Source organism: Borostomias antarcticus (genome assembly GCF_949987555.1).
Source record: "Borostomias antarcticus genome assembly, chromosome: 9".
NCBI classification, from domain to species: domain Eukaryota; kingdom Metazoa; phylum Chordata; class Actinopteri; order Stomiiformes; family Stomiidae; genus Borostomias; species Borostomias antarcticus.
In genome coordinates this window covers 11,426,110-11,570,288 of record NC_140242.1, presented here as the reverse complement: position 1 = coordinate 11,570,288, position 144,179 = coordinate 11,426,110, and the positions used below count along the sequence as shown (strand labels likewise).

Here is a 144,179-nt window from a genome sequence, read left to right as displayed (position 1 = left end):
ATGTAGCCTAAATATGGAGGTGCCATGTTAAAATAATAAATTATGGACAGTGGACACTTGATTACATTTGTTTGGTGTCATGATTTTGACATTTCAATCACAAAACATGACAAATATGGACAATTCCTGTGATGTGTGTGCTGAGGAGGCTGGGGAACCAGTGTGAGTACAAATTATTGTAGGCGCTATAGTGAAGTTTATTAAAACCGTTATAATTATTGTGATTCCTGTAGTGGGTGGAAATATACAGTTTGTAAAAAAAAAAAAATATATTTAGGCCACTATAGCTTGTAGGTACGACTTGTGCTTTGGGAACGTGTGTTTTGCTTCTTCACATGCACGCATGCAGAAAAAAACAACTGAATTGCCACTCTGGCATATCTCTGTGCCCCCCCCCCAGTCAAAAAGGTCTAGAATCGCCACTGTCTGATGGTATTGGGGTGTACTCCAAGCAAGGCACTCAGCTATTCCAAAGGCGGAATAGCCGCAATTGACAAACCACTCCAACGTTTCCTGAGAAATGTTTAAACGTGGTCTCCCTACTAAACCACGTCTGTCTGCATGTACGTCAATGGGAAAAACTGGCTTCAGTTAGCTGTAACGTTAGAAGTTCGCTTGTAGCATTAGCTACTAGCTCGACCAACCTTGGATTTATTTGAACTCCGCTAGCCTGTGCATTAACAAGAAAACATTTTAGCCATTCCAAGTTGAAAAGGAGGACGTCGTCGCTTGGGCCGCTGATAGCAAGATTTCGACAGACTCGAAGTTTATTTACAATAAAACCCTGCACATCAGAGGCTGCCTGCGTCATTTTTGAAAACTGCGGTCATGCGCATGATATTTTTCATAAAAAGACATGTCCAATCGACAAGGATAGCCTGGATGTACGCCTGTGGGTGTGGTCAGCTGATTGACACATACAACACACCAGTCTAATGATAAAGGCTTTATCGTTAGAGTGGTGTGTGTTGGGAAAGGGCAAAAGCGCAGTCTAATGATAAAAGTGAAAGCACACTTATGATAAACGCACAATCTAATGATAAAAGCACACGCTAATGATAAAAGTGCAGTTTACTGATAAAAGCACACTAATGATGAAAGCACACTTTTAATGATAAAAGCGTACTCAAATGATAAAAGTGCAGTTTAACGATTAATTTAATGAATAATTGAATGATTAATTTAATGAATAATTGAATGATTAATTTAATGAATAATTGAATTTGATTGCATTTTAATCATTCACACATTTAATTCAATTGCATTTTAATCGACAACATATTTATTTATTATTTTTTGTTACTTCCACCCCTCATAATTGAAAACCTTTTGGTATGGCATTGAAAACCTTTTGAAAGAAGTCTGGGTTGTCCGAATAAGGGCTGTATGGATTTACTAGGGTAATTTTGTTGTTGTTGTTGTTTTGGTGTTTTTAGGGTTCCTCGAGTGCATTCTTAACTTGGTAGAGCTGCTTTTTTTCCATGATGCTCCTTATACATGGAATACTTTACAACAGACTCTAAAGCTTGAGGTACTTTCTTCAATCGCAGAGTTTACATGGCTCTTGACATTTGTACTTCAACCTGTAACTGTTTTTATTATTATTATTATTATCGTGTATTGTATTTGTTCTGTTGTTATTTATGTATTTGTGTGAACTCATCAACACTGTAAACTGAGTTTGCGGACAAATTGTGGACAAATGAATGAAGGGGATATTTTTCCTAAACAACATTGCCACTCCCCTTGCCTTCGTACTGAAGTTGGCCTGATATATCTGGTCTACCCAGCTGACCTTTAATCTATCGTTAAGTTAATGTTTCACGTGTTTCTTGTAGGAAGGGTATGTCAGCGGACAATGGACCTCATTCCTGAACATTTTCTTAAGTGTCTTCTTAAATGTCTTCTTACGAACTTCGTAAGACCAACCCTAAGAAAGATCCCTGCCGGATTCATGAACGTGTGGAAATGTGTTCTTAAATCGCCAAAATGTTCTCAGCTGTGCTCCCCTTCTTAAGTTGAATGCGCGTTCAGGTACTCCTAAATTTGCATAGATAAACGCCCCGCCAGCTCTTTACTACAGGGTCGTGTGCACACAGAATCCCCAGACAGCGTGGAAAAAGTTGATTGATGTTCAAGTTCACGTGCAAATTCAACGTTTTATTCATCGCGCAAAATGAGCAGTGAGATGTTTCTCCGCTGGCTCTTATAATGGTGGATGGAGTGATTCTCACTGGCCAGCCTCAAGATGAGATCCTGTGATTGTGGGTAGTGTAGTGGCAATTAATGGCGTTGATGGGGCACCTTCCCTGGGCTTGGGTGCGAGGGATCGATGGGCACGATCAACTTTGAAATCCGCTCCACAGTGTTCTTTTTCCAGACGGTATCAGCTCTGTGATGAATTCAGTGGGTCGACCCCCCTCGGGACCTTCGAGGATCCCCACAATCCTGATGTGTTGACGCGGGGATCTAGATTCTAGGTCATCTGGCTTTGATTTCAGGTATTTGTTGTCTGATTATGGGATGGTCAGGGTTAGGGTTCTGGTTATCTGCAGAGCATCTCCAGCTCATCAATCCTCCTGTCAGTAGAGATGCCCGATCCACTTTTTTCAATTCCGATGCCTGAATTTGGATATCTTCCGATTCCGATACCAGTGGTCTTTTTTCTTTAATAATTATTTATCATTAATTTAATTATCATTAGCATACACTTTATACACTTTGCACACACCGTATACACTTTGCATACACCATTTTCTTACTGTATTGCTACTGTACTGCATTGAACTGCTTTTATCATTAGGATATCTTGTGTCTTGTTGTTGAGGAGCCAAAACATAATAATTTTACTCATCAATTTGCCCAAAATATGGCTACTTGTATATTGGCTACTTGTAGGCCTAACAACGAAAGAATCCTTGAATCCTGGATCAATTTTCATGTATTAGCACCCACTTTCATCAAACAAAATGACTAATTTGTAAAATATCGGCTTGGGATGAGACCTCTTGTCTGCTCTGCTCTCCTGTCACTCACTCCGCACGTGCTACAGAGTGGCTCTCAGCCTCAGTAGAGAGCAACGGTGTCATATTTCACTAGTTTACAGACTGCCTCATTAAATGTTATCAGGTTCCCTATTAGCATTGAGTTTAAATCTGAAATATTGCCAAACAGGCACATTTGCTTTTGGAAATCCTCCGCCACCGTCTCATGTAACCAACTCAAGCAGCGCATGCAACTCGAGACTTTCACTTTTACTCGCGAATGTTCTTTGTAAACTATTTAAAACTTTTTTCAGCATAAGTTTGTTTCCACACCAAACGCTTGCAAATATAAGCACACGGTCTGAAAAGGTAGGCTAGTTTGGTGAACTAGACGCTGGACTGAGGAAAACGTGAATTGTAGCCTATGATTGAATGAATGAATACCGGAGCCCTTTCACTTCATCTGGATTGGTACGTGGATCGGCAACGTCAGGCCGATACCCGATCCGTGAACCACGTCTGGATTGGAGCCAGATCCCGATACCTGGTCGGATCGGTCCCATCTCTAGCTGTCATGGCTATTGATACCCATTTCCAGTGACTGGAGAAGTTCTCTGGTCTCTGTGACATCCGACTGAAGTTTTTGTATTTGGGTCAGTAGACTGACGGATTTGTCATCTAAATTCTTATTACGGGCTGGGCAGCCTCAGTTGCCGGTCCCTCTTGTATTTCCCAATATTCTGAATCTGAATCTTCTTCCTAGGAAGTCTGACTTCCCATGCATGAAAAATCACCAAACTTTGCACATAAGTTCAGTCCTATACCAGAAGTCCCCAACTGGCATTGTAGGCCAATAGTCCAGATGGTGGCGCTACAGCAAGTCTTAAGTTTAAAACTTTAGAAAATAATAACAAATCAGTCATACATGCTATCATTTTGCAACCACCACCAAAATGTAGTCCCAAGTGAGCAGAAACTTCCATATGCTTTGAGCTGGCAGGAATTAAGTCCATCACTGTTTTTCTCAAAAACTGTAAAACCTATCAAACCCTACTCCTCCCACATCGTTTGGTCAATTGACACCAATTGGACCATTGTCCTCCACAAACGCTCTAAACAGATTTTTTTTAAATATAAAAGATTGAGCCCAGAGCGCATCAAAACATTTTACTGTAAACAATACTGTATGCAGCTACTGCAAATACTCGCTCAATAAAAGGCGCGCAGATTGGCTGGGGCAAGGGGGGGCACTGCCCCCCCTGGTGGCCAGAGGCGCAAACTATCGGCAACTCATCCAAAACATTTCTAGAGACTGGGTCGCAAGTCAATAAATCTCCAATGTTCATGGAAAACCAGGCCAGGCCAAGCCTGGCTTATGTGCGTGGCTGGCTTGTTTCTGTTCAGGACTGGTAGGACGGAAGCTAGTCATGCCACTGAAATAGCTAACTCGGCTCACAAGAGCCGTTGCAAATGGGGACTGTGATTACCTTTAGAAAAACCTCTTTCAGTCAAAATGTTCTATCTTATAAGGGGTCCGCAATCTGGAACAGCCTCCCCTTAATTATAAGGGATTGCCCCACTCTTGCCACCTTTAAGGGGCATCTAAATGTGTGGCTTAGAGCCAACCAAAAGTGTGAACACTTCTAACTGCATGCCATTTTTCTATGTTTTATATATTGTACTGTCTGTGTTTTATATATGCCTAACTGCCTTTGTACCTCTTGTAACTTGTTTTGTAACATCAACCTGCCTAATGGACTCCAGATGGAAACTAGCCTCTGGGCTACAATCTGGCATATTTACATGTATTGTACATGTTCATCAATATGCACTGTCCTGATTTAAATAAACAATTAAAATAAAAAAATAAAAAGCTGTGAATTGAAATGACATGAAATAATGTCTGATAAATTAAGATAGGTCTTGTCGCCTGGTCACATCAGTTCCAATGCTTCCAATGCTAATCCAGCACAATAAGAGCGGGATAGCCAGTTAGCTCATGAGCTCACAACAACTAGCAGCAGCTTCCATAACATTAATGGTAGCGGTCAGTGGCTAAAGCAGTTACACTGATAATTCCTGTAACGTTAGCTATTTTGCTGCAATTGGTTCAACTTCTGTTTCTGGACAAAGGTAAGGGATAAACCCAGATAACACAATGCTATCAGACCTACAGCAAGTCCTCGATGGACAAGTTGGTGGACCTCTGGCGGAATATAACACAGGCTAGCGGACCTACAGTGGGTCCCCGATGGACAAGCTGGCGGACCTCTGGCCGAATCCGCTGGCGGACCTCCGGCCAAATCGGCACAGGTCCATGTCTTTAAACAATTCCATAGTTTTGATTTTTCTATGATCAAAGGGAATTAAAAACCAGACAATGGGAGACACTCATAAGACAGGACAGAACACAACAATAACATGTACCATGCCCTTCCAGTCTAAGAGTGAACTATTACCAACACCCGAGAGGCTATGTGGATTCTGTCCCTACCGTTCCACTGAGTTTACAGAAAAGGCACAATCTGAGACGGTTTAGGTTTCAGACAGCGGGGGCAGGGTCATGCACACAGGTCCCTGGACTGGAGGTGGTTCGTCTGCCCAGGGGTAGAGTCTGGAAGAGCTGGTGGTGGGACTTACACCAACGGTACATTCTAAATGGGGGGGGGGGTGATGGTTTTTGTGCCATAATAGCTGTTCTAGGGTCCTAAGATCTATCAAAAAGTTGAAAAGGCACTAAGAAAACCAATGGTCAGGGGAAAAGAAAAGAAAGGAAAGAATTAGGAGTTTTCCCTAGTCCAGGCTAGAACCGAGAATGCCATTGTTCTCAACATCCCCAACCGGGAATCAAACCCTGGCCTCCAGTGTGGGAGTCCAGTGCTTAGCCCATTATACCACAGAGGGGTCGGAGAGTTTGGGAAGGCCTTCCGTCCGTCTGAAAAAATGGTTGCCATGGGCAACACTGAAAATTCATAATGCCTCAATATCTAAATCTTTTTGTAAAGCCTTTGGCTATCTGTGTACCAAATTTGATGCTTTTATCACAAAAAGCACAATCTTTATGTTGTGGTGACCACCGGCGGCCATGAAAAAAACTAAACATTTACCTGGTAAATACATGCAAAGTATAGCCTAATATATAATGGGTATTTACTGAGACACCTATACTGTAGGTATAATTTAAAAACGGAGTATTTCAAATGTTAAATTACTGCATATAAATTCAATAACTGACATAGCACCACCAGGTAACCACATTTTTACATAGCTTCTATAACATCCAGTGACAAAATATCGTCCACACCGTGGCTTGAACCCGCGACCTTCGGCATGGGAGGCAGACGCCCTATCCACTACACCACCGAGGATCTGGAAAATGCCACTGCCTCTTGTGGTGGCAACATAGAACTGCAGGTCAACAACACGATGGAGGAGGTACCGTTGGATTGCTTGGCTCAAGCCAAATTTGATGCACCCTATGACATCATTTTCCACCGTATTGGATTTTCCGCCATTTTGAATTTTGTGAAAAACACTTAAAGTGTATCTCCTTCTAGGAATTATCACCAATCTGCACAAAACTCGGTACGCACCATCTCTAGACCGATGGCTATTAAATTCTTATAGGGATTTTGAATTTTCAAAAGCGTTACAAAAGCGCCCGTTACAGCTAATTGAATTTGGTGTTGAAGCCGCCAAACAGGAAGTGATGTCGTATCTCAGCAACGTTTTGAGGTATTGAAACCTCATTTGTCAGATTCATTGAGGACATGGCCCTGTCCCGTCAGCAAGTGTCATCTCGACACCTCAAACGCTCTACCGTCACCAATGTGTCAGAGCTGGAGGTGCGTTCATGCTGAACAGTATGCCCGATTTTCAAAATTCAAGTGCCATTGGATTCATTGGATCAAGCAGAGTTTGAGATGACCTATGAGCTAATGTCCGCCATATTGGATTTCCCGACATGTTGGATTTTGTGAAAAACACTTTAAATGTACCTCATGACTTTTCACCAATCTACACAAAACTCGATAGGCACAATCTATCGACCAATGTCTTAGGGCCATTGGATGACCGGCCCAGTGTGCGAGCGGCCCAGTGTGCGAGCTGCCCAGTGTGCGAGTGGCCCAGTGTGCAAGTGGCCCAGTGCACGACCGGCCCAGTGGATGACCGGCCCAGTTTGCGACCGGCCAAGTGGATGACCGGCCAAGTGGATGACCGGCCCAGTATGCGACCGGCCTAGTGTTCGACCAGCCCAGTGCATTACCGGCCCAGTGTATGACCGGCCCAGTATATGACCGGCCCAGTGGTTGACCGGCCCAGTGGATGACCGGCCCAGTACATGACCAGCCCAGTACACGACCGGCCCAGTAGATGACCGGCCCAGTTTTCGACCAGCCCAGTACGTGACCGTCCCAGTGGGTGACCGGCCCAGTTTGCAACCAGCCCAGTTTGCGACTAGCCCAGTGTTTGACCGGCCCAGTGCATGACCGGCCCAGTATATGACCGGCCCAGTGTATGACCGGCCCAGTGGATTTCCGGCCCAGTGTGCGACCGGCCCAGTGTATAAGTGCAGTTATTGCAGAAATAGACTTAATCACAACACTTAAACAAGAACAAGAGTATGCACTAGCTCTTTCTCGATGGAAAATAAGTTTTTGCCATTCTTCCGACTGGATTTGGCAAAAGTTTGCTGAACGCTGATTGGCTGAAGGTGTTTGTCTGTCAAGGCAAGTACCCCTGCCCACGAAATCGCTCTCTATGGGGCGAAGGCCAGACCCATATTGCGGAGCGAAGCAGTGAGCTCGCAAGATCGGGATGGTCATACCAGGCTATAATAGGACACCTTTAAGAAATGCTTAGTACAGCTTCAAGCTAGATCAAACCACCCTGTTCCTAATTTGTAGCAGGTACTGTTACTGTTCATTTTGTTTGCATCTCTTCATCTGACCACTCTTGTCTGCTCATCAGTCCCACTTGTGTTCATTCCAATCAATTCAGTCAATCAGTGAATCTATGCTCAGTCCAGAGTCCCACAACTCATTCCCGTCACAGTATGTAGGCCAACTAAAATGTTTATCCAGGAAGCCATGCTCTCCTCATATTCACTGCAAAATCTCCAATGTTCATGAAATGACATTTCACTGACATGGTACTGTAGATGTAACATGACATCCCCATCCAAACCCCACCTAGGACTACATCCGGCCAAATTGATTGGTGGCCAGTCTCAGTTACTCTGCAATTAGGAAGACGAGCCAAAAAACTTTTCAAACCCCAGCCAGTTTGTCACGCATGAAGATGATACATACATACATACATACGCACGCACGCACACACACAAAGTATACATACATACATACTAGGGATGCATCGGCATCGGCCGATGTTGGCCTTGTTGACTGCCATCGGCCCATCTGCAAATAAAATGACATTCACCGATGGTAGTGGCCGATGTTATGTCGCAACAATTACGGCTTTTTTTTTGCAAAACGTAGCCTACCCAGCTGCAGATTTGGAGAAGATCTGTGACGTAACACTGCAAACGCACGTGTAGTTTGCTTTCAAATTAAAGTGAAATGAAAATCGGCTTTTTGGAAACACACTTAATTTCTTTGTTTCCCTGGCACAAAAGGGGGAATACACATTTAATAAATTATACATCAGCCACCAGCATCGGCCATCGGCCGGATTGTTATTTTAAACATCGGCATCGGCCCAGAATTTTGCGATCGGTGCATCCCTAATACATACATACATACATGAAGGCTGCCACATGCCTCATGTGATTTAAGTTTAAGAACGTTCTTTTGTAGAACTTAAGATCAAGCGAAGGCCAAACTGCTAGCTTATCACTTAACTCAACAAGAACATGACCTTCCCTTGGTGTCTATGATGAGTTCAAGCCCTGGGTGATGCAGAATAAACACGCTAATGCCTGCTCAGGCATTGGACTGTTTGGATTTCAGACACATGATTTTAAAGATAATTTTAAATAATTGGGGTCCGGGCAGAGACCCTCATGTATTTGTCATTTGTCTCTTTCTTACCCCTGAAAATGCCCGGCCTGATCCAGTGCTGCGCAACAGCTGTAGGCTAATTAGGGCCCGAGCACTGGCGGTGCGAGGCCCTATTGAAACTCAAAGGATTATTAGGGCCCGAGCACTGGCGGTGCGAGGCCCTATTGAAATTCGAAGGATTATTAGGGCCCGAGCACTGGCGGTGCGAGGCCCTATTGAAACTCGAAGGATTATTATTATTCTCCTTCTCCTTCTCCTTCTACCTTCTTCTTCCAAAACAAATGCCTTTTTGGCGGCCTAAACATCGATGAAAACGGATGAAACTTTGCAGATACATCAGTCCCGGTGAAAATCGGATATTTCATTGGTGACGGAAATGGGCGTGGCAAAACGGCTCAAGAGCGCCCCCTGGAAAGTTTAAAATGGCGAGCCCCACCTTTCAGTTTGATGTAGGCGAACGCAATTCGGTGGGCATATGTATTTCATCGAGCCACACTTAAATGTCTCTTGGAGCTATACCCAACATGCAACAGGAAGTCCGCCATTTTGCTCTTAATGTGCCATTTTGTCCTTGTTTTGACCATTTCCATGCCTCGTACTTCGACGAACTCCTCCTACAGATTTCATCCGATCAACTTCATATCGGGTCAGCTTCATCTTAAAGGGCAATGCTCGTTTTTGACAACCTGGACCTTATTTACGACATATTATAAGAAGTTTGACTCACCGAGATCACTTTTGTGTAGTTCGGAGGCCTGTAGAAGAAATTTAAAATCCAGCGCGAGCCAGTATATCCATGTAATGACGGTGATCGGGGCACCGAGAATGCAGTTTCTCAAAATCCATTTTCGGCCGCTAAACGGTTGTTTTCATCAATCAGATTGAATGAATCGACAGTTGAGATTCCTCAACGCGAGCCATTGTTGTGGTTTTCAAATACGGGGTCTTTAGCCTCTGTAATATGATCTTTACACGCCTTTCCCCACTTGCTCCAGCACGCATGCGCACAGGCCAGCGCGCAGACTGGCTATTCTCCGGCTCACATTCTCTGCGCTACGATCGGATTGTTGCTGACGAATGACGACGACAATATTCTCGGCACCAACAACGATCGTAGCGCAGAGAATGTGAGCCGGAGAATAGCCAGTCTGCGCGCTGGCCTGTGTGCATGCGTGCTGGAGCAAGTGGGGAAAGGCGTGTAAAGATCATATTACAGAGGCTAAAGACCCCGTATTTGAAAACCACAACAATGGCTCGCGTTGAGAAATCTCAACTGTCGATTTATTCAATCTGATTGATGAAAACAACCGTTTAGCGGCCGAAAATAGATTTTGAGAAACTGCATTCTCGGTGCCCCGATCACCGTCATTACATGGATATACTGGCTCGCGCTGGATTTTAAATTTCTTCTACCGGCCTCCGAACTACACCAAAGTGATCTCGGTGAGTCAAACGTCTTATAATATGTCGTAAATAAGGTCCAGGTTGTCAAAAACGAGCATTGCCCTTTAAGACCTTTGTGATTATAAGTTATCAAAAAAATTGAGTTGTTTTCACCAAACACCCTTGCCGTGGCGCCCCGCCAAAGTTTGACATTTCGCCATAAAACACTAAGTCCTCATAACTCCTCCATACATTATCCAATTTGTCCGATATATCTCACGCTTCATGACGGTTCTGTCCTGAACACATCTTTGTGTCAGTATTGCGTCATACTTATTGCGCCACCTATTGGTGAAACAGGAAGTCCTCATAACTCCTCCATACATTATCCAATTTGTCCGATATATCTCACGCTTCATGACGGTTCTGTCCTGAACACATCTATGTGTCAGTATTGCATCATACTTATAGCGCCACCTATTGGTGAAACAGGAAGTCCTCATAACTCCTCCATACATTTTCCAATTCGTCCGATATATCTCACGCTTCATGAAGGTTCTGTCCTGAACACATCTATGTGTCAGTATTGCGTCATACTTATAGCGCCACCTATTGGTAAAACAGGAAGTCCTCATAACTCCTACATACATTATCCAATTTGTCCGATATATCTCACACTTCATGACGGTTCTGTCCTGAACACATCTATGTGTCAGTATTGCATCATACTTATAGCGCCACCTATTGGTGAAACAGGAAGTCCCCATAACTCCTCCATACATTATCGGATTTGTCCGATATATCTCACGCTTCATGACGGTTCTGTCCTGAACACATCTTTGTGTCAGTATTGCATCATACTTATTGCGCCACCTATTGGTGAAACAGGAAGTCCTCATAACTCCTACATACATTATCCAATTTGTCCGATATATCTCACGCTTCATGACGGTTCTGTCCTGAACACATCTATGTGTCAGTATTGCATCATACTTATAGCGCCACCTATTGGTGAAACAGGAAGTCCTCATAACTCCTCCATACATTATCCAATTCGTCCGATATATCTCACGCTTCATGAAGGTTCTGTCCTGAACACATCTATGTGTCCGTATTGCGTCATACTTATAGCGCCACCTATTGGTGAAACAGGAAGTCCTCATAACTCCTGCATACATCATCCGATTTGTACCAAATTGCTGACGCTTCATAAAGGTCGTATTTTGAACACATCTATGCGTCGGTATTGAGTCACCCTTACAGCGCCACCTACTGGTGAAACAGGAAGTACTCATAACTCCTACATATGTTATCCGATTTACTCCAAATTGCTCATGCTTGATGAAGGTCGCATCTTGAACACTTCTGTAAGTCAGTATTGCGTCATACCTACAGCGCCACCTACTGGTGAAACAGGAAGTCCTCATAACTCCTACATACGTAATCCGATTTACTCAACATTTCTCACGCTTCATCAAGGTACCGTCCTGAACACATCTATGCTTCGGTATTGAGTCACACTTAGAGCGCCACCTACTGGTGACAGGAAGTTTCTCTCAGTACTGCACACCGAAATAGCACACCCTTTAACGGCGCCAGACCCCGACACGCATGGGGTGCGAGGGCCCGCTCACTGCTGCTCGCAGCCCTAGTTCAGATTTATGATTGCATAGAGAAAACTGATTGCGAGGGTTCTTTCGGCATGACTGGTGATTCAACTGCTAGGTTAGCCTTGTGCATTTTAGCTTATTTTAGTTCGCCGGGCAGTTCTTCACTCAGACAAACTTCTGAAGTTAGAATCTTTTAGTTAGAACAGTTTTCTCAGTGCTCTTGGGTAAAGATTTATGCAGCATTGTGCAAAGAGCTTTGGTCGGAAAGTGAATTAGAATTTGTTTAAGATTCTAGACACAACATTCTAGATGAGATTCAACATTGCACCATAGCGTAGGCTACTAGTACTGGGACAACAAAATGTAGTAGTAAGCTAACCCGAAATGCAGTGGACATCATTCGTGAATAGTGATTTTCCTGAAATGCATGTCATAACGATCCAATGACATGCTCCTTTGCATATGGTTGGACCTCTCCCACTAAACTCTATTCTGCTTCAGCTGTTAGTAGCAATACACTGTGGGCATGTGTATGTGTGTCTAATGCTGTGTTCACACCGGGCGCAAATCTTTCCATAGAAAATCAATACAATTCGCGCAAACTGGGCGGCGGGCGGCACGGCCGGCGCGAATCGCCGAACTCGGCGGCGCTGCGGCCAGGATTCGCATTTTTTTTACTTTCGCGGCGAGATTGGGCGAACTGGGCGGCGTGGATTTTCCCACCGCGCCCGGTGTGAACACAGCATGAGGTTGGATTTCTCCTACTGCACTCATTGCTCCTTCAGCTGTTAGTAGCAATACCCTGTGTGTGTGTGTGTGTGTGTGTGTGTGTGTGTGTGTGTGTGTGTGTGTGTGTGTGTGTGTGTGTGTGTGTATAAAGCCCACACCCACAAAGTCAATCAAGCACTCCCCTTCAGTGTGTTTGCTGAAGAGAAGTATGAGCATTCCAGATCAATAGCAAAGTGAGTCTACAACATTACAGCCTCATGGACTATACATGAATATTGTACAAGTGACTGCATGACATACTGGACGAACAGGTTTGCATTAATACACGCTTTCGCAAATCAAGCACCAGCCACTACAAGCTATTTAACTTTGACATTGCAGATGTCTTTCCTCACCGGTGTCCCTCTGTCTGTCCGTTTCCACTTCCCCCACACCAACTCTCTGCTGTCAGATCATGATCTCAGAACTTCTGCTTTGGCTTACTGAGCAACAGTGGATTCTTGTATCAGGCCTAGGCCATTCATAGGCGGTGGCTGTTTTCCCAGAGAGGGAGATGTCAGGCAGGGAAGTGGAGTGTGGTGGATGTGGTATTGTGACCTGAGACTGGGGGTTACAGTAATCGTATTGTGTTGAGTTGAAGGAATTGGCCTCAAATTATAGTGGGGGAAAATGCCGCTTTCTAGTCCCACTTGAGTTACAAACTGAGTTTGTGCAATTTCCCCTCTGGAATAAAGTAGCCTGCCTGCCTACCTACCTACCTCAACCGCCCATAATGAGTCAGTAAACATTGAATGTAGGCTATGCTCATCCCTTCTCATTCCTCCAGGGCAAGGACTTCATGTTAAGTTATGTGCTAACTAATCGTTTTTTTCCAACACACACACACAGGTTTGAAAATATCAACTGTCTCACACCTAACGAGAGAGCAACATACTGTGTCCTACCACTCAACAGCCCGTACGGATGCGTTGGCGGCACAGTCATTTCATTTACTGCAGTGGCGGACCACAGCTGCAATAGAGGCCACCGATGGTGCACTGGGTGGGAGCACACAGCTAGCTCAGAGCGCTGTCGCGTTCTGACATCAACCAAAAAAGGCAGACCACAAAAGATGAATGACGCGACCGACGCAAAACTGTCTTGACACTTTCACAAGCATCAAACACATATCTCAAAATGCAGCATTACACTAAATCAGGATACGATTCGGAACAGAAGTAGTGGGTGAAATGTACCTTTTTAAGTAGAATCAGTCAGATGACAGGAGCCTCGTGTTTACCGGCGTCACGTCTGTGCTCGCGGAACGAGTGAGCGTCACTATTCTGAATGTATCCGAGACGCTCGACCAACCCCGGACAACGCAAGCAGCTTCCTCTCTCTAACCACGCCCCGACACACACGCACGCGCGCGCGTAGGCTACACTTAAACATCCATCCACACACACACGCGCGCGCGCTCGCACACAAACACACTACTGATCACCGTAATCAAGACATCCCACATGGCGTACTTAACCTGTCATGTGCTAGAGGTTTATTTCCAGAGAGAGAGAGAGAGAGAGAGAGAGGGTGGGAGAGAGAGAGATGGGGGGGCTATTCAGCCGTCCAGAACTACCCCTCTTCGTCTTCTCCATGTGGTGAGATCTAGAGATATATACTCATTAGTCGGTTCCCTCTCTCTCTCTGTTATCAAACAGGGAGGGGAGACCAGATTGGTTGTTTAAAAAAAAAAAAAGTATATCTCTTCACTGCAGCTCAGGCCCAAGGCAGAGTAAAGCTGCACTTGAACAACAACCATTCAGCAGGGAGGTTACACCCACACACACACACACACACAAACACACAAACACACACACACACACACACACACAACCTACATGGAACACACACAAACACACCTGCAGGGATTCCAGAAAAGCCTTACATTCCTGCACATCAAGAGGGGATAGAGAGAGGGGGGTATAGAGAAATATGATGAGCTATGAGATAGAGAAAGATATTTTTTGCCTTTCTGAATCAACTAAATTTCTGATTCCACAGTTTCATGTTGCTGCAGTTTCCATGCTGATACCCCTAGCATATAAGAAGTGACGCTCCTATGGCGTGGACAGCCAGTGCAGCCCTACAACACAGTCACCCACAGCCTAATGTGCTTCCTTGCTGTGCCATAAGAGCCAGCAGAGGGTTTGGAATTTTAATCCTGGTCTATGGCTCGACTCCATTTAGATACTTAAAACATGACTGCCAAAACACACACACACACACACACACAAAACAAACTTGGCAACAGACACTAGGAATATTGATTGAGTGCTAGGCTGAAGCAGAATTGATTTCAGAGGCCACTGAGCTTCTACAGACAGAGTTGATTTGCGAGGCTTTTGTGAGGTAAGCCTGCTCCCTTACATTCATAGCACAGAGAGACACTGGAACATAACCTGTCTGGTGAATAGCCCAACAATCCCCGAGGTGTGAAGAAGGTGGAGCCTCTACTCCCCTGTCTATATCCTGAGGTCTTCTAGAGAGAGTGTGTGTGTGGTTGAGAGACTGGTTGTTGAATTATTTAGCTTTAGTTGCAGCCATGTTTTTGGTGTTGCCCAAAACTAATTAGGCTACTAACTGCAACAAAACCACAGGTGTCTGGCTAGTCTCGAAATGTGTGCCCTGGATATAGCTTGATGGCTGTGAAAAACAAGTGATTTACCCAAATATATTTTACCCAAAGAGGTTATAAGAAGGTTTGACCCCTTTAAATAAACAGCCAAAGTGTCTCAGGGCCACACATACAGTGGTGATACAGCCGTATGCAGCTCAGCAGGCATAACAAGCACAGTGCTGACCAAACACCAAACTTGTACAAGTAACCCGTTAATTACATTATGAGCGTCACTCCGTCAGATCAATTTGCCTATACTCCGCCAGATCAATTTGCCTATACTCCGCCAGATCAACTTACCATAACACACTTCACCTTTTCGAATAGTAAATATGACTAAATATGACTATCCCACATGGTTATCATTGTGGTCTGTCCTGCACTCACTCACCTGCAGCCAAACATTAGCTGCCCTGTCCAAGCCTAGGCTACCAGCACTGCCCTCTGTGTCCATCTCATGATGATGAATGGAGAAAGGAAAAAAGAAACAACAGATTACTCTTGATGCTCTCGGACAGTACAAACGTTCAGCAAACTAGCTGAACTAGATTTTCTGCTGCCTGTCCGACTGGCCTTACCACATTCCCACATTGCTCTCAGCTCACTAGATCAGTAGGGAGCCACATTACTGGTCATTTCATTTTGGGGGGAATTTAAGGGCATGGTGGATAGTGAAAGGAGCCAGTTGAGGTGGTTCGGGCATCTAGTGAGGATGCCTCCTGGGCGCCTCCCTAGGGAGGTGTTCCAGGCGTGTCCGGCTGGGAGGAGGCCGCGGGGTAGACCCAGGACTAGGTGGCGGGACTACATCTCCGCACTGGCCTGTGAGCGGCTAAAGATTCCCCAGGCAGAGCTGGTTGATGCTGCTAGGGAAAGGGATGTCTGGGGCCCCCTGCTGGAGCTGCTGCCTCCGCGACCCGACCCTGGATAAGCGGATGAAGATGATGATGATGGTGGATAGTGAGTGATAAGCCTGGCTCTAATAACTTATAGTGGCTAGGTGTGCATTGTCCGCCGGTGAGCTGTCCATGATCTAAAAGCCAGGAACAGGGCCTCTGAATCTCATCTAAAACCCCACCCCCAAAGTAGGCCTTTTCCCTGTTAGGTCACCAAAATCAAATCACCAAAAGCAAGATGCATTGATGTCACCAATGTGAAACAGATTAGATGGGAATGCACAAATATGCAGTATTTACAGTGGCATGGCCACAGCTGTGTTCGGTAGCCTGCCTGGGATGTGTGTGAGTGTTCCCTGCTCCTAGCTCAGCTTTGCACCATACACTTCATGTTAGAACCGAAGCTCCTCCATCAGTTTCTTATTGGCCACCTCGAGCACGGGTGAGGCAGACGAACTCCCTCTCCCACCACCGACACTCTTTGGCAGCCCACCCTGAAAAAGAGCACATGCAAAAGGGGCACCCCATAATACTCACCAACTCCAGAGCTGACCACAAGGTCTAGGGTTGCAAATCATGGTCAGACACGATGGACACACAGTAGCAACAAAATCATTATCTCAACACATGGAAAAGAACAGACAGCGTTTATGGCTTGGTGTGTGTGTGTGTGTCTGTGTCGATGTTGGACATCAAGGGGATCACAATCACGTTTGTACATGATTTTAATATTAGCTAGCAGCTGGCATTGACTAACTCCCTTTTCTTTGTTAGCAAGGACATAGGCCTAATGTCATGAAAGCAGAGAAGCCTCGTCCTGTCAAGATCACTGTGTGGCTGTCATGAACACAGAGACGTCTCCTCTCATCCACCCCAGTTTTAACTCCAGTCCTTTACAACAGTGTTTCTCAACCAGGAGTCAATGTACCCCCTGTGGTCCCTGGCATAATAACAGGGGGTCCTTGGGAAAGTGTCTAAAATATTTTATTTTAAATGGTATTTTTGTTAAATGTATCAAAATATGTTTAAATATGTATAAGCCCATCATATTTAACAAAAATTATGAACTAGTAGGCTAGGCTTATTCACACACATTCACAACTCTCACGTTAGCAGAGCTAACTCATTCATTCTTGAAACATAATGATTAGCAAATGATTCATACAGAGAGCAAATTAAGTGTCATAGAAGCCATAAAATGTGTACAACTTTTACTTTTTGTGGTGCAAACAAACTGTGGGGAAAAATTGTTTGAAACTGGCCTATGTTAAGATCATTAATATGAAATATGAATACAATAGAAATGACTTTTGGCTACTTATATAGGCCTACTAAACAGGGCTGAGTTTCCCAGAGGCATCGTAGCGCTACGTTCATCATAGCGCTACGATGAATGTAGCGCTACGATGCCTCTGGGAAACTCAGCCCTGACCCGTTGCTAGGGCTCAGTCTTAAAGGGCAATGCTCGTTTTTGACAACCTGGACCTTATTTACGACATATTATAAGAAGTTTGACTCACCGAGATCACTTTGGTGTAGTTCGGAGGCCTGTAGAAGAAATTTAAAATCCAGCGCGAGCCAGTATATCCATGTAATGACGGTGATCGGGGCACCGAGAATGCAGTTTCTCAAAATCTATTTTCGGCCGCTAAACGGTTGTTTTCATCAATCAGATTGGATGAATCGACAGTTGAGATTCCTCAACGCGAGGCATTGTTTCGGTTTTCAAATACGGGGTCTTTAGCCTCTGTAATATGATCTTTACACGCCTTTCCCCACTTGCTCCAGCACGCATGCACACAGGCCAGCGCGCAGACTGGCTATTCTCCGGCTCACATTCTCTGTGCTATGATCGTTGTTGGTGCCGAGAATATTGTCGTCGTCATTCGTCAGCAACAATCCGATCGTAGAGCAGAGAATGTGAGCCTGGCGCTGGCCTGTGCGCATGCGTGCTGGAGCAAAAGACCCCGTATTTGAAAACCGAAACAATGCCTCGCGTTGAGGAATCTCAACTGTCGATTCATCCAATCTGATTGATGAAAACAACCGTTTAGCGGCCGAAAATAGATTTTGAGAAACTGCATTCTCGGTGCCACGATCACCGTCATTACATGGATATACTGGCTCGCGCTGGATTTTAAATTTCTTCTACAGGCCTCCGAACTACACAAAAGTGATCTCGGTGAGTCAAACTTCTTATAATATGTCGTAAATAAGGTCCAGGTTGTCAAAAACGAGCATTGCCCTTTAAGGGGGGCATATGAACTGCATGAGGGGGCACAATTATTATTAATTATTGTTAATCATATGATATGCTGTTGTATTTGGGCAGCACTGACACAAACTGTTCTCCCTCTGACTGATAGTTTGTTGAACTTGTGTTTGTGCAACATATTATGTTGAGAAAACGTTTCTAAGTGTTGAAAAGGAGTTTTCACACGTTGCGGTAGATGTCCTCAAAGTTAGGACAAGGGTAGACCTAAGCTGTGATGACAGTCAGCATGAGCTGGAGTGCACAGCTCAGCTCGACTCCCAACTGAAATCATAATTGCAATAACCGCTACACAGGCATGACTTCCTTATTCAGTATGGCGGCTGTCAAACTAGGAAGATTAGATTCATTTATAAGGAATCTATCCATCCATCTTCATCCGCTTATCCGGGGTCGGGTCGCGGAGGCAGCAGCTCCAGCAGGGGGCCCCAGACATACCTTTCCCTAGCAGCATCAACCAGCTCTGCCTGGGGAATCTTTAGCCGCTCACAGGCCAGTGCGGAGATGTAGTCCCGCCACCTAGTCCTGGGTCTGCCCCGCTTTCTCCTCCCAGCCGGACACGCCTGGAACACCTCCCTAGGGAGGCGCCCAGGAGGGATACTCACTAGATGCCCGAACCACCTCAACTGGCTCCTTTCGACGCAAGGGGAGCAGCGGCTCTACTCCGAGTCTCTCCCGGATGACTGAACTTCTCACCCGATCTCTCTGGGAGACCCCAGCCACCCTCCGGAGAAAACTCATTTCGGCCGCTTGTATCCGTGATCTCGTTCTTTCGGTCATGACCCATCCTTCATGACCATAGGTGAGGGTGGGGACGAAGATAGACCGGTAGATCGAGAGCTTTGCCTTTTGGCTCAGCTCTCTTTTCGTCACAACAGTGCGGTAAAGCGACTGCAGAACCGCACCAGCTGCTTCGATTCTCCGGCCAAACTCCCTCTCCATGGTTCCCTCACTTGTGAACAAGACCCCCAGATACTTGAACTCCTTCACTTGGGGTAAGGACTCATTTCCTACTCGGAGCGGACAGGCCACCGGTTTTCCTGGATGGAAATTCCTATAAGGAATCTAAAGTTGGTATTTTTTATTTAACAGAAAAATACTATGATTTTTTTTTTTTTTTTAAACAATGAATGATATTAATTAATTAAACCATGGGCACCAGTGGAAGGACACTAGCACTTTTGGGGTGGGCCAGGCCCCCTAAGGCCCGCCCATAGCGATGGCCATGCTAATAAATAATATATATTGTTGTGAGGATGGTGGTGTGGGGTAGCCTGATATCAGTCAGAATGTCAGCTCGAGCCACTGCTTTACAATATACCCTGCTGTGCTCTCTTGGAAAATGCAAAGCACACTAATCTTTATATACACAAACTGAGTTATAGTTTGATGCCAGTTTCCATGACGCGATGGATTAAAAACATGAAATTACTGAAAAAGTAAGTCTGAAGTCTTGGGCCTGTAGGCCTACTGTATGGTTTAATATGTGTCTTTGTGCATGTAAGAGTTTAGACCACAGAGGAGATGTAGTGAGAGGGGATGGGAGGTGGTTATCATGTGGTGACTCAGTGGAGCCAGCTGAAGAGGAAGGCTCTCTAGGACAGAACGCTTCCTCTGGCAGAACAGACCCAATGCACGGGGAACCCTTTGTGAAACGGGCTTCCTACCCCGAGTCAAAACACACTGGGACTGCACTCTGTCCGTTGGAGACAAAGGACTGAGGGATGAAAAAGAAGAATTATAACCAGGCCAGGTCCAGCCTGGCTTATGTGCGTGGCTGGCTTGTTTCTTTTCAGGACTGGTAGTGAAGAATCTAGGGAGAAATGTCTCTAACATCTACAGAGTATTACTGCTATGTATTTGATTTAATGTGTTTGTTTGTTTTCACGTGGACACTGTAGTCGATAGAGTGAGGGAGACAGCTGATGCTGCTGTGGCCGTTCGGGGTAGTGGGTGTCAAGAGGTCACACTTAGGCCACAGGGGGGGGGCTCTCCTCTGGGGTATTAATGACACATCTCTATGGGACACTATAAACAGACACAACCTAGACTGACAACCAATGGTGATTAAGATATCATGTTAGGGTGACAGGCGACACATCTGTATGGTCACTCCTCCACCAATCTAGCTTCACTAGGCCCTAAACAGGCAGGCTTAGGCGTGGGGGGTGGGCCGAGAGAGCACTATTTAACGTCTCAACCAAACCTTGAGACTTCGATTTGGAAACGGTAGGCAACTCGGACGGACCGATTCGCTGCTCCCAGCAGGCAGGCCCGCCGATAACACCATGCGGGGAGGAAAGTCTAAGGCCTTGAGTTCGCGCCACAGCCGCAGCCAGCAGAGAAGCAGGGAGAGAGAGAGACTAGGGAAACATCCCAGTGTTCCATGTGATTGTATCTTTGTACAATAAATCTATCATCTGTCGCCGCTTCCAATCCCGTGTTGGGTGATTTCATCAATGACTATCACAACAAGAAAGGCAATTACCATCGTGGTTCATAATTAGACGGTGCTGCAACTCTTATCAAGGCTTACAAAGAAAATACACAACGCAGAGCAACAGAAGAAGAATGCCAAAAGCCAACAGTAGGACGGAAGCTAGTCATGCCACTGAAATAGCTGTGAATTGAAATGACATGAAATAATGTCCGATAAATTAAGGGCTTGTCGCCTGGACACATCACTTCCAATGCTAATCCAGCACAATAAGAGCGGGATAGCCAGTTAGATCATGAGCTCATAGCAACTAGCAGCAGCTTCCATAACATTAATGTTAGCGGTCAGTGGCTCAAGCAGTTACACTGATGATTCCTGTAATGTTAGCTATTTTGCTGCAATTGGTTCAACTTCTGTTTCTGGACAAAAGTCATTACCTGCTGTATGTATGTGGTGAAGTAAGTAGACGGTAATCTCTGAGAATGTCCCTCGTGGGACAAAAAAAGTTTGGAGTGAAAGGATGAACGTGTGGAGGTTTGGGGTATAGTCCCATGATGTCATCCCAACCAAGTCTTAAACCCAAATCTCCCGGGTGGGAGTCCAATGCTCTGACCACTACTCTACATGTGCAGTGAAGATCAGCAGGTCAATTTTGGTGTCTTTTTTTATTTTGGTGTGCTGGGACTACTGGCTCTTGTGGTTAATTACATATAGTAGCATTTCGCTTCACATTATACATGATTCCGTGTATATTTTTGTATTTTGCTATTCTATATATATTTAGACACTATTATTCAAATCAAATCAAACTTTATTTATATAGCGCATTTCATACACAGAGGCAACACAATGCGCTTTACAGAGAGCAATGGGAGGGTGGGCATAGGTTCCACTACATCAATCAATCTCCAGGGCCTGCTACAGGGTGGCCTGCAGGAGACAGGGGGAGTCCACCGGACCTGTATAGAGTATAAGAGGGAAAGACACTCGGGAGGAGGACAGGGTTAGTGGCTGTACTGGACATCCACAGCAGACACGGGTGTATCTATCGGACTCAGGGTGGTCTGCGGGTGACAGTGGGGCATCCACTGGACCTGGTTAGAAGATAGGAGGGAGAGAGAGAGGCACTAGGGAGAGGGGAGGCAGAAATGGTTAGTAGCATGCAGAGCCATAAAAGCAACACAGGCAAAGCAGTGGGCCGCCACACTGTCCTCTCCTCTGATGAGCAATCGGAGAGTGACCTTGCCAGTCACCTCCACACTGTCCTCTCCTCTGATGAGCAATCGGAGAGTGACCTTGCCAGTCACCTCCACACTGTCCTCTCCTCTGATGCGCAATCGGAGAGTGACCTTGCCGGTCACCTCCTTCTCGTGGTCGTTGTTATGACAACGTGAACAAGCTCAACAGCAATGACTGCACCACATAAACACGCACACACTGGAACCTACATTGGACATTCAGAGACGCAAACATGGAAGCTGCGATCCAGAAGAGGAAATTACATTCGATTGTTCACACCAGGAGTGAATGAACTTTGAAATTATCTTGAAGAAACATCATATTTGTTTAGAAGAGTTACAATGGTAACAATAAACCAGACTTAACCTGTTTGAGCGAATCTTGGTAAATCCTTTTTGACTAGATCAGTTAAAATCCATTACACCCCCCTGGGAGAAATTTTTCAACATTGTTAATTTAAATGCATCAATTTGGCGCACTTTGAGAGCAAAACCAAGAAGCCATAGCAATTTAATAATCGGACCACATTTGGTTATGAAAGGGGATGGCAAAGAAGTAGTCATACACAAATCTAGCCCTTTTCAGTCCTGTAGTCGCATGCTCGCTTATGCCAGACTACAGTCCTTTCACCCTCCATTCACTTCGCCGTCAAAATAAATCGGTTTCATGTTTATCTGACACTTGTAAATATGAGCGCCTCTCCTAAATAGGCCGACACCGATTTATTTTGACGGCGAAGTGAATGGAGGGTGAAAGGACTGTAGTCTGGCATGAGCGAGCATGCAACTACAGGACTGAAAAGGGCTAACACAAATCATGGTAAATGAGACAGGACTTTAATAAGTAAAAATCAATATTAAATAGCATCCAGTGTCGTGCCCAGTCTTTTTTAATGAAAATACAGGTAACACCCTGACAAAAACAACTCAATCTGACAAACACCACATATCCATCTACTGTACAAAAGACTATTTAATGCAATATACTGCAGGACATGAGCCCTTACAAAATGTCAGTTCTGAAAAAGAAAAATATGGGGGGAAAATGTGCCAGTGGAAGCTGAAATGACTGCAGTTGCTAAAAACAGCCAGCTGACCATCATCAATAGAGATCCTTCAGAGATGGCAATCATGCAGTCTGAACGAGGCTTCCCTTCTGACACCAACAGCTGCCACACACCAGGGCAGAGGGCCTGGACATCTCACTGGTCTAATATATCTCCTACCCTCTGAGCACAGTGTAAAACACAACGGCGTTCAAGTTTTATTTTGAATGAGAAGTCAAAACATTTGATAACCAGTGGCATCTGGTGGGTCTTAGAACCGGGTAAGCCAGGACCATGGCCAGGACCAATGAAACACGCGCGCAGCACGCACAATTTTTTGGGGGGTTCGCTTTCAAAGCATGCCCTGATGGGAGGTTACTGATAGCCTAGGCTACTGATGTTTTTTAACACGTCAACAAAAGTCCAACAATTTGACACCGAGCGAATAAGTGGGCAATATTTGGGCCGAAACAACCAAGCTTTTAGGTAGCCTACACAGTAAATAAACTACAGGAAGTAAGAAATTATATACTTTGATATAAGATTACAACAAAAGTAGAATTTTGTAAATATTTTGGCATACATCGTTGAATAGGTGAGCACTATGACCAATTATGTGAACCAAAATGGGCCAGAATGTTTTTTTCATTTCAGTGCGACTTTAAATCTAGGCAAAGCAAAATGCACAGCCATAAATAATCACAAAAGACCTACCTTTTATCATAACCAAAACTCATTTAATCCACTTCATTTTGGAATCAACTTTCAACAAATACTCAAGATCTCTGTTTTCCATGTTCATTGATGCTAGTAGCTAGATAGCTAGTGGGTAACATGTGATTGACAGGTGATGTGAATGACGGGACAGTCATGACAAGTTTTGATTGGATAAACCGTCCCAATGTTAAAATGTCAATGGGGATTCCAATGTAAGCACTTCGAGAACTGGCTTACTCTACATCCACTTTTAAGTATTTTGACAAATTACAGATTTGACTGATGACATTTTTTGCATTTTGTATGTGTGGGATAATTTGATTGGTTGATTTTTCATTTGGTCTTGATTTCCGTAAACCAGAATCCTTTTACCTGGCCTACAATGTTAAGTGAATGACGAGCTAGTAAGACAGCTGTCAACGGACCGTAACGTGGACTGTATTTTCATGAGGACTGTAGGGGGCGACGTAGACCTGGTCCAGGGCGATATCCTACGGATAATGCCCTGTTACTGTCAATGCAATTTACCTAGGAAGAGCATTCCAGGGGCGACAGAGCACTACCAAAACGCTAAACACGGATGAGAATGAAGCGATATGGCAGAATACAAGACGCATTTAAGTCAAGTCCGTGGCTTCTTTCATGAAAGAAAGCGCAAAAATCAAGTGTTATTTGGATTTGTATGGGTAAGCCAGGCTTACCCTGGCTTATAGGAGCAATCGCCACTGTTGATAACCTAAATTTTGCAGCTATGGTGGGTCAAATGCATCCATGGCGGGCTGCCATGGATTTATTAACATATGGGAAACACTGGATGTCGTGAGATTATTGGCCTAAAATTTAAAGTACCTGTTGTCGTCATTGCACGTGACCTACCGTTTTCCAGGAAGTAAAAATGATAAAGGCTACTTTGATATAAGATTACAACAAAAGTCGAATTTTGTAACAAAAAATTGGCATACATCGTTGAATAGGTGAACACTATGACCAATTATGTTAACCAAAATGGGACAGAATGCTTTTTTCATTTCTGTGCAACTCTAAAAATTTTCAGTCCAATTTGACTCGAGTTGAAAATGCTCCCAATTTGTGAAGTTTTTCCAATTGTTGACGTCACCCTAAAGTTTGAAAAACCCACCTCCACTCCCCTACACCCGCCCCCAACAGAAATCTGTCTGTCTGGCTCACGCACCTGCTGTCTTTGCGCCGTTTCACCATCTATCCAACACGGTAAGGCAGCTCTGAACCTTTTCTCCTCATCTTGAGAATAATTGAATAGTTGCAGTCTCAATGATGCCCACCTCTCATTTTAATATAATTTGTACATATGTTTTATAACTATTTGTGGTCGTCATACAAATTGGGTTTGTTAGCTAGCCTAATGTTTGGTACGTTAGCTAGCTGTGTTAGTTATCCTAGCATGCTAAAATACATTTTTGTTCTTCTGACTGGATTTGGCAAAAGTTTGCTGAACGCTGATTGGCTGAAGGTGTTTGTCTGTTAAGGCAAGCACCCCCGCCCACATAATCGCTCTCTATGGGGCGAAGGCCAGACCGATATTGTGGAGCGAAGCAGTGAGTTCGCTCTGGCTCCTGTGTGGTATTTATTCAGTGTGGGTAATATCACGTCCTCTAGTGACCTCAGTAGTTCAGTTTCAATTAAAGGACATGGCCAACATTTGGGGAAATACGCTTGTTTTCCATCTTCCCTGGGCTTAGACAAGCAGTATGAAGCATTTTCAATTCTGTGCGTGCAATATGGAGTGGCGAGACCTGGACCGATTAGCCTAGCTTAGTGGCATTCACTGGTACCAGGTTAGGCCTACTTTCCAAATGTCACGAAATAACCCTCCAATACAACTCCATAATTATTCTGTTTAGAGTTTTTAATGTGTGTATTTACCATGTTGAGTGATCACAATTTTTAATTAAACATTTTCGTTTTCTAAGCAGAAATACTCTGAACTATTGTTTTTTAGAACCAGGCGTAGGGATTACACGCATCACTCCAAACACGTAGCATTGTGACTAGCTAGGTATCGAGGTAAACAAACATGCGTTCCAACAAGAAAAGTGGATATCACAGGGCCCCAGGATTCGAACTCTAAAGTGAAGCCATATTGAACCGCGCCATCTTTGAAAAAAATGCGTCACTGATACCTTTGACATGCGCTGTCAAAGGTATCAATGATGCATTATTTTAGTCCACGAACAGATTGCATTCATGTGAAATGCAAACGTGCGTTCATGGCTCTCCCCGCTCTGAATTACCAATGAAAAGCGGCTTGCTTATTAATCTACTTTCGTCAAATATATCCGTTGGAAAACATATTTTTTATCCAGGTATCTTAGTTTTAACAGTATAATTGTGACTGAACATGTTTTGTTTGCTAATAGGTGGTATTCATTCTGTTTCGAGCTCGGCGGGTTAGCCGCAAACTTCATGCCGCAACAAGAGATCCCTTCTCTGGGTGGACAGCTGTTCAACTCGCCTGGGACCAGAACAGGTCCCCTGGAGCTATTTCGCCTGGCTTCCCATCGCGTTGTTGTGAACAGAATGAATACCATCTACTAGGAAACAAAACATGTTCAGTCACAATTATACAGTAGGACCCCACTCATCCGAACTTCAGAGATCCGAACCTCCCGGTCTACCGGACAGGCTTAAAAAACTTTTTTTTAAATTTTTTTTAGCCTGCTATCTGGTTACTGGTGGGATTTTCATTACAGTACTGTATCCAACTGTGAATAAAAACAGAACTGTATGTTGCCTGTAGGCTGTAGCCTACTGTCACGTTTCATTTCTTTGTTACTTTAATGTCGAGCATAAAACGCAAACGAGTCTGCTGCGAGAGCTGCATTCCTTGGTAGCCAGAAAGCGCGTCAGCAACTTGAAGCAGAGCAGCAACGAGTCATTTTTCGTTCCCAGTTAATGGACTTCAGGAACACAGACGTGTTGTGAGCATGTGGATTAGCCTACTAGACCTACTGTACAGTATTTGTTAAATAATAGCCTACAGCCTAGGCCACGTTAGCCTACATCGGTTGTTTTAGAGACTTTCTTTTAGGCTACAATAGCCTAAGACACGACAACTTGTCTGTCATTTCATTTATTTATTTATTGATTATCATTTGCTCTAATTAGGGCCCGAGCACTGGCGGTGCGAGGCCCTATTGAAATTCGAAGGATTATTATTATTCTCCTACCTTCTCCTTCTTCTTCTTCTTCTCCCCAAACAAATGCCTTTTTGGCGGCCTAAACATCGATGAAAATGGATGAAACTTTGCAGATACGTCAGTCCCGGTGAAAAATTAGATAATTCATGGGTGACGGAAATGGGCGTGGCAAAACGGCTCAAGAGCGCACCCTGGAAAATTTAAAATGGCGAACCCCACCTTTCAGTTTGATGTAGGCGAACGAAATTCCGAGGGCACATGTATTTCATCAAGACACACTAAAATGTCTCTTGGAGCCATACCCAACATGCAACAGGAAGTCCGCCATTTTGCTCTTAATGTGCCATTTTCCCCTTGTTTTTACCATTTCCATGCCTCGTACTTTGACGAACTCCTCCTAGAGATTTCATCCGATCAACTTCATATTCGGTCAGCTTCATCTTAAGACCTTTGTGATCAAAAGTTATCAAAAAAAATGAGTTTTCACCAAACACCCTTGCCGTGGCGCCCGCCAAATTTTTACATTTCGCCATAAAACACAAAGTCCTCATAACTCCTCCATACATTATCAGATTTGTCCGATATATCTCACGCTTCATGACGGTTCTGTCCTGAACACATCTATGTGTCAGTATTGCGTCATACTTATAGCGCCACCTATTGGTGAAACAGGAAGTCCTCATAACTCCTGCATACATCATCCGATTTGCACCAAATTGCTGACGCTTCATGAAAGTGACATTCTGCACACATCTATGCGTCTGTATTGAGTCACAATTACAGCGCCACCTACTGGTGAAACAGGAAGTACTCATAACTTCTACATATGTTATCCGATTTACTCCAAATTGCTCATGCTTGATGAAGGTCGCATCTTGAACACTTCTGTAAGTCAGTATCGCGTCATACATACAGCGCCACCTACTGGTGAAACAGGAAGTCCTCATAACTCCTACATACGTTATCCCATTTACTCCAAATTGCTCAGGGTTGATGAAGGTCGCATCCTGAACACATCTGTGTGTGAGCATTGGGTCATACTAATAGCGCCACCTACTGCTTACAGGAAGTCATCATAACTCCTACATACATTGTCTGATTTACACATTTCTCACACTTCACCAAGGTACTGTCCTGAACACATCTATGTGTTGGTATTGAGTCACGCTTAGAGCGCCACCTACAGGTGACAGGAAGTTTCTCTCAGTACTGGACACCGAAATAGCACACCCTTTAACGGCGCCACACCCCGACCCGCATGGGGTGCGAGGGCCTGCTCAATGCTGCTCGCAGCCCTAGTTGTTCTAATGTTGGGTTGTTTTTAGGCTATACCATTTTGTTCTGCGAATACAGTAGCCTATCGATGCAGCGTAGCCTACGCCTCATTTGAGAATAAAGTACTGAATGTGATCAAAGCACACACTCAAGTGGACATTCGTTTATTTGTATTATAGGCTACTGTAGGTCTATTATAGGCTAGGATATATGAGTTTAGTTGGCTATTTGATTGCAATTTTGATGCATTTTCACAAGTAATTAAGGGTATTTATTGGTCTATTATGAGTCTATATGAAACAAGTATACCACTTATTGAATTTGGTGCATTTTAACATAAGTTTCAGTCATCCGGACATTTCAGAGATACGAACTACCTTCGGTCCCGTTGGGTTCGGATAAGTGGGGTCCTACATACTGTTAATTTTAAGATGCTTGGATAAAAAAAAGTTTTCCAATGGATATGTTTGACGAAAGTAGATTAATAAGCAAGCCGCTTTTCATCGCTAACTCAGGGAGAGTTATGAACGCAATCTGTTCGTGGACTACAACATGGAGGTATAGGACTACAAGAACGCCTCATTGATACCTTTGACTGCGCATGTTAAAGGTATCAGTGACGCGTTTTTTTCAAAGATGGCGCGGTTCAATAGGGCTTCACTTTTTCGAGCAGTCAGTGAATGGAGTGAACGAAGCTATGGCTAAATAAATATTATTCATAACACCTGGATGAAGGCTCTATATTTGGAATACAATTTATTACAGATGGAGAATCATCTGAAGTCACAACGGGGCTAGATGAAACCATAACAGAACACTTACCGCAGCCGTTTCACTTCTCTGTGCGATGCCGATGGATTACATGGCTGTATCCGTTAGAAACACTGATGGTTCGGTTTCTATCCATTTTTTGGTATTGGTCATCTTGTGCAAAATGATCTATGCAAATACGCTGCTTGTTGATTATCTCCCTCGGTGTGTTGGGATCCATGTTCAAAACAAGTAGCCATAGCTTCGCCCGCTCTGGATCCTTTGGAAACATATGGAACGACCCGTGATACCCTGGCCTAACCTGGTACCAGTGAATACCGCTAAGCTAGGCTAATCGGTCCGGGTCTCGCCACTCCATAATGCAAGCACAGAATTGAAAATGATTCATACTGCTTGTCTAACCCCAGGGAAGATGGAAAACAAGCATATTTCCCCAAATGTTGGCCATGTCCTTTAATGGTTAGCATATCTTAACATTGGCCTCAGAACCAAATAAGGGATTAAAAATTCATAAAACCCTATTATGTATTTAAACTTTTATTACATAACGTAGGCCTACTCTCGTCTCGGCGTTTTTCGCGAATCCCATTCATTTTCCCTATAGAGATTTAGAACTGTTGGCGGCGATAACTTTTCACCCTACAAAATGAGATCAGACCAATACATCCATGGATCAGACCCATGGATGTATTATATAAACTGGATACAGCCACTCCATTCACTGGCCGCTATCAACAATGAAGCCCTATTGAACCGCGCCATCTTGGCAAAATTTGTAGTCATTTGACTATTTCCGGTTACTTTTGACTTGCGCAGTTGTGCTTTTCTGGCCTTCCGGTTACTTTTGACTTGCGCAGTTGAGCTTCTCTGGCCGACGCGCGTCCACGAAAAAGTTCACATTTCTCTGAAATGTAGACGCGCGTTCCCGGCTCTCCCCGCTTTGATTTAGCAATGAAAACCGGCTTGCATATTAACCTGTTTTTGTCAAATATATCAATTGGAGAAATTATTTTTTGATCCTGGCATCTTAGTTTTAACAGGTTAAATATAATTTAACATGTTTTGTTTGCTAGTAGATGGTATTCATTCCGTTCGCGATAACGTTATTGCAGCCAGGCTAAATTCCTCCAGGGAGTCAGTGACCGGCGAGTTGAAGAGCTTCACTCCCCGCCAGCAGGAGCTCTGGCCGCGGCTACCGCATCTCGGAAAACCCGCTGAGTTCGTGGCTGCTATTTCACACTCGCCCTTGATCAATCCCAATACCGATCCATGGTAATAATGAATCAATCGTTCAGATCAGATCGGCAGGGCTGCATGCATGTTACAACATCATTGTTAGCTTTATTAACATAACCATAGCCTACATTTATCTCTCTAACGTTAGGCTATCCATCACACCAGTCGGCCATTCGATAGCTGGAAGCGGTGAACGCCAACGTTGACTGAAAACACCCAAACTCAGTGTATCGTTTCATCTTCATGCTACACATCAACTCCTTTACATTGTATGTGAATAAATTCCTGTTATTCTAAAAATATCCCATTTCTGTCCATTCTTGGAAAAGGCTAATAATTGCTGTCAAAAGATCACTCCAGTTTATCACCGTATCCCACTACCATTTCAACTATGCACAGGAGGTTGTCTTGTGGTCATTTTCATTAAAAAATGATTAGCCTGATCAGTTTGTTGTATGTATTAAGCCCTTTTTGAGCGTTTTGTGTGTGTGCATTGTTAAGTGTAAGCTTATGCAGCCTACTCCAAACTTTAATGGTTACAGCAGTCTGAAACTGTGAAAGTCTTCATGTAGGCCTAGTTGTTATTTCCAAGTCTCCAATAGTTTAAGAAAATTTGGTCTTATATTTAGATGTTGTGTATATTCCTCGATTATACATGCTGTGTTGTCCCGTCTGAGTTTGTCCTGTTCGTGATTGGTCTCGTGTTCCCACTCGATAGGCTTGCACCTTGACGTTGGTGAGTGGGCTTTAAACCAAGACGGGCCTTTGTATGTGTATGTGTGTATGTATGTGGTTTGTGTTTTGTGTGTCATATTCTATTATTGAAATGTAATAACAGAAACAGTGTGCCTCCTCTTATCCTCACAGCTCAAGCCATTTTTAGGAGACCAGTTCACACCTCAACCAGACCTGCTGCTGTTTAGGACCTGCTTTAAGCCCTTTTTTGTGGTGTCCGTTTTCTGTGTTCTGTGTCAAGTAAGCCAACCCACCTTCAATGCAGTGTAGCCTCCACATTTGAATGGTTACAGCAGTCTTGTCGTCTACAAGCAACAGTCTCTGGCTTTGCATGGCAATTTATGTAGTATCATCCGAGTTCTACAAATGCTGTACTTTTTTGTACTGTAAGTAACCCCTCAATTATTCAATTTTACTGGGGAGCAGTGACCATAGCCTACTTGCCAACCCTCCTGACTTCCGCGGGAGATTCATAAATTTGAACTAGGTTGTGTAGTAGATAGGCTACAATAAATTAGGACAGATGCACATTTACTGAACAGCACAGACAAAAGTCGGACATTAAAAACAATTGCTCCATACACACATATATATATATATATAATGTTTCACATTTCGTTTTAATGCTTTTAATGTCTAATTTGTAATGCTTTTAATGCCCCCCCCCCCCCCCCCCCCCCCCCCCCCCGCAATTTGGTTTGGAAATGCTCCCTATTTCTGAGGTCCCAAGGTTGGTGAGTATGGCAAGCTATAAGCTATTAATACAAGCATACCGCTCAAAAAGGGCTTAATACATACAACAAACTGATCAGGCTAATCATTTTTTAATGAAAATGACCACAAGACAACCTCCTGTGCATAGTTGAAATGGTAGTGGGATACGGTGATAAACTGGAGTGATCATTTGACAGCAATTATTAGCCTTTTCCAGGAATGGACAGAAATGGGATATTTTTAGAATAACAGGAATTTATTCACATACAATGTAAAGGAGTTGATGTGTAGCATGAAGATGAAACGATACACTGAGTTTGGGTGTTTTCAGTCAACGTTGGCGTTGACCGCTTCCAGCTATCGAATGGCCGACTGGTGTGATGGATAGCCTAACGTTAGAGAGATAAATGTAGGCTATGGTTATGTTAATAAAGCTAACAATGATGTTGTAACATGCATGCAGCACTGCCGATCTGATCTGAACGATTGATTCATTATTACCATGGATCGGTATTGGGATTGATCAAGGGCGAGTGTGAAATAGCAGCCACGAACTCAGCGGGTTTTCCGAGATGCGGTAGCCGCGGCCAGAGCTCCTGCTGGCGGGGAGTGAAGCTCTTCAACTCGCCTGTCACTGGCTCCCTGGAGGAATTTAGCCTGGCTGCAATAACGTTATCGCGAACGGAATGAATACCATCTACTAGCAAACAAAACATGTTCAATTATATTTAACTTGTTAAAACTAAGATGCCAGGATCAAAAAATAATTTCTCCAATTGATATATTTGACAAAAACAGGTTAATATGCAAGCCGGTTTTCATTGCTAAATCAAAGCGGGGAGAGCCGGGAACGTGCGTGGACGCGCGTCGGCCAGAGAAGCTCAACTGCGCAAGTCAAAAGTAACCGGAAATAGCCAAGTGACTACAAATCTAGCCAAGATGGCGCGGTTCAATAGGCCTTCACTTTAGATTTCGATTCCTGGGGGCTTGATCAGACCTCACCACTGGTCAGAATCACGTGACTGCAAACCCCGAGTAGAGCCTGGTGACGCGACATTAGGGGCCTTCCGTTCGGTACACTCGGTCGTAGAACTGGAGTTTACGGCAGGGTGTCCGAATTTCAAACCCTAAAAATGTCCAAACTACAGCTGTTCGCAGATTTTGTTAACGAGCGATTAGCAGCGGCAGCTGTGGAGATATTTGGGCAGTATGAAAAAACGCTTGCAGAGTGCCAAGAAGAAATCTGTCGATCCAAGGAGAAAAGCGCCCAACTGCAAAGAATGGTGGACATTCTTCAATCCGAGATCAAGCTACATCGAACAGGTTCTATATTTATACCCTCCTCTGCTGTGGTTAGAGTCACTGTTTCATGTTCTGAATTTAATTCACCCACCATTCTCTACAGCATTTAGCTTGTAGCTAGCATTCATGTTGTTGTACTTGTACTGTATCTCATGCTAGCTGAACTGCTCATTGGAATGAATGGGTAGCCATCTTTGAATGTCCTGCACAGTCTCAAGCTAACGCTAATTTTATGCTTTATTATGCAGCACATCGATGTTAACAACGTTCCATGTTTACAATGTGTTTAGCTAGCTTAGAAGCTAACGCCGTCGTAGTAACGTATTTGGGTCACATTCCTAAGTCGTTAGACCAAATTCGCTAGCTAGCCGGCTGCAATGATTGCTAGCTAGATAACGTAAGGTGAAACGATAGCTGGTTAAAGCTCATTTAACTAGCCTATTTAGGCTTATCAGTTATAGGGAGGTAAAGTGACGAAGCGCCCTCTAGTACTAGTAGTATGGTTCGCACCGTTGTATTAAAATGCGTTGTAAAAAAAAAAAAAAAAAAGAAGAAAAAAAAAAAGTATATTTTTGGCTGCACTGCATTGTTATTCACGTCGTTTCTAAGGCATCAATGACAATTGAGTCATTGTTTATCGATTTTGATTGTCTGTGCAGTTAAAGACAATAGAATGGATTAAGAGTGGATACATTTTTAATCGGTGGACGCTACAGCCACTCCGTGTGTGTGTCTCGGCAGTGCCGCCTACACGTGTGCGTACTGGGTGGGCCATTGCCTCGGGCCCCCAACTTATAAAGAGCCCCATAAACACCTCATAAACGTATAGTTAAGAATTCTTTTTATTAACTTTTTGCTAATAATTAAAGGAGTAGTAAAAGGAAAATGCATGTTTAGGCCTGTCTTAAGGTTACTTATGATCATATACAATGTTTCAGATCAAAACGTTGACAAAACTAGCACTTTTGAGAAAGTCTGATAATTGCTCTACCACCGTTTTGGTCATACAATGGATGTGGGTGGGCATCTTGAAAAATCTTTAAAAAACATGTTAAACTCTCGATTTCAAAGACAAGAAGCTCACCGAGGGGGTAACTGGTGTCCGTTGGTGTTCTGAAATTAAATTCGCCGTAAAGTGTGAATCCTGTAGGGTTTTATTGATCATTTTATGAAATCCATTGACTTGTATTGACGCGACCGTTGTAGATGTGTAGATCAATCCGCAGAGGGGATTCAGGAAGCGGAACTACTTCCGGTAGCTATTGTTATTGTTTATGTTGCTAGGCTACCTAGTTTGCGGAAGTTTACACACGTATGTACTGCGACTAAATAGTTCTATGCTAAATATTTAAAAAAGCCTTTCCAGATGAACTAGAATCTTACTTTATGGCGAATTATATGTCAGAACGCCAACTAACTAGGGATGCAATCAATTAATCGAAAATCGATTAATTGATCGTTAAGGATTTACTCGATAATGGGATTTTACTCGATATAGGATTGTGTACCGTAAATCCTCTAATAGTGGCCGGGCCTTTATTTACTGAGCTGCATAGAGCCCCAGGCCTTTATTGGAGGTAGGCCTATATTAGAGGCAGGCCTTTATTTCTTAAAATTAAACTCTCATGGACATAATCCCTTAATTTCAGAACTTTTATTGCAAAAACATTGCACAAATCAAAAAATATGCCCTGTGTCATCCAACAAAACAAATCAAAGTGGCCTACCGGTATGTACAGTCATTAAAAGACCAATTTTCGCCATGTTTTAGGGATAAACTGTTAGATAAATCAGGCTATGAATGAAATTTTAAAAATCCCCCTTGGACAAACTCTCAGAATATGGATTGGAACAAAACTGGAAAGTTAGGTGTATGTAGGTGCTACTCAAGTGGTGGTTTTGATGTCCCTAAGATGAGAAATAACTCATTTTGAGAAAACGGGCTTTGAAAATTTGTATTGTAAAAAACATAATATTTACAAACACAATATCCAATCACATCATTAGTAACAACATTACACAACATCTGAAAACACATAGAAACTGAAAACTGAATAACACAGCATGTTGTGGATTCAGAATAGTCCAGGAGTAGACATTTTGTATAGAGAAGTAAGACCTGTTTAGTTGGAAGCCCACTCACCACGTCAAGGTACAGCCCACGAGTGGGATGTTAGTAAGACGAGACTAGAGACGAGACAATGTTAGTAGGGAAGAGAACATTCCCTTTTAGAAAGCTTGTATTATTTTGTTAAACAGATCATGGACAAAGATAGACACATTTGACGAGGACATGCATGAGAAAACAGATTATCTAGCTTTTTGTGTTTTTTTAAGCGTTTTACATGGAGAAAACATGAATGAATGAATGAACTAATGAACATGAAGAGTAAGCTGATTCATAAATACACAGGACAAGATGTGGTAAACAATGCAGGGTAAACACCAATAGAAGCTAAATATAGATTGCCAAACAAACAAGTGATATAACCATCGTCAAAAGCAACACCATAGGAGACATCAGGCTACGCCGTCATAGGTCTACAGAGTCACTCCTCAGATGGCACCACACTAGCTATCTACAAAACTCTTCTAGGCAGCTGGTTTGTAGATCCCACTCAGCTGCAGTCTACAAAACTATTCTAAGCAGCTGGTTTGTAGATCCCACTCAGCTGCAGTCCATAAAACTGTCCTAAAACCACAATATGTTCCTGGTGCGCATGGGGTTGTCATCAGTGAAGCGGACTACCCCATATTGCCGCCTTCATGTTGTCCACTGAACGCTGGTTATTGAGAATTATTGTAATAATTCTCAATAACTGTAATAATTTTGTAACATTTTGCATTTATTGGCAGTCAGCTTACCTACCTCTGGGTCCACATCTGCCTGCCTAATCTGCTCTCTGCTTCTGTGCAAGGACTCCAGACCTCTCTCTATTTCAGAGAGAGGAGCGCAGGAGAGAGGAGGAGGCAGGAGGAGAGAGAAGGGGAGAGGGGAGGAGACGAGGGAGAGGGGGAGAGAGGAGCGTGGGAGAGAGAGGAGTGTGGGAGAGAGGTGCGCGGGGGAGGGGGAGAGAGGAGTGAGGGGGAGGGGGAGAGAGGAGCGCAGGAGAGAGTAGAGGAGGCAGGAGGAGAGAGAGAAGGGGAGGGGGGGAGAGAGGAGGGGGGGAGAGAGAGGAGCGTGGGAGAGGGAGAGCAGAGAGAGGGGGAGAATGTTGTTACTGAGATCGTTATTGTTACTGAGAGGTATAGTTACGGTATTCCGGTTAGAATTGCACTCGAATTGCACTAATTAGAGGATTTTATGTTGGTATTTATTTTGGTATTCCTCCTGAAAATGACTTGAACTTGCCTACTGCATTACTTGCACTTTTCCTTTTATTTGAAGTTAACTTTTATATTTTATAATATTATATTTTATGTTGGACTGCAAGACAGAGAGGATTTTTTTTGTTGTGGAATATTGCCCTGCAGTGCAGAAGCATAATTTATATATTTGTACAAGAATAATTGAATAAAATACTGAAATGTTAATAAGAGAAGTTTTTGACATTTATTTGGGGAAAATTAAGTGATATATTAATCGAACAGTAAAAAAATAATCGTTAGAATAATCGTTAAATTAGTCGTTAGATTAATCGACTAATCGAAAAAATAATCGCTAGATTAATCGTTAGAAAAATAGTCGTTAGGGACAGCCCTACTGGACATGCAAGCACCGGCTATGTCAACTTGCGCGAATAGGCACTTTATATCTCATAAATGTAAACCTTTCCATTTAGTTTCTCTTGTTTTCTGTTCAACCTTGCGGGCAAACACTGTTGTCGTTGTTGCTTATTAAGTTTAGAACGCTTTACAGACGGCATTGTTTGGATTAGATATCAGGAAATGGAAACATGTCACATGACGCGCTGAACCAATCACGTTCTCAGAAATCAACAACAGCCAATGAGATTTCACGTTTAGCATCAAACCCGCCTTTGTATTTCCACGATTGGTTGCTGATACAAATGAAACTATCAGGTTTGGTTGCGATAACATCAGGCTTGAGAGAGAGATCTTTCTATCGATATATCACATGAGCGGATCCAAAAGACGGCCGCGCTCTGGTTCGTTGCGAAAAAATGCTAACTTTTGGTGATGTTAGGAAGAATCTACAGACGCAAACAGATTAAATGAAGTAAAATATTTTTGATGTTTTATTTCCACTAGTATGAAAGAAGACATGTTATGGAAGCAAACTAGCACAAAATCTCAAATTTGACCAGGGCGTTGAAAAACGATGTTTTCACCTACCGTGTCTCCCCTTAATCGATTAACTGATCGTTAACATTACCAATCGATCAAGAAAAATTCCTAAAATTGACATCCCTACGTCTAACACCTCGGTGAGTTTCTTGTCTTTGAAATCGAGAGTTTAACATGTTTTTGAAATATTTTTCAAGATGCCCACCCACATCCATTGTATGACCAAAACGGTGGTAGAGCAATTATCAGACTTTCTCAAAAGTGCTAGTTTTGTCAACGTTTTGATCTGAAACATTGTATATGATCATAAGTAACCTTAAGACAGGGCTAAACATGCATTTTCCCTTTACTACTCCTTTAAACAAAAGTTTTCCTAAACAGCCATATATTGACTTAGGAAGGTTGCAGAAACAGTGTAGGCTAATATAGTTAGGCAGACAAGCTAATCCAGCACACCTTAGTGCATAGAAAATTCACCAGAATGCAGGAAATTAAGCTTTTGATGCCCACAATGTCCTGGGGGAAGGCCCACAGATCTCCCTGCTTAAGGCACCACCTCAGCCTCATTTTGAGCCAAGCCAAACCCCTGGAATTTAATAGAAAATTGGCGAACTGATGCAATGTCCATACTATGTTTGTGGTATGTACTATATAGTATGCCAGATGTAGTATACTACATCAAAATTGTCCGTACTATATAGCAACCTTATAAACAACCTTTACTATCAGAAGAGCCATTTTTGGCCAAAAAATTAATACAAAATCTGACTAGAGTCGCAAAGTCGCAAAACACATTTAATCTTAAAATGAAGGTCATGCTTCCCCTTAGATTTATTTTCAGGCGTGGTGGTATATGCACCCAGGGGGGACACACAAAGGGGGGCGCGAGTGTCTGGGGGTCCAAGGGGGACATTTTGAGCACCAAACACTACATTTCCGGCATTCTGGTGAATTTCTATGCAGTTTGCTGCTATCTAACCTGACTCATCTGGGAAATCTCCTTTCGGTATTGCCTGTATCCAAACAACGTCTCTTTCTACTACTTTAGATAGGCCTAGATTATTTAGATAGGCATTTTCAATGGTGTTGCCCTAACAACCGTTAGCATTGCGGATAACCGCTCTCTTGATGTGAAATGATGTCTGAGATCTGGCTGTCTCAAGTCCACACAAGTCTGCTTCGATGCATCCTCGATAAAATGGGCTGAGCAAGAACACATCCTGGCATTTGATGCTGACTTGGGACTTGCGTACTTTTGAATTCGAACAGTACTTGGGCTCCGACTGATGACGTTTCACAAGGACACAAGTACTGACAAGTATGCATATTAGTGTTGTCACAATACCAAAATTATGACTTCGATACGATACCGGCCCAAAATATCTCGATACCGATACTGAAACGATACCACGGCAAAAATCTAAAACATAAGGAAAAGTAATGGAATAATAGATGACAGAACATGGAACTTTAAATTGTTGGCTTTTTTTAGTTTTCTTTTGGCATCTTTTGAGTCTTTATTATATTCCCTGTAGCTTTCAAACACAGATGGAAGGGAAGGCTGCCTCGACTGGGTGGTTTGGAATTGTGCTGGCATCTGTTTGTCTGTGTGGGGAGAAATCAATAAATTATGCCTATGTTGTTGCAAACTGTGAGATAATCAGAAGAACTTGAAAAGCTTATTATTATTATTATTATTAATTAACCCAGGCCTATTGAAGCATTTTTTCTATTCCAAATTATCAGAAGAGATAATTGTCTCACGGTTAACTGTTCTTTTGCTCTAGAAGGTCGGAGCAGGGATTTTTTTTGTCACGTGCGCTAGGCAGAGAGCTAGGCTTGCAGCCAGGCTGCAGCTATGCTAGCTAAAAGTCTCATGCTACGGATGAAGCTTCTCTAGCTATCATCTGGTGCAATAAATTTATTGTGCATTCATACATTCAAACATAAGGTAGGCTTAATATCCTTTGGTTGTATTCAGTACTGGTGTTGCTGTTGTGTGCATCTTATCTTCTATCACATTCGCTAACCTGTCGCTCTTTGAATTCTTTGTGTACTGTAAAAAGTCAGCATGTTTGTCTGCAAGATGCTTTGCCAGGTTGGTCGTATTGGCTCCCTTGGTTTGTATAGATTTGTAGCATTGTTTACAGATGGGCTTTGTAATGTCCGTGGGCTTGCTCCCACTGTTGGCTCTGTAAGCAAAATAATGCCAGATTTCGCTACGCACATCAGCTTTATCGACAAGCTGTGGACGGTCGACATTTGTACTTGTAGCCATCTCAGGTTAGACTAGTTAAACTGTTGCGCAGCTCGCTGCAGAGTGACAGAGCGAGGAGAGAGAGAGGGAGAGAGCGCGCGGGTGCACACACACTGCCCCGCGACTCGGGGATCTTGGGAGAGAGAAGCAGAGCGCTAACCTACAAACAAACACGGCTTCACTGTCGCATGAACGCAACTCAATATATACAGCTCTTATTAAAACACTGTCTTTAAATATTATATAATATAATTAAATTTATATTTTATTATTATATAATATAATATTTAAGTATCGATACTTTAAATTTGGGTATTGTACCATTTTTGACGACAGAGTATCGCGGTACTTTTCTAGTATTGATACACCTTGCAACACTAATGCATATTGGAAAAGGGCCCAGAAGTCCTTATGACCCACAATCCTCAAGCGGTGTTGTTACCATGGAAATGTGTACACTGTCGACAGTTGGGCGCAGGCTACTGAGTGACTGATGTTTTTCATTCATTCTTGATCTAAGAACGTTAACCAGGGTTATAGCTAATGTTAGCTGCTTATCCTATGCAGCTCTGGCAACTCACGTAATAGCTTAACATAATGTATGTGAATGTACTTGCATCACAAATTCATATTATTAAAATGAGTAATGCCTTATCAATGTGATCCACCGCTTCCTTGCTGACGCCTTCTCGGGGAATGGGTAGATTCCCATCTACACAGCTACTGTGGCAAGCCTAATAGACAGACCGACAGACAGACGGGTAGATAGATGATATGAACAAACTTTAAAGGAGTATTTTGCCACTGGGAATATACAGGTCAATTGAAATTGAGTCACCTATGTAGTAGAAATATGCAGTTGTCTGTGCAATTTGTGCCTTATGGCCAGGAAAAGACACAATTTTTTTTTGCTCAAATGGAAGAAACCTGCAACTAGGCTACCACAATGTAGAGAAATAATTGGGTCTAATACAGTAGGGCAGCAATCCCCGATCCCCCATTTCACCCCACCCCACAAACGCTCACTTGCTTAGCTGTGGGGCATAAGGTCCTTACACACCTGGCGCCATTTATTCACATGATTAATTAGCAAATAATAGAATTAACTCCCATGAATGAAGATTTACACAATCAAATGCGAAGTTGTGCGGGGCGGTTTCGATTTTTGTGTTTATTCGCTATAAAATCAGTTTGACCATTGATATTGCTCATTATACACAACGTCTTATTGAGACAACAGTGGTGGCAGTCGTGACAAAAGAAAGTATATAATATTTATAATTATGAAAATTATGAATCTCGGATATTGGTCCTACATGTGAGGGACTGTATCACAAACAATGCCTCAAACTCCATGATGGAGCCATGATGTCATTTTGTTTTTGTTATTTAGGATAATCCATCTAAAGCACTATATAGGCTACATGAGTCAAAGATGAATAAGGATTTAAAAATTCAAAAAAAATGAAAATGGCTAAAAATGCCAATTTAATCACTTCCTATCTTTATTTAAGTGTTCTGTACACAACTCAACAACAGGGATTAATTTTAACAATTCAACTATACATTTGTGATGAATCGTATGATTTCTTCCATGAAAAATTCTGGGTAACGGGAATGGGTTTTAAAATTATTAAAATGTCTACCATTGTTGGCATATAAAAGTTTATAGATATTCATAGCTAGAGCTAAACTAACAATTACTGCTCAGAAAACTATATTTTCTTCACAATGAATGTAGTATATTTTGTTATTTATGCTGAAAAGGGCTCATAAGTTATTGTTGATCACACAATAATCAATGCCAAAAAGAGAAAAGAACTGGAAAATGTATTAAAATGCTTTACAGTAAAGGTAAAATGGTTGCTTATTGTATCCTTAACCCAAGAAAACATAATTGTGTAATATAACATAAAAATCTGGGTTAAATTACTTGACCGTGTCATTGTTACCCCGAATGACATGCTGTTAGCCAGGAATGACATATGGCAAGATGTCAAAGTATTTCATTAAAGGCTGTCTCAGGAACATATTTTTTTCAACAATCATACTTAGTAGAAAGCAAGAGACACTTGATCTGACACGCCAGATGGTTTGCTTCACATAACCATCTGGGAACTCTCCATTGTAAACTGTTTGGAAAAAGGCAGGCACTTTCAAATATACTTGGCAGGTGATTGGATGAACCATCTGTCTATCACCGTTTATCACGCGCTAACTTCAACCGCTCCTCGTCATGAACCCACCCAGCATAGCTGTTTGTATTCCAAATTCCTCAGAACCAACACTGATTGGATCGTTTTCTGATCTGGCACAAACTCATCTCTATAGAGAGTATCCAGACTGATTTGCGAGAGAATGTGAACTTGTGAAATCAAGAAGGCTAAGAAACACTGAAGAAGACACAAATTTTTCATATTTGAAAAATGTTTTTTATTTATTTTATTTTTGATTTCATTATTTTTGATTCCTCTTGTTATTCTTTCACTGTTCCCTTTTCTTCCTTGTGGCAGAAGGAGTCATCAGCCAATTTGATTTGGACTTGTATTTGTGGTAGCTAGACACAAACATAGTGGCCCTCATTTATCAAATTGGCGCACATTCTATCGCACATTCCATCGCAGAAATGATGGTAGGACTGCGTCCATGTGTGATCTATCAAACAATCGTATGCCATTGTACGAATGATCGCGCGTTGATAAATGTGGCGGCTGGAATCTATCGTAATTAGAATATTAGGGATGGGACGGTTTGAAATTTTTATATCACGGTTATAGTGACCAAAATTATCATGGTTCACGGTTTTATCACGGTTAGGGATGGGTCTCGTTAATTTTTATCGATACTGATACCATTATTGAGACTGCTTAACAATTCGAGTCATTATCGATCCCACTATCGATAACCTACTTTTTTTACTATTTGATGGAAAGACAAGACTATAAATTCTTAAAAGAACTGAATTGCTATTGTTAAATTGTGGCACTACTGATGCACAGGGCATAACGTGAAAAGACAAAAAATAAATTATACTGCAAAAAATTTAATAAAGTAGCCTATAGGCTAAACTTTACATAACATAACACACCATTACATAACAAATGGCTGGTCTTAACTAAACAGTATTAGAGAAAGACAATCTCCCTCCCTCTTTCCATCCCCTTCTTCCCTCTCTCCCTCCCTCTCTCTCTCTCCATCTCCCTCCCTCCCATTCTGTCCCCCTCAGTACAGTATACTTTACACAACAATAACAACATGACATGACCAGCACTGCAGCTTGCTAACATTAACCAGCTAGTGCTATAGCATTGTACATGCTTAAATCTAGATGTCTTCGTTGCAAGCTAGATTCCCTCTGTCATCCGCTTGCTAAAGGCTACAAAAACGTTGTGGTGTAACTTAGACTACAGTGGGTCATTCATTCATTCACTAGTTGTGCCCAGTAACGTCACTGCACCGAGCTAGCAAGCTAACGGTAGCTAACTTTAGGTACCGCTCGCTAGCTGCAGTACGTTACTACTAGTCTAATGGATGAACCACTGTAAGTTATAGCTTTAGCCAGCCGATGACAGAGGGAATCTAGCTAGCAAAGAAGACATCTAGCACTAGATTTAAGTGTCAATGTCAACGAACGGGATTTATTGAGGTGCGCACAGCATGCATACCTGGGGTGGTAGAAGAGGACGAGGGAGTTGGTCTGTCTCGCACTTTGAGACTATCAAATGTAGTGCAAGTCCCAATTCTAATCTGATGGGCACCATTTAAGTTCTTTAGCATAGACGTTGTATTTCCCCCCTTGCAGGAAAATATCTTGGAGCACAGGTTGCATTTCGCCTCCTCCTTTTCTTTCACTTTTGTGAAATGTAACCACACCTTAGATCGCTTTGTGCGCTCAGCCATATCCCCTGTTGATTCTCTCCGCCAAAATACATCTCACTTTCGGCCATGCCGTGTTGTGTGTGTGTGTGTAGTGTTGTTGTTTTCGCCTGAAGTCAAAACTCTGACTACGCGCTGCTACCTGTGTGGCTTTTCCTCGGAAATTGAACGGGGATGAGGGTCAGAACGCATTTAGCATGTTTTTCAAAGTCAGACAGCATTTAGTATTATTTTTCAGTGACGTAGTCATGCACGGTTATATTTTTATTTTTTTATGCACGGTTATCTTGATAAATGAAAATTTAACCGGTTGTACTGTTTTCACCGTGACACCGGTAACCGTCCCATCCCTACTTTATATTCTGGGTTCAGAGGCCTCGCCCCTAGAGTTCACAACATGGACAAGCGGAATACCACCAAAAAGAGAAACTTCTCTGAGGTTGAAATAGAGGTTTTAACCTCTCAATCAATCAATCAAAGTTTTATTTGTATAGCGCATTTCATACCCAGAGGCAACACAATGCGCTTTACAGAGAACAAGGGAGGTGGGCATACGATCCACTCTCTACATATTCAAGAGGGAAGCAAAAAAAACGCCCTGGGGGCCAGATAAGTGAGCTGTAAAAATTCTTCCCTGACCCCTGCTAAAAAAGCATCATAGGAGAGACATGGCAAATACTGGTGTGTTTGCTATGGCCCAGGCCTAAAGCCGGAAGTGGGCTGGTGTATGTCTGTGTGTACGTGTGTGTGTGTTAACTAAATGCTACGACATCCACAGCAGACACAGGGGTATCTATCGGACTCCGGGAGTTCTGCTGGTGACAGTGGGGCATCCACTGGACCTGGTTAGAAGATAGGAGGGAGAGAGAGAGGCACTAGGGAGAGGGAAGGCAGAACAGGGTTAGTAGCACACAGAGCCATAAAAACCACACAGATTTAAAACGGGCAACCTGGAGCAAGCTCCTGGAATATATTTGTCTAATGGCTAAGAACATTTATAGAGCAATAAATTACATTAAATTAAATTTTCAGAGCAAGAAAGGCTAAGAGCATCAGGTCCAGGCCTAAGCCAGATGTGGACTGATGTAGTGTTGTCACGATACTGGAATTTCTAACTTCGATACGATACCTTGAAAAGTATCGATACTCGATACCATTTTCGATACCACGGGGAGAAATTGACAACATTGAGGGCATAAAATTTTCGATTTTTTGACCTGCTGAAAGCAGACTGTCTTCCTCAGCCTCGACAGCGCTCCAGACACACGGTCTATATCCAGGCCCTTGCTAATGGCTAGGTGTAGGTTGTGCCCAAAGCAGGGGACCCATGTGAAGTCCTGCTGAAATGGTTTTTTGTTATTTGAGGCATTTTCAGTGGTGATGCCAGCCATATTTGACATGTCCAGCTCCCATGTTTCATGTACCATCTCCTCCAACGCCTCCCTCAAGCTGTCCCCTGTGTGCTCTGAGTGCAGCCCAACACAGCCCAAACACCAGCTCTGAATGTCCCAGGATTCTGTTATAAACTGCAGAGTTACTGCCATGAATGTGGATGTGGCCCTGCTGGTCCACAGGTCAGTGGTGCATGAAAAGAAGGGTTCCCCCCCCCCAAGGCTCTCCATGATTTTATATTTTGTTTCATTGTATAGGGCGGGGATTTCAGTGTACATGAAATGATTCCGTGAAGGAAGGGCATACTTGTTATTTAACTGTCCAAGAAGTTGTCTGAACCCAGGTTTCTCAACAGTATACACGGGGACCTGATCTATGTACTCTGCTACAGCCCTGTTCAGTTTCTTGGTTTCATTTGATTTTGCATCATACTTTCTTTGTTGTTCAAATACAGCTAGTAGGGTAGGCTGTGTGTGTGTCGCTTTTGTTGCAGGTCGATTCTCCTCAGCTTCTCTCTGGTACTATAAGAGAAGAGAAATATCACTTTTAAAAACCTTGGTTTCTCTTTAGATCCGACCTTTAAAAATAACTCTTATCTAATCTAATCTTAGAAATTAAGTAAAGTTAATAGTACTGTGTGTTAAGCATAACAGCATCTAAGTTGATTTACTGACCATTAACTCAAGATTCCTCAGGCTTGATAGCTGGTGTTGTCCTGTTAGCCCAACAGCCATTCTCGAAGCTAAGCTAACTAGCTCTAGTTTACATCCATGAGCTAGCTAGTAGTGAGCTAGCTAATTCCCCTCAGCTATTCAGACGCCACATTGACTGCTTTGGCCCATTGCTGGATAGCTTTGAGGGGGATTAGCTAGCTAGCTTAGCTTCACGTTAGCTATCTTATCTACCGCCCCCCCCCCCCCCCACACACACACACACACACAGTCAATGCGGCGTTTCGATAGCAAGCTCATGGATGTATTAAACTAGAGTTCATGTATTAAACTAAAGTTAATAGTTTACTGGGCCATTTTGTTTAATGTTTCAGTGATGTTGAAAGTGGAGCTGTCACCAACCTCTCTAAATTCTTTATAGAGATCCGCGTGTCGGTCCTAGAGGTGTTTTGCTAAATTTGTTGTGTTTGCACCTTTCGTTGGCACTACTCTGGAACAACGCTTGCAAATGGGCTTCGTGGCATCTTTAGCTTTTCCTTCGTCATTTGCTTCAAACCCGAAGTACTTCCAAACAGCACTTCTGCTGTTTTCTTTATCCACGAGTCGCGGAGGCTCTGCACTTGCCATCTTCGGAGCGAGTGAGAGGATTTGTTGACCAGACAGGTCTGTGAGGGGGAGGGGGCGGGGCAGGGCAATGTGTGCAGAGCAGCAGCGTGTGTGTGCCTGTGTGTCAACAACTCGCTGTAGGAGAGAAGACAGAGCGAGAAAGCCAGCTGGTATCGATAGTGTGGAAAATATCGATATTGCGGGAAATTAGTATTTAAACTGTTTTAAATATTCAGAATCGATATGAATCGAAAAATCGATATTTTTGACAACACTAGACTGATGTGTGTCTGTGTGTACGTGTGTGTGTACTAAATACTACGACATCCACAGCTGACACGGGGGTATCTATCAGATTCAGGGTGGTCTGCGGGCGACAGTGGGGCATCCACTGGACCTGGTTAGAAGGTAGGAGGGAGAGAGGCACTAGGGGAGGCAGCAAACGGTTAGTAGCACACAGCCATTGAAGCAACACGGCTGTCAGAACAGAACAAGCCTGTTTCAGGGTAACCAGCTTCTGTACACTATTTGATATACATACAGTGCATAGCAGGATAAATACCAATGTATACAGAGGATTCACAGGTAGGTTTGAGGCTGCCTTTCTGTGTCTCAAGGTCCTGGCTAGTGATTGTAGGCTAGGTCGAAAAGGTACGTCTTGAGATCTCGCTTGAAGACCTCCGTTTCGGCCCTTCTTAGGCTTAGGTAGGGTGTTCCAGAGGTTAGGGGCATAGAAACTAAAAGCTGCCTCTCTGTGTTTCTTGGTCCTGGCTTTTGGAACTGTTAAAAGTTCAGTACCTGAGGATCTGAGTGGTCTGTTGGGCATGTACATTACAAGCATGTCTGAAATATATTCTGTTGAGTGACTGTGGAGAGATTTATAGACTAGTAATAGTATTTTAAAGTCTATTCTAGAGTTGACAGGTAACCAGTGTAGTGATTTTAAGGCTGGTGTGTCTCAAGTGCAGTCTAACCAACTGGTGCTATTTGGTAGCCTCAACAGTGGCATCAAAGGAAGCAGGAAAAATGCGGTATGGAGAGAAATCACTGCTGCAGTGAACAGCGTTTCTGTGGCCAATCGAACTCCAACAGAATTGTACATTTTTAATTTATCCTACATCTTTACATGACAGTAGGCTATGGCCTATATGATATAATATCATGATTGCTCATGTCCCAATCGTTTTACATGAAGGTGAAGAAAAAATGGTCAGATTTGAAACTCGCCACCAAAAAGCGTGTTACAGCGCTCACTCGGCCATGCTTTATAATCAGAATGTGTTTATTGCTATGCAGTTTTTCAACATACTTGCCTACTAGGAATATGCACCATGCCCGAAGCAAATTCCTAGTATGTTGAAAACGACATGGCAATAAACAAATTCTTATTTTGATTATAAAGAGGCAGTAAGTGTAACGTTTATCTTATTCTTACCTTACTCTGATCATGCATTTGCAAGCAACATTGTAAAAATGTAAAACGGCGGTGGGGTCGGATAACAACGGTGAGCGGTGGTAAAGTAATGCCTCGGTGAATACACGGTGTATGCCCGAACAACGGGTAACACCGATAACACAGACAACCATAACAAGCCTACTTTCAATCATCATTGAGATTACTTAAAGGACAATGCTCGTTTTTGACAACCTGGACCTTATTTACGACATATTATTGCTACGGTATTTATTTAATGTAGCCGATGTTTTCGTTTGATAAAAATGTATTGAAACAAATAAGAGGTAGGCTACAGTACACACACTATAAAAATCTCATTTATAAAGCACAGGGGGGAAGCAAAAAAAATAGCGCAATAATACCGCATAAAAAGCCACCCTTTGAAAGCCACCCTTTTGTATCGCTGGGGAAATTTCTTCACCGCGACAGCCCTACTGACCGCTACCATTAATGTTATGGAAGCTGCTGCTAGTTGTTGCGATTTCATGAGCTAATTGGCTATCCTGCTCTTATTGTGCTGGATTAGCATTGGAAGCATTGGAACTGATGTGTCCAGGCGACAAGACCTATCTTAATTTATCAGACATTATTTCATGTCATTTCAATTCACAGCTATTTCAGTAGCGTGACTAGCTTCCGTTCCATTCGACCAGTCCTTAACAGAAACAAGCCAGCCACGCACATAAGCCAGGCTGGACCTGGCCTGGTTTTAACAATGCAATGGACCTTATAACCGTAGCCATTAATCGTAGCCTACATTTTGGTAAACGGGAGCTTCTCTAAATGCTTCATGGACATCGCGGTGGGAATTCTTAAATGTAATTTCTTCTAATAAATGCTTCATGATAGACAATGATCTCAAATTTGACATTCACTTGAAATAAATCATAACAATTTACTTAACTGATGTCGAGACTGCATGCCAGCCAGAATGTGTAATAAGCTATAACGGGACTGGCAATTTGCGATTCTAACGGGAAAGCTGCGCTCAGCAATGTTGGGGTTTGTCACATCCGTAACGCGGAAAATACACATTTAGAAAGAGATTAGAACAACTATATGTTGCATATATGACATAAGTGAAAGTTAGCTTTGCACAGAAAGTTTGGGCAATATTGCATGTAAAATGTATTTTTTATAACGACTTTTGCTGAAAAATGTTACGGACGTGAAATTGGCTGTCCTGTAAAAGCGCGTCATCTTGACATGGCTCAACCGTTAAAGGGATGAACTCAAATGACCCAATATTATACATATTGCATTACAAGCCCCTTATCTCCACATGAGAGGCTGTGGAACCCGTGTGAGTGAAAAAATAGGCCCTTATGCCCTTTTAACAACTCATACAATTAGGTTAACTGAAAATGTTATTTTTTAATTACTCTGATACCTGTTGTAATGGGTGGAAATATGCAATTTCTTAAATGATCTGATCAGATGAATTCAGTACACCAAAATATAGACCTTGATGACATATTTTAAAGTGATTTTGTTATGTATAGTATAACTTTATTTTTTCATGATGAGGTTGACATTTACATGGAATTGCCCATAAGACGTTTGACTCACCGAGATCACTTTGGTGTAGTTCGGAGGCATGTAGAAGAAATTTAAAATCCAGCGCGAGCCAGTATATCCATGTAATGGCGGTAGTCGGGGCACTTAGAATGCAGTTTCTAAAAATCTATTTTCTGCCGCGAAACGGTTGTTTTCATCAATCTGTCTTGATGAATCGCTAGTTGTGCTTACATAGAGCATAGGCCTGTTGTGGTATTTCACATGCCTCTGTAATATGATCTTTAGAGAGTCGTTAGACACGAAATAGCTTCCTCACTTGCTCCAGCACGCATGCGCACAGCGTGCTGGAACAACGATTGCGCGCTGTGCGCATTAGTGCTGGAGCAAGTGAGGAAGCTATTTCGTTTCGAAAGACGTTTCTAAAGATCATGGCATGTGAAAACCACAACCGGCATATGCTCTATGTAAGCACAACTAGCGATTCATCAAGACAGATTGATGAAAACAACCGTTTCGCGGCAGAAAATAGATTTTTAGAAACTGCATTCTAAGTGCCCCGACCACCGCCATTACATGGATATACTGGCTCGCGCTGGATTTTAAATTTCTTCTACATGCCTCCGAACTACACCAAAGTGATCTCGGTGAGTCAAACGTCTTATAATATGTCGTAAATAAGGTCCAGGGGCCTCATTTATAAACATTGCGTAGAATCCACGTAACTAAGTTAGCTTAGCTAAGTGATTACTAAAATATACGCACAAAAAATCTCCGATTTATAAAACGCTGCGTATCACAACCCATGTTCACTCAGGCACGCCTACGCCAGCTGCCCTTTATAAATCACAATCAACACTTAACTTGGCGCACGTGAACGCGCGTTCTGATCACACCCCAATTAACGCCCACAATTGCCTATAAATGGTCAGTGATACGCCTATACATATGCAACGACAAAGGAGCCGAGTGCAAAAGGCAGAAAGAGAAGAGACATTTTACCGATGCGAGGTGGAGGTATTGGTCAACGAGGTAGAGACGCCGCAAAAGGATCTTTTCGGAACGATGATTTCACATGTGCACGACTGATAAGAGAACCTGTTAGGCCTGAGTGGTCCCATTTAGATTATAATGAATTATCTATCATGCAGGCTATATTGGCATTCGTTTAGTGCGGTAGGCCTTATTAGGTGGCTGCTTATATCCAAACTGCTTATCATTATAAGCCTATAGTGTTGTTGCATGGGTAATGGGGTTTGGATCTATATTGCACGTAATCTAATGCTTCACAGGGTGGCCCATGAATAAAATGCCTAACTTATCAACGTATAAACGGGTCAATTTACAATGACATCCATAACAATGCAAACATGTAGGCCTATAGTGACTACTTAAGGCAAGTATCCCCAATTTAACTGTACGACAGATCTGAGGGTTCTTTGCAGCAGCCAATTTGTGTATTTTCCGGGATATCGTGCATTTCACATACTTTCTCAAAACATTCTGTAGGCATGTAGAAGCTGCGTGTTCTAATGGATGTTGCGGGATAGCCAAGCACATAAGAACATCTGTGCCAAGTCCCGGCATATCCAAGGCCCCGTGCGTCATGGCCTACTATAATCCAGCTATATCAGTGTCTGTATCGAGGTCTTGTAAATATATGGGGTCCATGGATGAGTTTCATGTGATTCTATAAAGCGTAATTATAGCTACACACATGACGATTCGGCAAATTAATAATCAAACTTGCTCCCTTGTGTTCTTACAACTTGGAGACGCATCACCTCCATGCGCTGTTTTGCGCACAGCTAATTCTACCAAAGCGGAATGTGAGCATTGGGATGACATGCGTTTTTAGGCCCACATTCCTCGTATGCCTGCTACATGACAATCATAAGACAATATGAGGATATATGATGATGTACAATATAGCTTATGTAGCCTACAGTTGCCTCAAGTAGGACATTTCCATTCACCGCTCAACATCATTGTAATTGCGGCTTGCCTCAGTGGTCATTCGGGTTTACATAAAAGCCTAATCAAATATAGGCTACAAATACATAAATACATTAACGTATAAATATGTGGATAATTAAACATACGAATAATTAACTAAATGAATGATTAACTGAATAAATATAGGCTACTTCAACGCCGAATGCAACATTTGTTTGGTGCGGTATAGGCCTTATAGTTGTAGGCTATCGACATACGGAATCATTATTATGATAAGCTTATAGGCTCGTGTCGTGTTGTGTTATCAACGTAATGTGGCTTTTATTCATAGGCTACTGCCCGTGATGCTTCTCGGGATAGCCTATAAATCAATAGGCCTACAACATAACATTATATTATGACACAAATGGGTCAATTCACAGACACATCCCAAGCAATGCCGACATTATTTCGTGATAGGCTACGGTGGCGATTGATTCCGTTTAAACTGTGTGACACATTGGAGGGTTTCTTGCAGCGACCGATGTATTTATTATTCAATATGTCATGTGTTTCACAGACTTTCCCGAGTTTCATCCCTCTGCCATCGGAGTCGTGTTTTCCCCTTTCTCCAGAAACGTGCTAATCGTAGTTAAAGGAGGGTCGAAGTGTGCGTAGAGTTACGCACACCTTCCGCCAACTTATCGCTCAGCTCGTTTTTTTATAAATACCGAAAGTAGCGTAGAAAGTTGCTCAGCATGGGTTACGCACGCTTTTGTACTTACGCAACGTTTATAAATGAGGCCCCAGGTTGTCAAAAACGAGCATTGTCCTTTAAAGTAAGTCTTTCTTGTTCTTTTTACACTAACATCACATTGCAGTTCTGTGGACTCAAGTTCAACAGTAACATAATCCATTTTCAACAAAAGCGTACTATTGATTTGTTATGTTATATTTATTTGTAATGCGCCCTCCATCCAATAATTACATCGGCCTGGGGCGCAGCCCGGGAGACAGATAGGTAACAGAACGAGACACGACAACACAGAGACAACAGTTAGAGAACAGCAGACATTCATGACAAAACACACAACATGCTAGCTCAGAAATCAACATTTAAAATGTGTGTTTTATGTTTGGCCCTAAAGTACTCTAGAGTGAGGGCGGTCTTGATGCTCAGAGGGCATTTAAGAGAAGGAGCTTCAATGTTGAGGGCTTGCCAGGGTGGGAATTATGTGGAGGCCATGGCCGTCGGTGCCCCTCGCTCTGGCCGTGATGCCCTGAAAATGATTGTACCCCTTGTGACCACCATGGCTTTTGTGCCCCTGCTACAGTTAAAATCTTGGTTGTTTTAAAAGCATCACGGACCCACTCCTGGACCCTCTGCAGTTCGCCTACAGAGCAAACAGGTCTGTGGACGGCACAGTAAACATGGCCCTTGACTACATTATATAGCACCTGGAACACGCAGGCGCCTACGCCAGGATCCTGTTTGTGGATTTCAACTCTGCTTTCAACTAGAGGTCGACTGATTAATTGGCTGATTGGTTGACTGATGGGACATTTTTAAAACTATTGTTATCATCTGAATTGGGCTCCGATAGTGGCCGATGGCTGCACAACCTCCACCCATAGACCATATTCAAACTATGTAGGCCTAATCCACCAAATCATACTTAAGGCTGTGTTCCTACTAGACTTATTTTTTTTTTTTTTATTTTAGAAAAAGGGCTGCCTTCTGCGCCTATTTTCAATATTTTCTAGGGGTACCCTCTTTTTTTCCAGGCCAGTTTCACTAGTTTGTTTTTTAAATGATTCTGCTTTTTGAATTGTGGTTCAACAATGTGATTTTCATTAGTTTATTTTCAGTTATTTTTCTTTATTATCACTTTTGTCAGTTTCAAGTTATTTCAATCAATCAATCAAAGCTTTATTTGTATAGCGCATTTCATACCCAGAGGCAACACAATGCGCTTTACAGAGAACAAGGGAGGTGGGCAGACATCCCACCCCTACATATTCCAGAGGGAAGCAAAAAAACAGTAATCACCCGGGGGCCAGATAAGTGAGCTGTAAAAATTCTTCCCTGACCCCTCTCAACGAGGCGATCGAGCAAGCTCCTGGAGTATGTTTGTCTACCGGCTAAGAACATTTATAAAGCAATAAATAACATTAAATTACATTTTCAGAGTAAGAGAGGCTAATAACATCATAGGAGAGACATGGCAAACACATTTCAGCGACCATTGTGGGTTTTTCTTTCTTTAACGGAAGGGTACCAACAATTTTGTCCACGTCTGTATACACATACTCACTTACACATTACACTTTGCACACTCATTGTACTGACCACACTACATTTTGTGTATTGATTTTTATCTGCTTATTTTGCACTCTTATTTTTTGCTCTTTGCACAGTCCTGTCTTTGCGCTGTCCCGTCTTGTCCCTGCACCCTGTCCAGTGTTGTCTCCATGTTATGCACCAGGTCCAAAACTAATTCCTAGTATGTTGAAAAACTGATTCTGATTCAAATCAAGTTTAAAATACTTCCACATCTCTGACTATTCAGGTATAACCAAACTTTGGGGCGTTTCATTCTCTGTGCCATTGTCACTAGTCCACTCTCCTCTGCTCTCGATTTGTGTGTCTCTGTGTGATAAGAGAGAGATCACTTCTGATAGGAACAGTGGAAATAGACGATTCTTAATCTTATTAAAAGTTAAAAATGGAAAAGAAATAGAATAGAAAGTAGAATATAAATAGAAAAACAATTGTCTTAATTTCTCAAATACCGTTAACAGAACCGGGAATGATATAATGGGTCACAAAATATACTTGGGCGGCCGCTAGTATACCAGGGCGCCCCGCCCCAGTAAAGTCTGTGTGGGAACTGTCTGAATTGGATTTCCCTGATTTTCACTGTCATACATATTGGGTTGTAGAATAATGAAGTAGGCTTTATCCTAATATTTATCCTCCTTTTCCCCACAGATGTCCAGCAGCTCTCTCTCCCAGAGCCCCCACAGATTAAAGAGGAACAGGATCTGTGGACCAGTCAGGGGAGAGAGCAGCTTCAAAGGCTGCAGTCTGATACTACAGACTCCATATTATTCATTTCTCCCAGTGGCAAAACCCACTGTGGTCCAGGGGACTGGTCTCAACTCCCACCTCTGGACCAAACTCCAACTGTGGAGAACAAAGAAAGAGACTTACCCACCAACACAACTGATGTACAAATCAAAGCAGAGTCTGATGAAGAGGACTGTGGAGCCTCAGAACCAGCCAGCAACTCTCAACCTCCAGACTGTCCTACAGCTCAGAGTTTAGAAGAGGAGGACAGAGGAGAGCTGCTGCCTGATCTGAAGCCTATCAAATCAATTAGAACACAGGTTAAGTGTTCCAGACCCATTCCCAGCCCTGACACCTGCCTCCAAACCAAGACCAGCCCCTGGGCCAGGCTTTTTCCCAGTACCCACTCTGGTACTGAGAGGGAATATGTTTCTTCTGGGGAGGCTGAGAGCAAGACAACAGAGAAACCATATCGGTGTGAAGAATGTGACAAAACCTTTAGTAACAAAGTTACTTTGGTAAAACATAAGAGAATCCACACAGGAGAGAAATCATATCAGTGTGAAGAATGTGACAGAGCTTTTAGTTCTAAAAGTCATTTAGTTGACCATAAAAGAAGCCACACGGGAGAGAAACCATATCAGTGTGAGGACTGTGACAAAGCTTTTAGTCGTAAGAGTAATTTACTTAGCCATAGAAGAAGTCACACAGGAGAAAAACCATATCAGTGTGATGAGTGTGACAAAGCTTTTAGTCATAAGACTCATTTAGTTAGCCATAGAAGAAGCCACACAGGTGAGAAACCATATCAGTGTGATGAATGTGACAAAGCTTTTAGTCATAATACCTCTTTAAGGAACCATAGAAAAAGCCACACGGGAGAGAAACCATATCAGTGCCAGGAATGTGACAAAGCTTTTAGGTGTAAGAGTCATTTAGCTGACCATAGGAGAATCCACACAGGAGAGAAACCGTATCAGTGTGAGGAATGTGACAAAGCTTTTCGTAGAAATGCTCATTTAGTTTACCATAGAACAATACACATGAGAGACACTATACCAGTGCCAGGAATGTGACAAAGCTTTTAGATATATTTTTTAATGTTGGTCATGTACATAATAGATCAAATATCTGTGAGTGTTTGAGGTGGGTTTGATAGCCTAGTGTTTGCATTGCTGGGACAGTTTCGTGGTTTCATTTTGACTTAAAGCTCAATGAGAACTTTTTATAGTTCAATATTCACCTTTACTTGCCATTAGTTTATGAATTGGCCTTAGCAAGAGCCCAAAATCATTTTCGTGACATGAGACCCTGTGAATGTATTATTTTTAGAATTTCGGTGTACTGGCTAGTACACTGGCGGGAAATCTTGTGGTGGAAACGGAAGTGACACGTTTTGCGTGTCACAATATCAGGAAGACAACACTTTGCCCCGTGAAACGAAATCTACATGCACATAAAAGACCGGTATTTACCTGCATTGAAACCATCCTTCTAGAAAGTAGCTACAATCTTCAAATCTAGTCTGCGCCACGCTCGTTTGTTATTTTCTTCCCCATCATTACAGTGAGTGAGTGGGGGATTTTGGGAAGTGTGATTCTGGAAGACAGATGTGGTGCATCTGTCTTCTTCCCTGGCGTCATTTGACTATTCCAAAATGCATTGTTCCTTACTTCTTAACTTTAGGTGATCTCTGATCTAATAGCCTGGTGAATCTGACGCATATCTCTACACAGCTGGTATCAATCTATTCATGTCAGAAATATGATTTCTTCAAGGAAATCAAACTGCATTCAAAAGGGGACCATAATTCATCTACGGCTCCTCGTCAGAGCTTTCTTCTCTTCTCCTTCCCATCTCTCAATGACCTTTTACACCTGTCTAAACTCCTTGTGTTTTTGATCAGTGTCCTGAAACGCTGAAATATTCTATAAATAAAGACCTGGTTGTGTTGTGGTCATGACATTTCTATTTTTATTTTTTTTATTTACATTCCTTACAAGCTTCATGACGATTGTATATTACCCAAATCATAGTGAAAAAATTCCCTGGATAGGCTATTCCACATGCATTGTGGGGACACACCTGGAACTATCTAAACCAACAGAAAAAACGGGAAAACAAAAGCCAGCTCTGCCCCATAGAGGCATATTTTATTTCTTTATTCAAAGTATTTCAGGAACCAATAGCCTATACAACAAAATGTGTCCATGTTGACAATGTGGTGCAGTTCAGCTCTGCACATGCTGTTCGAGACCGGCCGGGTTACTCAGCCTCAACCATCCTGATCTCTCACACTTTCTGTTGAACGAGGCTAGGTTTACTCAGCTAGCCAACTGACTGGAACGTCAAATAAATGCAACTACATTTTTTGCAAAGCTTAACTTAATATGGGCTGTTGGGTGTGTGTGTCTTTATCCATTCACAGAGAATCTCTTGAAAATGTTTGGGGAATTAACTGGCTAACTAATAATTTGACTCGAGTGGGGCCCAAATATGAGAAGGATGGGATGACATGCTCGAAGATCTTTTCATTGGACAAAAAAAAAAGTGGCATAGTCATGTCAGAGTTTGTAAGACTTAAGACTTTCAACAAGGCACTAGTGTATACAAACCCTAAATGGGGAATTCCAATAAAATAACCAGCGCTTGCTTGAGTTCAGCATGTTTATAACAATACATTTCACATTTGACCTTGTGACCCGGCTGTGCAAGGTTTTGTATTCTCTGTATCCAGGGGGTGTGATGTTTCAGGGATTGAAGATAAAGCAACTAACAGCTGTCCTGACTTAAATAGTTTTACATCCTATCCTTGAATACACAAGACAATCAGGCCACACTATGCTCATATGGAGTGTGCTCACATTCGGGTTATCATTGGGAAGAATTTCTCACCACTTTTATTAGTTCAGGGTCAGAAAGACCTGACGGAATGGTCTGAAATAAAACCCAATTTGATAAAAGTAACAAGAATGCCTGTAATTCTTAAAAACGAGGATCACTTAACACACACACAAAATTATATAAATCAATTTGAACAAGCAACGATTAAATAGATGTTATTTCATAATCTGTCAGCAGGGGGTACCACATCATTACGTTTGAGAGAAACATCAGGACACGTCTCCTACAGATGGTGCTGTGCAACTAGAGTCGAGACACAGCCTCTTCAGCGAAGTACCAAATCTCCCTTATCTTTTGAGTGGAAACACAACCCTAGCCCTAGTGGTGTGAACCACACATCTACACCGATTCCACAGTCCAGGCAAAGTCCACTAGATGAACCAGTCAGTCCACTACGTTAAAACACCCCTAAAACAAAGCCAAGCATTCTACCTTAAAATGATCCCGTCAAACCTACAGAAAAGATTCCAGATAGTAGAGCAGGGGAGGGACAGAAGAGGATGGAGAAGAGATCTATAGTTATAAAATCCTGTCATATTTTGAATTGAATCAAGAGTTCAGCAATGAAAGGTGGTAGACAAGATGGTGTCCAGCTGATCACCAGGGGGAACCTCGATGACAGATTCAGATTTTATTTGTCACGTTCTATAGTAGCCTACGGCATACAGTGAAATGTTGCTGCCAGCACCATGATGTGCTCAATTTGTATTTTATAAATTTTACAAAAATTACAAATTACATAAAACTATACAAATGAAGGCATGGATGTATTACAGCATATATTATACATAATCCCGGAGGGGGGGGGGGGTATACTGTCTATACAAATAAAAGCCAGTCCTTGTAATGTCCTTGCTCCACACATTTCTTTTGCATGCTGGTAAAAACTCTGGCTACGGTGTGAAGTGAAGGACAGGTGCTTCAGCCAGGGAACAGAGATGACACACTGAAGGTCATAACTGCAGCACTCTGTGTCCAGACCAGAATGTGGATGACAGAGAACTGTGTTGGTGGTGCAGATGATGGCACAGGGACTCCATCTCACGTGTGTGTGTTGGCCACCTTGGGTACATACTGTACACATGCTGTGTTGAGAATGAGGCTGGCTGGGCATTGCTACAGACACTGAGCTTCCGGCCAGCAGCCTGGTGTTATGGGAGCCATCTACATGGTGCGGTCGCGAGGACGTCCTACCAAAACATTCGTGGATATAATAAAGATGGATGCAGGAGTGGAGACCACCGATGAGATCGCCAGGTGTATGGAGGACCGGGATAACTGGAGACAAAGATGGGAGGCCCATCTGTGGACGACCTGATGAAGATGCTGTGTTGACCACCTTGGGTAGGCTACATACAAGCTGGACCTACTGTCCTGAAAGAGCCACCTGTTTATAAAAGCCCCAAATCCTCTCTCCTATTGAAACCAGAGCAGCAGTGCAACAAGTTCATTGATTTTTGTTGTTGTTAAAGCTCAATGAGAACTTTATGGTTCAATATTCACTTTTACTTGCCATTTATGAATTGGCCTTAGCAAGACCGCAAAAATAATTTGTGACATGAGACTGCATGAGACTACAGAAGAGCATTAGGGCCAACAACTGAGTTTATTTTTTTAAGCTTCTGAGAAGTCAGAATTTCTGAGAAAAAAGTCAGAAATAACTTCTGAGATTAAAGTCAGAATGTCTGAGATTAAAGTCAGAATGTCTGAGATTAAAGTCAGAATTTCTGACTTTAAAGGACAATGCTCGTTTTTGACAACCTGGACCTTATTTACGACATATTATAAGACGTTTGACTCACCGAGATCACTTTGGTGTAGTTCGGAGGCCTGTAGAAGAAATGTAAAATCCAGCGCGAGCCAGTATATCCATGTAATGGCGGTGATCGGGGCAACGAGAATGCAGCTTCTAAAAATCTATTTTCTGCCGCGAAACGGTTGTTTTCATCAATCTGTCTGGATGAATCGCTAGTTGTGCTTACATAGAGCATAACTGTTGTGGTTTTCACATGCCATGATCCTTAGAAACGTCTTTCGAAACGAAATAGCTTCCTCACTTGCTCCAGCACTAATGCGCACAGCGCGCAATCGTTGCTCCAGCACGCTGTGCGCATGCGTGCTGGAGAAAGTGAGGAAGCTATTTCGTGTCTAACGACTCTCTAAAGATCATATTACAGAGGCATGGGAAATACCACAACAGGCCTATGCTCTCCATGTAAGCACAACTAGCGATTCATCCAGACAGATTGATGAAAACAACCATTTCGCGGCAGAAAATAGATTTTTAGAAGCTGCATTCTCGTTGCCCCGATCACCGCCATTACATGGATATACTGGCTCGCGCTGGATTTTACATTTCTTCTACAGACCTCCGAACTACACCAAAGGGATCTCGGTGAGTCAAACGTCTTATAATATGTCGTAAATAAGGTCCAGGTTGTCAAAAACGAGCATTGTCCTTTAAACTCAGAAGCTTAAAAAAAAAAACTCCGCTTGTTGGCCCTAATGCTCTTCCGTATGAGACCCTGTGAATGTATTATTTTAGAATTTCGGTGTACCGGCTACTACACTGGCGGGAAATCTTGTGGTGGAAACGGAAGTGACACGTTTTGCTTGAAACGAAATCTACATGCACATAAAAGAAAGAAGACTGGTATTTACCTGCATTGAAACCATCCTTCCAGAAAGCAGCTACAATCTTCCAATCCAGTCTGCGCCACGCGCGTTTGTTGTAATTTCCCCCCCCATCTTTACAGCAAGTGAGTGGGGGATTGTGGGAAGTGTGGTTCTTAAAACGCAGTGCTGATTTTATCGTGACCAGAGGGGCTGCCAAAGTGCCGAGTTATCTCATGTAGCTTTAAACAAAGGTTGACAACTTTAGGTCAAAACTCTGCCTCCCCTCATCCCGTTTCTCTGAAGTCACATAGGGACGAATTGAGGCTATAATCTTCCACATGAGTTTTAATTTCATTTTCATCTAATCCATTGATCATTGTGTTTTTCTAAGGCAAACCAGCCTATGGAATGCTACACTGTCATCCTGACTGCGTACCTTCATTACACTAGTGGGCATGATGCGTCCTTCTGAAGGCAAGGAAGTGATTTTCCTTGACAAAATCAGTGTGCTGTGCCTTGAGTAATATGTGTTATGAAAATGAAACCATCTAGTTACACTACCTTTGACATAAACCCCCTAGTGATGTAACAGTGTTATTCATGTTCTATACCACATTGCCATAATAAATGATGAGAAAGTACTACAACTCTGAATCTATATTTGTGTAACTTATTATTGATTAGCAGGCTCAGGTAGAGAAACCTTTTCCTGGGAGAAAACTCTGTGCCTTTGTCGGGTGTTAGAGCTAGCTAGTGTTTGTAGAACCCAAAAGCAGGACTGAAGGAGGCAGTTGAAAGGTAAACCCAAAGAGGGAGTGTTTACTGGAAAGTCCAAAGGGGTGTGGAGTGTTTGGCGGATGAAGGGCTTGAGGTGGTGGTTGGCGTGGGCGAGCACTGGGCAAGGGAGGGCGGCAGGCAGTGAGGCAATGATCCTGGGGCACAGGAGAACATGGTTAGAACAGGCACTGGGATAAAATAATCTGACACGCCAGATAGTTTGATTCGCCTAAGTTAGTGGACTAGCACCAAGTTAGCTAGCTACAGTAGCTAGCTACAATTTGATTACAATTAGATCCTGTCATATCAAATAGCCTGAACATAAAGTAGCCATGTCACATCTTTATGATGGGCTGCTTCACCTAACCATCTGGGAACTATCCATTGGAAACTGTTTGGAAAAGGGCAGGCACTTTCAAAAATACTTGGCAGATGACTGGATGAACTCACACTAACTTCAACAGCTCCTCACTGTCGTCACACCTAAGCCCACTCAGCATAGCTGTTTGTATTTCCTCTTAGAACACTGATTGGCTAGATCGTTTTCCGATCTGGCACAAACTGATCTCTATTGAGAGTATCCAAGCTGATTTGCGAGACAAATAGAATGTGAGCTGGCGAGATCAAGATGGTCTCACAAGGCTATGGATCGCAATCACAAGGAGGAACACTGGTAGATGGCAACACTACTATGGGCTACAGTCATTAGTTAACCACTGGGGTAGGGCAGTGATCTGGCGGTGAGTCACAGTGAGAACCCGGTTCTTAATGGCAGCTGATGAGGTAGAGACAGGCTCTGATGGCAACAGGATACAGCAGGTTTGCAGTAGGAGACAGGAGCCAGGGGAGAGAGGGAGAAAGGGGAACACACCCACACCACAGACACACACATATATACACACGCACGCGCGCGCACACACACACGCACACACACGGGACAGACACAAAGAGCAAGGGAGAGTCACAAGTGTCGTCCAGAAGTCCACATCTGGCATGATCCAAACCCACAACAGAATGTTTCTGCGTCCACACTATAAAGTCACAAAAGTCACACAAAGATGTGCGTTTGTGCTTGACTGTAGTACTTGTGTAGTCCGCTTCAAGTTTAATTTCCCATCAGTTAGCTGGAGACAAAAGTTGCTGTCATCTGCACAGGCCTAAAGCACTTGTTAGTGTTCAATGTGCTGCATATGTGACAGACTTCATTTCCCTTTGTGTTAGGGCTGGGACGACGCGTCGCGACTACGTCAATACGTCGACTTGCGTAATGTGCGTCGCAAATAAACAACATGGCTGCGACCAGTGGAAACATGGAGGTCCCCGGAGTAGAGCCGGCAGCTAAAAAACCTCGCCCACGATCGTCCAAAGTGTGGGAGTACTTCAGACAAAAACCGAACAATGTGGTGCTCTGTAAACTGTGCAAAATTGAAATGGCTTATCACAGCAGTACATCTGCAATGAACGAGCACTTGAAGCGAAAGCATCCCGGAGCTCTTTGTGAAGACAGCCGCAAGATAGCACCGTAAGTCACCGTTGTATTTCTGTTCACTTTTCCGGCCGTGTATGAGTGAAAAATGGATAGCTACTAGCTAATGTTACACAAGCAATGTAGCTCACCACAGTTTGTATGTCTTCTGGTGTTAGTAACGTTAGCTATGTAGCTGGCTAGCTACGGTAGCCTATTGTCATTGTGGTGCTCGCACCTAAATGGCTACGTTAGCATCAATTTAGCAAATCATAACATAGCAGCGAGAGTAACGTTAGCTAGCCATGTAGCTACTAGCTAGCTATGTGTTGTGGTGATGGACAGACTTCTAAATGCCATGTTGGCATTCAAGTTGGCTAAACATAGCAGTGAGGTGGAAATTAAGGGGCCTACACATGATAAGAAATGTGTGCTTTGCGCGAGGTAGGGCGCAGAGCGTTTTGTTTACAAGCAAATGTTGCTAGGCAACAGGGAAGCTACCGGAGCTTTTGAAGAACGGTGTGCTAAAATCTCCGAAAACAGAGGTTATTTGGATAAACTGACCACATATTGGGAATCTACATGGTTACTTTCTCGCCTGAGAAAACATTAAAACTAGTCTTATTTTTAAATATGCCACTATTAGCATTAGCTATTTAATTAACTAATGTGCTTAATATTTTCAGGAGGCAAAGCAGTGTGGAGGACTTTTTCCACAAAAAGAACAACTCCATGCACACCCCAGATGGATGCTCAGCTTTCTAACTGCATCTTACAGATGATCGTCAAGGACATGAGACCTGTTGCTATTGTGGAGGGTCAAGGCTTCCGTGAGATGATCAACACATTTCACCCAGGGTATACACTTCCCTCCAGGCACCACTTCACAAATTTGATGGAGAAGAAAGAAAGAAAGAGATGTGGACATGCTCACATTCCTCCACAGTAATGCCTAAGGTGGAGGGGGGAGAAGGGAGAGAGGGGGGGAGAGAGCGAAGGGGGGAGGGCGAGAGAGAGGAGGGGGAGAGAGGGGAGCGCACCAGAGGGGGAGGGGGAGAGAGGAGCGCAGGAGAGAAGGGGGAGGGGGAGAGAGGAGCGCAGGAGAGAAGGGGGAGGGGGAGAGAGGAGCGCAGGAGAGAGGAGGAGGCAGGAGGAGAGAGAAGGGGAGAGGGGAGGAGACGAGGGAGAGGGGGAGAGAGGAGCGTGGGAGAGAGGTGCGCGGGGGAGGGGGAGAGAGAGGGGGAGAGAGGAGTGAGGGGGAGGGGGAGAGAGGAGCGCAGGAGAGAGTAGAGGAGGCAGGAGGAGAGAGAGAAGGCGAGGGGGGGAGAGAGAGGAGCGTGGGAGAGGGAGAGCACAGAGAGGGGGAGAATGTTATATTGTTACTGAGATCGTTATTGTTACTGAGAGGTATAGTTACTGTATTCCGGTTAGAATTGCACTCGAATTGCACTAATTAGAGGATTTTATGTTGGTATTTATTTTGGTATTCCTCCTGAAAATGACTTGAACTTGCCTACTGCATTACTTGCACTTTTCCTTTTATTTGAAGTTAACTTTTATATTTCATAATATTATATTTTATGTTGGACTGTAAGACAGAGAGGATTTTTTTTGTTGTGGAATATTGCTCTGCAGTGCAGAAGCATAATTTATATATTTGTACAAGAATAATTGAATAAAATACTGAAATGTTAATAAGAGAAGTTTTTGACATTTATTTGGGGAAAATTAAGTGATATATTAATCGAACAGTAAAAAAATAATCGTTAGAATAACCGTTAAATTAGTCGTTAGATTAATCGACTAATCGAAAAAATAATCGCTAGATTAATCGTTAGAAAAATAGTCGTTAGGGACAGCCCTACTTTGTGTTGTGTTTTCTGTCACACTCATTCCTTTAACCCATGTTAAGGGAATGTCCAGGGAGGGACTAGAACCTACGACGTTGCGATCTGAAGTCAGATGTGCTAACAACTATGCCAAGAGATATATCTCGCTCAGCAGGGTCGTTAGCACAGCCTTTACAGGTGATGGGCCAGAAAAAGACCTGAATAGATCCTACCCCAAGTAAGCCAGTATCAATTTGCATGTTTAGTCTTTACAACCAAATCAACTGTGTCTTTTCTATAATAATGACCACAAAGACCTTTTTTAAGCAATGAATGACCTAGCATTATGGATAAAACTATTTGACATTTTAATGTGAATCTGACACAATGCACAGCTAAAACATGAGACCTGCCTCTGGAAAAAGGTACGGTAAGTAGCCTTACCAATGGTTCTTGATTCAAACGGCCCACAGGGCAGGAGCTAATCTCCTGATTCCTTAGCGTGAGGCAGCTTGAAGTATAAGTACACCCCCTGGACATGATGCTAGTATGTCGCATGGACTTACCCCTGATCCAACTCTTGATGCTGAGTGCCAAACAGGGAGGCATTGGGTATCATTTTTTATAGTCTTTGATCGGCCGGGGATCTAACCCCTAAACTCAATATCAGGGCGGACACTCTAACCACAAGGCCACTGAGCGGGTGCCTCTGGAATAAAAGGACATTAATAATGAGTTGGACCTTGCCACTGTGGAAGTCACTGTTGAAGTCTGGTTAAACTGCTCCCTATCTGCAATGTCCACCAGCACATGATGGACTGCAGTCTTGTTGACTGATTCTTATTCTCAATGGAGTGTAAAAAGTTGGCAATTCTGTATGATATCAGGCTGGCACTATCTTGGCAGAATGCTAGGAACATTTGTCAGGCCACTTTCACTTCTCTTTGCCACTGATGATAGACTGCAGAGAAATTTGAGAATTGGGCTACAAAGAAAACATGCCTAGACAAGATATTGGTTTCAAATTAAGTAAAAAATAAATAAACAAAATGTTAAACCTGAATGTGGTTATCTGCTGCCACGATGAAGTCCGCAGCGTCTGGTTGGACGACATTTGCCTCCTCTCGGCAACAGCATGTTGCGGCAAATCGTGCTCGGTAGTCCTGGAAAGCCCTGTAGAGGTCGTGGTGTCCCTTCGTCAGGCTGGCATCGCCTCCTCGGTCCAGTAGTAGGCGAACCTTAAATTAAATGTGTTGCCCCCAACCCAGGAGGACTACTGAGGTGATTAGAAAAACGATGACATAGGCTATATGGTTTAGGCTACTGGACTTTTTGGGGAGCTGTAGGCCTAATTGCTCCGTTTGGCCAGTTATTTCCATCGACAAGGAAGGGAGAATGAAATGGTAGGCTATAGCCTACTACTAAACCAGGGGTCTCAAATTGGCTTGGGGCCACTGCTGGTATCGTCAACTCATAGGAGGGCCACTTCAATGTCAACTTCAACTACTAGCCTACTAACTATAAGAAAGTGCAATATTTCGGAACATGTCATTTTTAATTTCCATAACTAGACTCACAACTCAGTCACTAAATGTTGCAAGCCTATTCCATAACTAACATTTTCATCATACAAATTCAAACCGGTTTCCATTCATTTTAATATATTTTAACATTTAGTGCTGCAAATCTTTTTTCCTTACTTTTATTTTATTTTATCTTGAATAGCCTACATTTTTACTTTATTCTGTTTTAGCTGCATCACATAAGCCAAGTCATAAGCCTGCCCTGGATCTGTACTTGCATTTATTAATGTTTATGTTTGTTTCCATTTCTTACCAGACACTTGAATACAGTAGCTTAGGCTACTAATATATTATCTTGAAAGACTGAGACGTTAGCCCTCTCGGCCGTGTGGCTCGTTTTTTCCTCTCGTCTCCCTATGACACTGTTCTCCATGTTTAGTAATAGCTCTTATTATATTCCTTTAGAACGGCGACTTGTTCTTGCATACCAGACAGGTAGCATTTCAATTGAACTCCACAAAAATACTGCTTCTTTGCATTCCTTGAAACTGCCTGTGTTCCTAACGTTAGTTAACCATGAAAACAGCCTCTCGGGGACTAGCTGCATTCCGTTCATAGTTCATAGTCGCGTGCGGATTGATTGCACCTGTGACTGTGCAGCATTCACCTCGCGCGCTGCGCACAATAACAGAATTGCGCCCCACGTTTGAGCGACTTGAATTTCGCATTGTAGGCCTACCTGCAAAAATTATTTTGCGGGCCGGATTACATTATATTTTTGACATCATGTAGCGGGCCGGATGGTGGTGTGGCGGGCCGCGAGTTTGAGACCCTAGAAACGGAGACGGCAACAAGTTGCCTACAGGTAGCCAAATCCTCTGTCTCGACGCCCCCACTCCCTGATAGGCAGGTCAAGCCAACAGAAAATCACCGCATCAGTATTCAATTAGTAGCCTAGCCTATGACCAGCAATATAGGCTAAAGTACAACTTTAGAAGGAAGCAGAAAAGCTCGCCTGAGTGAAACTGGATGAAGTGTTCAGGTCATAGCAAAAAAAAAACAGAACAGCTAAAAATGTAGCCCTACTTTCCATGAAAAAAATAAAGTGAAAAGGATGGCGAGGCTAAAATGTTCCGGCCAGCCAGCCAGCGGTGTTGGCAACTTTGCTCGGCAACCGGATGAGGGCTGCCGAGTTTAGCCGATTTTAACACCACAGTGTCCCGTATGTAGCTGTGGGAGGGGGCGGGTGGTTGCAATTAGGGTTGCCAAAACTAACGAACCCCCTTTATGTGCAAGTCAACAGCTCAGTTGTAATCAGTTGTCAAATAAAACTACTACTAACAATAATAATCATTACTGGACCTTGGAGGATCGTTAATTCGCCACATGGCAACTACACACAACACACGCGAGTGAGAGGCGACACACAACACACAAACATGCATTTACAGTGATCATCGGTGGAATTTATCCTCTGCATTTCTCCCATCCAGGCTGTGGGCAAATCCAAGTGCTCAATCCAAGTCCTGGTCACGGACAGGACTGGAGAGCATCTGTTCTTATGCATGTTTTTCATATTGGGGCTCTGTGTGGACAGAACCCGACCCAAGTGAGCACAGGGAGCACATGCAAACTCCACACAGAAAGGCCCATGAGATAGTCCATGTGGGAATTGAACCCAGTTGCCTCTGTAGGGCGATGCACCAAGCTATCCAAATGTGAGAATGTGACTATTTTGGCCCTAGAGTAGGAGTTCTTTGATGGAAAAGGCTGAATCTGGAGCAGCTCAGAACAATAGAGACAGCAGTTGCATGTACCGTTCATATAGGAGAGGCTTGTTTAGAGCTCTAAGTGCTGGGTGGAGTTTGGTTTTAAGACAGTATAGTGCAAAACCCTCACTGTTGTATTTAGCACTGCCCTGTCTTGTCCTTGCACCTTGTTTATTTATTGCTATGCACCAATAGTCCAAAGCAAATTCCAGGTAGGTTTGTGAAAACCCTACCTGGCCAAAATAAATCTGATTCTGATCACTTATCTCTTTACCTAGAGGTATGACACTAATTGAGAAAAAACATATATGACCATATGCCAATGACACTGCAAATACAACTCACTCACTTTGGCCTTTCCTTGAAATGGTAAATTCAGCCCTGATACAGACAGTAATGGAGAGAGTGAGGATAGCTCTCGGGGGCGCAGCTACATCCAAATGTTGCAGGTTTGGAAATGGTCTATCCATCATATATCTGAGCCTCAAACTAGAAATCTAACAGCCCCAAGACAAATATTATTTTAAACCCGTCCTTGAGAGTGAGGATGTTAAACCCTTGTAGGGGTCCTTGCCGGGGGTCTCTAAACCATTGATTGAACATCTGATCTCTTGACGGCGGAAGTTGCTGAATGAACCTGGCAACCTTGGTTGCAGCCAGTGTGCGCTGTGCTTCTCCGTAGATAGGGGCATCATAGCTCGCTGCTGTGTGCGAGTGGGAGATGGACTGAGGGCGCTCTACCGATTTAGCGAAGCAGAGAACCGACTCACGTATTCTGAACTATTGAGATAATAGACGGTTTCAGATTGCTGAATCAACAAAATAGCATACAACAGTCCATCTTTCACATCCACTCCACACACACTAACACGGCATTGATGGTAATGTATGCAAGGAAACAACCGAGACTCAGCGATGGGTAAACAGCTCTAACGTTACTTATTCAGATTTTCCTTCTTTCCTTGTAGCGCTTTGACAATCCGCCATTTTTATTGAAACCAAAATAAGTGGAAACTTATAGAAGCCAATTCAGCTGTTGTAGAATTCAGCTACAAACTGTTTTTATACGGATAAAGCGGAAATATATTTTAACAACCTTTTCTTTGTGTTTGTAGGTGCGACCGAAGGGATTCTCAGCCCTACCAGGTACTTCATAGCTCGCTAGCTGGCTAGCAACAAATCAGATTAAAATGGATACTCTAGCGCAGGCTTCTAGAAAGCACAACAGGCCTTGGTGCGAAAAATAAATGTAAAAGTAGGTAATATCTTTCGGCGTTTGAGCAAAGAACAGTGAAGTACGATTGGCAATACATAAATTATATTCCTTAGATGATGTGTACACATTTTAACGTCGAGTTTATACATTTTGCACACGTTCAGTAGCGAGTTTTATGAGAGCTCCGAGCAAGGCCTGATCTGTCATAGCACTAACGTTAGCTAGCGCTAGCTAGCTACGACATAGACGAGCAAAGATCAAGAACACTAGCACTAGATATACAATTATCCAATTTATATAGTGTCAAATATGTGATGTGTTTGCGATTAGGTTACAACGGTTAATAATCATAATTTTATTCTGTCCATTAACATAATCAATAGAGAAAATACGTTGAAATGGCGCAACACGATTCATTTGATACACGTTCGATAATCGATGTGATCTGGATAGCTATGAGCTAGTAGCGAGCTAATCTACTAATCTAGTGCTAGAGTAGTTTGGGATTAGGTCGTTTAGCTGGCTAACTAATAAATATACATTTGGTGCAGTTATGCAGTGCAACGTTAATAAAGCTTGTGTCGTAGTACCCAGTAGCTCTACTATAAAGCATAACAAGTCACGACTTGACTAACTATCTATATTCGCTGAAATATTATATATGAGTACAATAGAGCATCACATTCTTTGGTCCGGGTCCATTGTATTCTTGTGTTACCAGATACTTACTTTCTGTCGCAAGGTCGCCTGAAAACGACCACTTTTTAATGTCAAAGATGTGCTCCACGCACTGACTTACTGATGGATTTTCCATCATATAAACTAGCTGTTGACGTGCATGATTTGTTTTCAGACTCTCAAGTACTCATCGAAGAGTCACCCCGCCGGGGATCACCGTCATGAGAAGATGCGAGAGTCTGCAGACGCCACTCCTCCCTGCAAGATGCTCAGGCGATCAGACAGCCCAGATACCAAACACATGGACAGCACGGGGCACGCCAGGGCCAAGGCTGTCCACACACACCGGGCCAGGGAGAGGGATGGAGGTGAGAAGCACCTGATGGATGAAATGAGCGTGAATCAGATTTAAATAGTTTTCAATGTCTGACTGAAATAGCCTACTAAAGCAGTTCGATTTCTTTTCTTCAAGTTCTCCTCTACTGTAAATCATACTTTTGATCTAAAGGAAGCAATGAACTTTTGTGATCAATTGAATTAGTGCTGTAGACTTAAGTATTGTATCTGGGAATAGATCGTTGCTAATTCTGTGTTTTATATAAAGTATGAAGTCGCATGCATATTTTGAAAGGACTATTTTATATCAGAGACATTAAATCTGGGATTGCTCAACCTTCCTCTAACATTGATGCCAGAACACACAGTAAGTGCATGTACATCTGCAATAAAGTTTCTCACAGATTAAGATCAGTCTATAAATTAGAGGGCTAGTATAGCACCTGCCCTAATCTGTATCTGGTGAACCCAGACTTGTATGATAACCATAACCAAGAGTAAGTGTGTACTGTATGTTGTGTTTGGGTAAATCCAATAGCTGTTTACAGCCGTTTACACCCCTTATGCTGGGCTCACACTACAGGATTTTTGGGCTGATTTATCCCCGTCTCACCCCTCCCGACAATCGGAGGAGAAATCTGGTCTGGGACCTTGGTCGGTACCGAGGTTTTGTCCCAGATTATCTTGTAATATGAGGGGATTACAGATCCAATCTTATACCTCCCGATCGGCTTGCAGACCCATTAGGGCTTGTTTGATAATATCAAACATGTTTGATATTTAGATTATTACGTCACTACAAACAAGGCAGTGGTTTGTTGCTCCCTCAGGCAATATAATATTCTGTAGTGTGTGATGAGCCATTATTTTCAAATCTTGTGTGTGCATGTTTGAGATTCCCGAGAAGAACATCTGTTAAGATTATCCTAATACCGATTATCGAAATCGGTTGGGATTTTAAAAGTCCTGTATTGTGAGCCTGACATTAGTCTCCATTCCTTGCACAGCGACCCCAGACGAAGCCAGTAGTATGTCGTTCTTTTAAACTTTCACTCAAGGGACCTCAGAACTCTTATATGGTGTCACTATCTTCAGTGGGTGCAATGAATACCTAATTGAAGACCTTTTGAGTGCAACATTACTTTAAAGGCCCCAATTGTATACATGGATGTTAGCTAATGCTGAAAAGATCGATGAATCACATTTAACTTAGTCTTGAGCAGAATACTGATCAGATGGCAGTGAAATGGAACACAACTACTTTGATAGGTGGCTTCAATCACCTGTATGTGAGTTGTATCTCAATAGCCTGTTAATAGTCCTCTCCTTGGCCTCCCTACTCAGAATCAATGAACAATTTCATAACAGATTAGATAGGCTGTTTTCGGTAGACTTCTATTTGGGAGTGAACAGCTACAGATTGGGGGGGGGGTCGTGTAGAGCAAATGTTTAATTGTTTCCCCAAGAGAAACATGTTGGCCTTAGTTGAGCTTGGTTCACCTACTCTGTCCAAGTAGATGTACAATCACGTGTGGGCTGTACCATAGTGTTAATGGTGCTTTAGTCCCAGGCTACCATTAACTGATAACAGCTTTATTTTACATTACAATCATTTAGCAGATGCTTTTATCCAAAGCAACTTTAAATAATTGCATTTAACGTCGGTAGTCAGTGTACTACTTGCCAGAACTTGCATCTCCCCTTTAAACATTTGACTAAGAGCATGATCTAGTGCTGAAACCAAAGTGCAAGAGTAGCAAAATATAACTACAGTAGATGCTTAAGAGGGAGGATCCTAGTAGTACTTCTTGAAGAGGTGAGTTTTTAGCCTGCTGTGAAAGATGGGCAGCGACTCTGCTGTCCTGACGTCAGTGGGCAGTTCATTCCACCACTGCGGGGCCAGGACAGGAAAGAGCAGTCACCATAGAGGCCTTGGAGTGACGGGGCAACCACTCGCCCTGAGGTAGTAGAGCGTAGTAGTCGGGCGGGGTTGTAGGGCTTGACCATGGCCTGGAGGTAGGAGGGAGCTGTTCCTTTCATTACCCTGTAGGCTAGTGCCAGAGCTTTAAACTGGATGTGAGCTGCTACAAGGAGCCAGTGTAGAGAATGGCGAAGATAGGCTGTGTAGGAGAACTTGGGGTCGTTTAGCAACAGCTTTCTGGACAAGCTCTCCTGCTAAGAGTTTCTGAAGTGTTGGAACTATTTTCTAACAACCCTAGCTATAGACAAGAATTGGTTTTGTCAATTTTGCTGCCTGATCATTATTATATGGTGTTCCCTTGTTTCAAAAGCTACTGAAAGACAGTAAGACCACATTTCTTTTGGGCGCCGACCTTGCTTCTAGCTTAAGATGTGCTATAGAGATCAGGTTTCAATTAAGTCTTCAAATTTCCTCTTAGATTAGTGATGTACAGTGTCTGGAAAGGGGAAAATGATGTGACAGCGCACTGACAGCGCACTGTCTTGATAAAGTGTTCCTGGTCTTCTACTCTTATGTAAACTTAAGATGGGTTCACATACAACGGCTAAGACTGCATTATAGGTGGTTTTAGAACTGCCTTCTCGGTTCTAAAGCTGCAACTCGTTGACAAAAAAGATTTGACGTGAGGAATCTTCAGAACATTTTAGAGCCTAGTCTCGGCTGTTGTATGTTGAACCCAGATTAAAGGTTCTGTAGGTAAACGTTGCTGACATCAGTCAGTGGAATAGCAGAATATTATACTCTTGACGGATCTATGCTAAATAACTTAACCAAAATATAACAGTTTACTAAAAGAGTAAATTACTGTTTAGTAAAAGATTAGACCTTGACAGTTTATGCATTCATAATGACTCATGCATTCATAAACAATACAAACCAACATGCCTACCTTTGGTACAAAATAATGTCAAGAGTGTCCAAATACTTTTGGTACCCTCAAAAGGTGCCGTCAGTTCCTAACAGCGCACTGTATATGGATGGATCTCCAATTACAGTTGACAGTCTGTACTTTTATCAAATCGCATCCAAAGTGATGGTGCACAGAGCAAAAACAACACTTGGGGTTAATGGTAGCCTCCTGACGTGGGTGCTTTGAGATCTGTATTTCATGTTGTCCTGGGACGCTTTTTTCTGGACGGGTTGTGTGTCGGAGGGATTGTTTTTGCAGGTCCTATTTCATGCTGTCTCTAGCCTAATACGTGTCCTTGTTTTTCGTCTCTTTGTTTTGTCTCTTTTTTTGTCTGTTTTTTAGGGACCAGTTATTCTCCACAAGAAAACTCAAACAACCACAGTACCCACCATAGCTCAAACTCACACTCTAACCCCAGCAGCAAGTCTTCAGACACTGTGAGTACGCTCCGCTCTCCTGCTCACTGGTTGGGATGGCGTCCGAATCAACGGTTGACTGAAACGTTATGTTATGAAGTTATGTTTCTTTGTGCACTATTTGGCTGACTGAAGTAGGGCCCTCTGGGGTGCTTTCTGTTCCATTTTAGCACAACCCCTTCCCTAGAGTGAGAGTCCTCGTGACAATTTCTTGATCATCTCGGTTGAATTGGTTTGGTGACATACTGAAGTGTTTGCAGTACACTATTACAGCACACACACAGTTATAGGACCGCACAAAATTAGAACAGAGGTGTTTGTGGTATGGATCTGATAAAGCCACTCGCATTGTGTGTCAGACACAAACCCTTCCCAACACCAAATACTGTATAGCCGACAGGTAGTACAACATGATTCATGTGTACAGAGCGCTTTCCAGCCATGCTTGTTGTTGTCATAGTGATAGTCAACCGTGGTGTCTTTTGGCGCTGGTCCGTACACGTGTACTGGCCTGACCTGGCTTGATTCAGCGCCCCAGCCCATAGCCCGCAGCTCAGATTTGCATCTCCATCACAACAGGGCTACCAGTGCTTGAAGGAATGTCTTTAACTGATGACATGCTTGTCACGTTAGACGACTACACAGGAACTCTTAAGCTTACTACGGGATGAAATTCACACACGGGTTTTGGCTCTAATTTAGTTCCTTTGTTATTGGGCTGGTGGCTGTAGCTCAGGAGGTAGAGCAGGTTGTCCAGTGATCTTAGGGTCCTCTGACGACATGTCGAAGTGTCCTTGGGCAAGACACTGAACCCCAAATTTCTCCCAGTGAGTAGGCTAGCACCTTGGTTGGCAGCTGCCGCCATTGGTGTGTGTATGTGTGTGAATGGGTGATGAGAGGCCTTCATTGTAAAGTGCTTTGGATAAAAGTGCTATTTAAGAGCAGTCCATTTACCATTTCTAATTTATAGTCACAGTAAATCCTCAAATTGACATATTTAGACACAATTAAACACAGATGCTGCCAAAAAACACTCATTCAACAAAGAAAATACTTCGGAGGAGGCCCCCCCAGTATGAGCATTCAAAGCAAACATTTTGGAACAATCATTAATTTGAAAATATTATCTGAAATTAATTCCACTGCCAATTGTTGTTAATTGTCTGCAATCTTTTATTTTTATAACTCTACTACGACGTGGCCAAAAGACAGAGTGGCGGATAGGGATGAGAATCGAAAACCGTTTCTTGTTGAGAACCGGTTCCCAGTGAATCGATTCCTTGGAATCCTAAGCCATTGATTTCTGTCGTTGCTGCGCATGCGCAATGTCTTCATACACACGCTGCCTGTTTTGTTTTATTAGACCGCGGTAGAGGAAGCCAGCAACATGTCGTCTAGGCATAAACGTTCGAAAGTGTGGTTACATTTCACGCGACAAGATGACAACACGGCCACTTGCAATGCTTGCAAAAACCTATATCATCAAAGGGGGGAAATACTACAAATATGCAAAAACATTCGGCCACACAGCATGCGATAACTTTGCAGGAATGTCACATTTTTGATGCGCTCCAGAGTGATGACAACAGCGCTGCTAACATTAGTGTAGTCGAAGATAAACTCCTCCAGAGTCCCTGTCTATTGTGTTAGTGCCATTTGTTTAATTGTGTAAACCAGCTTTCACTATATGAATAATCTCCATTTCCATCCATGTAATTTAGATGATGATGTTCAGAGTCAGGCTGGTGGTAGTTGGTCTGAAAAAATACTGATTTGTTTATGTCAGTTTTATTTTTAGTTCAAGGTGAATACACCTAAAAAACAGCACTGTAATTGGCATGTTCAAAGTAGTACATATAAAAGAAAATGAATGTTAATAAACCTGTTTTTACTCTTTTTTGCCCAATGAGAATCAGATCGATGAGCAGAATCTAAAATCGTATCATTTCCCATCCCTAGTGGCGGAGGCACACGGCAAGTTTGAATGAATGAAATGAGTTGAACGGTACCTGGATATTGGAAAGATATAAGAACTTCTGTTGTGGGTCAGTCACGCAGCTAATCTGCCTGGTAGGACTTTTAGGTAACACTAGAGTGTTTGGTTAGGCCAGAGCAATCATCCGGGAGCTTCCATGCTGTGGGTATGGTTACTGCCCTTTTTTGGGTGAACAACTTTGAATCCGAATGGTGGCAAGTTCAACTGGGCGGCAAGCCCCGCCTTGCTCCCGCCTCATTTTCACCCAAAAAGTGTGGTGTCCGCATGCGTATACTTCCTATTTACTACAATTTGATGTCACGGTGCTCTGGTCTATACTCTCATGAACCCGAGATTGACATTGCAATGTAAAAACACAGTTTTTCCACACGTGAAAGCAGAGAGAGAAATTGTGGTATGCTCTACGAGCTGGAAGGGAACATATGTATCCTTGGTGAACGGGAGTAAAATCAAGGGATTGATTGTGGACTCAGAACGGAGCTGCCTTTCGTTTGGCAGCCATTTATCATCCGGCATTTTCGGGACTCCCCTCCTGATGTAAGTGAAGGGAATGTGAAGAAGCAAGCTCTTGTCTTGAAATGCAATCAATGCACCCCAGGACAGCATTTCTAGTCGTACAGATCTTGGTCATGTCAAAAAATATTGTTCTCACAGTGCCCAGCATGGGCTAATGTTTGTCACTTGTGGTGTCTTAAATATTGTACCACATGCTCGGTTATGTCCTGTGACTTAAGTATCTACTATGACATAAGTCAGGTTTACATACAACAGCCGAAACAGCTTTAAGCAGTTTTAATTAGTACACCATTCCATTTTTCAAAATACTAAAACTGCTTGTTCAACTTCAAAATGTATTGTAATACACAGGGCGAGACGAGCATTTTAAAACACTGGTTTTGTGGTACTGGCTAGACAAAAGAGCACATGCATGTTTGTGGTTCTACTGTACTGGTTACATAACCAGGTTTGTGGTACTACCGTGCTGGTTAGATAACCAGGTTTGTGGTACTACCGTTACGGGTTAGATAACCAGGTCTGTGGTTCTACCTTACAGGTTAGATAACCAGGTTCGTGGTACTACCGTTACGGGTTAGATAACCAGGTCTGTGGTTCTACCTTACAGGTTAGATAACCAGGTTTGTGATTCTACCGTACAGGTTAGATAACCAGGTTTGTGGTTCTACCGTACAGGCTAGATAACCAGGTTTGTGGTTCTAACGTACGGGTTAGATAACCAGGTTTGTGGTTCTACCGTACGGGTTTGAGAACCAGGTTCGTGGTCCTACCGTACAGGTTAGATAACCAGGATCGTGGTACTACCGTTACGGGTTAGATAACCAGGTCCGTGGTACTACCGTTACGGGTTAGATAACCAGGTCTGTGGTTCTACCTTACGGGTTAGATAACCAGGTCGCATTGTGCATTGTGTTGCCTCTGGGTATGAAATGCGCTATATAAATAAAGCTTTGATTGATTGATTGATTGAGGTCTGTGGTTCTATCTTACGTGTTAGATAACCAGGTCTGTGGTTCTACCGTACAGGCTAGATAACCAGCTTTGTTGTTCTACCGTACAGGTTAGATGACCAGGTTTGTGGTTCTACCGTACAGGTTAGATAACCAGGTTCGTGGTTCTACCGTACAGGTTAGATAACCAGGTTTGTGGTACTACCCTTACGGGTTGGATAACTAGGTTCGTACGCCATTGAAACGACACTTGGATTTTATGCGTGCCAGGATGATTGGGCCGTGCAGATAGTGGGCTGTGTGGAGAGGCTGATTTGTCCTCTGATTGGTCACTGACCGCAGCTTTCCACTTTTCTAACGAGTCCTGCATTTGTGCGAGCAAAGTGAGATTTGGGCTACTTGGACTTACTCAGTTCAGAGTTGACTAGCTACAGTTTTCTCCTTTAATGAGGTAGATCAGTTTTTCATTTAGTCCCGACTATACGCTCCCAATGACATTATGTTCAAATGCAGCTGGATTTGAAAGGTAGGCGCTGGTTCTGCCCCTATGCCCATGTTTTGTAGCTTTTTATTCCAGACTAGCATTTTAGAGCTTTCCGATTGGCTGGCCTCATTAGTCAGTGATGAGATGTTAAGCTGATCTCGTTGATGTTTCTCAAACACTGCTTACCAAAAAACTGAGACTGAAGATGTCCATGCCTTTCGGTTAGCTGCACCTCAGTAGGGGGGAACATTCTGTAATTTATTCATTAACATAGTTGTAACGGTATTTTCTGAACACGGTTGCAGTCCATGTTAAGTAGCTGAGCGCTCAGTAAGCAAATGCTCACTCTGAGCGCTGAGCATTTTTATTTTTCTCCCACTTAACGGTCTGCTCTAACAGCGCTGAGTTGCTAGGAGACGAGAACTTTAATCACCACCTGTTGTCTTTCTGCCACTATAGCTAACGTAGGTCCAAATGGCGAGAAACATACTTGCCGTTACAACGTTGGCTAACGTCGGCAAATTATCAAAATGGAATTTAAATGTAATGTTATTTATTTACCTTCACTTGTACGTCGAAGTTCTTCGGTTACAAAAACGGATGCATTTATTTTGTCATCTGACAGGCGTACCAGCATCCTTTCGGCATCCATCTTTATTTTATTTTTTTGTTCAGTGATGATGATTATGACGTGGTGTTTGGCTCAAACAGATCATAGTTCAAAACTGCTCACTTGTGCTCTGAGCAGATCAGTCTGAGCGTAAGTGAATTCTGATCACTGATCGCTGACTGAGCGCTCAGCTACTTAACGCACCCCATGTCACAATTACTGTAGAGGTTGAACGGATCCAAGCGTGTTGTCTGTCGAGACTTTGAGTTGCTGATTCCACCTGTCACTTAGCATCACCTTCTTCTTCCGTAGCTCTAACGGATGAGAACCTACTTTCGGGGACGTGGCTACACAGGCTATAGCCTACAGCTTCATTATTGCAGGCTCTTGCATCAGGGGCTCACACTCTCTCTCTTTCTGTCTTTCTCTCTCTCTTTGTGTCTGTCTCTCACACTGTGTTTCTCTCTGCAGTCATGTTCTCCTCCTCTTGTTCTCTCACTTTAACGCTTTGATGTGAGAATATAAAATGACCCTTTCTCCTCCCTGCTGAGCCAAGGGACCCCTTGCTTCTTTCTCTTAGGAAAACTAAGGAATGTCTTCTGTCAATGATCTGTCTTCATTCACCGTCTTCATTTCTAGTCAAAAGAGCATTTCAACAAGGTTTTTTGTTGGAATTTGTGTTATTCTAAAAATATATATATTTTTAATCGGTATTGGCTTTGAAAAAGCCTCATCGGCCAACCCCTATTGTATACCTCCACCTTTTGATCTACAGTTGCAATTATCAGCTACAACGCCTGGTTTATGTGCTGGTTTATAAAGTCATTCTTGTGTGTGTTGATGGTTAGTTAGGCATCTAAGGGGGATTCAAAACAAAATGAGGAACAAGAAATACCCATACAGTGGAAAATATACCTTGTGGTTTTATTTTTGTTTCAACCAGGGAGGTCTTTGTCAGGCCTACCATACCCAGGCCTACCATACCCACCTAAAACAAATGACTGACCATATTTTTTCTCCTCTCTCTTCTCCCTCCTCTTCTGTCTCCTCTCCATCCTCTCTCTTCTCTCCCTCCTCTCTTCCTATTCTCCCTCCTCACTCCCTCCTCTCCTCCCTCTCTCTCCTCTCTCCCTCCTGTCTACCCTCTCTCTCCCCCTTCTCTCCCCTCTCTTTCCCTCTTTCTCCTCTCTCTCCCTCCTCTTCTCTCTCTCCCCTCTCTCTCCCTCTTCTATCTCTCCCTCCTCTCCCCTCTCTCTTAGCCCTACGAGCCTGGAGATGATTGGTCAGAGCACATCAGCTCGTCAGGGAAGAAGTACTACTACAACTGCAGGACGGAGGTCTCTCAGTGGGAGAAACCAAAGGAGTGGCTGGAGAGGTGAGCTCTGCCTCTGCCTTCAGCTCTCGTACTCTTCAAGTGACGGAAGTTTTGTTGTTGCTTACATGCTGGAAATGTGTGTGTGCGAGCATGCTTTGTGCATGCATGTGTGTGTGGTGTGTGTCTGCGTGTGCGTACCCACAGAGAGCAGAGGCAGAAGGAGGCCACTAAGACTGCAGTTGTCAACAGTTTCCCCAAAGACAGGGACTACAGACGGGAGGCTATGCAGGCGTCGGCAGCCTCCGGCTTCACTGGTGCTAGTAAGTGTGTTCCGTCTCTTATCGTTCACTTTGTACCCACGCACAAGGACAATAGAGCTGGTTTGGTTCTTGAACGCATGCAGATTCAAAAGACCCATTGATCACTTTTGCGTTGCTCTGTGGCTACAGCATTGTTTCATGGTTAATCAGTGGTGAGATGGACATGCTAGCCTCGTGAGACCATCCTGATTTCACAAGCTCACATTCTGTTTCTCTCGCACGATCAGTCTGGGTACTCTCCATAGAGATACTTTTGGGCCAGTTTCTAACGGAGAGTTCCCAGGTGGTTATGTGAAGCAAACCAACTGGAGCGCCAGGTTACAAACATGTAGGCCTATCTGAGAAATCGGTAACAAAAGCAACAGTTTGGCTTGAGGTTGAGCTGGATTCCTTCTTACCTAGATGGCAACCTGTTTCTTTAATTGGCTAGTTTCTCTTCAAATAAGGGGGGGGGGTGGGCACAGATCTGTGATGCCGCCTGACTGAGTTTGACCCCTCTCTAGGTGTTGTTTACACTGTGAGTTGTTTGGCTGGAGACCCTCCAGTGGGTAAGGATCCTCGCTGAGCTGATCTCTGGCTGCTCTATTCTAAAGAACTGTTTACCAAAACACTGAGGCGGACTGAACGCGGCTTCAGTTCTGGGGTTACACCCTAACATTGCTGCATTTCTATAGCTGTGAAGGGTTACACACTTCAAACACATTTTGCTGATTCTAAATTTGTTCGTGGACGCATTAGTTAATGCTCTTGGTCAGCGTGTATTTGCCTGTGTAGAGACAGACTAGACTCTTTTAGCTGCAATTCTATGATTTTGCAAACAGGAATGATATGGCCTAATGCCTGAATTTCAGCGTGAACATAAAGGTGGCTGTATTAGCTCTACACGGGGTCATCAGAATCCGTTTTATTGCAAGGTAATTTTCTAGGAATTGTTTTGTTCATAATGGTGTAGTATAGTGTTGTCACAATACAAATATTTGACCTGCGATAATATATCAGCCAAAATATCACGATACCAAGTAGGGCTGGGACTTTTGCTCCAAAATCATATTTGAAGTTCGTTTATTTATTAATAATAATATTCGAATATATTCGAATTATTATTAATAATATTTTTACCATTAAATTCTTACAGAAAGACCTACCTAGGTATTAAAATAAAGTTGTGCACATTCTGTCCACTAGTGGGCATTGTATCATAGGCAATATCGATAAGCAATGATGTATTCTATTAATACATCCATGGTACGAGTTCACGGGTGGGAATGGTGCGTTCGTTTGTGGTCGGGGTTGGCAAGTCGCAAGTGGCAAAATACCTCCCTCCGACCTGTGTGCATTCGAGCTATAGCGAATGATATGATGATGATATGATATGATATTGACGTCAGCCGGCAACTGGAGGCTGAGAAACATATCCGAATTTGCGACGAGGAAGTGCGAGTTCATGCGGTGTTTTATTTAATCATTCCTAGTAGCAAGTCGCAATTTGCCACCTCCCAGTTATAAACGAACGCACCAGAAGTTACGGGTTTCACTGCCATTCCAGAGCATTTTCACGTGTAGGAGGTCGGAAAAACACGAGTTACGGGTTGCCTGGAACGCGTGCTAACTAACGTCACCTCCTACAGGAGCCCAGGTGTCCAATAGCCTTGCTAATGAGCTCGCGATTGCAACTTCACCAGGCGTGAAAAACCCTCTGAATCTGAATCAAAAGCAACGTTTGCTAGCCAACACATTTACAACAAATTATGCCTATAACAGGTTCGAATATTAAGGGCTGCCTAATATTCGTTCGAATACCAGTATTTCTGTCAATATTCGAATTATATTCGAATCCCGAAGTTCGGACTCCCAGCCCTAATACCAAGTAGTATCACGATAACGCAGCATTTACATTTTTATTTGATTTTTATGAACGTGCAATGTATTTACAGTACATTACAGTACAGTGTAATCACTTTATACGAGTGGTGCATGAATAACATACATTTAATCCATTACATTGTAGCTCTACAGGTAAGTAAAAAGATATAATGCATATTATGAACACATATCTAAAACAACTACAGAATCAGACATGTATACACACAAGTGTAGTATCACCAACCACCAGTAAAGGTCAGCGGAGGTCCACTGGGTTGTGGTTGATGGCAGTGACATCAACATGCTTTATCTAGCTTTCACTTTTGTGAAAGTCAAAACCAGATCATATAACCAAATGGCAAGAGGTGGATATCATTGGATTATCATTGGATTCGTCTCAGCCTACATAATCTAGCTCACATTATTTTAAGGAGTTTGGAGTTGGAATAAGAGGACAACAATTTTCATTCAACAGCTGTGCATGACGACATGACAGCAGGTAGGTTAATGTTACTTCATTAGCTAGCCAGCTGGCTAGCTAGCAACAGCAGCACACGCTTTAGCTAAGAGGTTTATTCATTCATTTTTGTAATATTAGCCAATGGCAAGAACACTGCTAAAGTCATACTAACCTCATTAGCTCATCTGTATTCCAGTGCAAGGTCTTGATGACGAGATTGTAAGCTAGATGCTTTATTAAGTTTGTGTTGCCACCTTTTGCCTGTATGGCATTGCTGCATCGCCTGCACAATGGATGGCCATCATCTATAGCGTTTCCTTGTTTATCTGGTTGAAAACCAAAATAGTTCCATATTCAACTTTTAGAGCCATGTTTCTTCAATAATGTTACATTTGATGGTGCGGACTCGGAGCTAGGGAACGCTTCTGACATTACGATAGCCTACTGAGAACAAGACTGGCTCGCGCCCAGTCATACAGATAACGGCAATATTACTGCGGAGTTGCATGTGTGCGCGAGCCAACACATTGGGAGCTGCCACAATGGGGTAACGAGCCAGTGACTGCGGAGATGTGTGCACGAGTCAACAAATTGGGAGCTGCACAACGGTATCGCAAGCCAATCTTCACATTAGCAGAAACCAGTGAATTTGGGAACAGAGGTAACATTGTCCCCCTGCCGTGTTCAACGGTAGTACCGTATTCCACGGTAGTACCGTTGTATAGCGCTTATAGTATAGTTGGCATCATGACGTTTTGACACCACGGTAGACCGTTGGTACCGGTATATCGTGCAACACTAGTGTAGTAGTGCTTTCTCCACCTTTGACTAGGCAGGCCAGGCCCCTTGGCCTGAAGAGATGTTGGCTTCCATGGTCAGTTTTTGAGCATGGACAGCTTGGATGTGGCTGTTCTCTCCCTTTGTGCCCTACCTGTAATCATCCAGGAGAAAAATATATGTCTGCAGTTATGATGAAGAGTGGTACAGAGCAGAGAACTGCAGAGCAGAGAACTGCAGAGCAGAGAACTGCAGAGCAGAGGCAGAGCAGAGGCAGAGCAGAGGCAGAGGAGAGGCAGCTTATCATTGCTTGTCCTTACAGTAGCTTATCAGCACTAATCTGTTCCTCATTCCAGTCCTAGGTACTAGCTAGACATATTAAGGTCCCCAAATTGGCACTTTACTACCCATCCATGGTCTATGTTCTAGCAGTCTATCAAATCTTCAATTTGATCCTCATTTGCATATCCCATCCAATCATGGTTGACTGTGTACTTGATATAGGCAGTCAGGGCTGAAAATTAACTTTTTGGCTCACCTGCCAAGGGGACTGGTAGATGAAAAAATCCACCGGCCAAGTATATTTTTTTACCGGCCAACTATATTTTTTACCGCCCAAAATAATAAATTGCTTTTTTTTGTCACATTATACATCTGTTTCAGTACTTTTCATTCAGATAATAGTATTATGTTGAATACATGCTTAAGGAAGAGGCCAAAGTAAAATGTCAAAAGTTTAATTCGATGCCTAGAAACATTGCAATTCATAGAAATTAAATTATTCATTTCCATTCACTTCCACGGTGTAGAATTATCCATCACTACCTAACCCTACACAAATATGAGATATAAATGATCCAAGCCTTAACCTCATGGTCTTTGTGTTTATGAACAAAATACATATACTGTAACATATTCACAGCCTGTCATCATGTAAAGTTAAACCTGAGCTGGATGCAGGGGCGTAGGTTTGATTTGAGCTTTGGTAGGGACACAATGTTGTTGTTTCACGTAGTCTGGATTGAATCTGGGTGGTGGCCGAATCAGATTAATTTCCGTCACTACTGATTGGGCAATGTGACAACGAATGACAAGGTTTATCCACAAAATCTTTTGAGTCAGACTATAATCTCACCTGTAACCCTGATGCCTCTCCTGGTCCTGCCTTTCTGCTGCTTTGACCAAAACATTCTAATGTCCATTTTTCTCTTCTTTTTTCTGGTCATAAAAGGGAAATGATTGACAATATCAAACTACTTGCAGACATGAAACACTCTTTTCCGTGTAGCTTACAGCCTATTCTGTGTAGCATATGAAATATGAACATAATTACGATGGACTTGGACTATTGAACTGAATTGCATAAACAAACTAGATGTCTCGTCTCGTTTGTTTAGCCTGCTATGCAATTCAGTGGGCAAGTGAACCTAGCTAGTCATTGCTCAAACCTAGGAGTTTGCAACGGTTATACCAAAACTGATTTATTACTAGCTAAAGACAACTGTTATGACAACATTACAGCACCTTATCTCTTCCTCAGCAAACGTTAACGAGACCTAACGTTATAGCTAATAGGTACAGCTCTGACTAGCTGCACCACCAGCTAGCACTAACATTACAGTTTACATAGGCATTTAGTAGGACGCAAACTAAACTATTATCATTGATACAACTCTGTACAGAAAAATAATTGTCGGTCAACATATTGTATTCCCTATTGTTCAATAACTTCAATCTTACTTGCTGCCTAATCAAAATTCCCGCTGTTGCCGACAGTCGCTGTGAGCTGCACGCTGAGCTCGCGAGGCAGGCACTCGCTGGGTCACAGAGGCGAGGGAGGGGGGGAAAGTAGACTACTGTACATTGTTGATTGGATAGCTTGCTGAACGCAGCTGTCAACCAGACCTTAATTCCCAACCGTTGTGAATGGTAATTAAAAACTACAGTTTTCACTCTATTATTTTTGGTAGGGACAATTCGTGTTTCTGTGGCTTTGGTATGGACATGTCCATAGCGTCCATACCTAAAACTACGCCTATGGCTGGATGACCAGTGAAGTCAGTCAAGGAGGAACCACTACCGTCTTCAGAGTTTATAAGCTACATGACAAGCGATCAAAGACATCCCTTCTGAGAAACAGTGGCTTGGTATGCTATGGAAGCCCAGAGACAGGATGGTAACATCTACTGTAGGTGTTGACTGTAGTAGCGCGCGTCCTTTGAGGTAAATGGGAACGATTTTCTGTGCCCGAGTAGCCTCGCGTCACCAGTCATGTGACTGAAAACTTTATTTGAGGAGCGGGGGAGCTATTTAAGCGCAACACACAACAAACAGTACGCCGGTCTATGGCATAGATGTGGCGACATCGCACGCATAATTTATTACATGAATTGGTACAAACATTTACCCGCCAGCGTGGCGGATAGCCTCCGAAATTTAGTCGCCAAATGGAAATTTTACCCGCCGATGGCGGGTGTTAATTTTCAGCCCTGTAGGCAGTGCAAATAAATAGCATTCAAGTATACAGTTGTACAGTCAGTTGTTACTGTATAGGCAAAAGTCATTTGTTATTGTCTATCATATGGGCAAGGAGTTCAATTGTTCAAGTGATCTGGTGTACAGTAGTACAGAGTCAGTTGTTGTCTTGTATTGTATAGACAAGGTGCTTAAGGTGTCAAGTGATCAGTTGTTGGTCCAGGGGAGGGGGGTGGGCTGGGGGGTGATGGGTCGGTTGGGATTGGGGGGGTGGGATTGGGAGACTGGGGGCAGATGTTTGGTGGCAGAGCAGAGTGGTGCAGAGCTGAGACAGAGCAGAGTGGTGCAGAGCGCAGTGTAGCTCAGTCGAGCGAGTGGCAGAGGGGGAACGCGGGCCGTCACCCGGCGTGATGGATGTGTTCTGGGAAGGACTGCATCGCTCCTCCTCCTCCTCCCCCACCGTCTCCCAGACAGCTCCGTCTCTCTGGGCTCCCAACGGTCCAGTCCCGACCGTCTCTGGCACCATCATATATTGCTTGCAACTTTCTTGTGTGAGCAGATCGGTGCTTGTCATTTTCTTTTTTCATTTTTCAAAGATTCACAATGATTTATCAATGATTTATCGTAAGAAAGAAGAGCGTCTGGAGCTAACTGAAATCAGTTAGTTATGACACAGCTTAATTATTTCTCTCCTCCGCCCCCCTTTCACTCCCTGCCTCCCCCCTCTCCTTACCTCATTTGTCTCTCCCTGTCTCCTCTCATCTCCATCTGTCTCTCTCCCCTCTCCTCACCTTCTCTCTAACTTTGTTTCTCTCCCTTCCTCCCCCCTCTCTCCCCTCTCTTCCTCTCTATCCCATCTCTCTCTCCCCTCCTTTCATCTCTCTTCCTCTCTCTATCCCATCTCTATCCCCTCCTCCTTTCATCTCTCTTCCTCTATCCCATCTCTCTATCCCCTCCTCCTTTCATCTCTCTTCCCCTCTCTATCCCATCTCCCTACCTCCTCCTCTCTCTCTCTCTCTCTCTCTCTCTCTCTCACTCTCTCTCTCCCTTTCTCCTATCTCTCATCTATTCCTCTGTCACATCTCTATCTCTCCCTACCTCCTTTCTCTCTCTCTCTTTCTCTCTCTCTCCCTTCCTCCTTCCATCTCTCATCTCGTCCTCTCTATCCCATCTCTCCCTCTCCCCTCCCTCCCCGCCCCCCAGAGTCAGTCCAGGTGGAGAAGCCAGCGGCGGCCCCCTCCTCTCAGTCCCAGTCCTCCTCCTCGGGTTCAGGCCTGAACGCCGCCGCCCCCCCCGGCTCCTCCTCCTCCTCTTCCACTGCCACCCCCCCCACCGTCGCCGTCCCCGTGTCCCCGGTGCTGCAGTCCCCGGCGCCCCCCCTCCTCCAGGACCCCACCCTGCTCCGCCAGCTCCTCCCCGCACTCCAGACCGCCCTGCAGCTCAACAACGCCAGCGTGGACATGGCCAAGATCAACGAAGGTGAGACACACACACACACACACACACAGAGCGACACCCATTCAGTCTCTCACGCTGACATACGTGTGCTCACTGGAGTTGCGTTCCTGTCTCAAGTGTGAAGTGTGTGCCATGAATATTGCAGGAACAAGTTGTAATTGTTATTGTTGCCTAGAATGGTGTTCCCCCCTCCAGTAGTGAGGGAGTTATCAGCTCTGGAAGCTGTTGCTCGCTGTCTCAAAGCCCAGACAAACATGCTGATTAGTCGGCAAGGGCGCTGTGGCCCTCACCTTTCTCCCCCAATTAGAATCCCATCATTGCTACTTGTATCACTCCCTACCCCCTCCCCTCTCCATCTCTCCCTGCCCTCTCCACCTCCATCTCTCCCTCCCCTCTCGTATCTTTCCCTCTCTCCCTCCCCTCTTATCTCTGCATCTCTCCCTCCCCTTTATCTCTCCTTCCCTCCCTCCCCTCTCTTATCTCTGCATCTGTCCCTCCCCTGTCTATCTCTTGTTCCAGGGCTCCCACGGGGCCTTGAAATCCTTGAAAGTTTGTGAATTCGAGAGAAAAAAAATCAAGGCCTTGAAAGTGCTTGAAAATAGACATAAATAGACATGGGTCACAGCTTGAATTTATATATTTTGTGCAATAATATGTAAAAAAACACAAAAAAACAACTTAATATTAGTAAATATGTTACGCTGTCTGCATGTCTCCCGCCATCTGAGAGTCGCGCCATCTTCCCAAAAGTGTGGTCAAATGTTTCTGCCGGCAAGCAAGATATATGCTAGTAAGTAAATTCCAGGATGCGTGGCCTGATAAAGACATCTACAAAGAATGGCTGCTTAAAGATTCACTGGACATACATATGGCCCAATGAAGAGCCTCTCTACTAGCACAGTACATAAAGCCGACGGGACACATTGGTCGTAGTTTGGTAAATTGCGAGGGTACCAACAGCTGACGTCAACACCGTGCCTATACAGTCGCAAAATAACCTACCTCAAGGAGACTGTACGGCAACGTTGCTTTCAATGCTGCTGAAATATGTAACTACGATGTAATTAAATAATGTGACAATGCTGTTACACCAGTCCCACCCTGACTTTATTCAAGCCTCTCTTTTTTTAATAGTTGTCTGTGAGCGGCCAGTACTTATTATAAAAAATTTGCATCTTGATCCGCGTCTCAAACTTTGCCGTATTGGGTCCTTGAATTTGAGGGAATTGGGCCTTGAAAGTCCTTGAAAGGTCCTTGAATTTGATGTTGCAGAAGGTGTGGGAACCCTGTCCTTCTCTCCCTCCCCCCTCTTATCTCTGCATATCTCCCTCCCATCTCCATCTCTCCTTCTCTCCCTCCCCTCTTATCTCTGCATATCTCCCTCCCCTCTCATCTCTGCATATCTCCCTCCCCTCTCCATCTCTCCTTCTCTCCCTCCCCTCATCTCTGCATATCTCCCTCTCCATCTCTCCTTCTCTCCCTCCCCTCTGTTATCTCTGCATCTCTCCCTCCCCTCTCCATCTCTCCTTCTCTCCCTCCCCTCTCATCTCTGCATATCTCCCTCCCCTCTCCTTCTCTCTCTCCCCTCTCATCTCTGCATCTCCCCCTCCCTTCTCCATCTCTCCAAGGGGAAACTGGGCATATAACCTGGCTGTGTTATGGTTGGTGACACAGTAGGGTCACTTATTTAGGCTGTGAACTGGATCAGTCTCTCACTGGGGTTAAAAGTTACAGCCAAAGTCAACTCCAAAAATACAATTTCTGGCAAGAAAGGCTAAATTTTTAGATGTGATAAGGCGTATATGGCTTGGGGTACCCCTAATGCCGGGCTCACACTACAGGATATTTAAAATCCTAACCAATTTCGAAATCGGGTTACATCACACACATAAGGAGAATCTTAACAGATATTCTTCTTGCACATCTCAAACAAGCGCACACAGCAAGATTTTAAAATAACGGCTCATCACACACTACAGGATCTTATCGTGCCCGAGGGAGCAACGAACCACTGGTCTTGCCGTCTCACTTGTACAGTCGGGACGTAATAATCTTAAATATCAAACATGTTTGATATTATCGGGGCCGCCCCGATGGGTCTGCGAGCCGATCGGGAGGTATAAGATTGGATCTGTAAACCCCTCACATTACAAGATAATCTGGGCCGATCATCGGCCCCGACCAACATTCCAAACCAGATTTGTCCTCCGATTGTCGGGAGGGGTATTCTGGCATCTCAGAATAAATTGATGAGTTGTATTGAATTTATCTTCTCGTACGTATGTTGGTTGCTCCCACTTCACAGAACTAAAAAGGTTGTCAGAATTAATCATTTAAGCTGGATGTTACCTGTAGAATAATGAATGGCTCTCTTCCCAAGGTTAAATATTTTAACCTGGTCAGGGAGTCTCATGGGGGTAAGCCACTGGAGCAAGTGGAACAAATTTGGAGTGAGGCTGGGAAATTCCAGTACTCTAGCTTTTATGAGATCACCATCCCATATTAAGAACTATTATTAATTATTGTCATGACTAGCCATTTTAAAATGGTAGAGAAGGGATGGCTGCTCAACCAATTATTGATTGAAGCAGTTTCTCGTGTGTGGTGTGTGTGCGTATGTGTGCGTTTGTGTGTGCGTGCATTTGTGTGTGTAATGGGATTGTTTGAGTTTTACGCTTTAAGTGTTTTTAGTGTTGAAAGTGTATATTTGGGGAATGTATCAGCGTATTATGTCATTTATTTAGAATGTCAATTTTGTTCTGAGGTCAGCCTGCGTCGACCATTGCTGCAGCAGACGAGCACCACAATGGAAATAAGTCTGACTTTTAGGCAGGGCTTGAGCTTAAGGACGTCCCGTCGTCCCTGGGTCCATAAAAATAGGATCGGGGAGGATTTAAAATAATATTGGGACGAATTTGGGACTAGAGGTGATAAAAATAATTTGCATTAGTGGTGTTATCGGTGAACAGCCGAGAATATTTTGACCGCATTGCGCACATCTCCTCTCTCGCAATTCTCTCACTCACGTTAGTCTTCTCGTCGCTAATCAGAGCCCTGATTAGGCCTTCCACCTGAAAGTCGACGAGTCCAATCACCAGTCGGAGACCCTTAAGTCGACAGATTCTTTAAGTCGAGCAGTCTTTTTTTTCTCCTCCACTGACAAGATGCACAGGTGAACTAAGACCACTCACCTGCCTTGTGATTTATATAAGACAGGCCAATCATTCGTTTTAGACCTAGGCTATTACCGTAGCTATTTGTTGTGCAGGAAAAGGAGACTGACATAAGCTGCGTTTCCATTACACTTTTTCGCAAAATAAAAGCGATATTTCTAAAGTTGCGACAAAGTACAATTGCGACTTGCAGGTGTTTCCATTGAAAAGTGTTTTGCGCAAGAGCCGTAATTCTTGTATTCTAGTCTCGCGACGCCTCACAATTCACGCAAAGCGCAACCAGGAAGTAAACCATGGATGTATTAAGTAAACAAACCGTTGTAATATTTGAACTTTATTTTAGCTTTCCCCCCGGCTCCACTCTTAAACAGTGTGCGTTTCTCAGCTAAGTTTCTCAGCTAAGTATCGTTGCTTAGAGTCTTCCACTTGCTCCGGAGGCATAACGTGTCATTTTTTAAAGCGAGCAAATCACATGACCCCTACCTCTTCTTCTGCTGCCTAAATTCGGAAAAAGTGTTTACATTACGCTTTTGCGATATACTTCTATATCGAAACTTCTGAAAAACCACTTCATGAGAGCATAAAAACGTTTTATCGAAATTTGAGAGGTTTTTCGAAATTTAGGTGTTTCCATTACCAACTTTTTATTGCGATATTCTAGGTGTAATGGAAACGCGATTATAGTGGAGGGAGGAGAAGGCAGGAACCCCTCTCCCCTCCGAGTCTAGTCTACTATGTGTCAGCAATCACACAGATTTGAGTTCCAACGTCTGCGAAAATGCTTTAGTGATCACTAAAACATTTCCTTGTTGACTGCTTACCAACACAGAGCTTGGTTTCAAATGCGCAGTTGAGGAGGCAAGACTGCGTCAAATCGCCCAACCTTACTGGCCCATACGGCAGGAGCCTATCTCCTGATTCCTTAGCGTGAGGCAGCTTGATGTACAAGCACCGCCTGGACATGACGCTAATATCACGAAACCTATTAATGTGTTTTTATGTTTTTAAACTGTTGCAAAATAATTTAGTTAATGCAGTATAAATAAAATGTCCATTGTATCTACACTATACCTTTACAGCACCTCTGGTTTCACTTTTTGCATAGTAAGAAACTACTGACACATTTGTTCAGTAGTAAAACCTATAAAGTAATCATCTATGATTCTATAATGGACTGTGGCAATGACTGGGGGCTTGATGGATAAGAGGAGGCTGTATTGAAAAAAGAACAGCTAATAGTTCAAAATATGTGTTTTGTGTGGTGCAACAGCAGCCGTGTGTGTGTGGTGAGGCAGTCAGCTCTGGTCGAAGACTTGGCATGTCTGACTGTCATTAGAGAAAGCACGCAGACACACGCACCAAACTGCAAACACACATACCACCAAACTGCAAACACACTGATAATTACTCTACCACCGTTTAGGTCATACAATGGATGTGGATGGGCACCGTGACAAATCATTCAAAAACATGTTAAACACTGTAATGGATTTTAACTGATGTAGTCAAAAAGGATTTACCAAGATTCGCTCAAACAGGTTAAGTCTGGTTTATTGAGAAAACATACGAGTGCAAGGACTTCCTGGACAACGCAACATGAGTGGTTCATCCAAAGAAGTGCCGCCTCTTGGTCAGCGCGGCCTTTATTCTCAAGCAAAACACAGGTATATCGCTTTGAGGATGTGATTGGCTAATCCATTGTACGTCATATGAAATGGCAGGCGTGGTCAAGAATACAGACGTGACATTAGAAAAGGCGGTAATTTCTTGGAGACAAAGGGACAAAGGATGGTTATTCTGGAGTAGACAGAGTTCTAGGTGTGTGGACCTCCTGGAGGTTATCCTGTAGGTTAGCACAGCTATGTGAACGGTTGAGGGAGGTGGTGAATTACAAAAGGAGAGAGAGGACAAAGGTTTAAGGTGTTTGGAATAGAAAGGTCTTGAGGTTAATTCTATGACAATCTCCCCCATTTGTGCCTGACCAGGCACATACAAATCTAATATAAAATCCAAACACAAAGTGTAAACATTCAGCTATGCTATACATGTGGAAAGGAAATAATCTCTTCCTGTCCACTAGGTGGCGCAGAGTAAAAAGGAATTTTATTGTGAAATATTTAACAAAAATTATATTATTTTCTTTCCACATGCAAATCACGCACCAAAACTCCCTTGTTTCAGAAATTTGACAGGAAACAAGGTAGAAAAGATGACATGATTACTAGTCTAAAAGTGGACAACCATTCACCAAAAACCTTGATTTAAAGTTCGACAGAAACAAGGTAAAAAGATGACATGGTTACTAGGGATGGGAATTTCGACTAATTTTAAAACCGAGTAACCTAACCTGATCCTACTCGAGTAACCGATTACTCAAAAAAAGATACCGTCCAGACAGAGCGCATTTAACCCCGGCCCTCTTGGAGGGGAAAACGCTTTTTTCCGCCGTTATTACCGTGGCGGTGCTTTCATGTCTCTTCCATGTCCTTGCAAATAAACATATTTAAAAGCTGATGTGTGGTTGGATGCATTACTTATCAGATTGAATAACCCACAACCAGGTTTTCATGAAACTATCGGAATCGAAAAACGCAGCCTTTTAATGTGGATGCAATGCCCAGCTCATATAGCTTGTTAAGCCTATCGTTAGGCTACTCTGAAAACTCAAAGCCTACAATATGCAACCAGACCTCTAATTTACTAATCAAAATTAAGTATTAAACCAAGCCTTTACTGCCGATGCCGGATAACAAGTGAATGAATTTTTAGCGTTATCTACAAAGCAGAAGAACCGCAGCACTCACTGCCTATTTCCAATTTATAGGACAATAATGGATGTTTCGGCGTCAAGCCTTCATTAGAGAAATGTCCATGCAAAACTAAATAGATTTATTGAACAATAGGCCTATTCATTCAATATTTATTCATCAGGCTTGAAAACTATAGGAGTAGGCTATACGCGCATGGACCTGTGCTGGTACTCACTGTCTTCTTCAGCACCACCTCATTACCAACATGATAGCCTACCGCAAAATGATGGGAGTGCTGCGTGGAGCCAGAGTACAAAGTTGTTAAGGATTTTTATCCTTGGTTTAGTTAGATTGTCAAAGAACACGCTGAGTGGTCGATCAAGCTGGTTTTAAACAAAGGCAATAGTTTATTCTATGTTACGATTCTGCAGAGTCGGACCCTAGCACAGGAAGTGAATCCCGGCAAGAGTGAATTTGTGAGGCCGGGGTCGTTAGGTTATACAGTGAAAGAGGAAGTGACAGTTTCAGGTTGAAGACAGGGAAGTGATGTCACACAGGGAGGAATTTGTAGTTCTAACAGACTGATCAATGAGGACGAACTACAAAGTTTAGGACAACAGTCAATTAGGAAAACAAAACACTTTGTTGAGACTTGAAATTCATTCACAAAGTCCTCACACCACTGCCTACTATGCACAGTATGCAGATAAACAAAATCAGAGACCCGGCAAAATCAGAGACCCGGTACCAGCGTTTAATTGTCAAAACAAAACAAATGTAGTGGCATATATATAGGCTATACTCACTAGTTCTCTCATAGGCTACCTACGCTGTAACATGTTTGAAAGTCCGAGGCTCGATCCATAAAATGCTTTAACACTATGCAAAGCCACTGTGTAGTTTGATCCGAAAATGCTTAACAGTATGGAAAACCGAACCATGGACAGCTAGCATTAGCAAGCCCATGGGCTAATTATTGCTAGTTTTCGTGACCACGTAACTTTGCACCCAATAACTGTGTCCATGTAAATAAATATAGCTTTTAAAACGTAGTTAGCTGGCTAGACAGTAGTCAACTAGTAATCAGTCATCACTGCCCCTGACAGCTGGCTGCATTTATTATTTTTACGATCGGTGCACTTTCAGATATTCCGTTTATAGCCAGGCAGGGTGGTCCCCCGGGATCCCCAGACAGCTGACGAGTCATGCCCTATCTAATATCTGATCATTGGTTACCTGAAAGAGCCGCAGTGATGTTGGCAGCGCCTTTCGACCACAGCACAGCACCGAGACTGCTCTAATTAAGGTATTTAATGACATCCATTTAAACACAGATAATGGCAAAATCTCAGTCTTAGTATTACTGGATCTCAGCGCTGCGTTCGACACGGTAGACCACAACATACTACTAGGCCGACTGGAAAATTGGTTGGGAATTTCTGGTACAGTGTTAGATTGGTTTGAATCCTACTTAAAGGACAGGGATTATTTTGTGTCTATAGGCAATTACAAATCTGATCTGACAAAAATGACCTGTGGAGTTCCCCAAGGCTCCATCCTGGGGCCTCTTCTGTTCAACATTTACATGCGACCACTAACTCAAATTATGGAAAACAACAAAATATGTTACCATAGCTATGCAGATGACACACAAATTTATATCACTATATCACCAGGAGACTATAATCCCATACAAGCGCTGAGTAAGTGCATTCAACAAATCAATGATTGGATGTGCCAGAACTTTCTCCAACTAAACAAAAATAAAACTGAAGTAATTGTCTTTGGAGCCAAAGAAGAACGATTAAAAGTCAGTGCTCAACTTCAATCAGTAATGCTAAAAACCACAAACGAAGCCAGAAATCTTGGTGTAGTCATGGACCCAGACCTGAATTTCAACAGCCACATTAAGTCAATTACAAAGTCAGCCTACTATCACCTGAAGAATATATCAAGGGTCAAAGGATTTATGTCCCAGAAGGATTTGGAAAAACTTGTCCATGCGTTTATCTTCAGTAGACTCGACTACTGTAACGGCATGTATACAGGTCTCTCTAAAAAATCGATCAGACAGCTGCAGCTGATTCAGAACGCTGCTGCTCGAGTCCTCACTAAGACTAAGAAAGTGGAGCATATCACACCAGTACTAAGGTCTTTACACTGGCTTCCTGTCTGTCAAAGAATTGACTTTAAAATACTGCTATTGGTTTATAAAGCACTGAATGGTCTAGGGCCAAAATATATTTCTGATCTGCTCATATGCTATGAACCATCCAGACCCCTCAGGTCGTCTGGCACAGGTCTGCTTTCTGTCCCCAGAGTTAAAACAAAACGCGGAGAAGCAGCATTGTTTTTATGCTCCACATATCTGGAACAAACTTCCAGAAAACTGCAGGTCTGCTGCAACTCTTGGTTCTTTTAAAACAAGCCTGAAGACTTTTCTTTTTGCCACTGCTTTCTAAGAGGAGCTATGTTTATCAGTATACTGCACTGTAACTTTTATTCCTGTATTCTATTTGTCCTCCTTTTTGTTTAAATGTCTATAATGACTTGCTTTTTGTTTTAATGCTTTTAATTTGTCCTGCCTTTTGTTTTAAATGTCTATAATGTCTTGCTTTTTGTTTTAATGCTTTTAATGTCTCATATAAAGCACCTTGAATTGCCCTGTGGCTGAAATGTGCTATATAAATAAACTTGCCTTGCTTTTCTGAAAAGTTGAGATGGCAATGTTTTCAAAAAGCCGGAGCGCTCGAAAAAAGACTCTGTATACAGCGCTTTTCTCCAGGCAGCCGCCAACGCTCTATCCTCTTTGTTAACAATTGAAAAGGGGCACAGGTGCTCAGAAATGCGCGCTTTCACGGCCAAACATGCCATATTGTATAGCCTTTAGATTAACCGAGTAGTGTTTATTTTCCGACTAGCAGATCGCCTACTCGGGTACTCCAGTACTCGGTTAACCGTGCACATCCCTAATGGTTACCAGTGTAAAAAAGGGCAAAAAACCTCTTGGTCAATTTAGAGGAAAAACCCAAAGAAATAACTCTTCAAACTCACCACGAGAAGGAGGTGACAGGCAAGGTCACTCTCCGATTGCTTATCAGAGGAGAGGACAGTGTGGCGGTGACCGGCAAGGTCACTCTCCGATTGCTCATCAGAGGAGAGGACAGTGTGGCGGCCCACTGCTTTGCTCTTGAGATCTCTGGTTCGGCTGCATGGACCGTCCTCTCAGCTACTTTTGACAGCTATTCCACACAGGCCTGAATGCCATGGTCCTGATTGTTCCATCTTTGACGGGTAGGTTCAACCCGCTACTTCTACTTCTCTTCCATGTCTTCTGGCCTCTTCTCAGGCTGCTCGTCTGCTCCCTGGTCTGGGACGCAACGGCTCTCATGGACCCACAAAGTTCTCTCAGCTACTCTGGCAGCTGTCTGCGTGGTGAGTTGAATCTGGTACGGCCCCAGGTCGCGGATCAGGACCCAATGGCCTGGTTGGAGATGATGCAAGAAGCCCTCTCTGGCGTCCGGAATGGTCGCCTTCCCTTAGTGGGGATTTCATACGGGGAGCAGAGTCTTGCAGGTCGGCAATGTCTTTGATAGACATGGGAGGAGAGACCTGTGAATCCACAGATGAGAGAGACGGCATAGACAAAACAGGAGAGCAAGAGGAGAGTCCTCTGGTCTGGTGTGGTCTCCCTGTTCTGCATAAAACAGTGAACTCTGGTTTAAAGCAATATCTATTAACGTGAACTCTGGTGTAAAGCAATATCTAACATGTTCTGGTCAGTGTGCTAATTTGAAAACATAAGGAAAGCATGGAAGATGCAGTATCGGTTAGCATTCATTACAAATCAGGGTGAGAGAGGAGAATATCTGAAAGGTTTGAGCGTGGCTTATTGATTTTCTCCACTACGTTGACAGTCATGTCTCTCCGGCTTCTGGAGAAACAAGCAGAGTTAAGAACAGTGCATCATGTCTCTCCCTGTAAGAGAAGAACAGACACAGCATGCAGGACATGGACAAAACAGCGTGCGCAGTGCTACTAGGTCTTAAACATAGCCAGTGGTAGCTGCCACTGATTTCAAGTAGGACACGAGTCCTCTTACCAGAGTCAAGTCTTTTTGGAGTCAGAAATACTTAAGCAGGTTTGTTTCTGTTAAGCGTCGTTGGAGCCAGTCGGGCTCGTCAGTCCATGTAATTTTGTCAAGGGGACCTAGCTTTTGTCCATTTACCGAATCGGACAGTAGTATGGATCTAGGCTCTGCAGTAGCCTACAGTGACATCAGGGGCAGTGTAAGAACTACTTTAACACGCCCAGTCCCCAGTCGTGATCAAGGCAATTGGATTTTTGCTCTTAGAATTTCTCTCGCCATTTCATGAAATAAAAAATAAAATAAAAACATTCTCGTCTCAACAAAACAACACCCCCTAAGGGTGAAAACGAAAATTCCCTGAAGTCAGTATAAAACAGATGGGGGGAAAAAATGCATTACTCAAATAAAATAACACTGAAATGAAACCACTTCATTTACAATTAACAAAATATCAATTATCTAAAACTTCCCTCTTCTGCATTTAAGGACAGAGTATTGAGCACCCTTCGGACGAAATGGTCTCTTCCCTATGTCATACTTATCTGTCGCTCACGGTGAGTCTGTGACATGGCATTGGCCCTGCATCCCACGAACCACAGGTGTCACCCATCTGTAGGGAAGCAGGCCGGTAACCTCCATCTCCACCTCCGGTCCCGTGCCCGTCTCCTGGTTCGGCATTCACCCGTCACGACAGTTGTCTGTAAAAACACTCAGAAAAACACTCAGACCCGATGAATGTGCCTCAAACTATAAACATGAGATATTTAACATAAACATTAAAAAAATATATATAATTGGGTTGTTAGGAGATGCTGTGTTCAGATTAAGACACTGGCAAACATTATCTATCCTCCCACCATCATGTACAAACCTTACGTCCTCAGCTACAAATGTCTTGTCCTGTTTATTAACCTTAAAAAAAGGGTCTATATTGGCTAGTTAAAATCCACCTTGTGGGTTGTTCAAGGGAACCCCAGCAGGTGGCGCTGGACCCCAAATCTGAGGCTCCTCCCTTTCATTCAGCTTGCGGTAACTGTGACACTGTGCCATCCAGTGACCATTTTGTCCACAATGGAAACATGCTTCATCCTTCCCACTGTCTGTACCGATGAATATGCTTAGACCTACTACTACGTTGTCTATTCTCCCTTTGTCGTCCTCTTTGTTTTTGTTTCACCCCTGCAGAGTTGGGAGGCGGGGCGGCAGCTACAACAGCGGGTGAAACAGTCATAGTTTGGGAAGGATGTGTGAGCTCTGAGTGCCGAGTCGGCGTGTGCCGAGTCGGCGTGATAGAGTTCAAAACGGAATGACTAGGAGGGGGAAGGGACTTTGAATATTCATCTCTCTGATTAACTTCCTCAGCTACGCTTCTTTCTGACTTGAAAAAAAACACTCGTGGGACTATTTCCCACTTCCTGAATGCATTCCTATGCTCCCTTCCTAACTTAGTCATCTCAAACGCCTGTAACTGAGCTCTAACCGTCGCTAACTTGAGAATCGAGAGTGTACCGGACAGGGGAAAATCTGAATATCTCGCCCATAGCGAAAACTGCATACAAGCATCATCCCAAAACCTTTGCGCAACAATCTTAGCTGGGCCAGACAGCGAACTAGTATTGGTATTCATAATTAACACAATCGCTCGAGTCTTTCGGACCTCCCATCCAGGGCGCAGTCCCGGGCGGCCTTTATTCTCAAGCAAAACACAGGTATATCGCTTTGAGGATGTGATTGGCTAATCCATTGTACATCTTATGAAATGGCAGGCGTGGTCGAGAATACAGACACGTGACATGAGAAAAGGCGGTAATTTTTTGGAGACAAAGGGACAAAGGATGGTTATTCTGGAGTAGACAGAGTTCTAGGTGTGTGGACCTCCTGGAGGTCATCCTGTAGGTTAGCACAGCTATGTGAACGGTTGAGTTACAAAATGAGAGAGAGGACAAAGGTTTAAGGTGTTTGGAATAGAAAGGTCTTGAGGCCAGTTGTAAATTCTATGACAACACTCAATTTCAAAGACAAGAAACTCACCGAGGTGTTAGTTAGTGTTCTGATATATAATTTGCCATAAAGGAAGATTCTAGTTCATCTGGAAAGGCTTTTTAAAATATTTAGCATAGAACTATTAAGTCGCAGCACATGTGTGTAAACCTCCACAAACTAGGTAGCCTAGCAACATAAACAATAACAATAGCTACCGTAAGTAGTTCCGCTTCCTGAATCCCCTCTGCGGATTGATCTACACATCTACAAATGTCGCTTCAATACAAGTCAATGGATTTCATAAAATGATCAATAAAACCCTACAGGATTCATACTTTGCGGCGAACCCAGTCACCTGCTTTATGGCTGCGTTCTGGTGAAGTGCACGTGCTCATGCACTGTTGCAGTGGCTTAGCAAACTGACTGGAGAGCTATATAATTGGCTTGTCTTCAGTTTTTTGGGGGCGGAGGGGGGCGTTCATTGTGCTCAAGAGTGCAGGCTGCATAGATTGTTTTCGTGTAACTTCATAAAAATGCAAGCATCATTGCCAGTAATGACGCTCTTGTCCTCAGAGCCAACTCAACTTTGCATGAGTAAAAAATAATGCATGTACGTAAAATAAGGCATAAGTAATTAAAATAGAACAATAAAATGGTATAACAAGTATTTACCTAAAGAAGAATAAATAAGAGAATAACAGTGCAACACTGCAATACTGATATCAGAGGAACAATGCAATACTGATATGAAGTTAGAATGATTAGTGATGACGATGTAAACAGTAGTTATCCGTGGCTTAATTGTGCAGGGTAAGGGTGTGTGTCCACTGGCAAGTTGTATTTTAGAGCTGGCGCTGTTTTCTCATTGTTTACAATGGGTAATGAGCTCTAGGGTGCTATAGAGACGAGAGCTGTGTTCTAAGCAATGCCATGAGCTCTAAACTGTGTTTGCAGTTGATAAAAGTTGAAGTTTTTGGGCTGGAGCATAGGATGTAAAAGGCTGTTAAGATGATGACAACGGTCGGTTTTTGGCAAAACTGCAGAGACTGCAAATGTTAGCCCTAGCTAACATTAGCTAGCTTTCTTAACTTGGCTAGTTAATCTGTAGGCTGCAAAAACACAACACTCATTGCTAACGTAGGTGTAAAACATCAGTAGCCTAGCCAGCTCTAAACTCCAGCTCTAGTGCGCTCTGAGCAGCTACATACAGCTTGCTGGTGGACACACACCCTAAAGGTCCAGTCATGGTGTGTGTATGCCATTTTGTTACTGGTGTGTGTGCGTGTGTTTGCGCGCGTTTGTGCATGCATGTGTCCGTATCAGCAGTTCAGTAGCCTGATGGCTTGTGGGCAGAGAGACGGTCTCTGAACCCTGCTACCTTGGGTGCAGGAGCTCCGGTAGCGCCTGCCAGATGGTAAGAGGAGCATGAAAGCAGGGCTCTAAGCTAACATTTTTCACTAGGAGCACATGTGCTCCTAAATGAAAAAATTTAGGAGCACAGAAAGAAATTTAGGAGCGCAACGTAAAATTTCAAATAACACATTTTTATTAGCAACACACACATTAGGCCTACTGCCAACAACAATAAACAATAATAACCTGCTCACCATAGGAGCTCTCATCTTCTCCTGCTATACTATTCCCACACACTTCATCAGGTGCATTGGTCCTAATGAAGACTATGGCCCAATCCCAATACCCCCCTTAGCCCTAGCCCTTGGCCCCACCCCTACATTTTGCGCGTTCACGCGTAGGGTGTCCCATTACTTTTAGCTTCTAGGACTAGGGAGCATATCGAGGGCTAGTGGACGTTCAAACAGCCCTCCAAAACTAGGGTTTTCAGATGTCGACTTGAAACTGAGGGGTAGATGAAAACTCACACAATACTTTGTGAACCAAGGCAGTGATATGAAAGGTAGCTGCCGGTGCCGTGAAAAAACGTGATAAAACGTAAATATCTTCGCAAATAATCCTAAAAAAATTGTCAAATCAGTGGAAAAGCTTAGTTTCATGTAGATGCAAAGGAACATGTCATTGGATCGTTATGGCAATGCATTTCAGGAAGAAAAAACGCTTTTTACGATGTCAAGGCATTTCATTGCGTTTTGATGTGGATCCAGTAAGTTACTGGTAGGCTATGGTGCAATGTTGAATCTAATCCAATCAATAGAACTTTGTGTAAACAAAGATTTTTGAGTGACTCGACTCCCCCAGCTGGGCCTCACCGAATTCCTCTCCCTCCTTGGTTCCACTTTGCCGGGCAAAATACGATTGAATGGGCTTCATTTTCTCTTTTGTTAACATTACTGGCAGGGACATTCGGCGTCTGCACAGTCGTTTTTGAGTGAGGGCAGCTGAGCTGTCATCGCGCATCATCCCAAGAGTTCTGCGCGTCTTGCAGGTTGCAGTCGTGGGACTTGTAATAAAAAGTTGTGGGACTTGTAGTTTTGTATACAGGTGCGCGAAACTTTGACTCTAGTTTGATCCAATTTGCACAGATTTATTTTAGACGCAAAATGTGAGTGAAATAGTTGAAAACAGTACTCGCACAGTGTGCTCCTAAATGATTTTTTCTGATCGCACAAAACTATTTTCAGTCACAAATGCGAGTAAAATGGTCGCACCTTAGAGCCCTGCGTGAAAGGTCAGTGGCTGGAATGGCCGGGGACAGAGAGGACCCGCTGGGCCTTCCTCCTGCAGCACTGGCTGTAGAGGTCCTGGACAGCTGGCAGCTCAGTGCTGGTCACGCGCTGTGCTGCTCTGACCACCCCCAGAGCTTTGTGGTCGAGGGCGGTGTAGCTGCCGCCCCGGGCCTTGATGCTGCCAGTCAGGAAACTCTCGATGCTTCACCTGTAGATGTCGCAAAGTGTCCTGGAGTCCACGGGGAAACTCCCTAGCTGCCGGAGGCTGAAGAGCCGCTTCACGACCACGCTTGTGCGGTGCGCCCCTCCCGCCTCCTGTAGTTCACTATCAGCTCCTCGGTTTTGCTTACGTTGAGTAGGAGATTGTTAACCCGACTCCACTCCTCTGCTCACATAAAGATTCCCTCAGGGGCTGCCACTGACTAGTGGACAGCCACTCTGCAGTAAAGCCTGTTGGGCTGACGGCACATTTTTAGTTTTTTTTTTTTCTGTGTTTAATCCAAGTTCACCTCCTCCTACATTAGCAGCCAGCAGATAACCGTCTGGCAGGCTGCCTTTTAAAAGTCCCCATGGTCTCTAGCACTGAGTGGGGAAGTACATCTTTCTCTTACTGTGCACCGATAACGTGGCAGTCCTGGCAGTCTCCTCTCTGGGTGCTGGTGCTACTCGCTCTGGGAGTTCAGGACCCTAGTGACGGATGTTGTTAAAGAGGTGTGGAGTAGAGTTAAATCGGTACTACCGGTATTCCCGGGACCCGTCCTCGGAACCATTTCTCGTTTCCCGGGAAATGAACAGCGGGAAAACAGGAATTTAAATTTGAATAATAACTAGGGCTGCGAGCAGCATTGAGCGGGCCCTCGCACCCCACACGTGTCGGGGTGCTGCACCATTAAAGGCTGTGCTATTTCGGTGTCCTGTACTGAGAGAAACTTCCATTCACCAGTAGGTGGTGCTCTAGCCGTGACTCAATACTAATGCATAGATGTGTTCAGGACAGTACCTTGATGAAGCGTGAGAAATGTTGTGTAAATCGGATAATGTATGTAGGAGTTATGATGACTTCCTGCTTGACCTGTAGGCAGCGCTATAAGTATGACTCAATACTGACCTACAGATGTGTTCAGGACGTGACCTTCATCAACCCTGAGAAATTGAGTAAATCGGATAACGTATGTAGGAGTTATGAGTACTTCCTGTTTCGCCAGTAGGTGGCGCTGTAAGTGTGACTCAATACCGACGCATAGATGTGTTCAGAATGCGACCTTCATGAATCGTCAGCAATTTGGTGCAAATCGGATAATGTATGTAGGAGTTATGAGGACTTCCTGTCTCACCAATAGGTGGCGCAAAAGTATGACGCAATACTGACACATAGATGTATGTGTTCAGGACAGAACCGTCATGAAGCGTGAGATATATCGGACAAATTGGATAATGTATGGAGGAGTTATGAGGACTTCGTGTTTTATGGCGAAATGTCAAACTTTGGTGGGGCGCCACGGCAAGGGTGTTTGGTGAAAACCCAATTTTTACTAACTTTTGATCACAAAGGTCTTAAGATGAAGCTGACTGAATATGAAGTTGATCGGATGAAATATGTAGGAGGAGTTCGTTGAAGTATGAGGCATGGAAATGGTAAAAACAAGGACAAAATGGCACATTAAAAGCAAAATGGCGGACTTCCTGTTGCATGTTGGGTATAGCTCCAAGAGACATTTAAGTGTGTCTCGATGAACTACATATGCCCACCGAATTTCGTTCGCTTACATCAAACTGAAAGGTGGGGCTCGCCATTTTAAATATTCCAGGGGGCGCTCTTGAGCCGTTTTGCCACGCCCATTTCCGGCACCCATGAATTATCAAATTTTTCACCAGGACTGACGTATCTGCAAAGTTTCATCCGTTTTCATTGATGTTTAGGCCGCCAAAATGGCATTTGTTTGTGGAGAAGAAGAAGAAGAAGAATCCTTCGAAATTCAATAGGGCCTCGCACCACCAGTGCTCGGGCTCGGGCCCTAATTAATAATTGAATTAATAATTTGACCCAAAAATCCATTAGCATGGGTTTTAATTATTATTTTAACAGCTGAGCTGCATGATGTTATTGCAATCTCTGCACACAGTGTGTGCGTAGTGACGTGCATGTCTATTTTCTGCACGACGTACCGTAGGCTACCGCGTGCGTGGGCTATACCCTACAACATCCCATAGGCTATGTCCAGCCACTCCAGCTTCGTGTGGAAATGTTTCCCAAGCAACCAAAAACATAAATTAGGCCTATTTAATTTTAGGCGTACTTTATTAAAAAAAGGACCTACCTCTGTTTTTCTCATATTATGGATGCCATGCAAACCTGTTTTTTATTTTTCGAGACATTTAATTGCACAGGCTGTCACAGTCGCTTTATAAAAACAATTAAGATTTTTTGTGGTGAACTGTTCTACGAATTACTGCAAAATGAATATTCTGTAAACATTGAGCATTGAGTGATCATTTCGGAGCAGTGACCTCATGGTGAATTTAACGAATTAAATGTCTTAAGTTTATTGTGTATAACCAGGCTGGCTGTTAGTGCTAACCTGCAGTTGGATCACGTAGGCTACATCCGAGCATTACTGAAGTACAAGCTACTGATTATTATTGCCATTTAAACTGTGTTCGTTTAGATGACAAACAACACACAAACACGCCTCTAGAGTTGTGTGCACTGTGTGCGCTCCACACCATAAAATGAAAAACATTAATATTTTTCCTGTGAATACCGGGAAAGAGAGCCGCAAATCCTGGGAGGAACCAGGATTTAACCCTAGTGTGGAGATGCTTCTAGGAGGCTAGTGCTCAGTAGAGATGATGGATGTTGTTTGGAATGTTCGCGCACGCGTGTTCCCTTTTTTTTGGGAATGTATTCATATTAGTTGTATTGTCTGCTGTTGTATATGCCGTTTGCTGCCTTTCTTGTCCCCGGTACCCCCTTGTAAAAGAGAGGTGTGTGTGAACAGACCATGCCAAAAGTGTGTCAGTGTTCTCCTGCTGATGCTGTCTCTTTCTAGGGGATCTCTCATACTCAGCAGCACAGCAGGAAACATGAGGAGAGATGGCTGGTGCCCTCGAGGAGGTGTGAGTGAAGCTTAGGGCCATGAGGATCTTGTTTTAAGTCTTCAGATTAGACTAAAAAAAGTGTTTTTCCAGCAGGTTACTTTTTTTACCCCCCATACATCTCCCCTCTCATTGGCAAGAACTTAAGACAGCCAGTGAGATGTATTTTGTAACTGTTGTACAGAGGCATGCAAACTTCACCTTTCAGCAAAATTCGCTGCTTTGAATCCAAAATAGATGTGATTTGTGCAGATCTGATGGGAAATGTATTTTGGGGAGGGGGTGTTGGTGGAGAGCCTGCCTATATGTACTTGGCACTGTTGCCTCACAGCAAGAAGGTCCTTGGTTCAATTCCCGCTTGAGACGATGTCCCGGGCCTTTCTGTGTGGAGTTTGCATGTTCTCCTCATGTTTGCAAGGGTTTCCTTCCAAGAACCCCAATATGCAAAACATCCAGAAGAACAGATGCTCTTTAGTCCGGTCCCTGACCAGGACTTGGACTGAGCACTTGGACTTGGTCCCGGGCGCCATGAGCAATGGCTGCCCACTGCTCCTGGATGCCCCTGGAGGAGGATGGCTTGGATGGGAGAAATGCAGGGGAAAATTTCCACCGGCGACCCCTGCATCGTGTATGTGTGTGTGCGCTGTGTAACCGCTCATCTGTGAGTACCTGTATGTGTCGTGTGGTTAGTTAAAGACCCGTCGAGTCCTGTAATTATAAATTGAGGTATTTTTCTCCGAGTTGAGGTGCGATTGATTTAACAACATCAGAGGTTGATGTGGACTGATCCTCTGCAGTCACGTCTCTCTCTCTCTCTCTCTCTCTCTCTCTCTCTCTCTCTCTCTCTCTCTCTCTCTGTCTCTGTCTCTGTCTCACTCTCTCTCTGTCTCTCTCTCTGCTGTAGCTCAGTCTGCTGCTGAACTGGAAAACAGTGGGGTGGAGTCCAGATACCTTCTCTAACCCCCTCCGCCTAGATTTTAGATGTGGAATGAATGGGCTTGGAGGCTCGTAGCAAGATGTCTGGAGTTCCACCAAGACCAGAACACAGATAGACAGAGCATCTCAGCTGCTGCAGTTTGGGCCTCTTTTGACTTTTTTCTGTTGCCCCCCTCCCCCTTCTCTCTGCTTCTCTCCCTCTGTCGTATTCTCTCTCCCTATCATCCCAATCTCCTCGTCTCTAGTCCTCACAGCTGCGGTGACCCAGGCCTCGTTACAATCGATGCTCCATAAGATCCTCACGGCCGGCCCCTCGGCCTTCAACATCACAACTCTACTCTCCCAGGCTGCTCAGCTGTCCAGCCAAGGTAGGAGCCATGCCAACCTTGCTCCTCACCCCACGAAAAGAACACAAACTCTCTTCAAGATTCACAAAGCTTTATTGGCAAAGCTTTTTGTTTTTCGGGGGGAGGGGGGTCTACTTTTTAATGTGGGCTTCATTTTCAGCTATCACCAAACTACAAACAAACAAAGCAATATCGGCGAATCAAAAAATACAGTGGGCGGTGGTGTTTTGTACATGCAGTGTTCTGGCTGTCTCTCGTCTGGGGACTGTTGTCACTGACTCCTGTTCTCCCCCGGCCGCCTGTGCTGACGCCAGCAGCCCAGCAGTCCAACCAGTCCCCCATGTCGTTAACGTCGGACGCCTCGTCTCCCCGGTCTTACGTGTCTCCCAGGATCAGCACGCCACAGACCAACGCTGGGCAGCTGAAGCCCCTCCTCTCCACACCCCCCGTAGTCTCCCAGACCAAGGTAGGATCGCAGAGAACAATCCATACCCACTTTGTCCTAGACCAAGGTAGGACCGCAGAGAACAATCCATACCCACTTTGTCCTAGACCAAGGTAGAACCGCAGAGAACAATCCATACCCACTTTGTCCTAGACCAAGGTAGGACCGCAGAGAACAATCCATACCCACTTTGTCCTAGACCAAGGTAGAACCGCAGAGATGCGTCATATCTCTCTCACCTGGGCCAGTTAGAGTCCCAAGGCAGTCCGGTTCCTCTCTTGTCTTGGTGTGTTTAAAGTTTCCTACCCTGTGTGTGTGTCTTACCCTCTCTTCTAGTTCTCTGTGTGTGTGTGTGTGCGTGCGTGTGGGCTAACTCCGTCTCTCCGTCGTTCCAGGTGAGCACTCCGGTGGTGAAGCAGGGCTCCGCCCCGCAGCAGACTGTCCCCAGTGACAAGCAGCACGGCCACGACACCTCCGCCTCCCCCCGCACCCTACAGCGCCACGGGTGAGGCCGCCTCTGGAGGAGGAGTAGTGTTGTCCTCCCCCCCTCCTTCCCACTAGGAGGAGTAGTGTTGTCCTCCCCCGTCCCTCCACTAGGAGGAATAGTGCCACCCCCACCCCTCTCTTCCACTAGAGGAGTAGTATTCATCCCCTCCCCTGCTCACCTGTTCTACTACCTCGATTATTGTAAGGGATAAGGGAGATTGGGGGAGGTGTTGGTGAAGAGGCTGTGTCTCAGCTCTCTAGTCACACAGCACCATCTGCAGGAGACATGTCCTGATGTTTCTCTCAAATGTAATGTGGTGCCACCTGCTGGCAGATTATGGAATAGCATGTATTTAATCATTGATTATAGATTTTTTTTTTTCTTATCACCCTGAAGAACTTTACTGTTCCTCATGTTTTTAATAATTACAGGTATTAATGTTCCTTATTCAAACCTCTTATCAAATAGGGTTTCGTTTCAGGGTCAGCCCATTTTATCTCAAGTCATTCTGACCTTGTCCTGTCCTGCGCCAACCCCCCTTCCCCCCAGGAGCCAGAGGAGTCCCTCCCCAGGTCCCAACCACATCACCCCCAGCAGCAGCAGCAGTGCCCCCCTTCCCTCAGCCTCTGCCCCCACCAGCTCCTCCACTCGGACGTCCTGCTCCTTCACCCCCACCCTCGCGGTCCACTTCAACGAGAGTCTCATCAAACATGTCCAGGGCTGGCCGGCAGACCATGCAGAGAAACAGGTAGGGCACCGCACTAACCCAGGGAATAATATTAAAAGGAAAAAAAGGGGAGGGGGAATCCGCACTCAAATACGTTTTAACTTGTGTAGTTAGCCATGCTTACTGTCCTCTACTTTTAAGATTGTGTTGTTTTTTAATTGTGTTTGTTTGTTGTATGAGGACTACAGATGGAAATTAGCATTTTGCCATTTTGCACCATCTTTTTATTTCTTGTAAACAATTAATGTGTGTGCACATTGTAATTTTTTTAAATGAAATAAACTAAACTAAACTGCTTTTAATGCACATATACAGCAGACAATGAACGGACGCGTTTCAGCCCTCAACATTGACAAAGGCCGGAGGGCTGAAGCGCGTCCGTTCATTGTCTGCTGTATCTTTGCATTAAAAGCAGTTAAAACGTATTTGAGAGTGCGGATTCCCCCCTTTCTGGTAAACGTATGCTCTACAATCTGCACCCATTGTTGTTGAGTTGAAGACTTGAGGAGGGGTGAGCGTGCCATATGTCCTATTAACAATATTAAAAGACACTGATCAGTTCTGCTGTTGCCGGGCGGATTTCAGGCTGATGCTACGTTACCGGTCGCCGGAGTGTGAAGTGAACCGTGTTGTCTTTGTGTGGCAGGCGTCCAGACTACGTGAGGAAGCTCACACCATGGGCAGCATCTACATGTCTGAAAATTGCACCGAGCTCAAAAATCTCAGATCCTTAGTCAGAGTCTGTGAAATCCAAGCGACATTGCGTGAGCAGAGGTAAAGAAAGAGTTCTCCCTTCTCTTTTACCTGGCATCTGAGAGTTGAATGAAGAATACATCTGTCTAACTAACATTTCTCTCTCCCAACCTTCCCCCCAGGATACTATTTTTGAGACAGCAAATTAAAGAACTTGAAAAGCTGAAGAATCAGAATTCCTTCATGGTTTGAGAACTTAGAAGTTTTGAGAGTGAAGAAGTTGGAAGTGGGGGAGAAGAAGACCCATTGCACATGGTTGGAAGAACCGTTTTTTGGAGAACTGTCATTGAGTTGTTCAGTTCAGTCTGTGCCCCCAGTCTTAACACTTAGGAGCTGCATTCTGGTCGGCTTTGGACCGTTGGGCTTGGTGGGCTGGACCTGGGGAGGGAGGGAGGGAGGGAGGCGGAGCGAGGGGGGGGGGTCTGGTTGAGGGGTTGGGAAGGAACGGTGGCATGGGGGGGACTGGTCAATTTACAAGACACAATTTTGACAATAAAGCCCCCCATTGAAAAAAGTGTAGATTTCTTGTAGATGTTATCCATGTTGTAAATATGTTTTGTAGATTGAAGCCATGGAAAGCCATGCCTATCAAAGCTTTTGACATCCAGACTAATCAGAGCCCGAGGCGGCTACGTTCATAGCCTTCATGTTAACTCGTCAGCAGACAAGCTTTTTTTCCTTTGATAGATCGGTGAACCATTGCCTTGAGCATGTGTATGACCTGCATGAATATGGTGGAAGGTGTTTGAAGTCAGTAAATCGAAAAAATGAAAAACACACTGGTTCCTTTCTCTGCTCTTCGATAATGATAAATGGATCAACCAGACTAATTCTCTGCGCCCCTTCCATGCTCAGCCCTGATTGGTTTATAATTATTAGACTGCCCATCCCCACCCTTCTAAGAGGTCCATCATGTCCGGTCGCAATGGTTCAGAGATCTAGTCACAGCTCCCTGTGGCCCTGCATTTCCCAAACTGAAAAAACAGTGCCTGTTGGTGTGATGGAGTGAGTGAGTGAGTGATTAAAAAGAGAAGAGAGTGCACAGTGATGCGTTTTTAAGATGAAGGGCCATTCCTTTGCTAGGCCCTCTGGCCCCTGACTCCATTCAATGAGTGGAACGCCCAACCCAAAAGATGATGACCACAGCGTCAGTTTAACCCTTCTGCTTGTTACCTTCTCTATCGAAAAACTTTCCACAATTGTTTTCTCACTTTATTTTTCCTTTTTTCCCCCCTAAGTTTTCTTTTCTGAGAATTGTACCTTTTTTAACTTGAGGTGGCCCCGCGTGTCTACCAAGAGTTCATTCCTATGTACAGTTACCGCTGAAGTTGCAATGGAGGAAAGAGAAGGAAAAAAAAGTTAAAAAGTTGCAGTGATGACTAGTATATCAGAAGATGTTGTAATCATAAATTATTGCTCCACGTTTTCCTTTGGACCCTTTTGGGATGGGGGTCATAGAGCAACTGGGCCGCAGCAGAGGGCGCCGCCGAGAGGGGTGGAGTTAAACACTAGCTAACCCCCGAAGGGTTTGTTTGATTTCTGATATGGGAGAAATTCTCCTCAAAGATGACCCAAATGTAAGCACAGTCCAGATGATTATAGTGTGGCCTGACGGTCTGGATTATTCAAGGAATAGGATGCATGTCTTCGGGGGTTGGTGGAGAGAGGATGGGAACATGGAGGTCGGAGGTCGTATGCATGAAGGAGAGCAAAGGTCCTTGAATCTATGGAGAAGTATCTATGTGGCTTTAGGCTAGATTCAAGGTCTCTTTCCTGTACACGATGTAATGAACCCATTTATTTGAAGAAATCTGTTTGTTGCTTTTATCTTTAATCCCTGAAACATCACACCCCCTGGATACAAAGAATACAACACCTTGCACACCGGGTCACAGAAGGGCATGGAGAGGTCACGAGGTCAAATGTGAAATGTATGTATATTGTAATAAACATGCTAAACTCAAGCAAGTATTGGTTATTTTATTGGAGTTCCCCATTTAGGTTTTGTATACATACACTAGTGCCTTGAAAGTCTTACAACCTCTGACATGACTACCACTTATTTTATTTCTCCATTGAAAAGATCTTCAAGCATGTGTCATGCATAGGGATCCCATCTTATTATATTAATATTTGTTCCCCAGTCAGTCATCAAGTTAGCAAGTTAACTTTCCAAACATTTTCGAGAGACTGGATGGATAGAAAGAAATTGTCATTGACTTCTAAGCTCTCCCAACAGCCCATATCATGTTAAGCTTAGCAAAAAATGACCAGGTGAGTAACGACAAACATTGGTCAAGCGGAAAGTTGGTATCGCGCCTCTAGTGGCGGGATATGGGCATTGCATTTGTGACAAATAATTCACTCGTTCGTATTGTTGTACTGTTTTGGAGCCGACCAGGAATAATTATATTGCCACCAAAGTGAACTACAAAGCTTCACCAGCATCGGTGTCCCGTTTACAGATAAATATTAACATAATAGTAGTCATTAATTGTTGTATCATGAATGCTTTATGAGAAATCAACACTTTGAGGTACTGCACGCATACCTGAACAGCTGTAGGGGAGAGCGGGGCGCATTGGAGCATGAGGCGCGTCGGACCACTGGGCTTTTAAGGTGATCTGTTGTAGCTACAAGGACATATTTTGGTGAACACACCTCTCTACGTCACGTCAACCTATCCTGAAGTCGGCGGGAGTATTTGAAAATCTTTAAACATTTTCCTGGCGATCATCTATTTTTACCCCATGTAAGTAATTTTTTTTTATGCTAGTGTTTTTTGATTTATACCTTGTGTATACATGTCACAGAATCCAAACATATATCATTTTAATCACTGTTTGAGTGGCTATAAGATAGAATAATTTTCGTGTTTCATGCTACATACCACTGAGTGACAGCTAGCCAGATAGCTAGCCTCTGGTAGATGGGGCGCTTTGGACCACTGTGGTCCAACGCGCCTCACATTCAATGATCATGCATTTGAGGGACTTTAGTCCAGTTAGTGACATTGTGAGACACCCCCACTTGTTTTATTTTTGCATTTTTTAGGTACTGGGAGACTGTATTTTATTCACTTGCAATTGAGATAGGCTATTCATGTGCATTTATCACGATTTTAATAGGTTCATTATGGCTAGAACGGGTTAAGCCGCAAACGCACTGGAAGCTTTTGGTGCGTGATCGGCCATTTAAAACAATTGGTGTACTTCAAAACGCTAGCGTCAGACTCTTCTTCGTCTGGGGCTTTATGATTTAACTTCATAATTTAACTTATGCTTTAACTTCTTTTATCCTGTCCCCAATGTGTGTGTAGCGTTCACGTGTGTTTGTAGCAGCATGAGCTGCATGTGCGGAGTAACCAATGGCGATCAGAATGTCTCACCTTTAACCTGGCACATGACTAAACCAACCAATGAGAATAATAGTTCGAATTAGATAATTCTGAAACCAATGAATTACTCTGAATAGACAAGATAAAATACTAAATATAGGAGCAAATATCGTATAGAACATGACATTATTAGGCCTATACATAATACATACCTAACAGTATAAATAATGCATGCAGGTAGTGAAAAAGCATGTATGTAGCACATAACATATAGTTGTCAGAAGATAATGTTATTTGCATGGGTTTTTAAGGCAATGTACTATATTGGTCCAATGCGTCCCACTCAAGCCCCCAGGATCAGCTTGGCGCATTGAAGCCACCATGGGCTTTCAGGCCAAGCCCGGTATTGCAAGTCAAATCAAGGCATGCGGCCCAAGAACCTTATTTCCCATGTTAGTGGATGATGATAGATGGGGCTAGAAAAGGAAAACAAAATTTTTCTGGGTATCATTCAGCATCAGAGACCAATCTTATCAATATAAACTTTTAATTCAATGGGGTTTTGGGGTTTTTGAAGCCACCAATACCTGTATCGAGCCATTTAAACATGTGCTGTGCACGAGCCTCGGGGACGCGCTGGTCGCGCGTTCGTGAGTCCTGGGAGCTCGGCGGAAAACACGTGACCATAGGAAGACCCGCCCTACTCTGCCTCTGATTGGATAGGAAGTCATGTAATGACGTCGGCTAACATTTGCTATGCTTTAGCAATGAAGATTATCATGCTAATCATAGATATGAACGTATGTCTATGATGCAAATGATCATGACATGTGGTTACTTTAGGACATCGTTGGAAAAGATCTAGAGGGTAAGTGGGTCAATGTTGAATAACTTAGCTAACATTATCTAATGTTACATTTCTTTATATTAACATCAACTATATTGATAGGCTAGGGAGCTATGCTAACGGTAGCTAATGCTAACGGCTTAGGGTTAACGTTAGTTAATGCTAACGTTACGTTCGGAGGTCTCAGATGTATTTCAATTTTAACAATGTTGAGCATGATCAATGTGACATTGTTCATACATTGATTACAGTCTGTAATCTTGTCTGGCATTATTTAGCTATAGTGGGCTGATGCTTGCTGCTGCTACTATAGCATTTGCCACATTATACATCAAATTAATCAAGCATAGTTAGTGTTATTACCTGAAGGCATTATTACCATTGCAAGTAAGCATGCCATGTATATGCCATGCCTGGAAATCAAATTAATAGTGTAATTATTCCCCATCATAGCTCATTGTACACTGATATAATCATTCTCCTTGCCTTTGCTAATACTCATCTCTTTTATCAAACTTTGTGCTAGGAAAGAAATCTGGCTGTGATTCGTCACTAGTGCTCATCCAGGCTGTTGTCATCTCCCGCCTGGACTCCTGCAACTCCCTACTTGCTGCCATCCTGCAGCGTTGGCCATCAGACTCCTGGAGAAAGCTGCTGCTAATCCCGTGTTCAACAGCCCCATGCTCTTCCACACAACTTCCCTACTCCGTTCTCTGCACTGGCTCCCTGCGCTGTCCCATCCAGTTTAGGACTGTGATGCAAGCCTACAGGGCAAATGAACAGCTCCCTCCGACCTCCAGGCTGTGGTCAAGCTCTGCTGCCTTGAGGTGATTGGTTCCCCAGTTGCTCCAAGCCCCCCTACGGCAGATTGGCCTGGCCATGGCTTTTTTCTGTCCTGGCCTCACAATGGTGAGATCTCCTGTCCACCGTGGAATTCATTAGTCTGTTCTAAGGATGTACTCTTGGAAAACTACGAGCTCACATTAACTTTAGTTTATTTTCAATTAACTTGGACTGTTTCCTCTCCTTCAGTCATAAAACATGTCAAGTGTTTAATATTTGATACCTGTTTTAAGTGATGGAGTATTAATGTACAAAACATTCATATCGGCTGGGCCTACAGTTGGTCTAAAGAAGTGACTTTCATTTACACTAAATGGACAAAAGTATTGGGACACCTACATATTACTGAACCTACAATGGTCCATAAAGGCATGGTTGGGTGATGTTGGTGTGGAAGAACTTGACTGGCCCGCACAGAGCCCTGACCTCAACCCCAGCGAAGCGAACACTTTTGGGATGAACTACATGAAGAACGGAGATTGTCAGCTAGGCCCTCTAGTCCAACAGCAGTGTGACCTCACAAATGCTCTTCTGGATGAATGGGCAAAAATTCCCACAGACACACTCCAACATCTTATAGAAAGGCCTCCTAGAAGAGTGGGAGCTGTTATAGCTGCAAACGGGGACCAACTCCATATTAATGCCTATGAATTTAGAATGGGATGTCATAAAACCTCCTGTAGGTGTAATGTCCCAATTCTTTTGTCCATACAGTGTATATACAATACTGTACAGTGAAATTAAAAATGATAGGCTACCCACTCTAACATTGTTTGCATTAAAGTAAAATTAAACATTTCTAATAGTTGTGACATCCCTAGTGGGAGTGTAGTCCAGCTAGGACCTTAGCTTGGCAGCAGCACATAGAGACCAGGAGATGGTTTTCACTTTGGGGATTTTATTATTATTCTGTTTCTCCCACCGTATATGAGCCATTTTTAACTTGTTTCCAAGTCGCAGTCCCTCTTTCTCTTGAAGTTTGTTTAGCTCCTGTATGTACTGCCAGCTAATTTTTCCTCTTGGAGTTTGCAGTGTACCTCCTTCAGCCAACGCGTTTCTCAGTAGCTTCAGCATGTGGCACACATCCAGTACCACATGAACCACTTGTGATGGATCTGCAGGATGTGGGAAAGATGATCTCATGTTATGGACATCCAAGTCAAAATCCAAGTGTCCAGTTTATCTCAAGTCATCATGAATTCCACGGTGGACAGGAGATCTCCAGAAAACAGCATTACATTAGTCATTTATCAGACAATTATAAAAAGCAACTTTCATTAAGTGCATTTAACATAATGTAGGTATGCAAGAGTACTGTAATGAACCTTGGTCTAGGTGTGGGTATTAACTGTAGGCAAAGGGGCTGCCACCACCTTTAGTCCCTGGTATAGTCCGGTGTTAAGAGAGCTGAGAACAACAACAGCACACTCGACAACAACCTAAGAAAACATGTCATTTATTGCACCAACTCATGAAACAGCAGGTTCTTTGTGGGCCTGATGGGAGTCTGGCCAATCGGTGACACCTCTCCCTCAGACAGGTCTGTCCATCCAGTATCAGAATAGCCACACCCAGCATCACAGCAATTCACCCCACGTAGGTGGGCACTCGGTATGGCACTCAACGTTTACACAAACACACACGCGCACACAAACAGTAAATTCCACACTGGATCACCCTGTATAGGCAGGCACACTCAATTGCAAACACACTAGATATCACCCTGAGTCGGCACACTGGTACATGGGCGCATAGTTTAAGCTGGGCTAGACAGGCATGTTATCCTCTCCCGTGAGTGCAAGTTAACAATTGCTTCGTCAGACTAGTTGCCCTGACGGACATGAAGCTCCGCTCCCCAGACTGCCCGACTGGCTCTGCTTTCTTAGTCCACCCCTCAGCAATCAAGTCCAGCTGAGGGTGATCAGAGCCTCTGTCAGCGTCCGCAGTTCAGGTGCACCCCATTAGTCTTTCATTAGTGACACTGCAGCTTCACTACAGTACCACTGCTCGCTAGAACTCATAAGTGCATCTCCTTTCTAAACAAGCGTCTAAGAGCTTAACCTGTTGCTAAAGACAAAGTACAAGAACAAATAAAATAGGTGTTAAAAGGAAGGGTCCAGGGCACATCTTGAACAGGTGAATTTTCAGCATGCGGCGAAAGATGGGCAGCGACTATGCTGTACTGACATCAGTGTACAGTTCCCACCATTGTGAGGCCAGGACAGAAAAAAGCCATGGCCAGGCCAATCTGCCGTAGGGGGGCTTGGAGCAACTGGGGAACCAATCACCTCAAGGCAGCAGAGCTTGACCACAGCCTGGAGGTCGGAGGGAGCTGTTCATTTGCCCTGTAGGCTTGCATCACAGTCCTAAACTGGATGGGACAGCGCAGGGAGCCAGTGCAGAGAACGGAGTAGGGAAGTTGTGTGGAAGAGCATGGGGCTGTTGAACACGGGATTAGCAGCAGCTTTCTCCAGGAGTCTGATGGCCAACGCTGCAGGATGGCAGCAAGTAGGGAGTTGCAGGAGTCCAGGCGGGAGATGACAACAGCCTGGATGAGCACTAGTGACGAATCACAGCCAGATTTCTTTCCTAGCACAAAGTTTGATAAAAGAGATGAGTATTAGCAAAGGCAAGGAGAATGATTATATCAGTGTACAATGAGCTATGATGGGGAATAATTACACTATTAATTTGATTTCCAGGCATGGCATATACATGGCATGCTTACTTGCAATGGTAATAATGCCTTCAGGTAATAACACTAACTATGCTTGATTAATTTGATGTATAATGTGGCAAATGCTATAGTAGCAGCAGCAAGCATCAGCCCACTATAGCTAAATAATGCCAGACAAGATTACAGACTGTAATCAATGTATGAACAATGTCACATTGATCATGCTCAACATTGTTAAAATTGAAATACATCTGAGACCTCCGAACGTAACGTTAGCATTAACTAACGTTAACCCTAAGCCGTTAGCATTAGCTACCGTTAGCATAGCTCCCTAGCCTATCAATATAGTTGATGTTAATATAAAGAAATGTAACATTAGATAATGTTAGCTAAGTTATTCAACATTGACCCACTTACCCTCTAGATCTTTTCCAACGATGTCCTAAAGTAACCACATGTCATGATCATTTGCATCATAGACATACGTTCATATCTATGATTAGCATGATAATCTTCATTGCTAAAGCATAGCAAATGTTAGCCGACGTCATTACATGACTTCCTATCCAATCAGAGGCAGAGTAGGGCGGGTCTTCCTATGGTCACGTGTTTTCCGCCGAGCTCCCAGGACTCACGAACGCGCGACCAGCGCGTCCCCGAGGCTCGTGCACAGCACATGTTTAAATGGCTCGATACAGGTATTGGTGGCTTCAAAAACCCCAAAACCCCATTGAATTAAAAGTTTATATTGATAAGATTGGTCTCTGATGCTGAATGATACCCAGAAAAATTTTGTTTTCCTTTTCTAGCCCTATCTATCATCATCCACTAACATGGGAAATAAGGTTCTTGGGCCGCATGCCTTGATTTGACTTGCAATACCGGGCTTTGGCCACTACGTCAAATGGCTTCATGCGCCGGTGAGCAACTTTCATTGAAATGAATAGGCAGCCATTTTCAATGCCGTCTCCAGTTATATTATACCTCCATGGTCCCACTACGTGGTCCAACGCGCCTCACCCATGAGGCGCGTTGGACCGTTTTCACATCCGCCACTTTTGGCAAAACTGCAAGAAACTGGTAAGTGCTGGAAACCTCGTTTTGATGTCCTTTTGTAGCCAACAGATATAGGTATACATGTATAGCAAAATTCATAATAAAACCGAAATAATTTTTAAATAAATAAGCTTAAGGCAAAAAATGGTCTGACGCGCCCCGCTCTCCCCTACCCTAGTGTATTTTTCAGTCCTGCATAATAATTATGGAATTTACTATATTATGTGAAATGCCTCTTTCCGGGTTCCATTAATAGCATTCTACAAAAAGGAATGCGTAGAGCCAGAGCTGAACATCAATGTTCTGTGGAAAATTTGGGCAGTGGGATAATGAAGGTGATAGACCACTCTGTATTTATAATACACTATGGTCACTGCATGATGACCACTTCATTGATTGTGAAACTTTCAATCAGTGAGGATTCTCTTATCCTCCTAGTGGACCCAGCTAAACAGAACCTGACCCACCTGTTCGAGAAGATGCTGGCCTAACAGTTTGAGCAGAATTCAGCAGACCTGGACGAGCCACTGTTGGAATACACCCACGTGACACAGGTGATTTAGAGAGGTACAGACTTTGGATATACTTTTTTGTTTGTTTGTACATTCATAACTTGTTTAAGATAATTGTATAAGACACGTTCCCGGCTCTCCCCGCTTTGATTTAGCAATGAAAACCGGCTTGCATATTAACCTGTTTTTGTATCCATTGGAGAAATTATTTTTTCATCCAGGCATCTTAGTTTTAACAGGTTAAATATAACTGAACATGTTTTGTTTGCTAGTAGATGGTATTCATTCCGTTCGCGATAACGTTATTGCAGCCAGGCTAAATTCCTCCAGGGAGCCAGTGACCGGCGAGTTGAAAAGCTTCACTCCCCGCCAGCAGGAGCTTTGGCCGCTGCTACCGCATCTCGGATAACCCGCTGAGTTCGTGGCTGCTATTTCACATTCGCCCTTGATCAATCCCAATACCGATCAATGGTAATAATGAATCAATCGTTCAGATCAGATCGGCAGTGCTGCATGCATGTTACAACATCATTGTTAGCTTTATTAACATAACCATAGACTACATTTATCTCTCTAACGTTAGGCTATCCATCTTACACCAGTCGGCCATTCGATAGCTAGAAGCGGTGCCAACGTTGACCGTGGACGTGGACGCGCGTAGGACAGAAGTACAACTGCGCAAGTACAAAAGTCACCGGAAGGCCAGAAAAGCACAACTGCGCAAGTACAAAAGTCACCGGAAATGGTCAAATGACTACAAATTTGCCAAGATGGCGCGGTTCAATAGGGCTTCATTGTTGATAGCGGTCAGTGAATGGAGTGGCTGTATCCAGTTCTATTAATACATCCATGAGCTGAACCTAGCCTCGTTCAACAGAAACGAGATCGATGGTTACGTATTGTGCACAGATAGACACGAGGTGGTGCTAGAGCACCTGACCTTTGCCCTCTTAACAAGGCAAGTTCCATTTTGAAAGTTAAATAAAAAAAAAAATAAAAAAAAAGGTTTACAGTGTAGGTCTACTGTATGTGGCCCATGGTGACATCGATCAATTCTCGATTAAAAGCTAGTAATAATAATGCCCCAAAATGCGTTGTAATTTTGCCAGCCCCCCCCCCCCACCCCCCGCGCGCGCGCACACACACACGTCGCGGCACACCCGTGCCCCTCCCCTCCCTCTCTTCCTTTGTCAACGAACGCGAAAAGTGGACACAAACGGAGGCGCACTGCAGCAGCACTGCACACACATCTCCTCCCCTGCCCTTTCCCCATCCAGAGTGCCCGAGTGATGACAGCTAACCAGCCAGGTAACACATAAATGAAACAAGTGTAGCCTATTGTTTGCCCCCTAAGCCTCAGTTGCCAAACTATAACTTGCATTTATTTGTCTCCGTTGTGAAGTTGGCTAAGTCTCATACAGCGCCAAACAACTGAGCCTAAATTAGCTAGTCATAATCAATTAATGGATTTAACGTAATGATGACCACCACACGACCACTGTCGGTAGAATTTGTTGTTGGTACAGCATGTGAAGCTATCAGTATCCTACTTAAGCTGAATATTTGGTATTCTTAACCAATCCCCCTCGCGCGACAATCAAAAATCTCTGTCAGCACCCCCCTCGTCAACAACTCGCGCGACAATCAAAATACAAATTATCTTGTCAACCCCCCCCCCCCCCCCACCCCGCGCAAGGTGCCCTCATTTTCCACTGAGCACCTGCCCCTCAAAATGTCTGTGCACGTCACTGGTAACCCTAGTTCTATGAGTGGAGCAGATCCCCACAGGGCTAGCTCCTATTGGCTAGCGAAACCCAGCTAGCCACATTGACTGAAGAAAAAAAGCCCGCACCTGTGTCCAACCAAGTCCGCTGCACCACTGTATAAGCGGGCTTCGCCCGCACATCTGCTCCTAACCAAAATTTTCAGCGAGCAGACTGCAGGGTCAGCAAGTCTGTTCCCTGTGGGGCTCTGCTCCACTCATAGAACTAGGGTTACAATACATAACCATCGTTCTATTTCGTTGAGCTCCACCCCACAGGGCTAGCTCCTATTGGCATAAGCGTAGCTACACTACCGCACCATACACTCTTGCTGGCCCCAGTAAAGGAATGGCCAGTCAGGACACGAGCCAGGGCTCCAAGACGAGACAGTTGATCCGACCCAAGCACTGGCCCCACCCCGCCACACTCGATCTATCACAGCCGAGGGCAAGGAGAGGTAGGCTACATGAGGCGAGAGCTGGATCAAAGCGGTTATTCCGTAACAAGCTCGTCCCAGCCTCACTCATAAACAGGAGGGGAACGTCACTAGATGGGCCTGCTCCTACCTTAGCTGAACCGGTGAGACCTGCATGAGTCACGTCTGATTTCCTAGCAGGAAAAGACCCCGCGGCTCAAACCGGTTCTCTAGCAGCGGCGAGACCTGCCGTGGCCCATTCTGACTTTTTCACAGAAGACCCAGCGGCTCGAGCCGAACACCTACATGAAACATCCTGTCTAACGCTGGCTCACACCGCCGGCCATGTTTAGCACAGACGACACCACAGAGACAGAGGACATGGATAAAGGGTAATAACGGACAAAAGGAGACAGGGATGATCAAGTCGCCGCCGCACAGATGTCCTCCACCGACACACCATTGAACAGGGCAACTGACGTGGCCACACCCCTTGTGGAGAGTGCCCGAACAGTCCCAGGCAGAGGGCAACCCGCAGCCATGTAAGACTGGGCGATGCCCTCACAGATTCAATGGGAGAGACGCTGTTTTGACAACGGTGAACCCACCTTCCCCGGGCCATGGCAAACCAACAACTGGGGGGTAGTGCGGACCGCAGCCGTGCGCTGGACGTAACACGCCAACGCACGTATAGGACACAATAAATGTAAGCGGGCCTCTTCCTCGTTCGCATGAGGCGGAGGATAGAAGGCTCCCAGCTCCAAATCCTGTGCTCTATATGCGCCCCGGACCACTTTCGGAACGAAAGATGGATCCGTGCGCAAAACACAGCTTTGCTCCTGATGAGAAAAACTGTCAACGCCCTCAGATTACTGACCGGCTTGCCTGACATCAGAGCAAGGAGCAGTGCGGTCTTAATTGAAAGCGACTTGAGAGATATCTGCTCCATTGGTTCAAACGGCGCTTTACATAGCGCATCCGGGACCAGGAGCAAATCCCAAGGAGGTGCCGCAGCCTTACGCACAGGGCGAAGACGGCGTGCGCCGGCCAGGAAACGTTTAACCAGGGGATGCTCAAAAAACGTAGTTTTGGCGAACCCCTCATGGCATGCGGAAATAGCACACGCATACACTTTGATAGTGGATGCTGCCAAACCGCCACCATGATCCATCAGGTGCTGAAGGAATTCCAAAATCGCCTTGACTGAGCATGACTCGGGAGCGAAGTCCCTTTCTTCACACTAACGTGCAAAAGCAGCCCATTTGCCAGAGTAAACCGAGGCAGTGGAAGCCGCGTGCGCACTCTGAATCGTTCAGATGACGGCTGGAGAGAGTCCCCTATCAGACAATCTCCGCCGTTCAAGAGCCAGGCCACCAGCGGCTGTCCCAAGACCGGAGGCGCGCAAATCGAGCCCTCCGCCTGGGACAGCGCGTTCGGCCAATGAGGGATGCGCCACGGTTCTACAGTAGTCATGGCCATCACTTCTGCATACCATCTCGCCCAGTGGCAGTCCGGCGCTATCAGTATTACTGATGCACCCTCTGACTGCACCCTGGCCAACAATGGTAAAATCAGCCCCATCGGCGGGAAAGCATACAGCAGCGCCCCCGGCCAGTAGAGGCTGGTCCTGCTGTTTCAGAGAGAACCAGAGGGGACACTTTGCGTTCTCTCTCGAAGCAAAGAGATCCACCCCCGCTCTGCCGAACCGGGTCCAGCGTTGAGCCACTATCTGAGGATGTAGGCTCGACTCGTCCAGGTGAGGCCCGCCCCGAGACATCAGGTCCGCCCCTACGTTCAGATGGCCGGCAATATGCCGCATCGTCAGTGACCGGAGATTGACATGAGCCCATCACCACAGCGTCACCACCAGTCAGTGAAGCGCTGGCGAGCGGACTCCCCCTTGTTGGTTGATGTAAGCTACTGCGGTCTGGTTGTCTGACCACACCAGCACATCGCGCCCCTGTACCAGGTGTACAAAGTGGCGCAACACCAGCAGCACCGTCTCCAACTCCAGGAGATTGATGTGGCACCGGTCTCCAATGGCCCACAAACCACCTACGGCCTGGGACAGGCATGTACCACCCCAGCTGCTTAGAGACGCGTTACGTGCCGGTCCCTCCAATAGTCGAGGTCTGCTGACAAGGCACGTCTGTGCCTCACAGGGTCCAGACGAAGCCGTGCGAAAACAATCTCTGCACGAGCCTCATGTGAAGTAGGCCCAGTGACACTACCACATGGGCGGCTGCCATGAGACCCAGAAGGCGCATAACCGACAGAACTGCGATCTTCCGAGAAGGACAGCAAACGCTGAGACTCTTCTCTAGCATTTCCCTGCTTGAATCGGATAGCCGTGCTCTCACGGCGCTCGTGTCCAGATTGATACCGAGGTAAACAATCTGACGAGATTGATGATGATGACTGATGAGATATCCTTCCTGTAGAACACGCTGCGGCCAGCTGTCCAGGAGACTTTTCTCCTGCCAGACTGTGAAGTGGTTGGAAAGAGGTTGTTCTGGAGATCGCGGGATCAGATCGAGGAACCTGCCGTAGTTCAACTTGGCCCTGACCGCCACTGGACAGCTGAGGAACTCAAGGTTTTTTTCTGTGGAAAAATGTTTACATTCTTCTCCCGACTGGCTTCGGTAAGAATTTTTCAACAGAAAAAAAGCCTTCAGTACCATTCTTTGCTTTCCTTTCAATGACGATATACTCTCCAGTTTAGATATAACTGATGCTTATAGCAGCTACGCGAGCCTCCACCATTGTTGTTTTAGTATGAACAGTTGCATCTTGCTTTCATCACACCTAAACCACGCTGATTGGACCATCATTTTCTGAGTGGGTTTCCAAACGTTTCTCTATGGAGCTTTGCCAGACTGATGAGTGGAGTGAAACAACGTGAGCTTGTGAGATCAGGATGGTCTCACGAGGCTAGCAGAGATCTGTGGCAGGTTGAAATGCTTACTAATGATGTATTCTCTTCTGGAACAACATTAGTTAACATTTTTAACAGTTGTAGCATTGATGCTTCAAAGGAGGATGGATCTCTGGGAAGATTAGTAAACGATGACATGAAACCAAATGCAAGGATGAGAAAAATTGAAGTAGATGGTATGCCCCATCTTTGCTTATTCGCAATTAAGGATATAAGTGAAGGGGAGAAGATTACGTATGATTACGGCGTGAACGACTTGCCATGGCGTTCCAAGGTAGAGTATCATTGACTTTTATTGGATAATCAAACTATTTTGTAATAGTGACTAGTGTTGAATGCATAGAATCTCTCTCCCCCAGCCCCCCAAGGCTGCTGCAACTAACCAGGTCATCCCTCCCATCGCCCCCCCTAAAGAGGTTTGTTAATACAAATGTAGTGTGAACTGTCAAATTATAGCCTAACACTGACAGAATCGATGACAATTAAATTCTGAGAGTTGTATTCATTCATTGCAAATGTGCCATTCAAATTCTGTCTTTGTACTGTTTCTCCTTTCTGCCTCTCTCTCAGTCCATGCCTCCAGCAACAGTCCAGGCCCAAGTCGTCTCTCCCACTGCCCCTCCTGAAGAGGTTTGTCAATGCACTTGTAAACTTAGCTTGAAACACATAACGTGTGTGCTTAAGTCATGGTTTAGGGGGCCAGAGGTTCACAGTGGTGTAGTGGTTTAAGCATCGGTTTCCTGGGCAGCTGCCCACCGGGGACCGGGGTTCGCGTCCTGGTCTCTCCAGATCTGAATATGGCTGGCCCCCACAGGGGACTGACATAATTGGGCCGCCACTCCAGAGTAACAAGGGACAATTGGACTATAGGTCGGGTGTAATTAGCTACTAAATTGGGGTGAAGAAGGGATAAAATCAGAAATATTCTTCTTCATTTTTAAGCTGTAGACTATAGTTGTACAACCCTTGTTGTGTGTGGTTTGTGTGTGCTTAGTCATGGTTTAGGGGGTCATGATTTGGTATATGAGGACCTGATATGGCTACTGTATGTGACTAAGATGTAGACTAGTTATACAACCCTTGTTGTGTGTGGTTTGTGTGTGCTTAGTCATGGTTTAGGGCAGGGGTGGCCAACCAGTCAGAGACTAAGAGCCACAAAAATTACTGTGGTTCCACCCAGAGCCACACCATATATACCAGCGTTTCTCAACCTTTTTTTCAGTCACCGCACCCTTCATAAGTACTTAAAAAGGCACCCCAGTGTAAAATAAGAAGAAAAACGTTATTGTCCATTAAATATACATTTAAAGTTAATTTATTTAAAATTAATACATACAACAAGATATTTTCTGACATAATATATTTTGGACTGGGTTGGGTTAGGCTGGACTGGACTGGGATGGGTTAGGCTGGACTGGACTGGATTGGACTGGACTGGACTGGGCTGGGCTGGGCTGGGTTAGGTTGGACTGGACTGGACTGGACTGGACTGGACTGGACTGGACTGGACTGGACTGGGCTGGGTTAGGCTGGACTGGACCGGACTGGACTGGACTGGGCTGGTTTAGGCTGGACTGGGCTGGGCTGGATTAGTCTGGACTGGGCTGGGCTGGGTTAGGCTGGACTGGGCTGGGCTGGGTTAGGCTGGAATGGACTGGGTTGGGCTGGGTTAGGCTGGACCGAACTGGGCTGGGTTAGGCTGGACTGGGCTGGGTTAGGCTGGACTGGGCTGGGCTGGGTTAGGCTGGGCTGGGCTGGGTTAGGCTGGGCTGGACTGGGTTAGGCTGGGCTGGGTTAGGCTGGACTGGGCTGGGTTAGGCTGGACTGGACTGGGCTGGAGATTTGAGGCTTTGAAATGTCCCAATGATGTCTGGCATATCAGACAGAATGGCTTACCATTACGTTCTATGAAGAAAAAATGACTCTCCCACTCGGGTAAAAAATGTCCTGTGTTCGTCTTCATATTTTCTTTTCGCTGCGCATTTCTTTCCAGCCATTCTTTGGTTGTGTACAGTAGCCTATGCTACGTTAGCTTTTGTCATAGGCAAATTATTTTGTTTACAATTATTTTGTTACCAAGATGATAACGTTCTTATGGAATGAATGAATTTATTTTTTTAATGAAAGGATGGAAGAGTCGCAAGCCAACTTTTTTTAAATAAATGGATGGAGGAGCCGCACATTGATGGGCAAAGAGCCGCATGCGGCTCGCAAGCCGCGGGTTGGCCACCCCTGGTTTAGGGGGTCATGATGTGGTATATGAGGACCCAATATGGCTACTGTATGTGACTAAGATGTAGGCAGTGTTGTGTGTTTAGTCATGGCTTGGGCTGGGGGGAGGCATGATTGAGTATATGAGGACCCAATATGGCTTTACTGTAAGTAAACTACATCATGACTCGCATCACAATTTTGCATTTCTTCCAAAGCTTAGTATTAAGTTAACAACACTTATTAGTAGTAAGTAAAGCAATCACAAAATTCACAATCAGTGACAATCAATTTCTGAAAGTTAAACGTGTAGTTAATCTTGATTTGTTAAAGGACAATGCTCGTTTTTGACAACCTGGACTTTATTTACGACATATTATAAGACGTTTGACTCACCGAGATCACTTTGGTGTAGTTCGGAGGCATGTAGAAGAAATTTAAAATCCAGCATGAGCCAGTATATCCATGTAATGGCGGTGGTCGGGGCACTTAGAATGCAGTTTCTAAAAATCTATTTTCTGCCGCGAAACGGTTGTTTTCATCAATATGTCTTGATGAATCGCTAGTTGTGCTTACATAGAGCATAGGCCTGTTGTGGTTTTCACATGCCATGATCTTTAGAAACGTGTTTCGAAACGAAATAGCTTCCTCACTTGCTCCAGCACTAATGCGCACAGTGCGCAATCGTTGCTCCAGCACGCTGTGCGCATGCGTGCTGGAGCAAGTGAGGAAGCTATTTCGTGTCTAAAGACGTTTCTAAAGATCATATTACAGAGGCATGTGAAATACCACAACAGGCCTATGCTCTATGTAAGCACAACTAGCGATGACCACCGCCATTACATGGATATACTGGCTCGCGCTGGATTTTAAATTTCTTCTACATGCCTCCGAACTACACCAAAGTGATCTCGGTGAGTCAAACTTCTTATAATGTCGTTAATAAGGTCCAGGTTGTCAAAAACGAGCATTGTCCTTGAAATGAGGCATGATTTGTTAAATGAGAGCCCTATATGGCTAATGTATCCTTTACTTCCTCTTACCACCTGCCATTAAAATGTGTTTTGGGTGATCTGATTGCAGTTAGATAGTGCTTGATCACATGAAAGTACAGGTGTACAGTAAATGCACCCAAATGTATTGTGGACAGATTGTGATCTGTGGTGAGGTGGTCAGGGACACATTGTTACCACATTGAGCACACGTGTAAATGGAATTCCATTGTCAATGCACATACAACAATGTTATTTAACCAAAGTGATGTTCAGTTGTTTATACCGGGGGTAAATGTAATCAGGTTAAATCATATCTAGATATAATCTGGATACAAAACTAATTTTAATGCCAGGTATAAAGGGGTTTGCTTTTCTTATAGGTTATGGTTGTATTACCTTTGTGTGAACCATTAAAGGTTCAAGGAGGAAGAGGATGGTTCTGAGCATCCTCAGAACCATCCTCTTCCTCCTGGACCTTGATTGGTAAGCTATCGTTATCCCCCACTACCTCACCATCTTACAGTGACCCGGAAGATGATGGACAATTTGGCCCAAATGAACTGTACTGCATTTGTCAACAGAAACACAACAAACGGTAGGCACTGTGTAATAGCGAAGGCTCCATGTGGACATCTGCGTGCCTCCCATTTTTTGTGACCATGCATACTAGTCTGCCTGTCCTCTATGCTATGAGAGCACAAACTGCCACGTGCTCCAAGTGTACTACAGAAGCAGTATAAACACAACCCCGACAAGCTTTCTTGTCTTTGAAATGGAGAGTTTAACATGTTTTTTTTAAATGATTTTTCACGGTGCCCATCCACATCCATTGTATGACCAAAACGGTGGTAGAGCAATTATCAGACTTTCTCAAAAGTGCTAGTTTTGTCAACGTTTTGATCTGAACCATTGTATATGATCATAAGTAACCTTAAAACAGGGCTAAACATGCATTTTCCCTTTATTACTCCTTTAACCAGCCCAATGCCCAGACCCGAGTTCATTATCCCACTTATACAACGGGTCATTGGCAAATATTTATGGGATAAATTCTGTCCATTTCAGTGTCTTTCACATCAATTGTAATGAACTCCACCAAGAAAGCTAGCTCCTAAAACTTTGCTAAGGAGTTTCAAATGATCATCCCATTACCTGGAGAAACATTGATGCCATCCCTAAATAAACCGGTGTTTGGAATTATGAGTGAAATGGAAAGACTCTGTTGTTGATAAAAATGAAAGTATTTGCCAAAGCAGAGGTTCGCTCAAAAATAGGTTCAGTCAGATTTATTAAGAAAACAATACGATTGCAAACGGACCTCAAAGTAAAACACAGAGTGGTTCCAACAGAAGAAGTAAAACATGAGCTCGCCGGATCCTCCTTATATCTGCCCAAAGCAAGGATGTGGATTTGATTGGCTGAGTTGTCTATACGTCATCGTAAGGTGACGGATATCACACAGTGGTAGAAATGAATGTGGGATGAAACTCACTTTGAATATGGACAAAGAAAACAAAAGGTCTGAACCAGGACGGAAAGGACAGAAGGTGTGGCCCTTCTGAATTAAACAAAGAGAGGAGGAAGAGCGAGGCAGAGGAGGTGTTTACAATTACAAAAGAGAGAGGTCTGAGCCAGGATGGAAAGGACAGAAGGTGTGGCCCTTCTGACTTAAACAAAGAGCGAGGCAGAGGAGGTGTTTACAATTACAAAAGGCAGGGGACTGGATGAACAGGTATTGAAAGAAAAGATATGAATCTGAATAGTCTTGAGACTATGTGTAAAATTCCATGACAACTCCCTCATCTGTGGCTGAAACAGCCACATAAAATATATACATCAGATATAAAATAGGCATAATCAAAAAAAACAAAAAAAAACAAAAAAAACAATCAATTACAAACACAAAATTGTAAAAACTCTATGCTATACATGTGGAAAGGAAGTAATCTCTCCACTAGGTGGAGCAAGAATAAAAATAACAAAAATAGATTATTTTCTTTCCACATGCAAATCACGCACCAAAACTCCTTGTTTCAGAAATTTGACAGGAAACAAGGTAAAAAAAGATGACATGTTTATACTATTTATAGTCTAAAGAGTGGACAACCATTCACCAAAAAACCCTGATTTAAAATTTGAACAAGGCAAAAAGATAAATGGTTACCAGTGTAAGAAGGGAAAAAACCTCTTGGTCAATTTAGAGGAAAAACCCAAAGAAGTAAAAACTTCAAAATCATCTATCAGCTCATGTTTCAAAACATTATAAATCCTGTAGATAGATATTATGCATTTCGTCGAGATAATTTTCAAAGGGGTCATCTACTTCTCCGCTCGGTACTGAAGTCTGGACCATTAGTGCTTTAGGTGGAATATCCACTAAACACTTTGTAGCACATTTGATAATCACTGAAATGATAATGAACCCAAAAATAATACACACAAGAACAATAATAATAGTCCTAAAAATATTACCAAAACCTGAAAATGCATTATCAACCTGTCCCCAAATATCCCAGGTATGTAATTTGTTTAAGGTCTCAAGTCCTCTTTTGTTTGCTTCATGAAATTCAGCTAGTGTGACGTTTGGATCAGAAATGTACGAACAGCATTCACTCCCTACGATTGCACATGTACCTCCTTGAGAGGCTAGGATTGTATCTAATGCGAACCTATTCTGGAGAACGACTTTCTTTATTTCATTTACCTCTTGGCCAAGGGCAGAAATAACTCTATCAGATGCATTTATGTGTTCTTGTAGGACATACGATAAAATCTGTATTTCAGCATTATTCTGAAGAAAGCCATAACTAGGAATCATTATTCCTAGTGCCGCATTGAAAATTGCGAGATTCCTACGATGTCTAATAGTAGTTTGTTTATGGAGTACTTTCATCTCTTCCTGAGTAACTTTCCTGATCATAGGAATTAAATGAGCTAAATAACAACGTCCCATACTATCTTCAGGTAGTTTAGAGTATGCAGTGTTTCCACAGACTAGGAAAATGCCTTCAGGGAGTTCTATTTCCTTGCCTCGATACAGATACTCATAGACTGGGTCCATACAAGAGCTGGTTCCTAAATCAGTAATGGCTGAGTCTAAGTTCTTCCTAAAAACATCAATACAACCTGTTACCTTCTGGAGAGGTACGACTTTGAATTGATCAGTGTTTGTTTGAACTCTAAGATTAGTTTGGTTGAATAGTTTTCTCTGAGACTGGACAAAACAATCAATAATCTGACATTTTAACCCGGAAAACACAATTGAATTTCTCCATTCTACAGTTGTGGATAAGCCAGTACACGCTAACTGTGCAGTTAAAGGAACTGTATATATCTGTGTGAAGACAGCTTGAATATTATGAATTAACTGGGCTCCAGGTACTCTGGAAAAATGTATAACTCTAGCTAGTTCTAGTCGAGTAAATTCTCTTGGTTTCTGGTGTTGATTGACCTGCATAGTTAACTCTGTTAAAATGCTATTCTCTATACCGTCGTAGGAATTAATTAATCTATCTACGCCTGCATGAAATTGACAAGATGAGACTTGTTCCCTAGTGGAGAATGTATGGGTTGCTAACCCTTGCCAGTCATATTGTAACCATTCAGCTTGTGTTAAGGGAATTGGATATAGGGTAGGTGATGATGTACTAGAGGGGACCTGTTGACAAATCCAACAATCATCATAATCCATTTTTGATGCAAATTCCCGTACCATACTTATAGCAGTGTTAGGATGGGTCTTCCGATCTGAGTTGGATGACCTGGTTAAATACTTGTTACAATTAACTATCATAGTAGAGGGATAATCTGGGACAGGTTTGCAAATATCAGCACCATAGTTTTTGCTTCGAGCTACATTAATCACATCTCTGCTTAAAACACACCAATGTGGCATTTTCCAACTCTTTTCATCAGCATTGGTCAGAGTCACCAAGGTAGATCCAAGGAACTTCTCATCGTCTTGGATTTTGACATCTGTAGAGTGTAACAGAGTCCAGTCATTCTTGTTCACAGTGTATATCCAACAGTCATTTAGGTGACACTTCTCTTTTGGGCAATAGAATGTCACTGGGGAATGCAAGGCGTCTTCTCTTCTAGGTCGCAACTTCAATGTCGCGTTGTTTGAATCAGTTATGTTCAATGTTAGTTGCAGTGTGTGCAGGTGTGTGTGCGTGTGTGGTGCATCTTGTGAGGTCATGGCTGTGGAGTTTCTCCATGTTGCCATCATAACGACCATGAGAAGGAGGTGACCAGCAAGGTCATTTTTCCTCCGATTCCTCATCAGAGGAGAGGACAGTGTGGCGGCCCATGGCTTTGGCCTCTGAGCCCTCTGGTTCAGCTGCATCCTTGATCTCCTGGTGTTGGCGATCCCCTGGTGGACCGTCCTCTGCTGCTTGGACCCGTCGGCAATGGCTTGCATGGATCCACGAAGTCCTCTCAGCTACTTTGACCGCTGTCTGCGTGGTGAGAAGAACCTGGTACGGCCCGAGCCACCTCGGCGAGTTCCAGCTCCTTCGTCTGTGGTCGCGGACCAGGACCCAATCCCCAGGAGAGATGTGATGCAGGAACCCCTCCTTAGCCTCAGGAATGGCGGTCCTCACTCTGTTGAAGACATCTTTTAGAATGTTATTCAGTGCAAGACAATATTGTATCATATCATCTTCACATGAAATGAGACTAATCTTATTTTGGGGAAACGGTGTGTTAGTCATTTTCATAGGTCGACCAGTAAGGACTTCATATGGAGCCAGCCCTGTGGTCTGGTGCGGTCTCCCTCTCATGTACATGAGTGCCAGAGGTAGAACTTTCATCCATGACAGACCTGTCTCTGCCATCAGCTTGGTGAGCTTTACTTTCAGAGTTTGATTAGCTCTCTCCACTATTCCAGCACTTGCTGGATGATAGCTACAATGTGTTCTAAGGTCAATCTGTAGGCTATTGCAGATTTCCTGAATGACACTATTTACAAAATGGCTCCCTCGATCTGAAGAGAGTTTGGTTGGCAGGCCCCATCTTGGAATGATCTCTCTCAGGAGACTCTTTGCCACTGACAACGCTGAGGCATGCCTACAAGGAAATACCTCAGTCCATTTGGAGAAAACATCAGTTAACACTAGGCAATATTTGTACCCCTGGCATGGAGAGAGTTCAATAAAATCCATCATAACATGTTCCCATGGCCCACTTGGCCGAGGATGTGCTGACAGTTCCATTTTTATCCCTTTTCCAACATTGTTTTGCATGCATATGATGCATTTGGCACAGTTTTGTTCTGCAAAAACCGTGAATCCTGGTGCATACCAATACCTGTTAACATCCTCCGCCACCCCTGTTTTTGAAACATGATCTGGCCCGTGGGCTAGTTTGAAAGCATAATGAAAACATGAGCGAGGTAGTACAGGTTTGTCATTAGGCCCTAGATACAGGTTAGTTTGGTTGTGGAATGTGCACTTATTCCTCCATTTCTTTTTCTCCGCAGGTGGAGCAGATGCTTGTAGGTCAGAAATGTCTGCCAGGGACAGTGGAGGAGTCTAGTCAGGGTCTGTAGATGGTACAGAGAGCATAGAAAGCACAGGGGAGGAAGCAGAGACAGCCGCAGCTTTTGCAGCGAGGTCAGCAGTCGAGTTACCGACAGAGACAGGATCAGAGCTTTTAACATGAGCTTGGCATTTACACACTGCTAGGCTAGATGGTAAAAGCATAGCTTCTAGAAGGTTGTTGATCAACACATGGTGTGCAATAGGTTTACCAGTTGACGTGAGGAACCAACGGTTTCGCCAAAGGGAGCCGAAGTCATGCACAACTCCAAACGCATAACTACTGTCTGTGTAAATGGTTGCAGACTTGCCACTTGCTATTATACAAGCTCTGGTCAGAGCGAACAATTCAGCTGCTTGCGCTGAAAGGTGTTGTGGGAGTTTTGCTGATTCTAAAACTCCATCAATCAATCAATCAATCAATCAATCAAAGCTTTATTTATATAGCGCATTTCATACCCAGAGGCAACACAATGCGCTTTACAGAGAACAAGGGAGGTGGGCAGACATCCCACCCCTACATATTCCAGAGGGAAGCAAAAAAACAGTAATCACCCGGGGGCCAGATAAGTGAGCTGAAAAAATTCTTCCCTGACCCCTCTCAACGAGGCGATCGAGCAAGCTCCTGGAGTATGTTTGTCTACCGGCTAAGAACATTTATAGAGCAATAAATAACATTAAATTACATTTTCAGAGTAAGAGAGGCTAATAACATCATAGGAGAGACATGGCAAACATTGGTGTATGTCTGTGTGTGCATAAATGTGCCTGGGCCCAGATAGAGGCAGGGGTTGGGGTAGGGTGGGGGGTAGGAAAAGGATACGGACCCGGGTTAGGGTGAGGGGAAGGGGATCTGAGCCCAGGACTGGTGTATGTCAGTGTGTGTGTGAGTGTGCCTGGGTCCAGGTAGAGGCAGGGGTCAGGGGTAGGGTGGGGGTAGGAAGAGGATACGGACCCGGGGTAGGGTGAGGGGAAGGGGGTACTGGACCCAGGCCTAAGGCCGGAAGTGGACTGTTGTATGTCTGTGTGTGCGTGTGTGTGTGTTAACTAATTTGCTACGACATCTGCAGCAGACACAGGGGTATCTATCGGACTCAGGGTGGTCTGCTGGTGACTGGGGCATCCACTGGACCTGGTTAGAAGATAGGAGGGAGAGAGAGACGCACTAGGGAGAGGGGAGGCAGAACAGGGTTAGTAGCACACAGAGCCATATATAGAGCAATACATTACGTCAAACTACATTTTCAGAGCAAGAAAGGCTAAGAGCATCATGGGAGAGGTGTGGCAAGCACTAATGTGTGTGTGTGTGTGCGTGCCTGGGCCCCGATAGAGGCAGGGGTTGGGGTAGGGTGGGGGTTAGGAAAAGGATACGGACCCGGGTTAGGGTGAGGGGAAGGGGATCTGAGCCCAGGACTGGTGTATGTCAGTGTGTGTGTGAGTGTGCCTGGGTCCAGGTAGAGGCAGGGGTCTGGGGTAGGGTTGGGGTAGGAAGAGGATACAGACCCGGGTTAGGGTGAGGGGAAGGGGGTACTGGGCCCAGGCCTAAAGCCGGAAGTGGACTGTTGTATGTCTGTGTGTGCGTGTGTGTGTGTTAACTAATTTGTTACGACATCTGCAGCAGACACAGGGGTATCTATCGGTCTCAGGGTGGTCTGCTGGTGACAGTGGGGCATCCACTGGACCTGGTTAGAAGATAGGAGGGAGAGAGAGGCGCACTAGGGAGAGGGGAGGCAGAGCAGGGTTAGTAGCACACAGAGCCATATATAGAGCAGTACATTACATCAAACTACATTTTTAGAGCAAGAAAGGATAAGAGCATCATGGGAGAGGTGTGGCAAACCCTGATGTGTGTCTGTGTGTGTGTGCGTGCCTGGGCCCAGATAGAGGCAGGGGTTGGGGTAGGGTGGGGGGGTAGGAAAAGGATACGGACCCGGGTTAGGGTGAGGGGATCTGAGCCCAGGACTGGTGTATGTCTGTATGTGTGTGAGCGTGAGTGTAGGTGTGCCTGGGTCCAGTTAGAGGCAGGGGTCGGGGGTAGGGTTGGGGGTGGGAAAAGGATACGGACCCGGGGTAGGGTGAGGGGAAAGGGAACTGGGCCCAGGTCCAGGCCTAAGCTGGGTGTGGACTGGTGTGTGTCTGTGTGTACGTGTGTGTTAACTAAGTACTACAACATCCACAACTGACACGGGGGTATCTATTGTCTGCGGGCGGCAGTGGGGCATCTACTGGACCAATGTATATAGAGGATTCACAGGTAGGTTTGAGGCTGCCTTTCTGTGTCTCAAGTTCCTAGCTAGTGATTGTAGGCTAGGTCGAAAAGGTACGTCTTGAGGTCTCGCTTGAAGACCACCGTTGTTTCGGCCCTTCTTAGCCATCTAATGTTGTGACTGCATATGCGACAAGTGGTTGACCTGTTGTCGACCGCTGGGCTGATCCGTCCACAAAAAGCTCAAAATCAGGGTTAGAGAGAGGAACATCAGTGAGGTCTGAGCGTGGCTTATTGACCTCCTCTACTATAGCCACACAGTCATGCGGTTCCCCTTCTTCTGGAGTCGGAAGCAGAGTTGCTGGGTTAAGTATAGTGCATCTTTGAAGTGTAAGATTAGACATAGTCAACAGTACATTCTGGTAATGCAACAATCTTGCTGGGTGCAGGTGCGATGTCTTTGCCTGTAAAAGAAGAGCAGACACGGCATGCGGTACATGGACTACCAGCGGCCGCAGTGCTACTAGGTCTACAGAACTCAATACAGCCTCAGTAGTAGCTGCCACTGATCTCAAGCAGGACACGAGTCCTCTAACAACAGAGTCAAGTCTTTTTGAGTAATAGGCTACCGGTCTGTACCTATCTCCATGCTTCTGTGCTAATACTGCTGCCATGTAACCTTCCTTCTCGTTCGTGAACAGGTGGAAGGTCTTGTCATAGTCAGGAATACCTAGACAGGGTGCTGTGGACAGTCTTTGTTTAAGTGTCGTTAAAGCCAGTCTGGCTTTGTCAGTCCATGTGATTTTGTCTGAGGGAGCTAATTTCTGTCCATGAGCTAAATCAGATAGTGGCTGTGTTATCTCTGCAAAGTCAGGAATCCAAGCTCGGCAGTAGCCTACAGTCCCAAGCAGTGACATCATCTGTTTTTTGGTTGTGGGCAGGGGAAGTGTAAGAATTACTTTAACACGGTCAGTCCCCAGTGTCCTGCCATCTTTTGTTATTAAGTGACCAAGGTATCTGACCTGCTCACATACTAACTGGATCTTGCTTCTAGACACCTTGTGGCCATTTTCTGCAAGGAAAAACAACAGCACTCTTGTATCCTCAATACATGACTCCTTGTTTCTACTGGCAAGAAGTAGGTCATCCATGTATTGAATGAGAGTGCTGCCTTTTGGCGGGATGAACCCTTCTAGGTTCCGTGCCAACTCGACATTAAAGATGGTTGGAGAGTCCACATATCCTTGAGGCATTACACACCAGGTATAACTCCGTCCTTGAAAAGTGAACGCGAACCACTCTCTGGAGTCAGGGTGAACAGGGATAGAGAAAAACGCATTACTCAAATCAATAACACTAAAATGTGTAGCTGTGGCAGGTATGGATGACAGAATGGTAACAGGGTTCGGAACAAGGGCTGTTCTAGCATGGACAGCTTCATTAACAATTCTCAAATCTTGAACAAATCTCCATTCACCTGACGCCTTCCTCACAGGCAGAATAGGGGTGTTGCAAGGTGAGCTGTCAATCTCAACAATAGCACCTCTTTCTAATAAAGAGGCGTGAACCTTAGCAATCCCCTCCTCTGCCTCTGTACTCAGAGGATACTGGGCACGTCTTGGACGGAATGTTCCCTTTGGGCTGACGACTACTGGGTTGACATTCTTAATCCTGCCTATATCAAACTTATCTCTGGCCCACAATGAGTCGGGCACCCCCTGCAACACAGATGGATTTTCTATGTTGTCAGAAGGAATTTGGACAAACGTGGGGTTGAGGCGTTGACCCTGCACCCCACGAACCACAGGTGTCAGCCATCTAAAAGGGAAGCAGCTTACCCCTGTTGTTGGAGAGTGTCTCACTTGGTGTGGATCTCCAACCCATTCAGTAGCTTCCATTGCCGTCTGCAGCCACATGCCTGTCTCCTCCTTGGTAACAAACTCAGAGACACCAAGTGAAATATGTGGGACACCTTGTTTTTCATCATACAGCTGTTTCTGTGTCTCTGTCAGACACACAGAGAGAGCTGCATGGTCAGGATCTACATACAGCATAGCACATTCAAGAACCTCACTACTTTGTGGTTGTAACCAGACTTTCTCAAAATCATGATCTTGTTGTAGTGGGGATACATTTGCAGTGCAGTGTAATGTAGTCTGTGGTGTGAGAGGGGTGTCATATGAATAACAGGAGTTAATTTTTGAGAACAGCTTAGAACTTTGGAGTGACATCTGATCATTATTTTCAATGTTCCAGGAATATGTCCAACTTGTCATATGTTCTATAAACATGAGGTCGCGCAGTGGTGTTACCTGTTTAGGCCGGATAATGGTGACCCCATTTGAGTCACAGCACATCTGAAACCCTAGTTTGCACAGCAGATCTCTCCCCATTAGGTTAACAGGACAACAATGAGAATAGATAAATTGGTGTTGGAATTCAGCATCATCCAACACAACAGGAAGTGACATAGTCATTCTCTCAGATTTTTCAATACCTGCTGCACCAATGGTTTTTGCAACTTCATTTGTTAGTTTAGGGACAACATTAATCTTTGAGGAGCTTAGGACTGATGAGTGTGCGCCGGTGTCAGCTAAAAACATGAGTTGCTCTCCATTAACTTCTAAAGTTACGACTGGAAGCTCGGACGGTGTTGTATGCAGATTAAGGTATTGACAAATATGAACAACCTTCTCTTTATCCTGTACAGCTGTACTATCTGACGGTCCCTCAGCAAAACTCTCTGTCTGTTCCTGGCCTAGTCATGACTGTTGCTGTGGGTTGTTCAGGGAAATTCCAGCAGGTGGCGCCGAACCCCAGGTTGCAGGATTCTTTCTCTCATTTCGCCTGCGGTAACTGTGACAGTTCTTGATCCAGTGACCAGTTTTACCACAATGAAAACACGCGTCAGTTCTGTCTCCCTGTTCGTTTCCCTCCCTCGGTTTCATCCTGTAGTCCATTCTATTTCTATGCCTACTATTCTTGTTCATGTGACGACCCTGTGGTCGTTGTTCTCTCTCTGGTCTCTCGGACTGGTTTTCTATCTGTTCCAGTTGAGCGGCTTGTAACTTGGTTGTACCTAATTTAATTTCTTTCGCCTCCCTTTGTTCAATGTGAACGCGAAGCCGCTCCGCATACCGGAAATGGTCAACAACTTCCTCGAGCGAAGTTGACTCCCAGGTGTGGCAACACATCCTAACTTGGTCAGACAAAGAGGAGAGAGAGTTATTCATCAACTGTTGTTTTAGAATTTTCTTATAATCGGCATTCGCTTTGTCCATGCCACTGTGTGACGCGAAGACTGATTCCAGTCTTTCCCAAAATTTCTCGAACTGCTCATCGGGTTGTTGTTTACAATATGTGATACGGTCCCAATCCATTTTCTTTGGGAATCGAGTTTTGATTCTGTTCAACAGCGCAGTATTTTGGTCAGCAAAATCGGCATGAGAAAAAGGCAATGCAATGTCAAACGGATGTTTCACATCCACCCATTTCAACCCAAGGCATTGTCTCATGATCATGGCGATTTCCTCTGCGTGAGGCTCATACATTCGAACTAAACTGTTAAAAAGATTTTCAAACTCGTCAATGTCTTTGGTTGGATCGGGCAAGGTTTTAGCAACATCCCGCAGTTCGTCTGAACGCCACGGTCTGTACACTCTGATTTCAGGGGTCCAGGCCGCGTGGCCCTCTTCATCATCTATCTGAGACGGTCGGGGATTAGGATTCGGGCATCGTACCATTGGGGCTAGGAGTTGCGGTTCCTCCAGACTATTACTAGCTATTTGTAGTTGTTCCAAATTTAACTTAGCCTCAGATATGGCTCTAGCCAACTCTTTCTTCCTGTCCTGCTCTTGCTTAGTGTAACATCTAGTCGAAGATGCTATAGAATGGACGGGAGAAGAGGGTGGTCCTGGAGGTACACGTCGGTCGGGGGAAAGGGGCGCATTTAATTCGTATTGCGGAGGCGCCTGCATGGTCGGCGCAGAGGCAATACTGTGAGGGGATACGGCAGAGAGAGAAGGAACGTGGCTAATAATGGCGGGGGCATTGTTAGGGGGTGTGATCATGGCGCAACGAGTCGAGGGGGTAAAATCTAGGTCAGAGTGATTCGATGGGGGAAGCGGCGGGGACGCCGTTGGCTGTATAGCTTCATTGTATCTTTTCTCTGACTTCAAAAAACCTTCCCGCGCTACTGACTCCCAAATTTTAAACGCTGCCCAATCGATGGCATTACCACTTTTCTTACCCAACTTAGTCTTTTCAAACGCTTCTAGTTGAGCCCTAATGTTGGCCAAAGCTTTAACGCTAAGAGTACCAGATGGAGACGGAAAACTGCTATTCTTATTCCATAACTGAATCTGCCAACAGGCACTAGCAGAATATTTTAGCGCAACAATTTTAGCCGGACCAGACAATTTGAGAATATCAAGTGGTGAGCTAGTAGCGGCACCCATTTTGCACCAAAATCGCTTACGAAACACAAACCAAAGGACACTCCCACACTCCTTCGTAACACGGAGATGAACGTCTCTCAGACTACTCACTAGCAGTTACGATTTACGGCCCTTAAAAACAGTGTCGGAAAAAAATAAACAGTACTTTTACCTGGAAAAAAAAAAAATATAGCGCTTAACACATACAAGACAGAGCCAAGACTCCAACAGTAAAACAGCAGACTAACAATCCCGTGCACATACAAAACAGAGCCGAAACTCCAACAGTAAAACAGCAGACTAACACGGGGACGCAAAACAAAGAACGACCAAAGATGACGAAAAGAGGACGAACACACGACTTAACAACACACGACAAGCATGCCTGGCTGCACCAGCCACTTAGTCAAAGCTAAACTTTAGTTTAGGTTTACTAAACACTGCACCAGCCACTTGGTCAAAGCTAAAGCTCGTTTAGATTTACCAAACCACCCGGGATCAAAGGGACAAACGCTTCTACCAGAAACGCGGGTCGGACTAACATACCAAAAACCACTCCCTGTAGCTACCTTCGTTGAGAAAACATACAACGGCTCTGCGGTTTTAATTCCACCCGCGACTGGCCAAAGGGAAATACGTTCTGTGCCAACTCTTTGGCGTATTAACTCAAAAAACCCGTTCTAAACTGCAACCGATAAACAACCTGAATTGTACATCAACTACAGGGGAACAAATTCACGAGACCAAAACTCACACTTCTTCTGAACGGCATATACCCTCGTTACGAAACAAGGACGAAATCAAAGGACAATATAATATATAAATATATCTATTGCTGTTCACATCTCCTTGGATAGTTACTTACTTATAAAATACCCACGCCGGGGTTTCTGTTTTCAATGATCTAGACCAACACAATCTGAACCAAAACCATGGCAAATAACAAGCATAAAAGGATTCGTTTTTCAACGTACCGTGAGTCTAGCCGAGTGGAACCAACGGCGGACTCCGAACCAGTGCGCATAGACGCAAAGAGAGAAGTTTTCCAGAGCGGCTACCGCTCCGCACGTCTGCGTCCTTCGCTTCCACTCCTAGGCGAACCTCACGGCAGTCGATCTCGTCCCAAGTCGCCAATTGTTGTTGATAAAAATGAAAGTATTTGCCAAAGCAGAGGTTCGCTCAAAAATAGGTTCAGTCAGATTTTTTTAAGAAAACAATACGATTGCAAACGGACCTCAAAGTATAACACAGAGTGGTTCCAACAGAAGAAGTAAAACATGAGCTCGCCGGATCCTCCTTATATCTGCCCAAAGCAAGGATGTGGATTTGATTGGCTGAGTTGTCTATACGTCATCGTAAGGTGACGGATATCACACAGTGGTAGAAATGAATGTGGGATGAAACTCACTTTGAATATGGACAAAGAAAACAAAAGGTCTGAGCCAGGACGGAAAGGACAGAAGGTGTGGCCCTTCTGACTTAAACAAAGAGAGGAGGAAGAGCGAGGCAGAGGAGGTGTTTACAATTACAAAAGAGAGAGGTCTGAGCCAGGATGGAAAGGACAGAAGGTGTGGCCCTTCTGACTTAAACAAAGAGAGGAGGAAGAGCGAGGCAGAGGAGGTGTTTACAATTACAAAAGGCAGGGGACTGGATGAACAGGTATTGAAAGAAAAGATATGAATCTGAATAGTCTTGAGACTATGTGTAAAATTCCATGACAACTCTGCTACCTTTTCTTCCAGCAATGTCTCTCAACCCTGAATACCACCTAGCAACACAGACCAGCCGTAGCAACGCAAACTTGCCAGTGCTACTATAGGCAACCTGATTGCCATGAACAAAGTGTAGCCTACTCATGGATGTATTAATAGAACTGGATACAGCCACTCCATTCACTGACCGCTATCAACAATGAAGCCCTATTGAACCACGCCATCTTGGCAAATTTGTAGTCATTTGACCATTTCCGGTGACTTTTGTACTTGCGCAGTTGTGCTTTCTGGCCTTCCGGTGACTTTTGTACTTGCGCAGTTGTGCTTTTCTGTCCTACGCGCGTCCACGTCCACGGTCAACGTTGGCGTTGACCGCTTTTAGCTATCGAATGGCTGACTGGTGTAAGATGGATAGCCTAACGTTAGAGAGATAAATGTAGTCTATGGGTATGTAAATAAAGCTAACAATGATGTTGTAACATGCATGCAGCACTGCCGATCTGAACGATTGATTCATTATTACCATGGATCGGTATTGGGATTGATCAAGGGCGAATGTGAATTAGCAGCCACAAACTCAGCGGGTTATCCGAGATGCGGTAGCAGCGGCCAAAGCTCCTGCTGGCGGGGAGTGAAGCTTTTCAACTCGCCTGTCACTGGCTCCCTGGAGGAATTTAGCCTGGCTGCAATAACGTTATCGCGAACGGAATGAATACCATCTACTAGCAAACAACATCTTCAGCTATAATTAACCTGTTAAAACTAAGATGCCTGGATGAAAAAATAATTTCTCCAATGGATATATTTTACAAAAACAGGTTAATATGCAAGCCGGTTTTCATTGCTAAATCAAAGCGGGGAGAGCCGGGATCGTGCGTGGACGCGCGTAGGACAGAAAAGCACAACTGCGCAAGTACAAAAGTCACCGGAAATAGCAAAATGACTACAAATCTAGCCAAGATGGCGTGGTTCAATAGGCCTTCACTTTAGATTTCGAATCCTGGGGGCTTGAGCCTACTGTATCTTTGCAACATATTCAACCGTCCAGTTGTCAGAACAAAATGCCAACAAACTGATTGCTAGCCAGCTAACGTTAGTGTTTCCAAATGCTAAGATTGTCTGACTGCCTGCCGCAATAGACCTGACCAGCCCATAGCAATAGATTATGTGCAACAAACATGCAAGCCAGTTGAGTGTTAGCTAGACACTTGTTCCCAAATAAAGCACCAGCTATTTTTCCCAAATAAATGTGACTCATTTGGTCTACTGTTTGGGCTTGTAGCGTTGTAATGAAGTTACATGATAATGTACTCATGTATGCCATGCAAGCTACGTAGATTGTAGCATTTCATTCAAATTGATTCTGACTAAGGAATATATCCATTTCAGGAAGTAGACTTGTCCGAGTCCATTGAAAAATCTATTACTGGTAGACCTGGCCAGCGATCTCTGAAAATGGGGTAATAGAGGGGTTATATTGATAAACTGACCACATATTTACTACATAGTTACTTTCTTGACTGAAAACGTATACCATTTTAACAAAGTGACATATTAGCAGCTACAAAGACAAGATTACAACAGTTGAGTAATGGTGGCGGGTGTGCGAGAGGAACGAACAAGGCCGTGATGTCACTGGCTCAAGAACACATACTGTACGTTGCTTTCTTGTGCTGGATACAGCGGGCCACTAGAGGGGGTTGCACCACAACGCAGTAATCACAGAAGTGATTTAGAACAACTGTAAGATACCGGGCGTATATACCATGGAGGTATAATATAAACTGGAGACGGCATTGAAAATGGCTGCCTATTCATTTCAATGAAAGTTGCTCACCGGCGCATGAAGCCATTTGACGTAGTGGCCAAAGCTCGGTATTGCAAGTCACGTGACGGCATGCGGCCCAAGACCCTTATTTCCCATGGTTTGTGGATTATGATAGATAGGGCTAGAAAAGGAAAACAAATTTTTTCTGGGTATCATTCAGCATCAGAGACCAATCTAATCAATATAAACTTTTAATTCAATTGGGTTTTTTTGTTTTTGAAGCCACCAATACCTGTATCGAGCCCATTTGAAACATGTGCTGTGAACTAGCCTCGGGGACGCTGGGCGCACGTTCATGAGTCCTGCGAACTCGGCGGAAAACCCGTCACCATAGGAAGACCCGCCCTACTCCCGTTCGGATCCCCGATCTAAGATTTTTTCAGTCGTACAGTGTAAATTCGGATCGATTCGGATTATGGTAGCGGTGTGTTACGCCAAATAATTCCGACTCCCCGGCAGAATCTGACTCCCTTTCACTATCTTTGAGTTTTGAGTTATCTTTTGAATGCTGAAACAATGATATGTAGGCTACCACAACTAGGCTGTATCTGTCAGTTATATAAAGGTTAGGCTATATCTGCCAGTTGATACAGTTGAAGTTTTCGTCTGGGTTCCCCTTTTATCTACCGATACAGTAGGCTAGGCTACCATCCAGTGACCTAGAGATGCAGGCTAAAATGCGAGGAGGGATACATAATGACTTTATTTGAATTTGAGTTAAAAGTCACGCAGGTGCATTAGGTCCTCCGCTCAATACAAAGACAAAAATCACATTTTTGACAATTATATTGTTAATCGCTATTATTTCTGAGACCGTTAATTGTCTAGCAAAATCTATAATTGTTACAGCCCTATCCAACGCTGGACACATTGTCGGCAAAATTGGCCTGAATTCATGTAGGCTAATCTGTATGGGCCACAACAGTGTGTGTGTGTGTGTGTGTTTGTGTAGTAGGCTGCAGCAGTGTTAGGTAGGGTGTAGTAAGGTAGCACTACCTAGTACCTTACTAGGGTGTAGTAAGGTAGTGTTAGGTAGGGTGTGTGAGTGTACCTCTGCCCGGGGTATCCCTTAGAGTACTTGTTGTTCATGCAGGACCCCAGAGCCTCCAGCACAGCTCGGCTGGGGAAGTTCTCAGCGGCGATCAGCTCCAGTCGGTACGTCTGTCTGTGCTTCTCCTTCTATGTCAAACACTCACACGTCAATCAGGCTACAATATCACTTATATTGCCTAGGGATGCTCCGATCGATCGGCCACCGATTTAAATTGGCCGATCGCAAAAGCCGATCTTCTAAAATAAATAATAATAATAATAATTATTATTATTATTATCATTATTGTCATTATTATCATTATTGTTATTATTATTTTGCATTTCATAATTATTAACAAAAAATAATTTGTTAACAAATCATTAACGAATTATTAAGGAATCGCTCTGCTTTCTGGGAAGCACAGCCTGCTTAACTGACTTAAAATTAGAAGCGAGTGTCTTCTCTGGTTTGGCAATTTTTACAGTGTCGGAAAAAGACCCAAACAATGCAATATGCAATGCGTGCAAACAAGCAATCTCACGTGGGGGACAATTGGCAAAAATTACAATAGCCTACAACAAACCTCATACGGTCCGTGTAACGCTTGTCATTTTTAACGTTTCTTCTTGCCTAATTCACAACGAAAAGTTGGAAAGTGGGAACAATATGCTAACTTTTGTTATGGTTGCGCACTGAGCTCTCGCCTGTTTCGGCTACTTTTCAAACTTTTATTTCGCTGGTAAAGTACCGATTTTAAACGACTTAATGAATTAAACCCGGCTTGATTTTATTCATGCTTTATATCCTACATACGTTGTTTTACATCGGCGAATCAATTGTTCCGATTCTGAAGACCAAACAAACAACTTGAGCTATAGGCTACAGCCTACAGCCGAGCTGCGGAAAGCCTTACTCGCCCAGCGTTTGACAGGATATAGGCTACTATATATGGATCTAAACATTTTTATAATAACTGATGAATTAAGCTCGGCCTGCTTTTAAGCATACAATGCTTTTTTACAACGGCGAACCAAGAAAAGTTTGCTCTTAAGACCTTCTAGGGCTGCAGCATATAGCTGATCTGCAGGTAGCCCTATTCGCTCGGCGTTTGGCCGGCGCCCTACTCTACGGTTCTCAACTTTTATCCAAACCTTTTGAATACGAATTTCATGAATTAAACTTGGTTTGATTCTAAACACGTTATGTTTTTACTACGGTGATTCTTGAAAAGTGACTGTTTTAAGACCAAACAACTTGGGCTATAGGCTAAAGCTGTAGGGTGGGCCTGCGAACTCACTCTCAGTCTAGGCTACAGCTGACGGGCTCATTCATTGCTCGTGACACTCGCTTGAGGAGCTAGCTTGGCTTGCCTTTAGCCAGGTGGCTAGCTCTGTGGACATTTTTTTTTTTTTCAATATTCTGGGCCGCGTTTCCCAGATTTGCCGAATTTCTCCGCACTACCACGCTTCCCAAGGTATACCTTGGCGAAATGACAGAGTTTCCTACGAGTGTTTCCCAGACTATCCCTTAGCGTGCGCGTGAAGATACATCGTTAGGTCCATCCCAAGATACATCGTTAGAGGAGCTGTCCCTGGGCGCGGTGCTGAAAAAAGAATTAATCGATGCCGCACACATCGATGGCCATTCGTAAAGTCACAGAAATGACGTGCCAATATAATACGTGCTGTCTTAATTATTTGATTTCAGTCTAAATATTACCAAAAAGGAAGCTAATCCACCGAAAGCTCATCTGCTAATGTATTTAAGAGTCAAAGCGAGACCTCGTGATAGTCCCAATTCATACATTAAATTACATTACATCAAATAAAATATCCAAGAAAGAGCATGAATCGGATTGGGACATATAAGCCCCGTCGAGGATGTCTTGAAAGGCCAGGAAAAAATACTTTAATGATGATAGGCAATGATGATAGCAAAATGACCACTGATTTAGTTATCATACAAACAAAGGTATAATGCCCATATAAATTGCCTCTGTGGCAGTAGCATTCCCACGTTAGAATTCGCGCGGATACCATGACTAATTTAATCTATCAGGCACCGGTGTTGGCGCATGTGGCCTATAAAAAAAACAAGGGTAACTGCACATATTGAGCGACATGGCAGATATGAAGAGGAAGCGTGTGATAGCGTTACCCAAAGAATAACTAGTGATCATGCTGGACGAGGTGGAGCAGCCGAAGGCCGTCCTGTTTGGCGGCTACCAGTAGGGCCTATGCACAACTCCAGTAGGCTACTTCCTGAAATTAGACATGCTTCTCTATTTCCTGTCCTACACTTTGGATGAAATGATTATTCAGGAATTCCTGAATAATCATTTCATCCAATAGTGTAAGACAGGAAATAAAGAAGCATGTCTAATTTCAGGAAGTAGCCTACTGGAGTTGTGCATATAGCCCATTGAAGAAGGCTGTATGCGTACACACACACACACACACAACACGTTCACCACGCTGTAGTTCCTACACACACACACACACACACACACACACAACACGTTCACCACGCTGTAGTTCCTACAC

At 43.9% G+C, this 144,179-nt stretch overlaps 2 protein-coding genes across 4 annotated transcripts; both read left to right on the top strand.

The window, feature by feature from the left end:
• Positions 1-32,979: 32,979 nt before the first annotated feature.
• Positions 32,980-56,030, top strand: LOC311313487 (uncharacterized protein). Its single transcript, XM_084443618.1, has 2 exons — positions 32,980-33,215; positions 54,143-56,030. The coding sequence occupies exons 1-2, from the start codon at positions 33,026-33,028 to the stop codon at positions 55,294-55,296; spliced, it is 1,344 nt and encodes a 447-aa protein (XP_084299744.1). The 5' UTR covers positions 32,980-33,025; the 3' UTR covers positions 55,297-56,030.
• An 11,789-nt stretch (positions 56,031-67,819) lies between these two features.
• waca (WW domain containing adaptor with coiled-coil a) lies at positions 67,820-107,651 on the top strand. Of its 3 annotated transcripts, none has more exons than XM_084443018.1 (13): positions 67,820-68,022; positions 68,219-68,249; positions 69,173-69,365; positions 72,567-72,661; positions 78,456-78,571; positions 78,716-78,831; positions 85,610-85,885; positions 104,780-104,902; positions 105,199-105,347; positions 105,722-105,831; positions 106,363-106,561; positions 107,187-107,314; positions 107,416-107,651. In XM_084443018.1, exons 1-13 carry the CDS (start codon positions 67,982-67,984, stop codon positions 107,483-107,485), a joined length of 1,647 nt encoding a protein of 548 aa, XP_084299144.1. In that variant the 5' UTR covers positions 67,820-67,981; the 3' UTR covers positions 107,486-107,651. The 3 variants fall into 3 exon arrangements, with proteins under 3 accessions (XP_084299144.1, XP_084299143.1, XP_084299145.1); XM_084443017.1 differs by having other exon boundaries at positions 105,196-105,347; XM_084443019.1 differs by lacking the exon at positions 107,416-107,651 and having other exon boundaries at positions 105,196-105,347; positions 107,126-107,235.
• Positions 107,652-144,179: the final 36,528 nt, after the last annotated feature.

What these genes read in the sequence shown, in the direction of transcription:
- LOC311313487 (XM_084443618.1), top strand. Translation starts at nt 33,026, where the DNA reads ATGTCCAAACTACAGCTGTTCGCAGATTTTGTTAACGAGCGATTAGCA. An exon ending in GATCAAGCTACATCGAACAG is followed by an intron (nt 33,216 to 54,142) that starts GTTCTATATTTA and finishes TTTTCCCCACAG; the next exon opens with ATGTCCAGCAGCTCTCTCTC.
- waca (XM_084443017.1), top strand. Translation starts at nt 67,982, where the DNA reads ATGGTAATGTATGCAAGGAAACAACCGAGACTCAGCGATGG. An exon ending in CAACCGAGACTCAGCGATGG is followed by an intron (nt 68,023 to 68,218) that starts GTAAACAGCTCT and finishes TTGTGTTTGTAG; the next exon opens with GTGCGACCGAAGGGATTCTC. An exon ending in CGCACCCTACAGCGCCACGG is followed by an intron (nt 105,832 to 106,362) that starts GTGAGGCCGCCT and finishes CCTTCCCCCCAG; the next exon opens with GAGCCAGAGGAGTCCCTCCC.